The sequence below is a fragment of the Panthera pardus genome, unplaced genomic scaffold (assembly GCF_024362965.1).
Source record: "Panthera pardus isolate Hobbes unplaced genomic scaffold, ASM2436296v1 HiC_scaffold_16, whole genome shotgun sequence".
Classification (NCBI taxonomy): Eukaryota; Metazoa; Chordata; class Mammalia; order Carnivora; family Felidae; genus Panthera; species Panthera pardus.
The window spans coordinates 40,003,280-40,137,928 of NW_026526721.1; the positions used below are offsets into that span (position 1 = coordinate 40,003,280).

The 134,649-nt window shown below is 35.1% G+C and overlaps 1 long non-coding RNA gene across 2 annotated transcripts; it reads left to right on the forward strand.

Annotated features, from left to right (window-relative positions):
* The first annotated feature begins 27,973 nt into the window (after positions 1-27,973).
* LOC109255363 (uncharacterized) lies at positions 27,974-119,997 on the forward strand. Of its 2 annotated transcripts, none has more exons than XR_002075198.2 (4): positions 27,974-28,555; positions 56,955-57,079; positions 98,073-98,136; positions 119,799-119,997. It is a non-coding gene; the product is annotated as an uncharacterized LOC109255363 (long non-coding RNA). The 2 variants fall into 2 exon arrangements; XR_008422436.1 differs by having other exon boundaries at positions 27,974-28,153.
* Positions 119,998-134,649: the final 14,652 nt, after the last annotated feature.

Consider the following 134,649-nt stretch of genomic DNA (forward strand, 5'->3'; position numbering starts at 1 on the left):
TTGGATATTAACCCCTTATTGGATATGGCATTTGCAAGTATCTTCTCCCATCTGGTAGGCTGTCTTTTTGTTTTGTTGATGGTTTCCTTCACTGTCCAAAAGCCTTTTATTTTGGTGTACTCTCAATAGCTTAATCTTTTTGTTTCCACTTGGGGAATTGATACAAGTGTAAACAATACTTTAGTCTGAAGATTCACATGTACCAGATGGATCTTTCATACAGAAGCCACCATTAACTTTCCTCACTCCTACAAGTATTTGAGGAAGCTCAACCAATAATTGTTATAGCCCACAGATGATGTGGAGATCTCTTCAGAATGGTTACTCTCAATTCCCTATGGGAACTTCCCAGAAAGAGAGCTGACTCATGATTTATAAGTACTAGGTGGGCAGCTTTACCTAGAATGAGTGGTAAATATGATACAGAAAATAGGATACAAATTTGTAAAATTAAACTACTGTGTGTAGGATTGTTTATATCTCCTCATAAACTCTTCATAATGCAAGTCACCATTAATTGTGTCCATTCATGAATATGGGCTTGGCACTCAGTCTCTCTGAAACACATGGTTCCAAATTCCACATGTGCCACTTAGGAATGGAGCGACCTTGAGAAAATTAGGACACTTCAGGGTTTTGGATTCATTTTATCTCTGAAAATATGGATGATATGACCAAAATTGATAAATTACATAAATTTGGCACAGTTACTGCCATATAATAGAGGCTCAGATAAATGAAGGTTCTCTTCTTTTTCTTGTTTCATGTAAAATCTTTAATGATAAAATTGAAATTTTTTATTACTTTCCTTCAGTCATTTATTATTTGAGACTTTAAGTTACTGACTGTCTTTAAGAAAAAAAAGAACGATTTGCCTATACTATATGAAGTGCTGAAAATAAATTGGACTTCAGAATCTATAAATCTAGATATAAATTGAGATGCTATCAGTCTTTATCAGTGTAAGCTTCAGAAAGTCACTTTAAATTCCTGGACCTAAAAAATTAGAGATTTAAACTAAATTATCACTACTGTGCTACAAATTTCTAAGAGAATAATGTCTTTTTGAGTACTGTGTGAAATTACTAAAATATCTTTTAAGACCATTGAAACTTATTTTTTAAGGATTTGGAAGGGTCATCTTTTAAAAATGCATTCCATATGTTCTCCCTTCTTTAAAAAAAGTATTCAGAATACATTTAACCATGTATTGGTAAATCTTGATTTATAAAGATTACTATTAAGATTATTAAATCTCACAATGTGCTGTTACACTGAATAGTAAAAATATTCATGCCTCATGATTTTTAGATTTAGAGCTTCAGATATATGGCAATACCCTTCCAAAATCTGAAAAACAAACTCTTATCTTTAAAAACAAAGTCAGAAAAATAGTCAAATTTTATTTTTCCTTTCAAGTGAAAAATAAATAAGACAGGCTATGTGTTTATCTTAGGTAAAGACTCTATCTAAATATATGGTTGACCCTTGAACAACACAAGGGTTAGGGGCACTGACCCCTACACAGTCAAAAACTATGTATAATTTTTAGCTCCCCCCAAAACTTAACTATTAATAGCCTACTGTTGACTAGAAGTCTTATTGATAACATAAACAGTCAATTAATACACATATTGTGTGTTGTATGTATTATATACTGTATTCATACAATAAAGTAAGCTAGAGAAAAGAAAATGTAATTTTAAAAAGCGCAAGAAAGAGAAAATGCATTTACAGTACCATGTTGGATTTATCAAAAAAAAAAAAATCCACATTAAGTGGAACTGCACAGTTCAAACCTGTATTGTTCAAGGGTTAACAATATCAGTAAGATTTCCTGCATTATTGGGGATCCTGGGTGGCTCAGTTGGGTAAGCATCTGACTCCTGATTTCGGGTCAGGTCATGATCACATGGTTCATGGGATCGAGCCCCATGTTGGGATCTGCACTGACAACGTGGAGCCTGTTTGGGATTCTCTTTCTCCCTCTCTCTTTGCCCCTCCCCCACTCTCTCTCTCTTTCAAAATAAACATTAAAAAAAAAAGATTTCCCACATTATTAAATTTATTCATAGAAACAATTTGCATCCCAACTCATTATTAAGCACTATCCTTGGTGTTTTAAAGTATCTGCAGAAAACAACAATGGGATTCCTGGTGACAGAGCTCTACAACATCAGCACTAGATGAGATTCTGGACAGTGTTAGGTCCCTGATGGCGAAGTGAATGTGGTCTAAGCGTTACTGCAGCTCACTGCCAGTTCAGGCTCCATACATAGATTTTCAAAAATTAATTCCTCCAAGTGTGAAGGGTATTCTGCCAGTTCTTTTTAGACACATGGCCAAAGAATGAAATTAGCATCTAGGGGCTGTGTTGGAGCTTTGAATGGGGGGTTGGTGAGGAAGAAGAAAAGATGGATATTGTATGCCACATCATTTGAGTCCATTACCTCATTTTTACTTCCTGATTATTCGGGTTCATTCAGAAGCTAATAATCATGTTTCTTAAAATAGAACATCTAATTGCCATGAGTGTGACATTTGAGAGACTGTCCAGGATGGCAAAACCTTTTTCAGATCACAGTGACCTAAACTCTGCTTTTCTTCCTATATCAGGGTATACTGATAGGACTGAGCCCTGACATGATAAAGGGAAATGGATTTGGTAAAGGGAAAATACAAAGATTTCAATGAAACACCCTGGACACACGTTGAGCAGCACAAAGAAAATTAATTTTTAGATGGAAAATTTCAATGTTGAAATTGGAAACTAATACTATTTTATTAAACTTATGTGGCAGGATAAGTGCTTATTGATAATCTCTATGTAGTATCTTTTCTTATGGAACTGAAGGCATTTTTTCACTCACACCTCCTTAGTCAGTCAGTTACTATGGGAATCACCTATTTTAGTGGTTTATTTGGTCCTCATTAATAAAAACTATAATTGTATCTTCCTAACTCCCTAACTGTATGAAACAGAAAATTTTCTTCATCTAAAGTGGTGAAATTATGTGTCACTCTTTCATTAAAGAGTACATAATTTAATTCTAGAACCTCAAAGTATTTGAATCATTTTGCTGAAAGATGTCTACTTAAAATAACAAAGCAGGTATGTAATCAAAAGCATTTCTTTAATGGATCACTTCTTTGTTTTTATTTGTGAACGCTCACTAAAGGACACTTGGGGAGTGGGCTACAAGCCAGTTGTATTGGTAGTAGTGGCTTTGTTTGTTTTGCATAGAAATTACATTTTAGTAAGCAGCAGACCATCAATAAGAATTTGAAGGAAGTGCTCTAGACTTCCTAATATAATATTTCCAAACGTCTCAAATACCCTGGAAAATAGGTACATTACTTTCTCTAGGAAAAATTCTAAAGTCTTATTTTCTTAATATAAATAGTAAAAGAGTTTCTGTGAATTGAGGAAGTTATTGATAAGGCATTTATTACATTTCTTCCCTTTAAACTCTAACTACTACTTACAATCCTGGCTACTTTCTCCACCTGTAACTCCCAAGATATTTCTATGAACTTTCCCCCTTTTATAATTTACTTTCTCTGCATAAAGTTTACTTACTGCCTTCACTATTCCTTCAGAGAGAGCCTTGTTTGTCAAGTACAAATATGAGAGACAGTTCTAAGGAAGAGTGAATGGGACCTAATGACTTATTTGGTATTGAGGGCAAGGGAGATGACAGTATTAAGATAAGAAGAATGAGGAGACTTTGGTTACCAGCAGAAATGGAGGTAGTATATTTATTTATTTCTACAAGTAAGGATCATCTGCTGCACAATTTCTGAAGAGTTTGCTGCACAAACTGAAAAGTTTGTTGCCAGCTTGAGTTAGGGAACATTTATTGGGGTTTCTGTTGTTCTGCCCCAACAATAGAGAAACTGAAAGTGATAAATCAGCACTTTCTTAATGACCCATTCCAAGTTCCATCTATTTTAGAGTACTTTCTTCATTATTTTCCAAGATAGTTTAGATGTTTTTCTGTTCGTGCTACCTCACCTAAAGGTAGATTTTTCTTAAGATCTTATCTTATATACTTGAAACTGGAAACTTGAAAGCTTTTCACTTGAAAACATATTATTTTTTGAAATGTGTTTATGCCCAAAGTGTTCAAGGAAATGGCATTTCTTGTTCATGACTCTGATAAACTCTATCCACTATGATGCCAGACATTGTACTAGTATGGGGGGGAGGGGGGCGCGTTCAAACCAACCAACCAAGAAAACCTCTCTGCCTCCAAAAGCTTACAATTTAAACATGCAAAACAATTAATGCCATACAATATGGCAGGTATATGGTAAAGAGGAAGGGAGAAGAATGCAAGGAATCAACAAATTCTACCTAGGAAATGAAGCATCACAAATGGCTTCACAGAGGTGATACATCTACATACTTTTGAACAAATAATAGGAGTTTGCATTCCATGCAGAGAGAGTAGGTGAGTGTAGGTACAGAAGCAGCAAACAAACTGATGTGCTCAAAGAATGTCAAATAGATCAGCATGTATAAAACAACTGTGCAGACAAGTATTCTACAAGAGACAAAAAAAAAATGGATAGGCAGGCAGGATGCCCTTTATAGAAGACATATGACATTTCTAGGGGCTTTGTGATTGTCTGTCCTACACCCACCTACCCCCAATCTCTATTATGTGGAAGCTATGCAGTTTGAATAGGATTTGCACCAGTGCAAGTTCAGAGGTGGGCCATGATCGATCTCAACCATCAGGGTAATTCCACACCCCTTCCACACTGAAAGACACTAACCAAGACCTGAATAAGTCACTGCACTACAATTTCCCAAGGGATTTGTTCAAAGAATGTCCAATCAGCACAAAGCTAAAAGCTTTTTTAATTTTTTTAATGTTTGTGAGAATTGACTGCAACTGCCCTTTCTCTGAAGAAGGAAGCTCCTTGTCCCATTTGCAGCTAAACAAAGTCAGCCTGAGAATGAAGCTAATGGAGTGGAAGAGAGGATCAAAAGAAACGTGGAAAAAAAGTGCATGAGGCACAGCCTTAATTTTAGTGAGATGATCCAGTCAATAAAAGTCAATTGACTTTATCATTGAGACAGAGTTAGTGTTAAATTTCTAATATACCACACTTTAGGAGCCATTAGAACATTTTAGTTAGAGATATAATATCACCAGTTTTATGTTTTAGAGAGACCATTCAAGCCATGTGTGTAGAAACAATTTGAAAAGCACAAGCCATAACACTGGCAACCTAACTTGCTAACAGCATGCCCTACCCCTAAGCTCTCCTGCAGACACATGCTCTCCATCCCAGCCTCAGCTTTAGGTTCTCTCCTACAGCAGACCCAGGCAAACCTTGCTAATGCTACCTGCTTCTGTAGATCTTCCCCCTTCAAAATGCCCTTGGCCAGACCTTATCCAAAGTGGTATCACAAGCCTGGCAAGCAGCCCCAACAAGAACTCCTACCATGGGGAAAGGGTAAGATAACCACACACACCAATCTGAAGCCCCAGCAGTGGGCTGGAGGCAGACATCTGGTCTGACTGCAGGCCCTGCCCACTAATGAAAGCATCTCAAAAGACAATCAGGGAAAGTGCCCAGAAGTGTGGTGCTACTGCATGTCTAGCAAATGCCTGGTCTGATTCAACTGAAGCCAAGGCAGCCCCAGAATGGCCCACTAACAACATGGGGACCAAACTCTGCCCACAATAGACAGAAAGCCATTACAAATGACTGGACTGAAGGCAAAAGCATCTCAGCAACAACAATAGGGCACACACAACACACATAGGAGACACCCCTAAAGCTCCAAGTTCTTATGAACTGGGGATATGGCACTGCAGGGCATTATAGGTACTCTTCTTCATAAGACCCCCACTTTCAAGAGCAGGAAGTGTAGCTGACTCTCCTAACACATAGTAACAGACACAGACACATTTTCTCTCTAACACATAGTAGAGAAAATGAGGATACAGAGAAATATGTTCCAAATGAAAGAACAGAACAAAATCATAGCAAGAAAGCTAAATGAAAAATAGATAAATAATATGCCTGATAGAGAATTTAAAGTAATTGTCATAAAGATACTCGCTGGATTTGCAAAAAGTGTGGAGGACCTCAGTGAGACTCTCATCAGAGAGATAAAAAAAAAAAACATTAAAAAGAACTAATCAGAGATGAAGAACTCAATAACTGAAATTAAAAATACACTAGAGGAGAACAGAAGCAAAAACAAATTATTGGGGTTTCATTGAAATAAAAATCTTCTGCACAGAGAAGGAAACAATCAACAAAATTAAAAGGCAACCTTCAGAATGGGGGAAAATATTTGCAAATGACATATCTGATAAAGGGTTAGTATCCAAAATGTATAAATAATTTATCAAACTCAACAGCCAAAAAACAAATAATCCAGTTAAGAAATGGGCAGAAGGAGTGCCTGGGTGGCTCAGTCAATTGAGCATCTGACTCTTGGTTTTGGCTCAAGTCATGATCCCAGGGTCATGACTGAGCCTTGTGTTGGGCTCCATGATGAGTGTGGAGCCTGCTTAAGAGTCTCTCTCTCTCTCTCTCTCTCTCTCTCTCTCTCTCCCTCTGCCCTTTTCCCCCACTCTCACTATCGCTACCTAAAATAAAAAAAGAAAGAAATGAAGGAAGGAAGAAAGAAAGAGAAAAAGAAAGAAAGAAAGAAAGAACGAAAGAAGCAGAAAACATGAATAGACATTTTTTCAAAGAAAACATACAGATGACTAACAGACACATGAAAAGATGCTCAACATCACTCATCATCAGGGAAATACAAATCAAAACTACAATGGGATATCACCTCACACCTGTCAGAATGGCTAAAATTAACAACACAGGAAACAACAAATGTTGGCGAGGATTAGGAGAAAGAAAGACCTTCTTACACTGTTGGTGGGAATGCAAACTGGTGAAGCCACTCTGGAAAACAGCATGGACTTTTCTCAAAAAGTTAAAAATAGGGGCGCCTGGGTGGCGCAGTCGGTTAAGCGTCCGACTTCAGCCAGGTCACGATCTCGCGGTCCGTGAGTTCGAGCCCCGCGTCAGGCTCTGGGCTGATGGCTCGGAGCCTGGAGCCTGTTTCCGATTCTGTGTCTCCCTCTCTCTCTGCCCCTCCCCCGTTCATGCTCTGTCTCTCTCTGTCCCAAAAATAAATAAAAAATGTTGAAAAAAGTTAAAAATAGAACTGCCGATGATTCAGGAATTGCACTACTAGGTATTTATCCAAAGGATAAAAAATGATGATTTAAAAGGATACATGCACCCCAATGTTTATAGCAGCATTATCAACAATAGCCAAATTGTGGAAAGAGCCCAAATGCCCATTGACTGATGAATGGATAAAGAAGATGTGGTAGATGGATGGATAGATAGATAGATAGATAGATAGAGATATAGACACAATAGAATATTACTCAACCATCAAAAAGAATAAAATCTTGCCATTTTGCAATGGCATGGATAAAACTAGAGTGTATTATGCTATGTGAAATAAGTCAGTCAGAGAAAGACAAATACCATATGATTTCACTCATATGTGGAATTTAAGAAACAAAACAAATGAATGTAGGAGGAAAAGAAAGATGCAAACCAGAAAACAGGCTCTTAACTATAGAGAACAAACAGAGAATTGCTGTTTGATGCTGTTGATTGCTGCTAGATGAATCACTAACTTCTGCACCTGAAATTAATATCACACTATATGTTAGCTAACTGGAATTTAAATAAATAATTTAAATAAATAAATAAATAAATAAATAAATAAATAAATAGTAAATATAAGCTAAAGTGGCTCTACTGTAATGAGAATGCTAGTTTTCTTATTTCAATAAAAGCAACAGATGGATAACAATAAAAAAAATACTAGAGAGAATCAATCATAGACTAGAAGAAACAAAAGAATGAATTAGCAACCTGGAGGACAGAATAATGAAAAGCAATCAAGCTGAACATAAGAGGAGAAAAAAGAAAAAAAAAACTAAAAATGAAAATATATTAAGGGAACTCAGAGACATCATCAAGTGTAATAACATTCACATTATAGGGATCTCAGAAAAAGAGAGAGAAAAGGAGCAGAAAATTTATTTCAAGAAATAATAGCTGGATACTTCCCAAATCTGGGTAAATAAACAAAAATCCAGATCCAGGAGGCACAGAGAGCCCCCAACAAATCAACCCAGGGAGGTCTACACCAGGACACATAGTAATTAATATGGCAAAAAGTAATGACAAAGAAAGAAATTTTAAAGCAGCAAAAGAACAGAAAATAAAATAGTTACATACAAAGGAAACCCCATAAAGCTGTGAGCTGATTTTTCAGCAGAAATATTTCAGGACAGAAGGGAGTGGTATCATATATTTAAAGTGATGAGAGGAAAAAAACCTGAAGATTTTTTCAAGGTTCTCATTCACAATAAAAGGAGAGGTAAAGAGTTTCTCAGACAAAAGGAATTCATGATCACTCAACCAGTTCTACAATAAGTGTTAAAAGGGACTCTTTAAGTGGAAACAAAAGACCATTAATAAGAGTAAATAAAGTAGGAAGCTCAAAAGCAATAAAATTAAGTATATCTATAAAAATTATCAAGAGTTTCACAAAATGAAAAGACGTAAAGTATGACACCATATACCTAAAATGTGAGGGGGAGAGAAGTAAAGAATGGGTTCAAACTTAAGCGACCATCAGCTTGGTATAAACTGCTGTATGCAGAAGAGGGTACATGCTAACCCAATGGTAACCACAAACCAGTAATAGATACACAAATGATAAAGAGAAAAGAATCCAAGTATGCCACTAAAGAAAGCCAGCAAACCCTGAGAGAAAAGAGCAAGAAAAGAAAGGAACAGAGAGGAAATTCAAAAACAACTGCAAACAAGTAACAAAATAGCAGTAAGTACATACATATCAATAACTACTTTGAGTATAAACAGACTAAACATTCCAGTAAAAGGACATAGGGTGGTGGAATGAATAAAAAAGCAAGATCCATCTATGTGCTGCTTACAAAAGACTCATTTCAGACCTAAAGACACAAGCAGACTAAAACTGAAAAGATGGAAAAGCATTTATCCTGCAAATGAAGTAAAAAGAAAGCTGGGTGCTATACTTATATCAGACCAAATAGACATTAGAACAAAGACTGTAACAAGAGACAAAGAAGAACAGTATATAATCATAATGGGAACAATCCAACAAGAAGATATAATGCACCCAACATGGAGCACCCAAATATATAAAGCAGCTATTAACAAATATAAATGAAGTAATCAGTAGTAATACAATAACAATAAAGGACTTTAACACCTGCTACATCAATGGATAGATCATATAAACAGAAAATCAACAAGAAAATAATATCTTTGAATGTCACATGGAACCAGATGGATCTAACAGATATATCTAGAATATCCCATCCTAAAACAGCAGAATACACATTGTTTTCAAGTCCACATGGAATACCCTCCAGAACCGATCACATATTAGGCCACAAAACAAGTCACAATAAATTCAAAAAGATTGAAGTTATACCATGCATCTTTTCAACCACAATATTATGAAACTAGAAATCAATCACAAGAAAAAATAGGGAAAGTACACAAATACGTGGAGATTAAGTAACACGCTACTAAACAATGAATGATTCAACCGAGAAATCAAAGGGGACATCTTTTTTAATGGAGACAAATGGAAATTAAAACACAATGATCCAAAATGTTTAGATGTAACAAAAGTTGTTCTAAGAGGGAAGTTTATAGGCATACAAGCCTGAATCAAAAGCAAAAAAAAAAAATCTCAAATAAACAATGTAACCTTACAACTAAAGGAGCTAGAGAAAGGAAAACAAAGAAATCCCAAAACCAGTAGAAGAAAAAAAATAATAATAGTAAAGATTAGGGCAGAAACAAACAAACAGAAACAACAACAAAAACAATAGAAGAGATCAATGAAACCAAGAGCTGGTTCTTTGAAAAGATCAACAAAACTGATAAACCTTTAGCCAGACTCATAAAAACAAACAAAAAAAGGGAGGATTCAAATAAAAATTACAAATGAGAGAGGAGAAATAACAACTGACATTACAGAAATATAAAGGATTATAAGAGAATGCTATGAAAAATTATATGCCAACAAATTGGACAACTAAGAAGAAATGGATGAATTTCTAGAAATATATAACCTCCCAAACTAAATCAGGAAGGAATAAGAAATTTGAACAGAAAAATTAACAGCAATAAAATTGAATCAGTAATCAAAAAGTCCCAAAAAACAAAACTCCAGGACCAAACAACTTGACAGGTGAATTCTACCAATCATTTAAAGAAGGGTTAATACTTAGTCTTCTCAAACTATTCCAAAGTATAGAAAAGGAAAGAAAGCATCAAATTCATTCTATGTGGCCAGCATTGCCCTGATAAAAAACAAACAAACAAACAAACAAAACACAACACACAGTAAAAAAAAACACAAAAAAATAGAAAAATAAAACTATAGGCCAACATCTCTGATGAATATAGATGCTCAACAAAATATCAACAAAATATTAGAAAGCCAAACCAATAAAACATTAATAAAATTATTGACCATGATCAAGTGGGATTTATTCCAGGCATGCAAGTGTGGTTCAGTATTTGCAAATCAATCAGTGTGATACATCACATCAACAAGAGAAAGGATAAAACCCATATGATCATTTCAATAGGTGCACAAAAAGCATTCGACAAAGTACAGCATCTTCCCATGATAAAAGCCCTCAAAGGTAGCTTTAGAGGGATCATACCCTAACATAAAACCCACAGCTAACATCACACTTAATGGTAAAAAATTGAGATCTTTTCTTCCAAGGTCAAGAACAAGACAAGGATGTCTACTCTCACCACTTTTATTCAACATAGTACTGGAAGTCCTAGCTATAGCGATCAGGCAAGAAAAATAAATGAAAGGCATCCAAATTGGTAAGGAAGAAGTCAAACTTTCACTATTTGCAGATGACATGATACTCTACACAGAAAACCATAGACTCCACTAAAAAACTACTAGAACTGATAAACGAATTCAGTTAAAGTTGCAGAATACAGGACACAAAATCAATATACAAAATCTGTTGCATTTCTATACACTAATAAGAAATAAGAAACAGAAAGAGAAATAAGAAAACAATCCCATTTGCAATTACATCAAAACACACACACACACACACACACACACACACACACACACACACACACCTAGGAATAAACTTACCCACATAGGTGAAAAACCTGTACTTTGAAAATTATAAAACATTGCTAGAGAAATTGAAGACAACACAAACAAATAGAAAGATATGCCACGCTTATGGATTGGAAAAACATATATTGCTAAAATGTTCATACCATCCAAACAAATCTATAGATTCAGTGCAATCTCTATCAAAATACTGATAGCATTTTTCACATAACTAGAAAAAATAATCCTAAACTTTGTATGGAACCAAAAAGACCCCGAAAGGCAAAGTTGCCTTGAAAAAAAAAGAACAAAGCTGGAGGTATCACAATCCCAGATTTCAAGATGTACTACAAAGCTGTGTGGTACTGGCAAAAAAATAGACATGGATCAATAGAACAGAGTAGAGGGGCGCCTGGGTGGCGCGGTTGGTTAAGCGTCCGACTTCAGCCAGGTCACGATCTCGCGGTCCGTGAGTTCGAGCCCCGCGTCAGGCTCTGGGCTGATGGCTCGGAGCCTGGAGCCTGTTTCCGATTCTGTGTCTCCCTCTCTCTCTGCCCCTCCCCCGTTCATGCTCTGTCTCTCTCTGTCCCAAAAATAAATAAAAAACGTTGAAAAAAAATTAAAAAAAAAAAAATAGAACAGAGTAGAAAACCCAGAAATACACCCACAATTACATGGTCAATTAATCTATGACAAAAGAGGCAAGAATATGCAATGGGGAAAAGTCTCTTCAACAAACTGTGTTGGGAAAACTGTACAGTTACAAGCAAAAGAATGAAGCTAGACCACTTTCTTATACCATATACAAAATAAACTCAAAATAAATTAAGAACTTAAATGTGAAAACTGAAAACATAAAAATCCTAGACAAGGGAGCAGGAAATCATTTCTCTGACATTGGCCATAGCAACATTTTTCTAGACATGTTCCCTTGCCTCAGGAAGATAGATTATAGATAGATGATAGTTGAAAGAAAGATAGATAGATAGATAGATAGATAGATAGATAGATAGATGATAGATAGATGATAGATAGATAGATAGATAGATAGATAGATAGATAGATAGATAGGAGATAATAATAACAATGAGGGGGAAAGAACAAAGGAAATAAGGAAGGAAGGAAGGAAGGAAGGAAGGAAGGAAGGAAGGAAGGAAGGAAGAAAGGAAGGAAGGAAGGGAGGGAGGGAGGGACGGGAACCAAAGAGGGAAAAAATGACCAAAAGAGAAGTCAGAGGTGTTGGAAATACCACAGAAAGTAAGAAAAAATATCACTCATTCATTTACAAATGTTATCACACTCTGCCTTTGTGCCAGATGGAGTTCTGAGTGCTAAAATACACAATTCAACAGGCAGATAAAACACACACTCTCATTGAGTTTACAATCTCTGTGAGTCATTTCTCACCTTGGACAAAGCGATTTCAGAGCAGTGGTCAGGGCAAAATTCAAATTGCACATGTGGAAAACTGAGTGGAATGAAAAGAAGCAAATCCCTCCATTGCAGTCTGAAATGTTGAGAAGCATGGTCATGAAGCAGGGATCAGAAAGAGTAACTAGTTCTGGAGTGTCCAATCACAGTCCATCTTTGATTTGTAAGATGACAATGAGCATGTTTAGGTTGTGGTATAAAGATAAGAAAGGAAACAGTAATTATTGCTTACAAGGTCCTAGAAGAGGCGGGATGAGTTTGAATCAAGAGCACAGATGGCAAAATCAGGCTCGAATAAAAAGAAGATGTGAAAGCAAGGTGGTGCTTGGCCATTTTTGACCTCTCCAGATGGCGTATGGGGCTCTGCTCCATGGTCTTGCAGAGTCATGCACACACCTCTATTTTACTGTTGTGATTCTTTTTAAGTGCTTTTCTCCCTGAAGAGCTTGAGCTCTGTGCAAATGTCAGTGGTGTGTATCATCTATTCAATAATGAGAGCAGTGCCTGGAATGTAGCACATGCCTAACAAATGTATGTGTTAACAGAATGCTCCCAGATCGGGAGTGAGCATTCTTGACTTAAAGGACTATATATTTACTTAAAGGTAAAGGAATTTCCAAATAACTTCAATTAGTTCTCACTTTATTTCCATTAGTCCTCGTGAGTCAGTAAATAAAATAAAACGATTCAAGTTTATAGTGGGGTTTTCTTTCTGGTTCTTACTAAACTTTCTGCCATCATAGCTGTAAATAAATATATAAACAACTCCATATGCATTCAATGACCCATGACACTGTCATCTATCTTCACTGACTAAAGGTCCTTCAAATGGAAACGGCTTATCTGCAGTTAACTCTTTTAAAAATGTGAAAGTACTTATGTCATGAGACTTCAGAATTAACACTATAACTCAGTACTATAGACCACTGTTCTACCCAAAGCATAAATAAACAGAAATCCCATAGAGTAATTGGTATTGATGATAAAATCAGAACTGTTTTTTTAGTTAAGTAAGGGTTCTCTAATGACTCAGATAGTTCTTTAGGAAAGAATAAGACTTAAAATCAAAATTGGGTCTCCCTTCATACAACTAAGCACACTACTGCAATCACCATTCCTGCCCTTTCTTCCCCAAATGTCTCTAATCATGTGAACAACAAATAGTTCATGACCCAGCGAATAAGGATAAAATGCCTTACTTTTGAAAATCCTATTTTAGAAAGATTTCAAACACCTTCAAAGTTGAAGTGAGTGAACTTTCTTCAACCATAGTTGATAAACTTGTTTTTGGTTCTGAAAGACAGGACAGTAAGAAATAAAATATGAATGTGTAACCACTATCACTGGCCTCTACTGAAGAGATTACATCCTCTGTTAAGAATAAATTCTCGACATTTTGTACAACATCTCAAATCCAATTACAACCAAAAATTAATGTGATAATGATTTCTAAGCCCTTAACAGATGATTCGCTTAATTCAATGGTTGTTAAGAATACAAAAACTTGCTCTGTGAGTCTTGGTTCTAATATATGTTACTCTGTGACACCCCTATTTACCCTTTTGTAAATGTGTATCTATTAGGAATTTGTTCCACTATGGCAGAAAACGCAATTTATGATGACTTATACTAATAAGGGTTTATTTTTCTCACATAAGAATCTTGAAAGTAGAAGTGGCTATAGTTGCTTCATCTCCTCAATAACATTGTCAGGGAATTGCTCTTTCTATCTGTCTGCTGTGCCATCTTTAGTGTGTTAACTTGTTTCTCACGAATACCAGATTATGACAACAATATGTTTGTTGCAGGTCTGCATACCTGTCCGTTTTAAGGTAGAAAAAAATAGGGACAAAAGAAGTGGGCTACCACTGTTCTTTATTTCAAGAAAGGAAGAGCCTTTGCAGAAATTCCTCCATACACTATCATTTTGGTCTCATCAGCCACTCTTAGCTGCAAGAAAAAGCAGGAAAGCAGAGAACAGGATTCTAGAAATTGAATTAAACCAAACATTATGCATTGCCAAGGGCTGTGCTCGCTGTGATCTTGAACAAAATAAAAGAACAATCACAGAAAAAAAGGAGAAGATGGAGTTGGGATAGACATGTCTGCCACAGTACATACTAAAGTCTATTGCCTAGAATGTTTGGACAACACAATTTTACTTTTTCTTACTTTCTGTAGTTAAAAAAAGAGTTTAGGTAGCAACAAATCTACTATGATCTCAAGAGCAGGGACTGTGATTTCCTCTACTTTGCTGTGACACAGATACAATAACTGACATAGCAGATATCCAATACACAATTCTGATTAGATGGATAAATAAATGAATGGATGAGCAAATCCATGTGTGAATTATTGATTTTCAAAAACTTGAGTACCATAGCATCATTCAATACTAAAATTATATTGAATATTTTATGATATATTGTATAGTCATGATCTTTTCATGTTTTTAACCTTTTTATTTAATATATTTTTCCAGCTTGATTTTGATGTAACATTGTGTAAATTTAAGGTGTGCAACATACTGATTTGATTCACTTATATATGGCAAGGTGATTGCTACTAAAATATTAACTAACACCTCATAGCTACTATTTCTTTTTTTAAGACTTACTCTGGTAGCAACTTTCAAATATATAATATATATGTATATGCATAATAACTGTGTTGCACATTAGATCCCCAGAACTTAAGTTATTCAAAAGGTTGTACTCTTTGAACATCTCTCCATTTCCCCCCACTCTTCAGCCTCTGGTAACCACCATTCTAGTCTGTTTCTATGAGTTCAGCTTTTTTAGATTCCGCATATAAATTAAATTATGTGATATTTGCCTTTCTCTCTTTGACTCATTCCACTTAGCATAATGCCATCAAGGTCCAACCATGTTGTCACATATGTCAGGATTTTCTTCTTTTTATGGCTAAACAATATTCCATTGTGTACATATGTCACAATTTCTTTATCCATTCATCCACCCACAGACAATTGGTTCTTTCCATATCTCACTGTTGTGAATAGTGCTGCAATAAACATAAGAGTAAAGATATCCCTTTGGGATCCTATTTTCATTTCCTTTAGATATATACCCAGAAGTGGGATTGTTGAATCATATCATAGTTTTATTTTGGATTTTTTGAAGAACCTCCACACTATTTTCCATAGTGTCTGCAATAATTTACATTCTTACCAACATTGTACACATTTTCCCTTTGTTCCACATTCTCGTCAACACTTTATTTCTTGTCTTTTTATACCATTCTAACAGGTGTGAGGTTATATCTCATTGTGGTTTTGATTTGCATTTCCCTGACAATTAGTGATATTGAGCATCTTTCCATGTACCTGTTGACAATCTGTATATATTCTCAGGAAAAATGTCTATTCATTTCCTCTGTCCATTTTTTAATCACATATTTGTTTTTTTTCATTGAATTATATAAGTTCTTTACATATTTTGGACATTAACCCTTTATCAGATGTATGATGTGCAAATATTTTGTCTCATTCTATAGATTCCTTTTCATTTTGTTGATGGTTTTCTTTTCTTTACTATGCAGAACCTTTTAGTTTGATGTTGTCCCATTTATTTATTTTTGCTTTTGTGCCTTTGCTTTTGGTGTCAACCCCCCCCCCCCAAAAAAAAAATCATTGCCAAGAGCCATGTCAAGGAACTTAGCCCCTATGTTTTCTTCTAGGAGTTTTATTGTTTCAAGTCTTACATTCAAATCTAATCCATTTTGAGTTGAGTTTGTATATGTTGTAAAATAGGGGTCCAGTTTCATTCTTTTGCATGATGCTGTCTTGTTTTTCAAACACTGTTTAGTGAAGAGACCATCTTTTCCCCATTTTACATTCTTGGCCCATCATAAATCAGTATCTTCGTTTTCTTCCTTGTACTAACTTTGGGCTTAGCTTCTTCTTCTTACATATTTTTAACTTCTGCAAAGCCATGTGATATTTAAAGGCAGTTTCCTTTCTCAAACGGGAGAAGCTGAGTTCTTTAGATATCAAGTATATTAAGGATGAACCACAGAGTAATGTTCACAGTAAATGGAAGGAAGTGAAGAAAGGGAAAGGGTAAGCATACAAGGGGGGGTGGGGGTGGGGAAGGAAAGGAACAGAAAGGAAATCAATATCAAAATATTGTCAGGGTTTGAATGGCAACCAGAGGTCCAAGAGTGAAATGCAACATCATCCAAAGTCCTTGGGGGAAAAAAAAGTTGTTGATTTAAGTGTATCTTCTCAAGTTTAAAAATAAAACCAGAATTCAATTAAATACTCTTTGATAATAGTTAAAGTATAATGGAAAAGGATCTTAATTATATAGGGGGATTCGAAGCTCTTTAAATAATACTCAGAATGATATTTCTATCTTTTTAAGCAGTACTAAATTGCATGAAGCAGGCAAGCATTTTCTTTTTCCTGTAAATCCTTTTCTTTATTGCCCAATCTCCTTCTCAACCTTCCAGGTTTGGCAAAAGGGAGTCATTTATTAGGCTGAGAAAAGGCCCCTAGATTGCCTACTATCAAACTAAGAAAATCTCAATAGGAAAAGTAAAGAAAGTTTCACATCCTCTGCTGACCTCTAGATGAGCCTATGATAGATAAAAATAAGTGTTCCACAACCTTGTCGACAGTGCAAATGAGAAGCTTTTTTTATAGTTATTTTTCAGAGATTTTAATTTCAATAGCAGGGGATAAAAAGAAAGTTGAAATGTGTCCCATAATCTATTACTCTCAACCACACATGAAAAGACTTGCTATACTGATGGAACATTGCCATCCTAGTATGCCATTGTTTTAACTGCAAGGCAAATATTAAAAGGAAGCAAATGGCACCACAAATATTGTAATTCTACACAAACACGAACCAGCCAAGTAATGGCAAATTCAATGGGATCACAAAAATCTAAAGCACAATAAGACCTTAGAGAACAATGAAGTTACTCTCCTCATTTTAATGAAGAATCAAGAAATGTTTAAAGCTATATAACAAAATGACAGAGGTCAAACTAAACTCAGGTATCCACTGGCATGTGATTAATGCATTTCATCATGCTGTAAATTTTTGCAAAGAATATGACTATCCCTGAGTTTATCATTATGATCATCAGATATATACACAAATTTATATGTAAATTGTGTACTGAATCCAAATTTTGACAGATTTTCATTGACCACTCTGATTTGCTTAATGGCTAACATGATTATGAATTTTAAAACTGTCCATATTACATTGGTTGTTATTGGCTTTTATTATGCATAAATTATTATGCATATAAAAAAATTAATGTGTGGAAGTTTATGTACATACTTGCCTATTAAATTCTGATATGCATAATATAGACATTAAACCTGGGGTGAAGTCTGTCAGAGCTATGCTGCAGCTGGCGAATATCAAAGACAGGGCTATTTGCCTTAATTGCAAATAACTTTTGTCTAAAATACAAAAGCATTGCTGCAGTTTTGCATTCATTTAAAATCAGTCCAAATTGCATATGTAGCTGCCACAGACTAGATAAAAAAGTTAATATTTCCATCGAAAGGGTATGTACTAATCATCTGAAATGGTATATGCTAATCACAAACATTGTCCTACAATGCCAAATTCCCTAATTGTGTAACAAATGTTTTCTTAATTATATAGTATTATATGAAGGATGACACAATGAATATTATGGCCATGTTTTTATTTAATTAGTAATATGCAACATACTGGAACTTAGTGGGCTTTTTGCTCTTTAGAAGAGTAACTTTATATGTTTTATTCAGAAAATTAGCTGAATATTATGTTAATGAACATATCAAAGTAAGTCTCATATAGTTCATTCTAATGAAACTATTAGCTATTTCATTTGTGAAGTTATAAATGTGTTTTCTTAAAATTCAACATTAGATACTTTCTTTTTTTAATGTTTATTTGTTTTGAGAGAGAAAGAGCACATACAAGTGGGGGAGAGGGGCAGAGAGAGGGAGAGAAAGAATCCCAAGCAGACTCTGACTGTCAGCACAGAGCCTGACATGGGGCTTGACCCCAAGAACTGTGAGATCATGACCTGAGCTGAAATCAACATTCAGAGGCTTAACTGACTGAACCACCCAGGCACCCCTCAACATTAGATACTTTTATATTCTCTTGTATCTTGTTCTAAAATTTCTTAAATGATTAATATTTAAACAACATACTTATTTCAAATCCTTTGTTGCTTCAAAAATTAAATATTCATTTTGAATGAGGAGACAGGAAGGCATACTCTGCTCTAATACCATATACGAAGACTAATCAAAATGGATTAAATACCCAAATATAAGAGCTAAAACTGCAAAACTCTTAGAAGAAAATAGTGGAGGAATCTCATTGATCATGGATTAGATAAAGCCTTCTTAGATATGATACCAAAAGCAGAGACAAAAGAAAAAAAACAGACAATTTGAACTTTATCAAATTTGAAACTTCAGATAATACCAACCAAGAAAGTTAAAAAATAACCCCCCCAAAAATGGGAGAAAATATTTGGAAACCATATATCAAATAAGAAACTTGTATCTAAAATACATAAAAACTCTTAAAACTCAGTAATAAAAGAACAAATAACACAACTAAAAATTGGCAAAGGGGGCGCCTAGATGGCTCAGTCGGTTGAGCATCCAACTTCGGCTCAGGTCATGATCTCGCTCCTGGGTTTGAGACCCGCATAGGCTTTGTGCTGACAGCTCAGAGGCTGGAGCCTGCTTTGGATTCTATGTCTCCCTCTCTCTCTGCCCTTCCCCTGCTCATGCTCTGTCTCTCTCTCTCTCTCAAAATAAATAAACATTATTTTTTTTAATTTGCAAAAGATCTGAACAGATACTTCTCCAAAGATATACAAATGGCTAATAAGCACATGAAAATATGCTCAGAACCATTGATCATTGAGAAAATGCAAATCAAAACACCAATGAAGTACCACATTGTACCCAGTAGGAAGGTTATAATCAAAAAGGCAAATAATAAATAGGGTTGACAAGGATATGGAGAAATTAGAACCCTCATATTGAATGAAAATGCTGCAGGGCCTTTGGAAAACAATCTGGAAGGTTCTGAAAAGGTTAATGTAAAATTATCATATGACCAGCAATTCCATTCCTACATATATGTAGGAAATTCATACAATGGAATGCTTTTCTGCAATCAAAAAGAATGAAGCACTGATACATGTTTCAACATGGATGAACTTTGAAAACATATTAAGTGAAAGAAGCCAGTCACAAAAGACCACATGTTGCACATTCGTTTACATTGAATGTTTAGAATAGGCAAATCTACAGAGATAGAAAGTAAATCAGTGGTTACCTAGGACAAGGAAATGGGGGCAGGGGGGGGGGGAAATAAGGAGTAAGAGCTAATGGGCATGGCATTTCTTTGGGGGATGATGAATATGTTCTAAGATTGATTATAGTGCTGGTTGCATGACTATGAATATACTGAAAACCCTTGAATATAGACTTTTAATGGGTGAATTTTATGGTATATGAATTACATCTCAATAAAAATGTGAAACAAAAATACTATAAGGTATAATCTTGTGTTAGCAAAAGAGCAAAGAAGCAAGGAAGGAGTAAAAGGAAGGGAGGAGGCCTAGGGACAGGGCTGAGCCATAAGGTAAGGGATGGAATTGAAGCTGGTAGGATTGCCTCAGAGATAATGAAATAATAATAACAGTAACTCATACTTTATGATAATATAAAGTATGTTATAATATATGTATTATATATAAGAACAAATAGGGATGCCTGGCTGGCTCAGTTGGTACAGTATGTGACTCTTGATCTTGTGGTTGTAAGTTCGAACCCCATGTTGAGTGCAAAGATTACTTAAAAATAAAACCTTAAAAAAAAAGAGGGGCATCTGGGTGGCTCAGCCAGTTAAACATCCAACTTTTGATTTTGGCTTAGGTCATGATCTCATGATTGGTAGATAGAACCCCCACATCAGGCTCTGTGCTGAAAGTGGAGCCTGCTTTAGATACTCGCTCCCCCTCACCTTCTGCCCCTCCCCCACTTGCACACATGCTCTCTTTCTCTCAAAAAAAAAAAGAAAAAAAAAACAATATAATAACCAAAAATCAATAAAATAACAAAAACTCAGACCTTAAAATATTTTCTGTATAGCAGCACACTATTATTCTTAATGCCTTTGACTTTAAAATTAAATCAATATACACAACTGTGTTTTAATAATGGTGTTTTGAGAGGAAAAGCATACATTGGAATTAGTCATCAGATGGGTTCAATCCAACATATGCCACTTAGCAGATGATTAAGCCTATTAAAGTTATTTAGCTTCCCTAAGCCTCAGTTTCCCTATTTGTAAAATAGTTACACCAATGCATTTCTCTGAATACTACAATGCATGTAATGTACTTCTGCTTGGCATGGTGTTGGATTCCATACATGGCAGCTTTTAGTAGAATTACTAGTATAATTATCATTCAGTGACAATTACTACCAGCTTCCCATATTCTACTCAAAGTTTTAGCAATAGGGTAGTCCAAACTTTGTTACTTAATATTGTCTCTATGTTTGATAGGAGGATGTAGCCAAAAAAACTCTTTTCTTTTCTATTTCATATCCAAGTTATAGAAAAGCAAATACTATTCATTGTATAGAAGAAAACATAGGGAAAAAGAGAATAAACATAAATAAGTGGTCTGAAACCCAACCATATTATTACAAAATAATATAATTCTCTCATCATGGTATCACCGTTTAGAAAGGAAAATTAAAGTGAAAGGAAAATAGAGCTAGAGGTATAGAAAATAGGAGACATATAGAAAGTGAAGTCTCAAAAAGGAGAGGAAAAACAAGAAAAATATATGCAATTGAGGGCAAATATTTCTTTATTATTATTCCATCAACTGAAAAATGGACAGTGTTAGGGGCTCAGTCAGTCAAGTACCTGACTTTTGATTTGGGCTCAGGTCATGATCTCATGGTCGTGGGATCGAGTCCTACATTATTCTCTAAACTGGGCATGGAGCCTACTTAAGATTCTCTCTCTCCTTCCCCCTCTGTTCCTCCCCTGCTCACATGCACTCTTTCTCTCTCAAAAAACCAAAAAGGACAGTTTCAGTTATGACGATAACATAGAAAAGGCAAAATGACATAAATTTTGTAGATTTTGAAAAATGTTTTTATTTATTTTCGAGAGAGAACAAGTGGGGGAGGGGCAGAGAGAGAGTGAGGCAGAGGATCTGAAGTGGGCTCTGCACTGACAGCAGGGAGCCCGATGTGGGCCTGAGCTCACAAACCATGAGACCGTGACCTGAGCTGAAGTTGGACGCTTAACTGACTGAGCCACCCAGGCACCCCATGACACACACATTTTGTACATTGCAATACCATATTGTAAAATACCATAGTATATAATAATACAAAATAATTAGAGTCAAAGATCTGCCTATTTTTAGAGAGATCTCATTTAACTTTGAGAAGTTAAACACATGTATTTGTACATTTATCCATGACATCCCCACTGAAATGGCAGTTAAGAAATAAAATGGCGATAAGCCATAAGGAATGAAACAACAGGAGAACAGACATGAAATTCCAATATTTTACTAGGAGATGGTAAACCTGGAAGTGGAGATATATAGTGGGAGCTGGCCCCTCCATACCCATGAAAGGCTCGGAACTGGAAAGCACAAAGGGGTGTTCTGAAAAAGTTGTGTTGGTTGTAAGTCTTGTAAGTGTAACAGAAAGGTATGGTTAGGTCCCACAAACCTAGCCACTGTAGCCGGGCAATAATTTCTCTGTCTTCATTGCAGGACAGAGACTGGAGATTTACTCTCCAGGAAAATTACACCAGAGATGTTCTGTACAGAAAACAAGCAATGCAAGGCACAGTGCAGGAAGAGTAAGTGAATATTTACATAATAAAGAGTGGAATCCCTGGTTCTGGTTCCCTTATGACCTACTATTCCCAGAATGCCTTCAGAAAAGAGACTGGAAGAGTCCTCTCTGTAGTAATTGAACAGCTCCAGATAACAGATTCTCTTTCCATGGCATATATAGCTCAACAACCCACCAATTTTAATGAAGTCCATTTTTGGGTAGTTACAACCCAGCATACAGGGCCTCTGTGTCCCAGTCTTAATTATTAATGGACATCCAAAAAACAGCAGACATTTGAAAATATCTCCCACATGAAAACCAGAGAGGGACAGTGGGGGGAGAGAAAGGAGGGATATTTTATATAACATCATTGGATGGTTCTGTAAAAGACATTGAATAACTTCTACCATTCGAGAAATATCATTTTTAAAAAACAGAATAGGTTTGAAAAACAGTTAACAGGTTTAATTTATTATAAAAGTTAAAGATACATACCTGATAGATTTATTCATGCATACATTTCAAAGATTACTTAGCATCTTCCAATTCCTATGTACTAGGCAAATTACTAAGAGTAAGCAAGGAATAAAACAGTTTCGCTTTAAAGTAGCTTAGAGTCTAAAGAGACAAATACACAACCTTTCCCCAATATTACAACAAAGTATGATAAATGATAAAGTAACAGGATGACACAGTCTGAGGCATAATAATAATGAAATGAGGAAAAATAATAAAATGTCTGGGAGAGTCTCCTTCCCAAGGCAGTAAAAGACATATTGTAAAAAAAAAAAAATTCACAAATACTATTACATATTTAAATATGTGCTTGTTAAGGTAATATAAGGAAATATTTATAATTAAATCAATTATTAAAAATTTTTCTCTCTTTGAAAACTAAAAGCGTTATGGGTAAACCCAATTTCAAAGAAAACTGTCTACTTCATCAGACATTCTTAGTAGGACTCCAGTTAAAACAGCAGGCTTACTCATATTAATCAACTGTTGCATTTCTATTTTCAACTGAACTGTTACTATGAAGGCATTTTAAATGGTTAGAGAATCCACATGGAGCTTTGAACAAATTGTATTAAAATCCTTTGAGAATTGTACTTAATGAGCAATAATAAATTATCAATGGCTTTACCAAGCTCTTAGCCAGTTAGTCTCATTTCACATTCGTAAGAAGAAGCATACATACAAAAACATAATAAACATATTATTTTTTAAATAATCACAATTTTCTCTCCATCAAGCACATATATCAATCAATCTCCTAAATACTACTGTTTTGTGGTAATTTTGTCCCCTTTTAAACATTCAGAGTCTACTTTTTTGTCTTAGTAACTCTCCAAGAGTAAATATTAATTATAGTAGAGCCTGTTTCACATATATTATTAAGAACTGGCAATGATCCAGCATTACCTTGATATTTCAAAAGCAACCTTGTTTTCACTGGCATCATCTCTATCACAACAGCTATGTAGAAATAACCAGCAGGACATTGTGAGGACAAGAGAGAAAGCCATGTTTATCTTAAGTACATACTGTTTTTTTTCTCAAAGTTGCCATCCAGTACTCCAACTGGTTGAGTACTCACTGCTACAAATGCATGCGAAGAACCCTATCTGGCTGTCCAAAAGCTGTGTACGCAAATTACATTTCTACAAAATAGCTTCACTTTAAAGTCTGGTTTTTGTGTTGACTTGATAAGATTCTGATCAAAAGATTAGTAACCTTGAAGATATTTAAGTGTCAAAACCTGATGGTTTTGTTCTGATTTCCTTGCTAATTTTCTTCACATAAATTTGATCATCTGTTGTGTAATACTTTACTCTTTCTATGAAAGTTTAAATAGTATATCCCAGTATACTCAGGATACCTTCTAGAGACAGATACATTTGGCATTATTCCCACCTGGAATTTTAGGAAGTCAAAATTGGGAGAAATTAAACATCTTCTTTAGGTTACCAAATTGGTTAATGGCTAGGAAAAAAACAGTCAAATTAGTTCAGCTTTAATGCAATCTCCTTCATGACCCCTATGCCTAGTTTTCTCATGAATACAAAGAGATAACTGCCATTTTCTGTTACCTTAACAAATACAGACTAAACAAGAAATTGTGAAATGGTATTGAAATATTCAAAATAATATAAATATGGCTGTAGGTAAAATGCAATTTTAATATGACTGAGAATAGCATCAAAATTATTAAGAAACATGGATTTATTGGCATTGACGACCTCTTAGCTGGAGGCTCAGAATATACAGTAGTTTCATACTGTTCATATCTCTTTAACTAAATGTGATCAACAGTTATTTTTCCATCATACCATCATCGTAGACTTAATAACTCTTGTTTTTATACTCACATAGTCTTCAACTTTTTTGTCCATTCATGTTACAGGCAGTGTGCAAAACACCATGCTGCAATTCTCACAGTTGTGGAAACAAAAAACAATTTGGCAACAGATAAGAATATCATTTAAGTGTTTATGTTTATCTTGTTCACTACTCTCCTGCCCAATAAACTGTGCCCCAATTCACTTATTGTAAGGCTGTTTCATAGTGACAGACCTGCAACGTTCTGATTAAGTGGTCTTTCTCCTACATCATCTTGCACCTGTTTGGGAAATAACTTATGAATCTAGCTAGCTAAAATGGGGATTTTAATGATTTATGTATAAAAGAACCAATCTAAACTAAGAACCCAGTTTTTCTGTTGGTGTTTGAGGTATAATATATATATAATATTCTCCTGAGAGTTACTTAGGCATATTTTCCACTTATAAGAAAATAGCATTATTTTATAATAGGGATTATTTCCCAATCCAGTCTTCCCCTGCATGTTATTTATCGAATTATTAGATTATACTTACTTAACCTCTTTATACCTTTTTGTTTGACTTCTTTCCAAAAGAACTGAGCAATTATCTTATGAATTTAATGAATAAATTAAATCAATCTATTATGAAAAAATAAAACACTTTTCCCATAAACTTAGGGAGAGGTTGCTTGTTTGATTGCTTTAATTTGCATTATGAGTTTTCATTTTACTCTGCAGCACTTTTTTCAAAATAGAAAAAAACAGAACTTGAAATAATCCTCCTAAAAAGTGACCTTTTGATGCCATGGAATGAGTCAGTGGATCTTACTTGTGAGGTTTATGAGATCAGGTTTACCTTCTGTAGTTAGCCAAATAACTCAAGGAAAATATAAGCCATTAAAGGCAGGTTACATTATGTAGGCCTGCACTATTTGTGTTAATTCTGTCTACACTACTTACATCTTTTTATAACTTCTCAGCTTTTTCCTTAATTTTACACTTCATGTCTGGCTTTTGTAGTCATAGAACAGTGCAGTCAGCTTAATTGAAAGGAACAAAGGAGCTTCAACTTAGTCTTAAACTGAGACCAATCAATATTATCAAAATAGTGCAATTTGTCCTTAGTGAAAATCTCCTTTCTGGCAAAATCTCAAGAAAAGGACTATTAGCATCTTGCCTATTAATACATGTCCTTGCATATTTAAGATTAAAAACAAATAAGATCTTTAAGCACTGACATTTTCTGGATCTTTCATCTAAGCTGCTGAAAAGCACTTGTCTGTGATGATTTAACATATTAAACAACCTAAAAGTGGTGAACTTTATAACTGACTGAGAATCTGGTCTTTAACTCATGGAGACTCTGGCTTCTAAGATATAGTAGGAGATCTAAGGAAGCAGCCTAGTTACTCATTCTCCAGTTTACTCAGAGTAACCCTTGCTGAGTGCTATGATTGTGTCTTGCCTACTGGGCTATCTGTGAACTCAACAGCAAATGGAATATCTCTAGGGCACGACATCCTGTTGCAGCATGCAAGGTGCATTTTCATCACTGTTACCTAAGCAAATTTGTTTGCTGCAGTAGCACTAGCAGAAACATCTGAAACCTTAGATCCCCCTTGCCTCACAGGTAAGGTCTCTCTCACATCTTCACTTAATATGTATCATTTACTCTCCAGGTGTACATGAGAATTGATAACTCCAATGCACAAGTCCACACACAGCATCTGGAAACATCCTTCTGTGTAGAAGGTGGATACATTCCCCGTCTGTTTGTTGAGGCAGCATAACCTTGGACTCTTTCCACGGCTGTCGTCTACAAGATTTGTTACAAATTACTCTAGGTACAGTGTAAAATCAAGGTGGTCAATATTATAACTTCTGGGGAAACTACTGTGTCCTATTAGGAAAGCTATAAATCTTGACTTCCTCTCTTATTATTTTCACTATGCTTTCCTAAATGAGTGGCCATCACCACATAGCCATATATTTATAAGGAACAAGGGCTGGAACAGTACAAATCATGGTACAGAGAATCAACTTCTCGTGCTTAAGAATTATGCGAGAGGGGCACTGGTGTCTCAGTCAGTTGAGTGTCTGACTTCTGCTCAGGTCATGATCTCACAGTTCTTGAGTTTGAGCCCTTCATGGGGATCTGTGCTGACAGCTCAGCCTGGAGCCTGCTTCAGATTCTGTGCCTCCCTCTCTCTCTGCCCCTTCCCTGCTCACGTTGTCTCTTTCTCTCAAAAATAAATAAATATTAAAAAAAGAAAAGAATTATGTGAGAGAATAAAAATAGGAATAAAAATAGGGGGAAAATGTGATAATCTGAAATAATTACCCATAATAATTTGGCTCACATTTCTTGAGTACGAAGTGCCAAGCATTATGGTTAGTGTTTTTTATATACTATCTCATCTAAATTTGTGATTCCAAAGAACAAAGATGACCTCACTAACAGAAGAAAGATGGGCTGGAAAATACAGGTTTAATCTATAAGCAAGATCTATCTATATAAGATGGTCTTTGGAAGGCAGTACATATTGAGAAGCAGGAGAGCAGAAAGGATCTTCAGTAACAGCGGTTCCTTTCTGGGGAAAAGGATGTACAAATCAGGCCTAGGGTGAAACAGTCCTAGAAGGGACAACCTGTGGCCTGTGGGGGTGGTGCTCTGTACAAAAACAAACCTGCTCCATCCTTCCTAGCGTTAGAGACCTGTTCCAGTGCTGGAACCTTCCAAGAAGCACTCAAGTTTCTAGCGGAGTTCCTGGTAGGCTTCAGCTGACGGGACTCTATCTACTGGTCTATAAAACATTAGTCTGGAAAAATGATTCAAAGCCAGCAACAGGAAAGGGCAAGTATTTTCTCAAGGTCACATCCAGATCAAAATACTAGAGATGTATTATTCTGAGACACCTGGAGGGCAAACCACAATGGATGCCTTACAATAAACCCTTGAATGAACCCAGGTCCCATTACCCTGCCTAACTCCTTTGTCATCCTTCCCCCAATCTGAATTCTTTTTGAGGAAACGCCCGCTTGGTGAAATTGTGGATAAACAGATCTCTAGGCCCACTCAGTGATGGGTTCTCAACCCCACTTCTGAAGACCGCTGCCTCTAACTCCCCCTTCCCTTTTCTTATCTGACCTCGCCTCATTCCTAGCCACTCAACCAAAGAGAGCGGCAGAGAGACTTGGAAGGAGAACCAAAAGGAAAAGGAGACCAAAGGCGTTTTCTTCTAGATGTTTTCAGAAAGGTGTTCACGTCATTTCCAGATTCCATGAAGAGATAATCTCCAAGGTATCACTCAAATTAAGGAGACGGGACTTTTTCCCTCCCCCGCCCTTCTCCACGCACCAGTGGAAGACGAGGGAGGAGACGGCTGAGAGAAGAGGAGGAAGGGGGAAAAGTGAGAGAAGCAAGATGAGAAAGGGGTGTTGAAGGAAGAGATGAAGGCGAGCAGAGAGGAGTGTTAGGGGTGGTGGCGAGCCCCCGGCGACCGCCCGCCCGCCCGCGCTCGGGACCCAGCCGGGCGCGGCGCCCAAGTCCCGCAGCGCGCAGCCGGCCCGCGGCCCCGCGAGTAGCCCGGACGCGCGGCTCTCCGGCCGGCAGCTGCCGGCGCCCCGCGCGCTAGCGCCCGCCCGCTCCCGGCCCTGTAGCGCCGCCTTCCCCGCTCCGGACTGCTGCGGGGCAGCGCTCCCGGTGAGTGTGCGGCTCGCGCCCGGGCCTGGCCCGCGGGTGGGGAAGCGGAGCCGGGGAGCGCGGGGCAGCGGCCGCCCGCGGCGGGAGGGCCCGGCAGCCCCGCGCAGCCGGAGCAGGATTCCGGCACTTGTTCGGGGCGAACGAGCCGCGCTGGAATTCAGGAATTGCCCTTCCGCACTCTGCCCGCCGCCTCTGCTCCCCCGGGGCGAAGTTGCTGGGAGCAGGAGGGGTCCTGGGCGGAGCAGGTGCTTCGGGCTGGGAGGGAGGGGCCCCACCCGGGCCCAAGGGCGAGGGGTCCGACACCCCACTTAGGAGGGTGCAGGCTTCCGGCGCTCCTACCTGGAGGGGCGGCTGGGGTGGAGAGAGACCGGGCACCGGCCAGAATCCAGCACTGGAGGGACGGGAGAGTCTTCGAATTCATCCCCCGGCGGGATGCTTCTGGGGGAAACGGTTAGAGAAATGTGAGGAGCAGGGAGGAGGAGTAGATCGGGGGGAAGGTTGCAGTTTTCTAACTTGATTTCCCGCGGGTACGAAGCACTGAGGTAAAGGGCAGGAGAGAGCTTCCACCTCGCGGCCACGAGGGGCCTGGGAGGCTGCTGGTCCTGCCCGACTAAGGAAGCCTGCCTTCCCGTTCAGGGGGGGCGGTTGAGTGAGGGTGGCTATTCAGGGTTCCGGCCCCCAAAGGGGCTACGAGAGCCGCATCTGTGGGCCCAGAAAGTTAAGGAATGAAATGGAGCAGATGAGGAGAGAATACATACGGGGAGGAGTATTTTGGGTGGTTCAAATGCTGGATTGAGGTTTGGGGTTATTTCCACTTGCGCGAAAGAGGCGACCTTTGATAGCGGTCTCGAGAACTAAGGGTGCACTTCCGCGCACTTGGGAAGAAACCTTGAGAAGACTTCGTTTTCTGCATATAAAGTATTTCTCAGGCACCTTGTCGATTGTCACATCGTTAAGCCGATTTGTTCAGTGAGCATGTAAGATGGCATAAGCAGGGGAAGTCACCAGCCACTCAAAATCACTTTTTCTGGACTATCTATGTCATCATTGCAGTTTGACTAAATTTTAGTGGGCGTGCTATACCCCAAACCGGGAAAGTGAAACAGATTCAAGACGGGTTTCACTCTGGTTTCATTTGTATACAAATCTTTGAAATTTGATTTGGCGAACCCAAGTCTAAATCCTTAAGTTTGAGTTGCCCCTTTTGTCCACGTATTTGCTGAACAAGGAGGTCTGGACTCCGAGCTGGTTTTCACTGTGAACTGGGAGTGTCAACGAGCCAGCTGCAAGCCCGAGGAAGACTCTCCATCCCTCTGGTCTTACAATTGCTGTTCCTCCTTCTCTTTCCCTTTCTCCCTCTCCAAACTCATAAGCAGGTTTGAGCATCATCACTGTGTATCTCCTCCAAGGAAAGTGGAGTTCTTGCTCCTCTCCATCCCATTCACACCTGTGTGTCAACGTTGGTCCTGATAATGAGAGTAGTTATTCACTGTTTCCAATCAGAAGTGGTTTTCTCTGCTTTACGTGGCTTGTTTGTTAAACCCAGCTGTTTCTAGAACAAATGTTATTCTTGCCTGGTATCAGCTTAGGAGTTGCCAGATTTTGTCCAAGAAATTTTAATATATTTCCCCACACCTTCTTTGGTCGGTATGAATCATTTGTCAAGCCTCGTCCACTGAGACTTACTACAGAACTAATGAACTTAGTTATGTCAAAGGGTCGTTCCCTTTCAACAGTATGTAAACAGCTCTGATGGAATGCAGATTTAAAGAAGAGTGCAATTTTTGACACTTTAACTCAGTAGGCAAGTTTTATAGATGCCTGGGATTGAGCAATAACACTTTTGTAAAGGCAGCTTTTTCAGTTTTAAATTCTTAACTGGAAATGAGAGGAGTAATAGTTTGCATTTTCTTATCTAGTAAGTGTGGTCCCTTTTGAATGTGATTAACTATTACTGAAATCACTTCAAGGATTTTTAAAGGGCACTTTCTAGGGTCTTAGTAATAAAGGGCTAGTGTAAAACAACATGGATATGGTTATATTTGAAAGGCTATGGCGGGATTCTCTTTTTTTCAATAAGAATTTAAGGAGTGGAAAGGACACTGATTGAGGCAGAGTAAACAAGATGTAGCTTGTTGCTTCCTGATTGCTATTAACTGAAAGCACGAATAATCCTTAGGTGATGGGGTGCCAAGACCTGTAGGGAAGCATCTGTAGTGATCTGATATAGAACCACAGCTCCTGTGCCCCACAGTGAGAAACCTTCCTTTTCCATTCCCTCAACCCTAAATTGGACAGGAAAGAAATGCTCACTTCTGCTCTAAAAGTGACGAACTCTTGAAATGCAGTAGGGAAACTCAGAATTGGCATCTGCAACAGAAATTATTACTTCCACTTGAAAAGGTGCAAAGAGAAATGTCAGAGCCTACGACCGAACATAAATAAGCAAAAATTATATCAATGAGTACATGGAAGTATTAAAGAGAGAAGACTATATCGATCTAATAATTTCTCGGTGGTGTTTCCTTCTCTCAGAAGTAGTTGGTGGCCTTTTTACCCATGGTATGCACTTTCTGTTTTCTTCTATGTACAATAGGAAGCCATTAAAGCATTTCTATTGGGCAACAGTTTTACCAGGATCCTCTTGATACCGGATCCTCTTGATATTGTGTTGAGATAATTTGTATAAAGACAAGAGGGACAGTAGGGAGGCTGTTAGGGAGCTAGTTCAAAGCCTAAACTTTGATCAGAGTGATAGCTGTGAATATACCATATCCTGGATATATTGGAAGTAAAGGTGACAAGACTCCATGATGTATTAGACATGGTTACTGACAGAGGAAAGGAATCAAGGTTCACGCCTAGATACATGATCAGAGCAGCTGAAAGAGTGCAGTTGTCACCCACTGATATGAGAGGAGTCAGGAGAAGCAGTTAACCTTTGAGCAGCCTATTCGATCTTCAGATGCGGGCATCTCAAGAGTAGTTGGGAGAAAGCTCAGGGAAAAAGTCAGAGTTGGAGATAAAAATGTGTAAGTCACTACTATATAAATGATATTTAGAACAATGGGACTTTATGAAATGATTTAAGGGGAGAATGTATTTAAAGCATCAGACTGAGAAAAGAGCTCTAAAACAGCCCAAAATATGGACACTGAAAAGAGTAGGAACCAGAAAAGGAAACTGAGAAGGAGCGGTAAGTGAAACGGGGAAATCCAGAAGGGTGTAATATCATGGAAGCCAGAAGAAGAAAAGTATTTTAAGAAGGAAGAAGTGAGGATCAGCTGTCTCCAATGCTGCAGAAGAGTTAAATTGTATGAAGACAAAGAATTACCTTGAAATTTTATTTGGCCTTGAAAAGAGCTATTTCAGTTGAAACGGTGGTGATAAAAGATTGACCGATATGGATTGAACAAAGACTAGTGACCTTGTGATTTCAGTCCTGGGAATTTATCTTACAGATATATTGGCACTTAGGAAAAATAATATGTGTTCCAAGTTACTCCCTGCAACTTTTTATATGGATAAACAATTGAAAGCAATAAATACTTGTAAATAACAAACAAAATTAACTATGTACATCCATTCAATGGAATACTATCCAGTTGTTAAAATTATTAAGGCACCTTTCTATGTCCTAAGATGAAAAGATTTTCAAAGTATATTAAAGAGAAAAAGTTGCAATTCAGTATGCATGGTATGTTATCATTTATAGAACAAAGGAGAATGAACCTATGTATGAAAGTATGTATTTAAAAACTGGATAATAGTGGTTGCCTACAGGGAGGAAAACTGGGTGTTGGGGTTCAATAATGGGAGGAAGATAAAGTCCTGTATATACTTGCTTAGTCTTGTATATACATTAATATCTTTGAGTTATAGTTATTGAAAATACTAAATAAAAGTTTATATGCAAATCACAAAAAAATTGTAGTTTAAAATAATAATGAGGAAAAAAGAATGGAAGATGAGGAAGCAAAAACTCTGTATAAAATAGCTTTTTCAGGAAAAAGATGAAAAGTGGCTAGAGCAGGCCATGGGGATTTGTTTTTAAAATGGGAGCTGTAATGTTGGAATTAAGCCAATGGGAATGAACCAGGCAGAAGCAAGAGTTGATTTAAAAAATAGAGAGGGAGTGAGAAGAACTGTGGGAGCAAAGTCATTTAATAATTGGTAGGGGATAGAATTCCAGAACTGAATGAGTGAGAGAACTAGCAACACTAGGAATAGGGACAGTGCATTTTCCCACAAAGCCCCAGACTTGTATCAGTCCTTTGGTCAGCCTCCTATATTCCTAAAGCGAAGTGCTGCCTGGGACATTTGTAGAAACTCTTCTAATTGACGCCACTGTAAAGTTAGTTCTTATGTCATTTGTTCAGTTAACCTCTCATCAAATCTTTTCTTACCATCATTTGGCATTCTCTGCAGTTCTCCAAAGCAGCCTGAGCACAGCTTGCCACCCTTCTCAAAACTAATCCTGTCTCTGTCCCTGTCCTGTGCTTTGCTCTCAGGATGATTCCTCTTTAATGGGAACTCAGACACTCCCAGGAATGAAGCTCTCTCCACTTTTCTGACTCCTGTGTGTTTAGTTGCTCAGCTACTCTCCTTCCCTCCTATCCTATAGTCAAGCTGACTTCCTCTCTGCTCTGGATCCTACCACTGCCCCATTCCAATCTGCACCTTGCTTCATAAGCCATTCTTTTTATCACCTGCAACATTAACTTCTTCTTAATTTAATGACTCCATTGTTTAAATTGATTAAGATTATATCACTCTCATCCTTAAAACAAGCAAACAGAAAAGCCTGTCATGATCCTGAACAATCCCTGTATCTAGTCCTGTTCACTCCTTTCCTCAGTCAGCTTCTAAAAAAACTAATTTTTATTTCTTGCCACCATCTCTTCCCCTCCCATTAACTCCTTTCCCACCATAGCCTGGCTTCCACCCCTACCATGCCATGAAACTCCTGTGGCAACTGTCATCATATTTTTTATTTTTATTTATTTAAAAAATTTTTTTTTACATTTATTCACTCATTTTGAGAGAGAGAGGGAGAAAGCATGATCGGATGAGGGACAGAGAGAGAGAGAGAGAGAGAGAGGAGAGAGCGAGAATCCCAAGCAGGCTCCACACCCACCAGCGTGGAGCCCACTGCGGCGGCTCCATGAACCAAAAGATCATGACCCAAGACAAAGTTGGACACTCAACTGACTGAGCCATCCAGGCGTCCCATGTCATCATATTTTTAAACCAGAAGCTATGAATCACTGAAACCTTAGCTTGCTAAACTGTGTAGGAACATTTGGCAAAGTTAACCATTAACCATTCATAGCTTTACTTCCATTAGACTCAAAGATAACTTTCTTGCTCTTAAACAAAGTTAGTGGCAGCACTTTCTTGGTCCAGTTTCTTTGTCTTTGAATTTTACTTCTCCATTCATTTGGTGATCCTCTTCCACTATCTATCCTTAGCTTTCTTCTCCATTCACTGCCATTTTTCTAATTCTTCTTTGGTGAAAGATCCCTTTAAGAAACTAGAAACACAAAGAAACAAACAACAATGGTATTTCTTCCCTAAGAAAATAATGCACGTAAGTACAAATAATTGCAGATCATTTTTTGTCAATTGACAGACTCACCAAAGTTCATGTATGGGAATTAGGAATCCTTGCTACACCTTATAAAATAATATCATTAGCTACTGTGGTTTCAGTTACCTCCAAATGGGTCCTACTTATTTCAAATGTGACAAGTCTCAATTCTAACCTTGCCCATTAATAGTTCTCTGCGTCTGTACCCAGGTCTAACACATACTACCTTCATGAGTTTGTCTATAAAATATAAATAAATAAAAATAACTTTCTTATCACTGTTAGTGAAAAAATAAATATTACTGCCACAAATAGTAGGCAATAATAAAAAAAGTAATACAACAACAACAAAAATAGTGAGCTTATTAAATTTTAATCAGGTAAAATTATTGCCAACTAAAAGTCTTGAGCCTGAGGCCAACTTGCTCTTGGCTTATTAAAAGGGAGATAACAAAAGTTAAAAACAGATCTTCAACAAACTGTAACACTCTCAAAGGGAAAGAAAATTGAAAAGGGAATAAATTCCTCACTTTGTTATTCAGTTTTATTTAATGCCATGACCTAGTACAAGTCAAGTCATGTCATGTAGCACCAATGGAACTTGGACTTGGGAAAATTTCCCTGTCTGCTGCATATCCAGCTCAAAACTCCTCATTAAGCTACAGACCCTAGAGATCACCAGATGGACAGATAATGACCTCTAGGCGCAGTCAACAGGCTCACAGTTAAACTCATCTTCTTTCTCCCCTAAATGTATAAGTTTCTTATATTCCATATCCCATCAGAGAAACTCCCAATTCCTTTTTTAAAAATTTTCTCCATACCCAGCCAAATCCAGTCAGTCTGATGGGTCTTTTGAATCTACTTTCCTGATCATCCATTACCTTACTTCAACTCAATATGCCTGGCCTGGACCCTTTTAAGTATCTTTAACTTCATCTCCCTGGACCAAGCCTTGCCCCCATGAGTCATTTGCCCCATGCTGCTACCAAATTAATTTTAGAGATTAGTTCTGTCCCATGCTTAAAATCCTTTGGTGGCTTCCCATTTCCTTCTGGGAACAAGCCAAACTATTTAGCTTACTCTTGTGGCCCTCCTTTCTCTGGATTTCTGCTCCAGCTTCCTTCCTATCACCCCATCTTGCCCGTCTGCCAGCTATGCTTCAGCAATAGGGAACTCCTCACTGACGCGTGAGGTTTTCCTCTCTGTTCTTCACTTAGGTCTGACTATCCTTCCTTCTACCTGGGAAATTCTTAGTCATTTGCCAAAATTCAGATATTTGTTTTCCTTTCTAGACCCTTCCTATAACTAGAAAACAACTCCCTTCTGCTAGCTTCCATGCTATACTCACTGGCTATATGTATTTTTTATTTATTTACTGATGTCTTCTCTCCAGTTACACCAGGGTGTCCTTGGATGCCACAATTGAGTCCTATTCATCTCTATTTCCCCTGACTGAGTGAACCATAGTATTTGGCACGAAGGGCATCAAAGACAAACTTCTCTGACTCTCCTGTTGCCTGCAATGAAAATGCCTGTAAACCAGCCACAACCCTGAACACTTCACAAAAACCGTTAGATGGGAGAGTGATTTTCTAAAAATCATTGCAAAAATGTCTCTTTCTCTATTCAGTGGTGCCTCTGTCTATCATTTCACTGTTTCAAACTATTTCACAAAATTAAAAGACCAAGAAACTCAGAGAAGCTTCCTAACGTAATCTGCTGTATCCACCATATCTGAGCCAGATGGCTGTTTTTCTTATATAATAAAACCTCAAGGGAAGAATATTATATAACTTCACTCAATAACCCACTTTAGTGTTCAACTACCTTTACTTTTTTATACAATGTAAATGGACATTGCCGTGGTTGTTTTATTTGTTTATTAAGTGGACAATACATGGTTACATTTTCCTTATATCAATTTTTCATCTATTTCAAAACAATGTCAACTAATATTGAAGAAAACTATCTCAATTAAATCAAGATTTATTGATACTCACTAATGTTTTGCAAATGTCTGCCTGTCAGCTATTCAAGATGTAGAGATCTTTGGCTGCAGTTCAACCTGAATCTTTCCTCTCTTTTTGCATTATTACCCAGTCTTGTAATTAATATATATCAATGTATTCACACACTCATGGTGAAAACTAATGGAATAAAATCTTTGAGACAGAGGTTTTACATAAGTAGAAACCTGTGAATACACTAAGACAGTCAAGGTTATGTGCAAATACCTAGCTATCAAAAGCCCTAATTTTATAATTATTTTTTAATCTTACAATACTTCACTTTTTGAGGAATCTGTCATATTTTGAAAAGTTTATAAAGTTTGATTTTGTTTTCTGAATGCCGTAGCAAGCAAAATTCCTGATTACTGCCTTGATAGCTAAGATAGTTTCAGGAAAACACTGATTTGGCTCATGCTTACAGGCAAGGATGGTTTAGTTATGTGGTACAAGTAATAATGAATAGGTGGCTTGCATATTTTCATAACTTCTTAATGTGTGAAATAATGAGTTCCAGATTTGGAAAGTGGTCATTTCAACATTCTCTCTGCGAGTTAGCCAGTGTAGCCACTGCAACACAACACGAATAATTCAAGGCATCTTTTAGCTGTTCTTTGGCTTCTGGGCAGCTATGCTTGACAAGGCAAGGACCCGTCAATCTTTATCATTCTAGTTGAAATAAAAGTAATGGATCTCTTTACTCTTACCTTGCATAACTAAAGTCTAGACTGTGTAATTTTCACCCTTTCTATTTTGAGAAAAATAGCTTGAATTTCAAATGCTCCAAGAACCATTTTCTCTCAAATTCATCTGTGGATCTCCCTTTCCCCCTTTCCTTATTAAACTCAATCAGCCACCATTAGTCCTAAAACATAGAAGAGAGAAGCTCATATTCTTCCCTTCATAAAGCATAATCCTGGAAGGGGCTTTCAGATGAAAGGGTTTAACTTCTGACAGACTTCATTTTTGTCCTAAAGAAGGTTAGCAAGATTTAGCTAAAATCTATGCAAGTTTCCTTTCTATGCTTTTCCTTTCAGTATACTCTGTCACTAAAAGTACTTGCAACCTTTCATTAAATATCCTTGCTACCTCAGGACCTAAGTGGAGAAAATCTGTCAAGATTGTTGCACTTTTTAAAAAGTATATAAGTGTTTCACACCATTGCAAAGTTATAGACAGACAATAGTTCTGCACTGGCTAAAAAAGTTTACCTTAAAGCCAGTATCACACATTGGAACATTAGATTTTTTGGAAGAACATCTAATTTAATGTCAGATACAAATATGTAGAATTCATAGTGAAACAGTAGGGAAGTGTTTTCTGAATGAATAAATGTATGATTGTCTATAGCATACAAAAGTGGTATTGAACCTCACAAAATGTAAATAAGAGGTAGAAGGAATGTTCCTGCCCTGGACACAAATTCATTGAGTAGAAGAAAAATTGACAAAATTAGAACTACACATACTTCCATGAATACAAACAGAATGGCTTGAGAATTAACTGATAATTTTTATAGTTGCTTTCCAACGTATCATTACATTTTATCTTCACATCCAGACAGAAATGATTATCCCCATTTTACGGAAGAGGGAAGTGATACCCAGAGATTTAAATTGTTTGTCTTAAATGGTGAGGGGCGGGGGCACAAATCCACATTTCAACTTGGTCCAATCATCTTCCAACTATAGAATATGTTGTCCTTTGACCCTAAAGTATCTGAGAAAAAAAACTGCTTCTTCTCTGGATTCCTTTTTAAGGTAGATTTTTTTTTTTATCATTTTCATTGTTAGGTTTAAATAAAAAATGAATTGCAAAAGTTACACTTAAAACTGAAAAGTATTTTTTCTATTACTTTACAGATGCTTTCAATATATAAAATGTGATTTTATTCTAATAACATTTTCCTCATTATTGAAAACATGAATATATAAAATCACTTAAAGAAAATAATAAAAGTCTCCACAATTCTATCACAACCTTCTCACAAGAATTGAGTATCATATCTTAGTTTTTAACAAACTTTTGCTGAATTGATAGCCAAAATTATACATCTCAACTCTTGTTGATATTGGTGTATTTTTCCTTTGATTACTTATAAGGTTGAATATAATTCCTTTTATTTTTATGGTCATTTGAATTTCTCCTTTTTGAATTATCAATGCTTTTTTTTGCTGTAACTATGGACATGTTTATGTTTTTTCAAAGCTCTGTCATATGCTGTAAATTTCCCCCTTTGTTGACACCTTTGAACTTGTTCCATGATTGGTGGCACTTAAGTTTAAAGTTTATGTGGTTTAACATTTCAGGTTTTTACTTTGGTTTGGTTTTAGTTTCATGAAACCAAAAGTAAGTTTACAACTTTCCATCTGAAGATCAGTTGGATATTTGTTCATATTTTCCAATAGTTATGATGTTATTTTCTATTTAGCCCTTTGATCAAGCTCTAATTCATTTTTATATATCATTTATGACCTTTTATCCCTAAATATTTACCCTATTGTCTTAATACCATGTTTTGAAAGGTCATTCTATCTTCACTTGTAAGAAATACTAAATTTATTGTCTACTAGGTGCTCCTGTTTGCAGTGATAAGTTCTGTTTAGTTTCTCTCTCTCAGTTGTTGCAACACTGGCACTACCTTTAGATATTGTGAATTGGGCATTATTTTAGCAACTGTATGCAAGGGTTTTCTATCATTCTCCAAAATGTTGTGTATTCTTTCCTGTGTGTTACCCCTTAATGAGCACGGGTAATTTTCTGACATATCAAAACTTTGAGTTTCTTATTGGAATAAGCATTTTTTTATTTGTTTTTTTTTATTTTTTTTTAATGTTTATTTATTATTGAGAGAGAGAAAGCGTGAGCAGGAGAGGGGCAGAGAGAGAGGGAGACAGAGAATCCAAAGCAGGTTCTGTGCTGTCAGCACAAAGTTCAACATGGGGCTCAAACCCATGAACTGTGAGATCATGACCTGAACAGAAGTCACTCAACCAATTGAGCCACCCAGGTGCACCTTCAATAAGCATTCTTTTTAAGTTTATTTATTTATTTTGAGAGAGAGAGTCAGTGCATGCATGCAAGCTGGAGAGGGGCAGAGAGAGAGGGAAAGAGAGAATCCCAGGCAAGCTCTGCACTGTCAACACAGAGCCCAGTGCAGAGCTTGATTTCAGAAACCGTGAGATCATAACCCGAACCGAAATCAAGAGTCAGATGCTTAACCGACTGAGCCACCCAGGCGCCCCTGGAATAAGCATTTTGAATACATTTAATGTGAAAGGACTAACTGAATTTCCCATGTAGGAATATGATATCTCTCAACTTATTTAGGACTTATTTCATATTGTGAATTAAGTTTTATAATTGACTTTTTATGGGTTCTACACATTTCTTTTTTGGGTTTTTCCTAGGTATTTTATGTTATGGAATATTAATATGACTTATAAGTATTTCTTATTACATCTTCTTGTGCTTATGGCTAGTTCACAGAAAAGTCACTTATTTTTATTCATTTATCCTTATTCTATTTAATGTGACAAATTCTTGTTAATATAAGTGAATTTTTATTCTAACTATTTAAAATAGACAATAATATATTCTGAATCCAAAAATTTTGTCTGCTTATTTTTTAAGCAAAAACAATATATAATTATGTTTATAAAGCTGTTCTACTAGAATTACTGTATATTATTCTCAAAAGTATAAACCAAATAGTGTACCATTGAAGTCTAATGTTATTCTTTAATTTAGAAGTTATTTTGAAGAAAGTGACAAAGTTTTAAGTTTTTATATTTAAATATTTTCAGTGATGCTTATTTTTATTATTATATTGTGACCAGAAAATGTGGACAGCATGATTACTATTTGAGCTGCTTTTAGAAGGTTTTCTTTTTGTTTTATATGTGTTGAATTGTGTGAAATATCACTGCACACTTGAAAGACAGTGAATTATGTGCTGTGTATGACACTAAAAAGCAGTGTATTCATCACTTTTATATTCTTGTTATTTTATGCATGTATTTTATTTTTTTAACTTTATTTTTTATTTTTTAAAATTTACATTCAAATTAGTTAGCATATAGTGCAACAATGATTTCGGGAGTAGATTCCTTAGTGCCCGTTACCCATTTAGCCCATCCCCCCTCCCACAACCCCTCCAGCAACCCTCAGTATGTTCTCCATATTTATAAGTCTCTTCTGTTTTGTCCCTCTCCCAGTTTTTATATTATTTTTGTTTCCCTTCCCTTATGTTCATCTGTTTTGTATCTTAAAGTCCTCATATGAGTGAAGTCATAGGATTTTTGTCTTTCCCTGACTGACTAATTTCACTTAGCATAATACCCTCCAGTTCCATCCACGTGGTTGCAAATGGCAAGATTTCATTCTTTTTGATTGCCACGTAATACTCCATTGTATATATATATATACATATATACTGTGTGTATATACATATACATATATATATATATACACCACATATACACAGAATGGTATATATATATATACCACATATTCTTTATCCATTCATCCATCGATGGACATTTGGGCTCTTTCCATATATTGGCTATTGTTGAGAGTGCTGCTATAAACATGGGAGTGCAAGTGTCCCTTTGAAACAGCACACCTGTATCCCGTGGAAAAATGCCTAGTAGTGCAATTGCTGGGTCTAGGGTAGTTCTATTTTTAGTTTTTTGAGGAAAATCCATACCGTTTTCCAGAGTGGCTGCACCAGCTTGCATTCCTATATTCTTGTTATTTTATATGATTAACTGTTACTTATTTATAGAGATCCATTAAAGTCTCCCTCTACAGTCATTATTTGTCTTTAAAGTCTCCCTCTACAGTCATTATTTGTCTATTTCCCACTGGATATCCAGCTTATGGGTCTTTTGTATATTGTGGTGCTTGATTATTGGGCACTTAAAGATATATGATTGTCTAGTTTTCCTATATGAAATTTATTTCATCTTTTATTTTCATTGAATTCATCTTATCTGATATTATCCTTCTTTTTTATAGGTCTGCCTCAAATTTGTTGGCCTGAATCATTTTATAGTTGAATTTTTCTTACAAACAAAATATTATTAGCTTTCATCTTTACCTAATCTGGATAGTTGATCTGGGTATCTTTCCTTTTTAATAGGTGAGCTTACCTTACAATTTTAATTAGCTTCTTTAAATATCAGATTCCATTATACCTGGACCAAAAATTTTTCCGTGTTTTCTTATTTCTTCTTTTGTCACTATTTTTTGACACTGATGGATAATTTCTTGATTTGTTTATTTTTTGATATTATAGCCAAGTAGAGTTGATGTGTATTCTATTAGAAATTGATATAGATCATTGCTTAAATTTCTTATCATTTCTAAGATTGTGTGGCCTGATAGAAAGTGAAGGGAACAAATGGTTTCAAAAGAAACTTCTTTCATCAAAATGTCATCATCTATTCCATTTGATGTTACTGCCCTTGCCACAATAAACTTCAGTAGTGTCCAATTCCTTGCTTGGCCAAATGACACATTTCTGGATTAGCATGCCTCTCAAGGCTCCAAGGAAACAGCAGGTATGGGAATAATACCTTCCCTTCCTACCCAAACTTTCTTTTGCTGCCATTACTTTACCCACATGTATGGTATGTCAGATAGAGCCTGCTAGCACTCTCTTTGCTTCATTCATCCCAGATACACAGCTTTTCTGAAGGAGGTAAAATTTTAATTACTTTTCACTATGCCTTCCATCAGATTGATTCACACTATTTCAAGCAGAAATTCCTGAAATTTGTGCCAGGAAGATGTCAGGTATCACTAGTTTTTAACAGTAGCTCAATCATTTTCTTCTTTACTGGTTTATAAGTTATTTTAATATGAACTCAAGTGGGCAAAGAACTATATGCAATCTTGTAAAGAAATTCCTCAAGTTGTGGCTTTGACCCGGTTTATACATCATATGAAGAAGTATAAATTGTAACTTTGCACAGGTGTTATTAATTTTAAGAAGCATTTGGCCAGATGTGTATACATTGAATTCTTTATCTAGCTGAGATAGAGCTTCTGTCAGGTCTTATAAGCTTAGAATACTAAAACTTTCTTATTTTCCCCCAAATGATCTAACTCTTTTTTAATGTACCAATTGATCATAGACTAGGTACTCATATATAATCCTGATTTCAGATACTTCATTAACTTCTCTCTTCTCATAGTTCAAAACGGCTACTTACTTCATACTCCTTAAATTCTCAGTTAGGATATTTTCAGTTATATGTGAACAGGGGTCATAAAATTAGGACTTATCCAACACTCTGGCTTACTGCTTCTTTAAATGATTATTTTTAAATCTTCCCTTGCAGTTCAGTTATTTTTGGATATTCAATAGAGTTCTGTTGTGAAAAAAGCATTCCTACAGACAAGTTCGGAAACTACTTGAATTCAATAGTTCTTGGCACAATGACACATTTAAATTGCAATTTGAAAAAGGAGCAAGGTAAGGTTATGAGTAAATAAGGGGAATAAAGGAAATTGATGGATTTTGTTTTGTAATAGTGGGAAGTCTTTGCAGCATAAAGGATATGACAATAATATTTCAAATGTGAACTGATGAAAACTCAGCTCTGAAAGGTATGTAATAACAAAGGAAAGAGATTAATATTAAAATTATTTTTAAAAATGCTTTTAAAGATTCTGGATGAAAATGTTTGACTAGTGGTGTTCCAGTGAATGTTAATCAACCAACGTTGGGAGGGAGAGCAAGAGCCCAGATTTGTAAAGTTTGCCGATTTTCCTATTGCAAACAGTGTATCATGATCAATTTCTTTTTTTTTTTTAATTTTTTTTAACGTTTATTTTTTTTTGAGACAGAGAGAGACAGAGCATGAATGGGGGAGGGTCAGAGAGAGAGGGAGACACAGAATCTGAAACAGGCTCTAGGCTCTGAGCAGTCAGCACAGAGCCTGACGCGAGGCTTGAACTCACGAACCACGAGATCATGACCTGAGCCAAAGTTGGACACTTAACCAACTGAGCCACCCAGGCACCCCGTATCATGATCAATTTCCAACTAATAAAATGAAGTCACTGAACACATTTGGGAAGAAATGTTCCCAATGGTTTTTGGCCAGTGGGAGCTAAGTCCAGCATACCTCTAGTATAATCTTTTTTTTTTTTTTTCAGTATAGGAAGTTTATTGTCAAATTGGTTTCCATACAATACCCAGTGCTCATCCCAAAAGGTGCCCTCCTCAATACCCATCACCCACCTTCCCCTCCCTCCCACCCCCCATCAACCCTCAGTTTCTTGTCAGTTTTTAAGAGTCTCTCATGCTTTGGCTCTCTTCCACTCTAACCTCTTTTTTTTTTTTTCCTTCCCCTCCCCCATGGGTTTTTGTTAAGTTTCTCAGGATCCACATAAGAGTGAAACCATACAGTATCTGTCTTTCTCTGTATGGCTTATTTCACTTAGCATCACACTCTCCAGTTCCATCCATGTTGCTACAAAGGGCCATATTTCATTCTTTCTCATTGCTACGTAGTACTCCATTGTGTATATAAACCACAATTTCTTTATCCATTCATCAGTTGATGGACATTTAGGCTCTTTCCATAATTTGGCTATTGTTGAGAGTGCTGCTATAAACATTGGGGTATAAGTGCCCCTATGCATCAGTACTCCTGTATCCCTTCGATAAATTCCTAGCAGTGCTATTGCTGGGTCATAGGGTAGGTCTATTTTTAATTTTTTGAGGAACCTTCACACTGTTTTCCAGAGTGGCTGCACCAATTTGCATTTCCACCAACAGTGCAAGAGGGTTCCCCTTTCTCCACATCCTCTCCAGCATCTATAGTCTCCTGATTTGTTCATTTTGGCCACTCTGACTGGCGTGAGGTGATATCTGAGTGTGGTTTTGATTTGTATTTCCCTCATGAGGAGCAACGTTGAGCATCTTTTCATGTGCCTGCTGGCCATCCGGATGTCTTCTTTAGAGAAGTGTCTCTTCATGTTTTCTGCCCATTTCTTCACTGGGTTATTTGTTTTTCGGGTGTGGAGACTAGTATAATCTTAATAACATTTTAAAAAATGATTACCAGGCTATGTAAGATCTAACTGGTAAAAACAAAGGATATTTTATACCTGGTACTCTCATATTTAAAGTAAGGAACAAGGCAGTGTGATGCAATTCAAAGTGATCAAGACCATTAGGACCAGAAACTGATGGGTTTGAATCCCAGCACCATCACTTAGTGTGTGATTTTAGCAAAATTACCTAATTTATCTAAGCCTTAATATATTCATCTGTAAATTTCTGAATAACAAAACCTATTTCACTAGCATCTTGTGATGACCAAAAGATATAATATGTAAGAATGTAGCTCATATATAAGTAGATATTAAATACTTTTTTCTCCATCTTCTGTACTACTCATTTCCTGTCCTAACTCATTAGAAAGTAGTAAAATGAGGTCAGAATTGATGTAATATGATTAGTAAGGAAATGGTCATGTCTCTAGTGTTGGCACACCTATGTAGCAACCTGAAAAATTGCTTTTATATAGGAAGGAAAATTCTTTTCTTTTTAATGTTTGTTTATTTTTGAGAGAAAGAGCATGAGCAGGTGAGGGCAGAGAGAGAGGGAGACGCAGAATCTGAAGCAGGCTCCAGGCTCTGAGCTGTCAGTGCACTGTGAGATCAGTATGAACTGTGAGATCATGACCTGAGCAAAGTCAGGTGCTCAACCGACTGAGCCATCCAGATGCCCCTAGGAGGGAAAATTCTTGAGAAATGTAGACACCACCGCAAGAGAAGAATCACTTACATGTTTTCCTTTCCATTTCTGAAGTGTCAAAATAAAATAAACACAAAACTTTGAGGAATTGAGGGGACACGTGGCACACGGATAATCTTTACAACTTGATGCTGTTGCTTATCATTTTGGAGCCTCTCTGGTGAAAGAAATAGAAGACAAAAAATGTAGAAAGGGTATTGAGTGGATCAACCTGTGGTATTTGCCACAAAAATACAAGTCTGCAAAAGGTAGGAATAATATGTCATGGGAATTCATGGAAGAAAATAACTTTTGGCTATCATAAAGGAGAGACTTAACCTCATATCATTTGAAATGATAGTTGCAGGATTTTGGTGAGTAGAAATTGTCAGATTTGGAGTATTTTCAGTGAATCAAACAAAAAAAAAATGAATTGACACAGAAGTATGAGAGATTTTTTAAATAAAAACTTCTGCCCTTTTTTTAAATTTTTTAAATGTTTTATTTATTTTTGAAAGAGAGAGAGAGTGGAGGGGGGAGGGACAGAGAGAGAGGGAGACACAGAATCTGAAGTAGGCTCCAGGCTTTGAGCTGTCAGTACAGAGCCCGATGTGGGGCTTGAACCCATGAACTATGAGATTATAACCTGAGCTGAAGTCGGATGCTTAACCAACTGAACCACCCAGGTGCCCCTGAAAGATTTTTTTTTAACAGAAAAGTGAGTAACCTAATGTATTTCAGTTGCAAACTAGACCCAGGGTAGGATCAGGAGATACACTACAAAAGTAGCTTGGTACCTAATTAACAAATGAGCCAATGTGAGATTTTCCATTTCCTATGAAGTTAACGTATTTGAAGATGCATGCACTATATTAGCTGCTTTACATATGTTTCTGTTTAATTCCCAAATCAATACTAAAAAGAAAGCATCATCTCATTTTATGGAAAAGGAAACTACTGCCAAATTGAAATTAGATGACTTAAGGTTATACAACTTATCAGCAGAGAGACATTGAAAAGTTTTGACCAGGGAGGTTACATGATGGGGAGTACAAATTCCTATAGTTATTTGATATTGGCTAATTAAAATTCTTAACTGAATTTTACACCAAATGTAAAATTAGAAGCTATTGATTACTGCAGACACAGAAGCATCATTCTTCAGTAGCAGATGATAATGTCTTAGTAGCTTTCCTTATGGAAGCAAGAGTGACCAACCTAGCATTTCACTTCCTCCCTCTTTACAGCATATCATTGAAGGTGTTTTTGTCCTTTCTGGTATATTAAACAAGCTATCTAGGCAATTATTTCAGGATTTTTATCTAAGTTTTCTTTGAGGAATACATTAATCCATCTACTCTCCCTCAATGACTTAGTTTGGATTAATTTTTCAGTGTCATTTGAAGACAGCCAAGCCTTGAGGAAATTTGAAACATGACAAAAGCATGTGGTTAAGCAAACAACAACATATGCAAATATATGATTCTAGTGGAGGAGAAGGACTTAGTTGAGTGGCTAGGGAGATAATCATTCTCTGTGGTTGTTCTTACTGAAATCACCAGTGATCTCCAAATGGGTAAATTCAAAAACAACCTTCAACTTCCATCCCATCTTATCACTTGGCAGTATCTGCTATAATTTATAGAAGTTACTTCTTTTTTTTTACAACCACTTCATTGAGGTAAAATTCACATGTAAAAAGCTGTAAATATTTAAAGTATGTATACAACTTGGTATCTTTGGACATAAGTATACATCTGTGAAACTGTCACCAAAATCCATGCCATAAACATACCTGTCACTTCCAAAAGTTTTATCTTGCCCTCTTCATTATTTCTTGGTAATAAGAACACTTAACATAAGATCTACCGTCTTAGCAAATTTTAAAATATACAGTACTGTGTTATTAATATAGGTGTTGGGCTCCTGGGTGGCTCAGTCGGTTAAGCATCTGACTTCAGCTCGGGTCAGGATCTCATGGTTTGTGAATTCAAGCCCCACATCGGGCTCTGTGCTGACAGCTCGGAGCCTAGAGCCTGCTTCGGATTCTGTGTCTCCCTCTCCCTCGGCCCCTCCCCCACTCATGCTCTGTCTGTCTGTCTCTCTCAAAAATAAATAAACATTAAAAAATTTAAAAAATAAATAGGTGTTATGCTGTTCAATATGTCTTTAGGATGGATTCATCTCCCATAACTGAAACTTTGTACCCTTTGACTGATACCTCTCTGTTTTCCCCTCCCCCTAAGCCCTGGCAATCACCATTCTACTCTCTCTTTATAAGAGTTTGACTATCTTAGATTCTTCATATAAAAAGGATCATGTAGTAGTTATCCTTTTGTGACTGGCTTTTTCCATTAAGGTAATATCCTACAGGTCTATTCATGTTGTTGTGAATGGCAGAATTTCCTTCTTTTTAAGGCTGAATAAATAGTATTCCACTGTGTGTGTGTGTGTGTGTGTGTGTGTGTGTGTGTATGTGTGTAAAAATATATATATATATTTACACACATACACACACACACATATGTGTGTGTATATACATATATATATATATATATTCTTTATCCATTTGGGTGGTTTTTGATCTTGGTTTTGTGCATAGTGCTGCAGTGAACATAGGCATGCAGTTATATTTTCAAGATTATAATTTTAATTCCTTTGGATAGGTACCCAGAAATGAGATTGATGAACTATATGGTAGTTCTGTTTTTAATTTTTTAGGTACTCTTCATGCAGTTTCCATAGTGGCTACAACAGTTTATTTTCCCACTGCAGTGCACTAGGGTTCCCTTTTCTCCACATCCTTGACAAATTTGTTATCTGTTGTCTTATTGATAATAGCCATTCTAACAGATGTGAAATGGTATTATTCTGGTTTTAATTTGCATTTTCCTGATGATTCATAATGTTGAGTACTTTTTAATATACCTGTAGACTCTTTGTATGCCTTATTTGGAGAAGCATCTATTCAGATGCCCAGGGTTTTTTGTTTGTTTGTTTGTTTGTTTGTTTGTTTGTTTGTTATGTTTGCTTTTGCTCTTATGTATTTTGGATATTAAACCTTTATCAGATATATGACTTGCAAATATTTTCTCCCATTCCATAGGTTGCCTTTTCATTCTCTTTATTGTTTTCTTGCTATGAAAGATTTTTAGTTTGATATAGTCCCAATTGCCTATTTTTGCTTTTGCTGCCTGCACTTTTGATGTCTTATCCAAGAATTACTGCTAAAACCAATGTCAAAAAGATTTTTCCTTATGTTTCCCTCTAGAAGTTTTAGTGTTTCAGGTCTTATGCTTAGGTCTTTAATCCAGTTTTAGCAAATTTTTGTGTACGGTATAAGATAAAGGTTCAATTTCATTCTTTTACATGTGTATATTCAGTTTTCCCAACACCATTTATAGAAGAGACTGTATTTTCCCTGTTGTGTATTCTTGGCACCTTTCTCAAAGATCAAGTGACACTTATATGTGGATTTTATTTTGGGGCTCTCTATTCTGTTTCATTGGTCTATATGTCTGTTTTTATGCCAGTACCATACTATTTTGATTATTGTACCTTTGTAATATATTTCAAAATTAAGAAGCATGATAGCTCCATCCTTGTTCTTCTTGCACAGAATTGCTTTGGCTCTATAGGACCTTTTGTTGTGCCATATAAATTTTAGGATTGTTTTTCTATTTCTGTGAAAAATGACTTTGGGATTTTGATAGGGATTGCACTGAAATCTGCAAATTGTTTTGGGTAGTATGGACATTTGAATGATATTAACTCTTCCAATCCGTAACACAAAATGTCTTTGTAGTTATTTGTGTCTGTTTTTTCTGTAATCAGTATTTTATGGTTTTCAGTGCACATGTCCTCTACCTTCTTGGTTAAATTTATTTCTAAATATTTTGGGGTTTTTTATCCTATTGTCAATGGGATTGTTGTTAGAATTTTCTTTTCAGATAGCACGTTGTTGGTACATAGAAAAATGTAATTTTTATATGGTGATTTTGTATACTGCAACTTTGCTGAATTCACTTTTTAGTTCTAATGAGGGTTTGTGTGTGTGTGTGTGTGTGTGTGTGTGTGTGTGTGTGTGTGTAATCTTTAGGATTTTCTACATATAAGATCATGTTATCTGCAAACAGAAATAATTTTACTTCTTCCTCTCTCATTTGGATTCCTTGCATTTCTTTGTCTTGCCTGATTGTCCTGGCTAGGACTTCTAGTACTATGTTGAATAAAAATGATGAGAGCAGGCATCCTTGCCTTGTTCCAGATCTTGAAGGAAAAGCCTTCAATTTTTCATCATTGAGTATGATACTAGCTGTGGGATTTCTGTATGTGGTCTTTATTGTGTTGAGGTAAGTTCCTTCTATACCTATTTTGTTGAGGGTTTTTATCATGAAAGTGTGTTGAATTTGTGAAATGCTTTTTCTGCATTTGTTGAGATTATTATGGAATTTTTATCCCTCATTCTTCTAATACAGTATATCACATTGATTCATTGACATATGTTGAACCATCCTTGCATACCAGGGATTAACCCCACTTGGTCCATCTGTATCATCCTTGTAATGTACTGTTGATTTGGTAGGCTAAGAATTTGTTGAAGAATTTTGCATCCATATTTATCAGAGAAATTGGCCTGTAGTTTTCTTTTCTTATGGTATCTTTATTGGCTTTGATATCAGGGTGATGCCGGCCTCATAAAATGAGTTTGGAAGTGTTTCTTTCTTCTTCTATTTTTGGATGAGTTTAACAAGGATGAGTATTATTTTTTTTTAATGTTTGGTGGAATTAACTTGTGAAGTCATTTGGTCCTGGACTTTTTCTTTGATAGAATATTTTTTATTTCAGATTCAATTTCCTTATTTGTTATTCATCGATTCATGCTATTTTTTCTTGATTCAGTCTTATTGTATTGTGTGTTTCTAGGAATTTATCCATTTATTTTACATTTCCAATTTATTGGTATATAATTATTTGTAATAATCTCTTATGATCCTGTTCATTTCTGTGGTATCTTTTTTTCTTGATTAGTCTAACTAAAGACTTTGTTGATCTTTTCAAAAAAAAACCCAACTTGTTGGTTTATCGTTTTTTATTATTTCTTTCTACTAACTTTGAGCTTAGTTTGTTCTTCCCCTTTAATTCCTTGAGGAGCAAAGTTAAATTATTTAATTAAGAACTTTCTTATTTTTTAATATAGACATTTCCTGACATAAAATTCCCTCTTTATACTGCTTTGCTATATTCTGTAAATTTTTGTATGTTATGTTTTTATTTTCATGTGTCTTAAAATAGTTTGTAACTTCCCTTTTGATTTATTTTTTGATCCAATGGTTGTTCAAGAGTACATTGTTTAATTTCCATGCATTTGTGAGTTTTCTCATTTTCCTTTTGTTATTGTAGTTTTATTTCATTGTGATTGGAAAAGATACTTGGAATGATTTTAGTCTCCTTAAATTTGTTGAGATTCATTTTGTGACTTGGGATGTAATCTGTCTTGGAGAATGTTCTACATGCACTCGAGAAGAATGTGTATTCTGCTGTTGAGCGAAACATTCTGTATGTGTCTGTCCGTTCCATTTATTCTAGTGTTGTTCAAATGAACTTTTGCCTTATTGATTTTCTCCATTATTGATGGTGGAGTAGTAAAGTCTATTACTATTGTATTGTTGTCTATTTCTCTTTTAATCAGTCAGCATTTGCTTCATGTACTAGGTGCTCCAGTGTTGAGTGCATGTATATTTATAATCGTTATATTTTTTTTGGTGAAATTGACTCTTTTTGATAATATTGCTAAACATTTTGTCTTTCAAGACAATTTTTGGCTAAAAATCTGTTTTGTGTGGCTTAAGTATAGCCAGCTGCTTTCCTTTGGTTACCATTTGAATGGATTATATTTGTCCATCCTTTCACTTTACTCCATGTGTATCTTTAAATCTAAACTGAGTCTCCTATGGACAGCATTCATTTGGAAATTTTTTTCATCCATTCAGCGACTTTACATCTTTTGATTGGTGAGTAATTTGATTGATTTGAAGTAATTTATTGATAGAAAAGGACTTACCATTGCCATTGTGTTGTTTTCTGTCTGTTTTGTAATTCTTTTATTTTCCTCTCTTGCTGTCTTCCTTTGTGATTTGGTGGAGTTTTTTGGTAGTAATATACTTGATTCTTTTCTCTTAATCTTTTTTAATCTACTGTAGGTTTTTTCTTCATGGTTGCCAAGAGGCTTGCACAAAACTTCTTATAATTATAACAGTATGCTGCAAACTGATAACAACCTAACTTCAATCATATACAAAAGCTTTACAGTTTTATCCTTTCACACTTTATGTTATTGATGTCAGAATTTACTCCTTTTTATATTGTACGTCTTCAATCAAATTTTTGTGGTTCTACTTATTCTTAATACTTTTAGCTTCAGAAACTCTTTCTTAAAACTCTCTTTGATTAGTTTCTACAACAACACTTTCCTGATTTTCTGGCTTATAAGTGTTATATATTTTATATAATTTGTTAAGTTGTTTAATATTTTGGATAGTACTTGGGAGGCAATAGGTGTGGCAAAAGCAAGGGAGTAGAAGAGTGATAAAAATCAAGTACTTTTAACCTTTAACCCGATCTAAAGATTCTTCAGTCTGGCCTCTGTCTACATTTTCAACTTCATCTCTAAACCAGATTAACCTGCCATTCCAAATTTCTCAACCAAGAGCCACTTAGCAATCACAGCCTCAATAAAATCTTCCTAGAGTCTCTCTAGAAATTGTTATTCAACTTACTGGCCTCTCACAGCTCTTATTTGTATGTATTTATAGTTGAACGAATTGTATTTATGTGCAATTATGTATAAAAAAATATCTCCCCCACTCTCATCATGTCATGAGCTTCTGAAAAGCAAGGAATATGTCTAGTTATTGTGTACCCAGTAACTACTGATAAAAATAAGGTTTAAAAAATCAGCAAATGCATATTTAATAAACAAATGAAAGTTCAATGAATTAATACTCCCTGGGCTTCTTATTATTTTCCACAAAAGAACTATAATAATTCTTTTCCTCCTTAAAACTTCAAAATTGTTATATCGAACTAAGAAAACGAATTACAGAAATATTTTTATAAACAAAAAGTATATGCACAAAGTAGACCAATTTGAATGTTATGAGTCCACAGTTCTTCTGATGTTACAAATAGCCACACCCATGTATACAGGCACCTGCACAGAGACACAAATGAAACTAAATGCTAATTCTTACATTTCCCAATGTACAGAAAAGTATCAGTTTTGCTGATTTGGTAGCCCTGCAACTGAATGCTATCAAAGAGGTATTAACTTTGTTCAACATAGCTTTTTTTTTAATAAGATGGTTTATATTTATTTTTTAATTTGAGAGAGTGAGAGAGAGAGAGTCTAAAACAGGCCCCACGGTTGAGATCATGACCTGAGCTGAAATCAAAAGTTGGACACTCAACCAACTGAGCCACCCAGGTGCCTTCATTCAACATAGCTTTTTGAATTGTCTTAGACTACATTTTATAAATGAGATGCACAGCTGGAATGTGACTTGACCTCTGTTTCTGGCAAGCTTTCAGATGCCTCTACTCCAAGTAACATAAAGGAAGTGTTTGGTTTTTTTTAAGGAAGTTTTAATCTAAAAAGTTAATACAAAGGATAAGATTACTAAGATATTTTAAAATATGCGTCAAATTTTTCATCATTCATTGATTTTGCAGATGTCGCCTCGGTACTATTGCTCATGTTGCTGATGAAGCTATGCTATATAAAGCACAGCTCTGTCAAATTCGAGAGAGTTAGTAGAAAGATATTCTTTGTCAGAAGTTTAATTGACAAGTACATATTCCGTGAAAACTGTCTGATAACCTCCAGAATGTCATGCTGCTTTTGTAGGGTCTCAAAGAGACACCATTATCAGGAAGGAAAACAAGAGTTCTTGTGATTTATTTTTGGTTGCTCTAAAGAATTATACAAATGCAGTAAAACTCAGAATTCTGCACATATTTATTGCTTCGTGTTTGAAGAGATCTCACCAGAGACACCTTAGCGTAGATGTAAAACAACCCTCTGAATGAATGAGAGAAACTAGAAAGAGCTGTACTAAGTACATGCATATGTAAGACACAAATCTTCAGATTTTTCCCCCAAATATTGACAGTACTGATAACAATTGATACAGAGTCTACAGAACTCTAAAAATAATCCATGTACAAGGCAATGGGACTGAAGGCAAGGTGATAGTAAAGAGTCAAACCCTCTGTTTAGCATAGCAAGGTTGCATATTTTTTATGTGTCAAGAGAAAATCTGGAAGATTCTGTATTTGTGACATTCTGCCAGAACCACACCAGGAAGGCTGCTCACAGAATAAGGTAACTCCAGAAGCAGAAGAATCTGCAGAACAGGAGGAATGGTGGAAGATGACAGATTAGACCTAAATGTCATCCCAGACCTCCACTTGATGCACAGGAGACCTGCAATCCTCTTGTGCCAAATAGTGGCTTTTAGACTCCTCTACCACCACCCTTTCTTCAGCCCCCTATTCCCTATCCCTGCCTCTCTCTAACTATGCTTTCCCCTGTTTATGTATCACACAGACATACCATCGAGCCACTAGGCTAAACCAATCCAATCAGGAAAGGAGTCTAAAGCAAAGTATTTAAGTAGGCATTTACTCTCAGGGCTGTGTATGTACCTCCTTAAATTTTGATCACTAGAAACCTTACCTGTCCCATCTTAGCTCCAGATGTGAGGGAAGAGTATAATGGGGTATCTTAGTTCAGGATGCTATGACAAAGTACCATAGACTGGATGGCTTACAAACAACAGAAATTTATTTCTTGCAGTTCTTGGAAGCTAGGAAGTCTCAGATCAAAGTATTCACAGATGTGGTGCTAGTGTGTTTGTTTCCTGGTTTATGGATGGCTGTCTCCTCTCTTCTAATCCTCCCAGCGGAGGAAGGGAAGAGAGAGCTCTCTGGGCCCTCCTTTTTAAGGGATTAGTGATCCCATTCATGAGGGTTTTACCCTGGTCACCTAGTGGCTTCCCAAAGGTCCACCTCCTAATAGTATCACATTGTGGATTAGGTGTCAACATAATGAATTTGTGGGAGACATACACATTCAGACTGTGGCATAAGGTACTTTTAGAATACTCTCTGTATGCACTGCAAGAGTTTGACTAGCGTCAACAACTTATTGAAATTTATAGAACCTTATTGCTAGATTTATAAAGTTATATATTGGTTCTTGTTGCCTTTCTGTCTTCAGCTTTGGCCTAAAATTCTAGGGAGCAGGAAAAATATCCTTTAACTTCTTGTTACCCATAGAACAACAAAGAGAGTTTACTTGGAGTTTTTCACTGTTATAAACAGTTTAATGAGTTGTCTTATACATGTACTATTTTACTTTATTTAAATTATATCTGCATAATAAATTCCAGCAATGGGATTACTAGTCAGATGTTATAAACGTTTTTGGGACATGTTGCTTACGGCCAAGGTTCTTTTGAAAAGAATTTTACCAACTGTCACTGTAAATTTGTATGGTTGTGTTCACTTCTCCACAACCTGATGTACATATAAGTATTTTAATTGCTAATCCAATTGGCATAAGATGATTAGATTTTATTCTCAGCTCTTCAATATTTTTACCTCGTTGTGTCAATTGTTTTAGTTTTTGGCTTATTTTTATAGGACAGTTTTATTTTTTTATCTGGTTTGTGAGTTTGGATTATTTAAATTCATAGAAGAATGCTAGTATTTTAGTAAATTACCTAATTTTAACTAGACTCTTTGTTATTATTTTTTCTCTTCTTTTTTTTCTTTGACATCACCATTATAGTGCTCTTTCTTTTCAAAATATTTTCTGATTTCCCCCCCAACCCATTTATGCTGGGTTTGGTAAGTTGTATAAAGAAATAAAACTGGAAAATTAACTTATTTATTGATTAAAAAAACTTCATATTGACCAGTATCTCCATCATGCCAACATTTAAGATCATAAAGTTTTAATGTATATAAGATAATAAAAGAATATTAGCCAATATGAAGTTAAATGTTTTTGTATTTTATAAATTCCCTAAAATGAGATTTAATATTAATTAGTATTTCAATCAAAATCTATGCTTAATATTAACAAACTACAGACATTAGTAAATTTAGGAAAAATTTAATATTGAATGTGAAAAATTTAATTCAAACTTACTGGACCTCTTTTCAAGGATTTTGCACTGATAATTATAGTTGTGTGTGTGTGATAATTTTAATTTTTAACTTTAACATTCTGCTTTTTTACATTTCTGTATGGATATTTTAATTTGTTTTTGAGCAGTAGAAATACTTCAACCCAACTTTGGGAAGTAGTAATTATGAGCAAGTCTAAATCTTAGAATCTGATAGACAAAAGCAAAATAGATAGACATGAGTAAATATTTCAATAACATTGGTTTCCTAGAATTATGAACCACTTTACCATGATTTATACTTGTATGCAAAGAATTGGATGCATTGCTTACTGCCCGTCTCTAAGAGAAATATGTAATAAGATGGTCACATACCATCAAAGATGCAATTAGATACTTGGGAATATAATAATATGTTGTTTTAGAATAATTACTTAATAGCACTTCATAAAATGATGGGTTGTATTTTTACATTCTTTAAATTTAAGAGGTAAATTTTAAGTAATGAGTTTGAGAGTTGATACTGGTACACTTGGTTAAAATCAATATTATAAATTTGTTACTATTAATGTTACTAGTTTTCTATCTTGAAGGCAATGGAACAAACCAAAAATGAAGTGGCTAAGTCTTACAGGTTTGACTAGCAGTAGTATTTATGTTTTGTAAGTTTTGCATGACCATGTGAATACTAACTCCAGTTAATCAAATTTTAAATTTATTTTGAATGATGCTAAATATGACCAAGTCAAAAGTCCATGTACTCATGGAACATGTCAAGCAAAACAATTAATTTTTTAACTGAAAGTGATGTCCATTGATTTCCTGACTGATCTAGACAAGCCGTAGAAAGATTCCCAATGAGTAACCCAAAGGCTTAAAATAAGTTACATTTATACAATCCTTATATCTTCCAAAGTATGTACAAGTACATTATTTTCTTTGATTCTCTTATCAACTCTATGCATTAGGAAAGACCAAAATTATTAGTTTCTTTTTTTTTCCCATGAGATGTTGACCCCAGCTGACATAGCCAGCAATCTTATGGTATTCTACCCTTAGTCCCACAAAGAATGACATGTAGTATGCTACTAACTTATTCCATATTAAATGTTAACAATTTGATGTCCCATGCCTACTAGAAAAGGGCTTTCACATAACGCCTCAAATCTCAAAATATTTGTGATTGCCTTTCAGTTATTGGTAAACACTAGTTTTGCTCCCCAGGTAGAATAAATTTTGTCATAATATTGTAGAATAAATATGTCATATTGTCATATGACCATTCTCCCGAGTGTCATAATGAAACTTGCTCGCAATTCTCTAATTGATTCTTTAATTGTCTGGTAGATATTGATACATGTTAATTACAAAAAGAACTAGCCAAATATCCTTATTTAGTTAGTATGCATTTCATAACACAGCTATTACAGTTTATATTCATACACACACACACACACACACACACACACACACATCTTTTCTTCTTCTTTGACTTCTAAACCTGTTTCACTTAAAAGTGGCTATGAGGGAGCACCTGGGTGGCTCATTTGGTTGAGCTTCAGTCTCGGTTTCAGCTCACTTAATGATCTCCTGGTTCGTGAAATCGAGACTCCCCACTGACAGCACAGGACCTGCTTGTGATTCTCTCTGTCCCTCTCTCTCTGCCCCTCCCCTGCTTGCTCTTTTTCTCTCTCTCAAAATAAATAAACTTGAAAAAAGTGGCTATCGGTAGCAGAGGAAGAGCTACAGCTGCATCAGTACATCAAAGTCAGCGTGTATTTTGGCCGAAAAAGTTTCAAGACAATAAAAAAGAAATCATTTGTTTCTTTCTTTTTTAATTTCTTTTTTTAAGGATGAGCTAAGAAGAGCCAGTGAGATTAAAGTAGACTGTGAGCCTTTGGCGGACTTCTCACAAGAACAGGAACTTGAGGAGGCAGAGTGGTGATGAAAACCGATCATTTGATCTATCACAATATGGTGAGCATTCTCAGATTCAAATCATGAAGAAAAATAAGTTGTAAGTTAGGGAAAATATGAAGAAAACAATGTGGCAAATCAAGGAACTAAAAGCAGAAGTGGCAGTGGGGGGATGAAAGTCGTGAGTACTGTTTCCAGAAAAAGCCACCACCATTGACTAATTGGTTCACTAGTGGCCAGAGGTTTAAAGGTGAGGGGAGAATAGGTCTAAGAACCTGCTGGAAGAAGATAAGGTAGAAACTTAGAAATGTTGGTAACAAAACACTTGAATAAGTGAACATGAATGAAAGAAAAAGTGAATTAAGAGAAATGCTTCTAGAAAATGAAAAATGGACATTAAATACTATACTGAAAGAAAACCTGCAAAATTTCAGATTTAGCAAAGAATTTTAATAATCATCAAGACTTGGAAAATTCAATTTTTCATTTTTATTATTTGGAGGGATTATAATTATCTCTAATAGAATGACAAATCATTTTTAGCTCTTATCTCTCCATGTTTCTGAGGCTATTTGACATAATAGTCAAAGTAAATTATCATTTTAATCACAGTCACTGCTTATCTTGTTCAGGCTGCTTACTGCCCAGTGTGAAGGGGCCATTCATAGATTACCCATGCAGGACACAATCTGCACAACCCTTATACATGCCTCTGATTCTAAGTGTAAATAAGAAATCAAACTACATAATAAATGGTGGGATCCTGGGAAGAGCAAAGGATTAAGAGCCATAACTTCCTAGTTCAGGTTATATACTCCTACCTGGAAGACATTCTTCAAATCAGTCAACCTCTCTGAATCACAGTGTGCTTATTAGCAAAACAATGATAATAATATTTACTTTCCAAACCTTATACAGTTGTCTGAGATCATCAAAAATGTTTCATAAAACATCAAGTTTTATAGAAATGCATATTATTATTTAGGATAGTAATGTAATCATAAGGTAACTCTGTTGCCGTGTATATGAATTTTAATAGTTATTAGGAGACAGCCTGGCATACTGTATCATGTCAGCTACAGTTCCAAAGCTAGAAGTAGTTGTTTAATAAATGAACTATTTCGTGTATGTGTGTGAAATGGATACCCAAAATGTTACCATCTGTGAAAAATACTTTTAAGTTTAAATTTTTTTTAATTTTTTTTTCAATATATGAAATTTATTGTCAAATTGGTTTTCATACAACACCCAGTGCTCATCCCAAAAGGTGCCCTCCTCAATACACATCACCCACCCTCCTCTCCCTCCCACCCCCCATCAGCCCTCAGTTTGTTCTCAATTTTTAAGAGTCTCTTATGCTTTGGCTCTCTCCCACTCTAACCTCTTTTTTTTTTCCTTCCCCTCCCCCATGGGTTTCTGTTAAGTTTAAATTTTTTTAACGAGAGAGAGACAGACAGACAGAGCCTGAGTGGGGGAGGGGCAGAGAGGGAGACACAGAATCTGAAGCAGGCTCCAGGCTCTGAGCTGTCACCGCAGAGCTGGACGCGGGGCTCGAACTCTCGAACAACGAGATCATGACCTGAGCCAAAGTCAGATGCTTAACCAACTGAGTCACCCAGGCTCCCCATAAATACTTTTAAGTTTGTACTAATTTGTAATTCTCTATATTAGACTTAGAAATCCTGGTGGTCCCCATTCTCCTTACTATTCTTTTTAAAAGGCTTTTATTTTCCCAGTGCATTGATTCACAGTTATGATAGAGAGTATCAACAATTTATAAGCTGTAGTGGATTGCCAGTTTGAGTTTCAGAGAAGTAACATAGAGAGCAGAGGTGTTCTGTTGCAAAAGCCTCTTGCCATGCAGTCTATTTTCCAGATGGTGGAATGCTCTAGGAATTTCAGCCCTCTTCCCTTCTTTATCCACATTCATATTGTCTCAACTGTTCCCATGGCTGAAAAATTTTTCAATGTTTTCCGATTATAGTTCCAGTCCTGAATTTCCCATGACCTCTAGACTTAGCTATCACATGACTCTGCACCATCCTTGTGTGTCCAACCTACATCTCCAGATCACCAGATCAACCTCTCAGTCTACCTAATTTGTTTCTCCCCAAATTTTCCCTATTTTTCTTATAGTGCTACTAAACCCTTGGTTGCTTAAGTCAAAAATATGGATGTCATTCTTGACCCCTCCTTTTCCTTCTCATCCTCATCTAGTCCATCAGCAAAAGTCCTATTGATTCTACTGTAATATATATACTTTATCATGTCCTGTAAAATGCTATATGATCAGATCCCTGGCCATTATTTTAAGCTCACTCATCTATGTAAAACAGGCCTTTTTACTTGTTACTCTTCATAGCTCAAAGCCCTCTTGGAAATTATATTTCTACTTATGTGTTTATTTATTGTCTGTCTCCCCTGTTAGGAAAGGACTTGTCCAGTTTTATTCACAGATCTGTACCTACAATGCTGCCTATCACAATACTTGTGAATGAATGAATTCATAACCATAGTATGAATCCATCAGTGGAAACGGGCTGGGAATCCATGGGAATCAGACTAATAGCTACACATGATCATCAGTGTGCTAGATGTTCTTCCATAAATGCATTCTTTGTTAACGAAATACATTCTTGGCATTCCTTTTGAATACAGAGAGCCAAAAATATCGTATTGATTCAAAGAAATAATTCTACCTATTTTCAACTCAAGTTAATTCTGTAAGAATGGAAGCTCTAAAAACTAATAAAGGGAAAGTCATTTTTGTTTTTGTTTGAACTCTTCATCTCTCAAACTTCCTTCCCTATATCCTGAATGTTTATACTTAGGAATTCATTTCATCTTTCCTCCCATAGTCAAACATGATGTTCAGACTTGATGATGGCGATCATAAGAAGTAATATTATGCCAAATCCTTTCAAATTGTGCAATAGCTAAGGCACATAAAAATGTGCCATGGTGGTAAATCTGTTTTTCTACTCTTCAAATGTCTTATTTGCCCTAACAACTTTTCAGACAATACCCTTAATCGATTAACTTTGCAGTGTCATTTACATATCTCTTACCAGAAAAGTAATGTCTGCTTCAGATCCTAAAATTGCATTTGATATCTTTAAATGATCCCAAATAATAACCCTCAGAGTTCTCTGGACCTGACTGATAATGAATTTTATAGTCCACTATAGTGTTCATTTGCTCGGGCTTGCAATAAATTAACTACCAGGAGATGTATGAAATGTGCTGTTGTAAAATCTCTGGTTTTTCTCTCTTGAATTTATTTGAATAATTACTGAAGTATGTCTCTTTTTTTTCAGGTCAAATTTAAACTTCTAATCATGGAGTTTATACCTCCTCCCATATTCTATATGTTGGTAGAAGTTACCTTCTTTTATCTACTCTCTCAAGCCAGAAGATTCATTTCTTAATGCCCAGCTTTCCTTCATTTCATATATCAGCTGGGTTACCAAATCCTCTCAGTTCTGCTTACAAAATATCTCTGGCACCTACTCCTTTTTGTCTTGAACTGTGACCTCTTTGAAAGATTGACCCATTCTAGCCTCACAGAGATGTATTGACCTGGTTTCTGACTGTACCACACCTTCCCCGTAAAACCAGAGTTAGCTCAGGGTCATGTCCCAAAGCCTTCTCCCTGCAAGGCAGTAAGATTTGGCAATGGTGGGTTGCAGAGATTCTACTTTGAGGTAGGAGATTCTACAAAAAGAGTGTTAAGAGGTGGTATCAGACAGGTAGGGCTTCAGATCCTGTCTCTGCCTCTACCAGTGGTATCATCTTGGGCAAGTTCACCTCTCTGGAACTTAATTTAACCATATGTGACTTTGAGATAGTAGTGCACACTTCATAGGGTTGTTGTGAAAACTACATAAGATCGTGTTACTTAAAGATATTTCCTGACGTGTGTTGGATGCTCACCGGATGCTAGTTCTCTTACTGCATTTTCCTGCCACTCTGGGCACCATCGTATGTTACCCACAACACACTTGCAGAAACCCTGCATTGTTTCCTAGGCCTCTTGTACTGATCTCTTTTGAGTAGCAAGGATTTCCTTTTTTTCTCAACAAAGATAATGGGACCTAATGAGACCCTATTCTGTCTCAGGGAAACTGTTTCATTCTATGCTTCTGAAAATCCTCATTCTAGAATAGCTGGAAACTATTTCCCTTCATGCTGTCTTCTTGTTTTGATATATACATCAATGACTCTTTTTAGATGAGAAACAAAAGTACAGATTTTTTAGCCTTCTCTATCCTACTCTTGCACATGTTTCCAAACTCAGTTCTGACGCTCACTCTTTTTCACTGTTTGGCTTTCTCATGAAGTTCATCTTTTTTCATTCCTTTGTGCCCACATGATCAGTCTCTCCGATTAGAATGCCCATCCTCACTTGTGCTTATATGTTTGGCTAATGCCTGATAGTTTTTGCTAAAGTCCTTTAGAAAACTTTGTCAGCCATGGCCTCATCTCAGTCAATTTTTCTCAGCTTAGTATTCCCCTTGAACTTTCATATGTCTCTGTAAGTATGCATCTTGTCATATTTGTGCTGTTTATGTACGATTTGTCTTCCCCACTGTCAAATAAACTGTTTGAAGAGAGGTAGTACCACAGCACCTACAATATGCTTAAAGGTCCATAAATAATTACTGGCTAATGGAAGGTGTTATTATCATTTTTCCTATTGCCCTTACCTATTTAAAAATTTCTTTCCAAGATTTTATTTGTCAAACTGTACTACCATTTTGTACCCTATGTCATAAACAAATATGATTTTTATGTAAATCTATTTTCATATACTCCTGAACATCAAGATTTAAAAATCTAGATAAATACTTTAGTATGTGTGCTTTTCTCATTTGTATGAAAATAACATTCTGCAATTGAGACTTTAAGCTGAAATATTTCAAAGCCTTTTTCAAACAAAATATCAAATCTTTAGAAAAATTAATTCTATTTTAGTCAATTTATTAGATAAAGAAATTGGAAAACAATGGAGCATAATTTCATCAGCCTTCAAAATAAGCACTCTCCTTTTTCTTCCCAAATTTATTTTATATTACAAAATGGTGCACCAAAGTATATTTACCGTGATAGCCCTGAGAGAAACTCCTTACTTGAAAAAGGATGAGGAGATATGGGAATAACCAGTATCCAGCTATTATACACATTTAACCTCAAGACAGCCAGGCCATAAGAAATCACACTCATCCAGAATCTGTATCCTTCTCTCCTGGGATAACTTAATGAAATTCTATGGTTCTCTGCATGGAGTCTTCACCACTAAGGGGAAGGTCAGAGAGAGCAGAGCATTTGAACATATAGCCGGTAAGCCTACTCTATGGTAGATCTAGACCAGATCTAGAAGGCTTGAAGATTTCTCTAATTTTATCTGAGGGGGGGGAGGGTAATTGTACTGTCTCTTTCCATATATGTACTGTCTCTTTCTGTATATGTGATATATTATTTACATTATTTTAAGATCTTTTAATAAATTTTGTCCCATCTCTTGAGAAATTTGGAAGGTAATCTATATCTCTACAGTCTTCGGTCTTGTGTATGAGAATCTTCAAGTACCTACTTCGTAAAATAGCTGACAGTGGGGAACTTGTACTTCTTGACAGAACACGAGTGGAGAGTGTCATTCAAGTTTGATTAGTTAAGCATTAAAAAATATTAGTCTCATGCCTGGGGAAAGATAAGAATATCTTTAGCCCCTTTTCATTACTTTAAAAGGAATTTTCTAACAAATTCAGTTTGAATACAATGTCTGTAACAATGGGGAATGGAAAATTGAAACCTATAGATAATCCAAAATTTTATTTTAAAGAGCACATTAAACCTTTGTCCCCAATGAGTTTCTTAACACTTAACATTGCTCGGAGTTGAGAATTAATTTGTGTGGCTTCTGCCTCTTTATTTGACACCTTACCCACAGAGGAGGGGTTGATCAATAGTAAATTAGGCACTCAATACAGAGTAGCCAGAAAAGATTGAAATCAGAAACAAAAGGACTTGAGTCAATGACAAAATTCATATCTAGCCCTTGAAAATTTAAAATAAAATAAATCTTCATTTTGGTTTTATTATAACAATGGACATTCTAAGAACTAAATGCAAAACATTTTGAGTGTGTGAATTTTCTGGAAAGGATCATCTCTTATCATTAATATCTTTGATCCAACTTTCTGGATCAAAGAGTAAAATAATTATTTCACATTGTCTCGAGTCCATTCCTTCCTAAACAACAAAACAGAGAAAAAGAAAACGTGTTTTTTTTTCAAGTGCTTTTTATCAACAGAAAATCATTTGTAGATGTGGTCCCATTTCAAAGGTAGATAAGTAATAGTTTTTATTTGTGGTGCCAAGCCAGCATGCAAACAAACAAACAAACAAACAAACAAACAAAAAACCAATAAGATCTGTCCTGAGGCTATGTTTGGTTCTCCCGTTCCTTTGAAAAGACTGACCACCCAGCCAGCCAGTACAGTCCAGCAAACCCAGCAGCAACCACTGACAACTTCCTCCACAGGCTCACCAGCACTTCCTTCTGCCTATTTCACGACTTCGGTTTTGTCTCCAAACTCTAATAGTTTGGTTGTGTGACTTCGTGAGAATTATCCACTAATTTCTAAAGGGATATTCATTTTTTATTTACAATCATTTGAGGATAAGTTAACATTCTTTATTTGTATGTAACATGCAGAATCTGAAAGCCAGCACTGAAATTATCAAACGAAGCCTAAGTAATTTGTTGGATATGCCTAAACAAATAGGCAGGCACCTGGGTGGCTCAGTCGCTTAAGTATCCAACTCTTGATTTCTGCTCAGGATACGATCCTCTGGATCATGAAATAGAGGCTGCGTGGGGCTCTTCACTAGCAGCACAGAACTTGCTTGGGATTCTCTCTCTCTCCCTCTTGATCTGCCGCTCCCCTGCTTGCTCTCTATCTCTCTCTCTCAAAATAAATAAGCATTAAAAAAATTGTTTAACCCCCAAGTCATCATTAGTCTAATATATATGATGGTATTCCTCTAATTTAAGCAAAACTTAACTTTTAGTCTTATTTGCAAAATAAATGGAGTCATATTATAAATATAAAAATGAATTTTTTATTTTGAAAATAACTTGGCAGAGCATATAAAAAAATTCTCCCTGAGCATTTAAATATTTAATGTAGACATAATTTTTGTAGTGTATTTGTTACCCTAGAATATAATTCTAGAGGGATTGTAATCCCCTTGAAGTGATGTGCAAAACTGTATGTCCTTGCATATATTATTTTTGGAGAAAAGATAAAATAGCTTTCCTCATAACCATGGCATAGAGTAAAATCTATTTATTATGTGTTAATTCTTCTGTGTGTGTGTGTGTGTGTGTGTGTGTGTGTGTGTGTGTGTGTGTGTTTAAATACTAAAATATGCCCATGTGTATGGACTCACTGAAGTGTATGAAGAATAGCAAAGAGTCCACCAACATATGCACATAGATATATTTTCAGAACAGCAGGACTCTTCTTGGTCATAACATAAATGATATGTGTTATAATGGTGCAATTTTATTATTCATTAGCTCATTTTATTACGCTCTGGTTTGTCATCATAAATATATTAATGTCTCATGATTTCTCTTGGGTATGGAAAATTTTTCTTTATCGAGAAACCAAATACCTTGAAACTAATAGAAGCACAATAGATTTGAGAGGATCTATTTAATGAAAACACAGTGAAGTGATACCTCACTAAATTTTGGTTGCTTTATTTTTTTAAATACAAAAAACTATTTTGGATTTTTAACAAGTGACCATGCAGTAGAGGGCTGGAAAGGTGAGCACCGATGTTATGTTGCCGCCTATGTCTTGAATTAGGAGACTGATGGACTTGCTCCAGACAATTCAGGTTGTGTAAAAAAGTTTTTGGGTAAAAACTGGTGTCACTTCACAAAAATGCTTTTCCCTGGTTGTTTTTCTAATCAATGTGTATGGCACATTTGAAGTAGAAATGGATTTTAAATAAATATTATGTATACATTTGAGATACAGTTTCATAAAAGAAAGACTGTGTCCTATTCAGTACAGCATTCTCTGTGTCTGACATTCAATCAATAATTGAATGAAGAAACAATCAATCCATTGGACAGTATATACTGTAAATCCATAGTTATCCTGGTGTTTCCTGCAAGTTGTTGGCACATTGTGTGACCTCAGGAATAACTCTTTAGATGTTCTTATATATATGAGAGGAATTTTCTGTTATGATGGATAAGCATGATACAGAAAAGTGATAACCTAGTTGTGGTGCACAAACATTTTGACCTATAAAGTATAATAGTGATAAAAATATTAGTAGCTAAGTTTTATAGGGTCCTTGTCCCTTAAAGGATATTAATAAAAATTATATAAACAAGACAAGAAAGAATGCTTTTAATATCTAACAGGCACACTCCAAATTATTTAATAATCTAGAGAATATGCTTTGTTAAATTCACTGTTGCTGAGGAAAAGTCCAGACTTAGTTACATGTTACTTTGCAGATATTTTTCTAACACAGAAATAATTTCTTTCCAGGAACAAAATAAACCCAACTGGCATAGATTATTACTCCATAGAACATTAATCAGTATTAAATCTTACCTAGATCTTGTACTAATAATGTTTCAAAATGACTATAAATACCCAGATCCTCAAAATGCTATGGGTCAGCCTTGCCATCTGATTGGCTTATCCATTAATTAGCACACTGAATAAAATCTTTGACAAATATTTAACATATATTTGTAAATGAGTCATGTTGTTAACTTTTTGAAAATTATACTTACACTATGTAGGGATGATTGTATTCTTCATAACCACATGAGCAACATACTAAAATCATCTCCTTGTACTGTTATTATTAACAGTGATTGGTACTGCTGTCATCCCTGTGAGGAAACTGAGAATTAGCGAGACTAAGTGACTTGCCCAAGGTCACACAGTCAGTAAGGATTACAGACTCTAATGTCATAAGCCTGTCCTCTTTTTTTTTAATGTTTATTTATTTATTTTGAGAGAGAGAGAGTGTGTGTGTTGGGGGGGGGGGGGGGGGACTCGGTAGCTGAGATCATGACCTGAGCCAAAATCAAGAGTCAGCCACTTAACTGACTGAGCCACTCAGGTGCCCCCTCAAGGCAAAAACTTTTGTCTCTTTTGCGGAATCAAGGCAAACCTTTTTCTTTTTCTTTTTTTTTTTTTTTAATTTTTTTTTAATTTTTTTTTAACATTTATTTATTTTTGAGACAGAGAGAGACAGAGCATGAATGGGGGAGGGTCAGAGAGAGGGAGACACAGAATCCGAAACAGGCTCCAGGTTCCGAGCTGTCAGCACAGAGCCCGACGCAGGGCTTGAACTCACGGACCGTGAGATCATGACCTGAGCCAAAGTCGGCCGCTCAACCGACTGAGCCACCCAGGCGCTCCAAGGCAAACCTTTTTCAAATCACCCCAGGGTTTCACATTTGACATTATCAAGAATTGATATTATAGCAAAATAATGATATTTGAAAGTTATATTTGAGATCTTTGAAAATTTTATCAAGAGTCCCAGGAATAAAAAGCCTTTGGATGTTGGATGAATACAGAAAATATTTGCAAAGTTTTATTTTTTTTGCTGTTTTGTTTTTGTCTTCAAACTGGCAAACTTCAGACTTGTGTGACAGGGTTTAAGTGTCTTGAAATCACCATTCTCTTACCTGAACATTCTTCTTTAAGATGTGAGAGTCTGAATCAACAACACTTTTTCTTTAGCTGTTAAGGAAAGGCCATGTATGAGAGATTTTTGCATCTTTAGACTTTTTTTAGTTGCAAAGATAACAGTTTATCTTTGTCTGCAGTGTTCTTTATCCTGGCTGTAAACTGTTTGGAAAATTGTCATTGTTTCCACTGGTAAACTCTGCTTCTTTGAGAGTTATATTTAGATCAAAGCATATAGAGTGAACAGGGCTCTGCCTCTCTTAGGTGTCTAGAATGTTCTCAAACTGCAACAAGGAAAAAATAAAAATAAAAGCCTTAACTGTTTGCCCTGAGCCTACTACATCAAAACACCCTAATCTACCTGTTAAAATAAAAGTATATTTCTTGGCCTCCTTCCTGACCTACTGGATCAGAACCTCTGAGCTGGGATCAAGAAGATAGTATTTCAACAAACAATGCAGATAACCCCTGCACTCTATAAAGCATTAAAAATAAATCCTCTGTATATTGTTATAAAGCTTGCACTTATACACAGATTCTTATCTTTTTAATCAGAAAAAAAATCTACCTACACTTAAAAAAATTTCTTAATGTTTATTTATTTAGAGAGAGAGAGACAGAGTGCAAATGGGGGAGGGGCAGAGAAAGAGGGAGACACAGAATCTGAAGCAGGTTCCAGGCTCTGAGCTGTCGTCACGGGGCTCGAACTCACAAGTGGTGAGATCATGACCTGAGCCAAAGTCAGATGCTCAACCAAATGAGCCACCCAGGCACCCCTACTTACATTTTAAATAAGTAGTTTAGGAATCAGAGTTCACATGCTAAATTCTGATGAAAGGAAAGTTATTTTGTTCCATTTTTGAAAAATATATAGATTGGCTGCTAAACTCAGGAGGATATTTTGTTTTATATATGGCAAGTAACTACTTAGTAGGATGAATATCCTCTTACAAATTAGCTAATCATGTTCCTAATTCAGTGATTTTATTTCTGGGATAGAGATGGTGTATTTGGATGTAAAACCCAAAGTAGGAGTCCTCTAATCAGTAAACTCCATGTGATAAATGATTGAATTCCTAAATTAGAACTGTAAGATGTTGTGTGTGAGCGTGTGTAAACAGATGTATACATATACATACACACATAAGGTAAGCATAATACTTATGTGTATGTATACACATATGCATGCATGCACACACACACACACACACACACACACACACACACACACACAAATACATTGGTACTCTACCACATAAGCAGATACAGTGCTTTCCCTACTTAAAGAATCTCTCTCTGCCAAATTTATACAGTTATGCAGTATTTGATATCTACTTCAAATAGTTTAGAAGTCAATAGACCACGCATATTAAGCAATTAGCAATGTTTTGGTTATTTTTCAATTTTCTGTTCTTCCTTTCAGAACTGATTCAAAAAGACTATCGTTTCCCAGTTCTTAAGTTGAAACCAAATTCCTTCCTACCATGAACTTCATCTATGACTAGATCATACATTCTCCTAAAGAGAGATCCAAATTAGAAGTAAATTGAACCATTAGTGGGACCCATTTGATTCCCCATGAATAAGTCTTTCCCAGAGCACTTGTTACCTGGTCTGTATTCTCTGGGAATGAGCCTTCTAACGCAAATGAGAAACATTCCTCAGGGCACTTTCAGACCTTTGAGTTAGTTGTAGCACACCAGTGTGAAGGATCCTAGCTTGATAATTTTATGGGCACAAGCACTAAACCCAAACCAACACCTTTACTGCTTGTTCTGATTATTCTCCAGATTCTAGCCAGCAGAAAAGTAAATATCATTGATTTCCCCTTACTATCAGCAAAGCAGGTCAACACCTATTTTATTGTCTGTGGGTCGATATACTGCCCCTTTGGTCAGATGGGTTCCATACTAGCGCTTAGCTTCTTTTGGAAGTCTTTGTGGTTCTGTGCAACCAACTCACAACTTTAGGAAGAACGCAGTAATTCCATTATTACCACAGAAAAGTAAGATTCTGAATTAACTCAATGTCCTCATAAAAGTACTGTTAGCAAAAAGATTGTCTCTCCCATTGACATGATTGTTTTTAATACGGAGAAGACCATTTCCTCTTTTAGTTTTTATTTTTTGTGCTGAGTCACACAACAGTGTGTCCTAGTAAATAATAATTCTCTGAAGATTTTATTTGTTTTCCATAGTGAGCCATATAACTATTTGGAAACATTTTGGTATCCACAAGGGGTTTGTTTTGTTCAAACAAAACGAAAGAACAAAAGAACAAAAGAACGAGTCATTTGCGTTGGATAATAGAAATATTCAGTAAATGCTGAATTAAGGTGAAGCTACAGAATTCCTTAATACTTTAAACTTAACCTGTTTGCAACTTATTAAGGACTGATATTCATCGATATGTTAATATAGTCCATCGAATTATAATTCCAAGCTATATTTGCAATGCCCCCATCTCTGAGAACCTGACAGCACTATACGCAAGTAATTTGCGATCCTTTTGGGACTCCAGTATTTCCTCATTCCTATCCTTAGCTCTATAATTATAAATTAATGATGATGACTTTTAACTTTGAATTATTAATACAGTATCATTACAACAAAATGCTACTTTGTAGATTATAGGGAAAGCATTTCATACAATTAAAATCAATGCATTAAGTAGCACCTTTTTTATGCTATTTTTATGCTATCTCATTCTTTTTTATTTCAAGTATAATTAACATACAGTGTTATATTACTTTCAGCGTACAATAGAGTGATTCAGCAATTCTATATATTTCTCACCAAGGGAAGTGTATTCTTAAACCCCTTTATCTGCTTCACCCATCCCCCACCTACCTTCCCTCTGGCAACTACCAGTTTTTCCTCTGTATTTAAGAGTCATTTTTTTGTTTGTCTCTTTTTTCCCCTCGTTTTTTTTTTTTTCCTTAAATTTCACATATGAGTGAAATCATATTGTATTTGTCTTTCTCTGACCAACTTATTTCACTTAGCATTATGCCCTCTAGGTCCATGCATGTTGTCTCAAATGATAAGATTTTATTCTTTTTTATGCCTGAGTAATATTTCTGTAGGTATGTATATGTGTGTATGTATATATACATACATTTCTTTATTTATTCATCTAATGATGGACACCTGGCTTGCTTCCATACCTTTGCTATTGTAAATATTGCTGTAATAAACATGGGGTGCATGTATCTTTTTGAATTAGTGTTTTTGTTTTCTTTGGGTAAATAGTAAGGGAATTACTGAATCAGATGGCATTTCTATTTTTAATTTTTTGAGGAACCTCCTTGCTGTTTTCCACAGTGGCTGCACCAGTTTGCATTCCTACCAATAGTGCATAAGGGTTCCTTTTTCTCCACATCCTCACCAACACTTGATATTTCTTATGTTTTTTATTTTGGCCTTTTTTTTAGTTGCAATATCAGGAATCCAATCAAACTATCCCCTGTTAATAAAGTATTTGTTAATAAAAAGAATTTGACTTACATAACTGAATACGCCATGAGTTTAAAGTCACACACAATGTCACAAGGGCTTAGTGTTTCTCCATATTCTCAGCTCTGCTTTCCTCTGATAGCTTCATTATCAAGCCTTCATTATCTTTATAGAAATAGGCACAACTCCAAGCTTTATATTTTACTAGCCTAGCAATACCAACAGAACAGAAAACCTTTTTTTCCAATAGGTCCAGCAAAACTCCTGATATTGAGCATCATTGCAATATTTTGATTAGCCAACCTGAGGCATGTTCACAGTGTAAAAGCTAAGAGTACATGGCCAACCTTTCCTGAATCACAGGGAAAAGGAGTAAAGAGGAATGGTTCCCTAAGGAAAATCAGTTGTTCTTCCTGGGAATGAAGATAATGAATTCTTCATAGGGAAAAACAAGAAGTATTCTCCATAATCTCTAGAAATGGATCCAGGGGGAGACACTTGACAGGAGAGGGCATGGAAGCTCTGTAGCCTTGTGCTATGTATCCAGCTGACTGTTCCTGAGTCACAGTCTTCTGATAGTAAACCAATGATCTAAAATATGGCTACCCACACCTTTCTGCAGGAGAATTTCTTCATGATGAAAGGAAGAACCCAGATTCACCGTATGGTGTACTCATTCAAAGGCACTTTAATGATGGAAATATTGGGACACCTGGGTGGCACAGTCGGTTGGGCATCTGACTCTTGATCCCAGCTCAGGTCATGATCTCACAGTTCATGAGTTCAAGCCCCGCATCAGGCTCTGTGCTGATGTCATGGAGCCTACTTGGAATTCTGTCTCTCCCTCTCTCTGCCTTTCCCCTGCTTGTGCTTTCTCTCTCTCTCTTTCTCTCTCTCTCAAATAAATACACTTAAAAATAATTTTTAAGATGAAAAGATTGTGCCAGGTGAAATAGCCATCAGTTTGTAAAAGAGGGAAGTAGATCAGACAATGGCTGCCAGTGCTCTGAAGAATAAACTCTTGATTGATGGCTTTCCAAGACATCAAAACAACCTTCAGGTTGGAACAAGACCATGGATAGGAAGGCAAATGTATTTTTCGTTCTGATTTCTGACTATAATAATGAGACCTGTATTCAACGATGTCTTGAAAGGGGAAAGAGTAAAGTAGGAGTGATAACAACAGAATGAAATGGGGAGAGTCAAGGAAATAGATGCTTCTAAATCTGTTGACAAAGTTTTGATGACGTTGTGAAGATTTTTGACAAAGAAGCTAACTCTAAACCTGAAAGCATTCTTGAAATCATGCTTAAATATTGCCTTGATAACTGCTGTTACAACCCATTTTTAAGGCAATTTTAACCTTTCATAATTACATCTCAGTTTATGGCTGAAGTGTGTAGTAAGACAAATTAAATTTTTTATCTTCAATTTTTTTTCGGTCATAAGAATAGACAGTGAATTAGGATCTAATATTCAGCTTAGTTATGGTGCTCACAAAACAAAGAAAGATATCAGCTAGTTCTTTGTTTTTATTCAAAAAGTCTATCCCTTTTATAGTTTGTGCCTTCTGTGAGCAAAACTTTTTAGTGTGTGTACATCCCTTTAGTAATTACAACATGTTAGGACTAGGGATTCCCCACTTCCTCATTTTCTTGTCGTTTTTACATTTCCAACTTGTTAAGTGAATTTTTGGACCAAACTCCAAAGGAACACTTTGTAGCCAGTTCTTGCAACATGTGTTTGGTAAACAAGCTTATAAAATGAATTTTTAGAAGTGTTTCAGTATTTATAACCATTTTCTATAGAAAGGTGAGAAAACTTAGGCTGGTTTTATTACAACTTATACAAAGTTGTGTGACAGGGCATCTTCTTTGCTTCCAGGGATTGGGATGGGGTCACTGGGGGTTCAGAGAGCCTGGGAGGATGGTCAGCTTTATTCTGACATAAATCTGAAGGTAAGAAGCAGGGATCACATCTAATGACATATGTCCCTGTGGTCTATTATATAGTGCTATTAATGATTAAACTGATCTTAACAAAATCCCTAGCAGTAGAACCTTGAAATGCATGTACTAGGTTTATAGTAAAATGATTTGGGTAGCATTTTAGTAACTCTTCATTCAAAGTTTTTTCTTTTTTTTTTTTTTTTATTTTCTAGACTCAATGTAGGGTTGGTATGAAGTAAAGAAATCTAATGGTTAAATTTCCCCTTTGTGTTTTATGTTCTTGAATACTTTTTTTCAGTTATTTAAGGAGATTTAAAAATCATTGCACTTTGGTCAGAAAAATAATAAGTATATCTTATAAATGTTGAAAAAAGAAATGAATCTTAAAGACTATAAATTCTTTCTGAGAACTTATTATTAGATTATTTTGAAAGCATATTATATATTGGCTGACAGTTTTCTAAATTGTTGCCTCTCTTTTGTAAGTATGACATATTTTTTTAAATAAATGGAACTTAACCTATTACCCTGGATTAAGTTACATTGAATGTGTTTAGACCCTCCCTTGAGTTAAGGCAGATAAAATGTTGTTGTTACCATGTTATAACTGAAGAATCTTTTTATTTTATCTTGTATCAAAAATCAATGTGTTATATTTCTATTTACTTGACATTTCTCTAGAATTTATTTTATCTGTGAGAATACTATCTGGAAATAATAACTGTGATTGTTGAACCATTCCTTTCAGAAAGCAAAGGTATATATCTTGAGATCTCTGGGAAGAAAACAGATTTAAGCATCCAAAAAGGTCCACTCAAAAAGAATCTTAATAATACAATAATTCCTAATAAGAACTGACTCAGAGAGAAGAGATGTTAAGGGTGAGTTAGTGGGGGATAGAGAAAGCCACTCCTACTAATCAAAACATCAAACCTACAATTTTCCGTCACCTCTCATTGGAACAGGGCCCCATTAAGAGCCAGGATAAATATCTTCCCTTTCCTCCATATTCCGTTCCTTCCTGCCACTTCAGAGACTTTGATCTACCAACCTGACACCCTATATATCTCTATCTTCAATCTCTCTGATGATCCTTTCTCTTCTGTGCATAAGATTTCCCTCACTCTGTATCCACAGTATGTTTTTTTTCTATTGCCGCTCTGCTTTCCTTGGTATCTATAACCCTGAAACTGATTTCATGTGATATTTTCCACTTTTTCATCTTTTATTTATTCCTCAACTGTTACTACCATTAAACTCAAACTGCTTTTGTCACAATTGCCATGGCCAAGCATCTGCCAATTCCAGCAGATGCTGTGATCTTCATACTTTTGAACTCATTAGGTATTTGGCTTTTTAGACTGAATACTTAACTTATTATTGAATCCTTTTCACCTTTTTCCCTCCATAAACAAGGATTTAACTGTCCCTCTGACTCCATTCTTTTTTTTTTTTCTATTTAGCACTCAATCTACTTCAAAGTAACTTTTCCCTCTCCCTTTATTATACCCAATGAAATCACCAAGCTAGCAAATCTCACAGCCAGAAGTTGAAGACAGTTCTGTTGGTCCAAAACCCAAGCTGTTTCTATTATATTACTCTGTAGAAAATGTAATGTCACATTCATCATTTTAAATTCTCAATCTATGGAGGGAATTTAATAGAGAAGATAAATTGCTATGGCCCTTTTTATTGAATAAGATACAAAGGAATTTTTAGAAGTCCATGCATAAAAACCCAGTAAAAATCCATAATACTACTGTAGACCTTTTCTCTGTTCTCACTCTGAAACTTCCTACATGATTTTGGCTCATACATTTATTAGAATCAGTTTTCTTGAGTTCTGATTCTTGCCTTTACATTTTGAAAGTTTTAATTTGTTACTAAAATATGATATGCAGGGGAGGTAATTGAACACAAAAGACATTTTTTTATTTTATGAAAGACAGACTTTAAGATTTCAAATTTGGGTTTATTTGATATGTAATATATGACAAAATATTATAAAACCTATCTTAAAAATGAAATCCATAGGTACAAGTTTCAAGTGATTAAAAGATGTTGATTAATTGCTAATAATTAGGGTCTTTTAAAAATTTATTCTGAAATAACTAATAGATTCACAAGAAGTTGCCAAATAGTACAAAGGGGTCCCAGGTACCCTTCACCCTGTTAAGCTAATAGTTACATTTTACATGACTGAAATGAAATATCAAAGTCAGGAAATTAGTTTTGGTAAAATGCACTTACCTATTTCTGTGCCATTTTATCAAATGTATTGATTTGTGTAACCACCACCACCAACAGGATACAGAATTCTTCCATCACCACCAAACTTCATCTGCATGCTACCCCACACTCTCCCACAACCCCAAACCCCAGGTGCCCACCAGTACTTTTTCCATCCTTTTCCACTTTGGAAAGGTTATATAAATTGACTCATGTAGTACGTGAAGTTTTAAGATTGGCTTTATTCCGTCAACATAATGTCTTGAGATCTGTCCAAATAACTGTGTGTCAATCAGTTGTTCCTTTTATTTCTATGATTGCCTTTAGTGCTTTGTCGTTGAAGCATTTTAGATTTAAATTGTTGTAATATCACTTAATAATAGACTGAAATGAAAACCAATTGAACTACACACACACAATATGGAAATAATATATAAGAAAAGGAAACAGAATTGGGATAACTCCACCTTCTTAAAGTCCAAGAGTCTCTTCAATGGGAAATTCTGGAAAGGATCTAACCTATGCTTATGGTGCATGGCTTGCTGTGTGCCATAATCTGAGTGGGTCTAAAAGCTTCCTTCCTAAAAACAAATACTTCTCTAGGTTTGCCTTAGTCCCTGAAATTTCCATCATTGGTCAATCCTTTTGACTATACCTGGCAATGGAAACTCTTCTTTACTTACAATTGCATTTTTGAAAGGGCATAGATTAAATTATAAATCCATTATCCCATTAATTATTATAGCAAATATATGGGAGTACAGGAGGAACCACTAGTTTGAAGAAAATGTATTCTTTCTGTATTATTTGGAATTCTACATTTCTATGAAACTCAATAACCTAAGAAACTAGAATGAAATAACTGTCATGTTTTGAGGATTTCCCAAGAACTGCTGCTCATACCTCGCTCCTGGTCATTTTTTTTTCTCCTCATAAAATTAAAAGTTGATTAGATTGTGAAAGTATCTCTCCACTACCATTAACTTCTGGAAGTTGAAGAATATTTTAATATTAACAATTCAACAATCCAAAACAATAACTTTTATAAAGAGGCCCAATACATTGAAAGGAATAATAAAACATCATTTGAGCTATAACAGAATTTCAAATATCTAGGATTTTGTATCAGTAAAGTAGTTTCTGGAAAACAAACTCTAAAATAATGGCAACTGCCAAGTAATTTAACTTAGAGAAATTGTAATGCAATATTACTGCATATGTGATGGCTCTAAAATTTTTGTACTAGACAGTACCCCAATTCTTTCTGGAAAAATAACAAGAAGCTGGCAATCTCTACAATTAGAAAACTTTGTAAGACTTAGTTCTTAGCAAACAAACTTGTGGCACTTAAGTCTGTAGTGTATCAGGATATCTGCCTCAGGAGGAAATACATTTCTCCACCAGAGACCATAATCAAGTAATTTTTAAAAGCTGAAATATTCCTCTAAGAACCATACAACAACAGGCACACATTCAACTATAGGAGTCAAAGGACATGCTGTATAGATGCTGTGGTTGGCTCTTAGTAAAGCTGAGTGTTATGATCAAGGTTTCCAAGTTCAGGCAAGTTATGACCATTTAGGTCAGAAGCATGGCTGGCAGACTCCATTATTCAGGTGAACCGGTATAATTGAAGCCCCTGATGTTGTATTTTCACCTGTGTATCTGGAATGATGCCAGTAGTTTCCTATAAGTAGTTATAATTTATGTTCATTCAAGAACAATCTCGGAAATAAAAATATTAATAACAGCAAAAGTGAAGATAACTTGCAAAGCCTTTTTGTTTATGTTAATGGTATCAATAATATAAACTAAACTTACTTTAACTTCTTGAGGTAACATTGATATATCTAGGTGGATTCTGTTTATGATGTTATTTCCTTAATATTTTGTTTTTCTCATTCTAAGATATTAAATGTGAATTGTGTTCTTCCTGAGTGTACTTTACAGTTCTGTTTGATTTTGACATTGTATTCTTTGAAGTACGTGTGACCAAACGTAATACATTTCTTGCCATCGATATTGCATAAGCTTATTGCCACTCTTTCACTACCTGACTTTCTTTCTCAAACAAAGAAAGTTCTACTTACACAAGAAAAAGGAAAAGAAAAGAAAATCTGTTTCCATTGCTCGATTTCTCATTACCTGAATTGTGAATATATTTATCAGATGATTTGGACATTTTATATGTTATATTTCCCATTTTTAAGTTCTAATTTCTTATTTAGAGATGGAATATGTTCTCTTCTCTGAAAAGATTATTTTGGCATTTTCACTCAGAAGCTCATCCAGTGGATTATAAATTCCTTATGAGCATGGGTTTTATTCATCAAATCCCTAGCACTTAGCACACAACAGACAACCAGTTCTTTTGACATTTTTTAACGGAATACTCACCGTGCACCTGCACTCCTCTAGCTGCTAGGGATAAACACTAACTCAAAGTCATCACTCTTGTGGGGTTGACAATCCACTGGGAAAGGAGACAGCAAATATAATCACATAAATATACAGTGAGTTACATAAAGGTGATACTGAAGATACAGCAGGATAAGTGAAAGAGAATGCCAACTTTATAATTTAATAAATGAGAAAAATAGGCTCATAAAAGGTCAGATGACTTACCCAAATCACCCAGCTAGATAGCAACATAGTCAGCGTTCCTTTTTTTTTTTTTTAATTACAAATCCAACTTTATTTTCATGATTGAATACTAACTTTCAATGTTCAACTGGGAGGAAGATGCTGCTCTGTGATATTACAGACTCCTCCTGAGCATAAAGTTTGAATGAAAAACTTCCTGATTAAATACAAATTCTTCATGGATAAAAATAGAATTGTATCTTAACTGCATGAGATCATTGATAACTTTTGAAATGGAATTTCAAGTTTTTCACACTGGAGTTTAATTTTATAGGAGTATGGTAGGAATTTCCTAGCGGATAGTGAAATGTCACTTTGTGGCTAATTACCCTGTTAATTTTTTTTAATAAAAAGTAAATAACCACATGATAATTATATTCAGAAATGTCAATTTTTCCACATAGGTACATTATTCTTTTATAAGGTGTGTAGCACACACACAAACAACCAAATCCAAATGGGAGAAAAACCTGAATATAAAATTCATTAAATAAAATATACAAATACCTATTTAACATATGAAAAATGTACATCTTCACTCAAAAGAAATGTAAATTAAAACATTAATGAAATGCTTTTGGGGGGTTAGGCTTTAAATTAACAAAGATTTGTAGACAGTATTAATGATGTTTTGAGGGAGGCATTTTCATCTTATACTTTGTCATGAGAGTTAACTGGCACAAATTTGCTATAGTTCTCTTTGGCAATAAGTATCAAGTATCTAGAGCTTGGACTAAGGAATTCCACTTCAAGAAATTTATTCGTAGGAAAAAAATCGTGAAATCAGAGATGTTTTATTATTCATTGCAATGTGTTGACTCCTCTTTTGTTTTTGGATTTTCAACAGTTAATATTCAAAGATTCCTTATTTTCTATGAGAGACTATAAATATAACCTGAATGGGAATAGAGAGATTCTTTCTCAAGCTAATCAACATCGAATTTTAGGAGAACCGGGGGGGGGGGGGGGGGGGGGGGGTGACCAGGAAGGAGGCATGAGCAGAAGTTCTTGGGAAATCTTCAAGTAATAAAATTTTTTTAGTTTAGTGTTTTACATTATTAAGCTTCATAGAAACTTAGAATTTCAAATAATATATAAAGAATGTTTTTTTAAAGCAAGTATTAGGTACAAGGAGATACTTAGAATTACCAAAACAATCTAAATCTTTAAAATGAGAAAATGATTTAGCAAATCAATAAACTATGATATTCATCAAATGTCAATATGAGAAATATTTTCAAAGATTAATGATACAAAAACTCTCACAGTATTTTATTAAGCAAAAAGCATAAAGAAAAATATATACACCCTGAAAATGCAAAATGGCACGTTTTAATTTTGCTTACAAGCTTCATTATTATACAGGAACAGAAAAAAAAACAGAAAAAATTAACAATGATATTAGGTATTTCTGTGTTCTGGAATTAAGTGATTTTTGTTTTCTTATCATTGTTTTCTATTTACCTAAATTTCTATAGTTGTCTATAATATGTACACACTACTTTTCTAAAATTTGCCTTTATTTGATTATTTTGAAAGAAGTGAAACAGAATAGTAATGTTAAAATGCAGTTAACCATTTCTACCTACCTCCCAATATCCCACCTCTGCTCTTATCTCACCAAAGTAAGAATATTAACAAGCCTGAGATGCATCTTTCCACCTTTTCTCATAGCTGATACAAACACACATTTTTTTTTATTTATTAATTTTATTTTAATTTTTTTTAAGTAGGCTTCATGCCCAGCACAGAGCCCAGTAGGGGGCTTGAACTCACAACCCTGAGATCAAGACCTAAGCTGAGATCAAGGGTCAGACATTTTACTGACTAAGCCACCCTGGCCCCTAAATATACCTTTTTAAATACTTGTTTTGGATGTCTTGCCTACCAAAACAAAATTCTATTATACCTATTATTTTGCCATTCTCGTTTTTCACTTAACAGAATATCATGATCATCTAACAAGCAGATAGATCCAATTCCATATTTTTATTTGAATTTCTTTCTTATTTTTAAAAAATTTCTTAAATGTTTATTTATTTTTGAGAGGGAGAGAAGGACAGAGCGTGAGTGGGGGAGGAGCAACAAGAGAGGGAGACACAGCGGGCTCCAAGCTCTGAGCTGTCAGCACAGAGCCCGATGCTGGGCTCGAACTCATGATCTGTGAAATCATGACCTGACCCAGAGTCGGACACTTAACCGACTGAGCCACCAAGGTGCCCCATTTAAATTTCTTTATATGTGTATCATTTACACAGGTATGATTTTACTGAAATTAAAATGTGGCTTTATTATTACTATCTTTTTTAACATTCACTCAACTCTGTGAGCCTCCAAGTATTTCATTCCCACTCCCAGATAGTAACCAGTCAAAGTCTACTTACATAATTACTCCATTTACAAGGGGTTTTATGTACTTTTAAAAAATACAATAGTATATACATTTATTTGCATCTTTTATTGCTTAACACTTCTTCAGGGGAATCTTCAAGGAAATGATGCTAATTCATTCTTTTTAATGACTGCCTTATATTCCATGTTGTTGCTGGGTCATATTTGATCCAATTATTCCTGTATGGTGTTCTTTTTACAATGATATAATCAACATCCCTGAACATCTCACCTAATGAATTGGTGCCTCAACTGCTATGAGATAGATTTACATAAATGGCATTACCAGATCTAATGATATGTCTTTTAAATTGAAATTGTGCTAGATTTCTCCCACAAACACAAAAAGTGTGTATATATATATATGTGTATTATATATATATATATATATTATACACATATATATATATACATATACACAAAAAGTATATATATATATATATTATATACATATAATATATATATATCAATGTACACTATGAGTATTTCTACAAACAATAGTTTGAAAATCTATTTTTTGGGGGGCACTGGGTGGCTCAGTTGGTTAAGCATCTGACTTCCACTCAAATCATGATCTCACAGTTTATGAGATCTAGCCCCACATCAGGCTCCATGCTGACAGTGTGGAGCCTGCCTGGGATTCTCCCTCTCTCTCCCTTTCTCTCTGTCTCTCCTTCTGTCTCTCTATCTCTCTCCCCCCTCCCCACCCCGCGCTGGGGAGCATGTTCTCTCTCTCAATATAAATTAAAAAAAAACTTGAAAGAAAATATATTTTTCTCAATATTCTCACCTGCAATAAATATTTTTGCTAGTCTGATGTGTATGAAATGGCATTTTATGGCTACTTTCATGTACATTCCCCTGACTAATAATGACTTACACCATATTTTTTATATTAACTGACCTGTGGATTTTCTCTAATGTAAACTGAGTTTTCATATTTTTTTCTAGTCTAAGTTTTACATCTTGTCTTCTTCTTGTCAATTTAACAATTTTTTATTGAATTTTAGCCTTTAACCTACCATTCTTACTATAAATTTTGTAGCAAAAGGTGTCTATTTTTTTAATAGCTTATGCACTTTTCTTTCTGTTTAAGAAGTCTTTCCCATTCTTAGTTTTTGCATGTAACCTCCAAGGTTTACTTTTAAAACTGCTATTCCTCAATATATTGGAAATTTATTTTGCCTATGATGTAAACTAGGGCTCAACTTAGTTTTACCCTGAAATAATACCCAGATATATTTATTAAATAAATCATATTATCCCCCACAGAGTTGATACTATTTCACACATTAAATTTTCATATTCTGTAAACAATTTGTAGAATCTTGATTCTGCTACATTGATCTCTTTTTATCCACATACCACAACTATATGATTTATTTTTTAACATTGACTGTTGGCCAAAGCAAATTTCACCTTGGTAATCTTTTTTATATTCACTTGGCTGTTCTTAGACAGCTGATCTTCCTTGAGAAATGTCTACTTGATAAAACAAAGCCCCATTGTGATTCTAATTACAATTTCCTTCCCAAAAAACTTGGTATTTCACTGCTCATATTTTTATGTCCTTTCATAAAGTTTTATAATTTTTCCATAATCTGACAAGAGTTTAAGTAATATGTTAATGCCTGCCTTTTGAAAGCTAGTAAAATTTAGCTATGAATCCATCTTGATGCCTTTTTAACATCTTCACATTCATTTTTACAGTAATTAATCCATGTAAGTTTGTCCCTTCTTATGTTAATCTTAGTAATTTCTGTTTTTTTAGGAAGAAATTTTCTGTAGGATTTAAACTCCACTTCCAGAATGAGACATGTATTGTTCCCTAATGATTCTTAGCAATTCAGAGGGTAAGAACTCTGCAATGGCTTTTTCTCCAACTCCCTCAGCCAGTCTGAATGACAGGCTCAAAAAAGATAATGAATTTATTCTGACATTGAGAATGGGGAGGAAAGTGGAGTGCAGTTAGCTGCCACATTCTAGAATCCTCTTTCTCCATCCATTGCATTACCTACAATCAGAATAAAGTTAATATGTCAAAATTAGGCATGGAGGGCAAGGAGTATATGTAAAATCTCTGTACTTTCCACTCAGTTTTGTTGTGAACCTAAAACCACTCTAAAAAATAAAGGCTATTTTCTTTAAAGAAATGAAATATGTAGAAGTAAGTGTATTTGAACATGATTTAAAAGTTTAAGGTATCCCAAGGGACAACCCGTACTTGTCTTATATGACATATATTTGACATTTGTACCTGTTCTTTGGGGCATACACAAAACGAAACTGCTTTCTGCAAAGAATTTCTTCCAACATTACTGAAGAAGCTAAACCTCCAGCCAGTGGCTAACACACAGTTATTAAACCAAAAAGGTTAAATTGAAAAAAACCTTGCAGAATATGCAACTAACCAATTTTCTCCTAAGTATGTGCCAATGTAAATGTGCATTTAGAAATAGTAATATATAGAAAATAGTGCAGTCTGTATCACACCTCTAAGAATGGAATAAAAAGCTTATCACTGCTATCATAAAGTTAAATCTGTACATTCTCACGTTAAATTTTTGCCCACTGAGGACACAGTCCATGGGCATTATTAGCATGTGCATTAGCTTCAGTTGATTCTGGTAACGCTTTCATGCAGTTTACAGACTGTTGGTTAATTTCTCCAAACTTGTTAGTGTTTTCTGAGTTTTGCTCTTTTCCTTTACGATATTGCTTGGCCTAAGGCTATTTTGCAAAACCAAGAAATTATTTTATCATGTTCACTTTTGCTGCTTGAAGAGCACGATGAGGCAGAATGGAGATGAATAGGAGAAAATTGTCTGTGAATGTTCCCAGAAATGCAACTTCCCAAATATTTTTATGTTGCACCAAATTAAAATATTTTCCAATAAACAGAGAAAATTCTAGGCAGACTTGTCTAGTTCTGGTAGAGAATACATATTACTACATCATCATAATTTATATTCCATATGCAGACTATAATGAATTGGAAGAATATCAAATGCATGATCCATGCTTTGAAAATTAATTTAATTAATTCCCTATCTAAAGCCAATCATACAGATTTATAACACATGACAAATGCCTTCCAAAAGAATGATCCTACTGATTTTTTTCCATCATAAATAGACCCAAAATAAAAAAAAAAAGAGGGTAACTAATTTTGAAGAAGGTATTTTAATGTCTTGTAAATGTCCATCATCTTCAATCCAGTTAGAAGAAGGTAGAATCTCTTAAAAAGCCTTCCAAAATTGTTCCTGAATGGAGCAAGATAACTCAGATTCTGGACTTCAGAGTCATGCAAACTTGGCTGCAAATCTTGACTGTCAGTGGCTCTGAAACTGTCAGTTTCTCACCCTCTATTCCATTATCATTGGAAAACTATTCCTTAAGGTTATGTCACAGGTACTTTTCCTTTCCCCGTTGGTATACTCTTGCTTTATTTGTCAGTGACTCCCAGATATATTTCTCAAGCCCAAGCCTGTCTTCTGAATTCCAAATCCATGTATCTAATGGAAATTCACTTTCCTTAATTGGACGTCTCAAAGACATCTCAAACTCAATATATCTAGCAGAACTCATAATACTTTTTCTCAAACAAACATCTCCTGGAACATTACCCTTCACAATGAATGGCTCCATGTTCCCTGATGCCAGAATTTTAAAACTACTGTTTGACTCCAAATGCCCCATGCCAAATCAAGTCCATGCCAAGCCTAAATATTTCTTGACTGTATCACATTCTCAATCTTCATTTCTGTCGTTCTTCTCTGGTGTACTATGGCCTATTAATTGTCTTGGAAAATGCCATACTGTCTCCTCTCCAATCCATTTAAACTCTTGAAACCAGGGGAATACTTTAAAATGTGAACATTTTCAAGCCACATGCTAGTTTAAAAATCCTTCAATCATTTTTCATTGTTCTTAAGATGACACCCAGGGACCTCTCTGTGCCCACCTCTTCAACCTCACCCAGACACTTCTTCCCTTCTCAGTCATTCTGAACTGGTGTCAGTTGGTGAAATACTCTTGGCTTTGTCTTTAGACCTGCCTCCATGGTTAGTATTTGCTCAAGAAAGTTTTTCCCCCACCCAACTTTCCTCACTTCTCACTTTCCTTACTTCATTCTAGGTCTCATCTAGGACATTGTATCTTCAGAGAATTCTTCCCTTAACTCCTGGGCCACATGCTGATCTCTGTTTTACAGGCCAACAGCATTCTGACTTTTCCTTTCTGTCATCCATCACACTTTTTTTGGAGTGTTTATTTATTTTTGAAAGAGAGAGAGTGGGTAATGGGCAGAGAGAGGGAGACAGAGGATCTGAGGCAGGCTCTGTGCTGTCAGCTCAGAGCCCGATGTGGGGCTTGAACTCACAAACCATGAGATCATAAGCCAAAGTCAGATGCTTAACTGACTGAGCCACTGAGGTGCCCTCCTGTCACACTTTTCATTATGTGTTCAATGCCTTTCTTTTCTGGCAAAATGTTAAGAAGATTGGGAAAAAGTTTATGTTGGTGTCACCTTTTTTTAAACCATTATATCTCATCATTTAATACAGCATTTTACATATTATAGATTTTTAATACTTTTTATAAAGTGGATGAATACATGAGTGAATGAATAAAGGCTAGACAAATTATGTTTCTTCATCTTTAAATTGAGGATATTAATACATATCTCATAGGGCCATTGTAAAAGATCACTATAAAGGGTAGGGCTGAGGTAAAATAATTTTGTATCTATTTCTTTTCTTCTTATCAGACTTGATGTATTCATTTTCAATTGTTGCCATAACAAATTATCACAAACTTAACAGCTAAAACAACATAAATTTATTATTTTATAGTTCTGTAGGTGAGAAGTCCAATACAGACTACACTAAGTTAAAATAAAAGTGTCAGCAGGGCTGTGTTCCATCTCCAGACTATAGGGAAGAATGTGTTTCCCTGCCTTTTCCAGCTTCCAGAAGCCACCCCCATTCCTTGGCACCTCTTCCTCCATCTTCAAAGCCAGCAACAGCAGACTGAGTTCTCTCACACTTCAACTTTCTTCTTTTTCTGTCTTATCTATCTCTCCCACTGGAAAAAGGTTCTCTAAGATTACACTGGGCCCACCCAAATAACCAGGATAATCTTCCTATCTCAAAGTCTGTACCCTTAATAACATCCAAAAAGTCCCTTTTGCCACGTAAAGTAACATATTCACAGGTTCTGGGGATTAGAGTACAGACATCTTTGGGAGTTATTATTCTGCCTACTACAGGGTACGATGGTAATATAACTCTTATTTTTTTATTAAACTAAATTTCTTCAATATTCTAATACCTTAAAGGCAAAAAAAAAATGAAAGAAAAGAAAAATGAAGAATGGTGAAGGAATGTAGTGGTAAAAGGAGAAAGAGAATCATAACCTATTCTGTACCCCCAACCCAAACTACAGGCCCTGGTCAAATTACTTTTAACAAATCTCAAAATGTTTTTTGTGGATAAAGGATTTTAAGGCTTGATAAATACGCTCAACATGTAGAGTGTAAGTAAGTACACAACTTTCACCAAGCAAAGTAATATACACAACATTGTCAAAATTTGTGTAGCTAAGGTATATGCCCAGGCCCGAATAGGCCTATCCCATTGTGGCTTGTGATCTCCTATGAATGTCTACTCATTTTTAACTGTCTGTACTGGGCTTCAATAAAATAGTATTGTATTCAATATATATCTTAATGTACAAATACTAAGATATATATTAAAAGTATAGTAAAAGCTTCACCCTCAACCAGCATATTGCATTGGTTAGCCTGAGAAGATAATATTATCTTTTGTTTGTGCTTTGCTACTCCTCGGATTTGTCTTTTTACCAACATGAAATATCAATCTACCTTTCTGCCTATAAGTATTTTACTTTTTAAAGATATTTTCCAATTCCACGTGCTCCATGAGCTTTCTTAAATGTCATTATCTCTATTTTGGAACCCTGAGAACCGTATTTGCAAATGTGGCTCTGGCACTTTCAAGGACCTACAATTGCCTATAAAATTAATTTTATTTGAGAAAGATGGATGTTCTGTGTTTTTTTTACAACAATGGCATATTTTGTGGACAGTTCCTCCTTTTTACTAAAACCAAGCATATCTTTACTAAGAATGGCAGAGAAATACTTTACCATAGAAGTCAGCACTTACTTTGTATTGGATCAAACCATTTTTAGTTCCTTTGCAAATCCAGGCTGTGAAAGTCACAGATCTGAGACAAGTGGTTACAACACTTGGGGTTTTATGTATTTCCCTCTTCAACAGTGCATTTCCTTCCTGAGTTTAAGAAGTTTTGTCAAAGGAATGTGTCATTGCTATTCATTGCTGTAGCACATTAGTCTCACATAAATGGTCAGTCTAAAAAGATACTAAATTGGACTGAGTCAGGTTTTTGGAGATGGGCCAACCCAACCAGATGGTATCTTAGCATGCAGGATGTCATTCCATATACAACAGGAATGAGGTACTAATAGAATATTGCTTCTAAAGTAGAACCACAAAAAGCATCCTCCCTACAGTCATATGACATTGATTGGTTTTCATAGCTACAGTGCTAGGGAATCAATAGGGCCACTAATTAAGGGAAGCAGACTTTTTTTTTCCATGCTTGACACCAAGGGAATGATATCATCTGTTGCTCCTATATTTATCCCTAAAGAGTAAGTTCCTGACTAAAATAACATTTAATAATTAATTAAATTTATTGATTAATTTAATTAATATGCCAGACAGCAATATAAATTTATCTTTTTGGAAAGGATGAGCTGTAAAGGGGTTGGGATTTATGAAGTACTCTAAAGTGTGGTCTAAGGGCCCAACACCATTGACAGCACCTTGGAGCTTCTTACACATGTAGATCACTTATGCAAAGTATATATTTGACATTGAAGATAACATAGAAATTTCAAAATGCAATACATAGATAAAGAACTTTACTAAGAAATGTTTGTCATAATAATCTGAATATATTATTTTGTATTAACAACATTTTAGATAACATGCATTTTTAAAGTGAAAAATGGAAAACATTTCTTGAATATAGGTAATTGTGAAATTAGTTCTCTTGTCTAGAATGAAAACAATAACTTTTTTTTGTTTTAATTTTAAGTTGACTCCTTGCCCAACATGGGGCTTGAACTCATGACCCTGAGATTAAGAGTTGCATGCTCTACAGACTGAGCCAGAAAGGCACTCTTCAATAACTATTTTTTAACTTACTGTACCAATTGATAAGTACAAGGGTATTTCTATAATATGTAAATACATAAGTGCCATTAAATACTGGGTTACAGTTTGTGTTATTATCTGAGACATAACACACATTGAGCTGTAACTTTTGGAGAGCATTAGGTTGAGTTAGGGATTCTTTCACTGCCCTTTCTCTGTGGAACTCTGACATCAGGCCGCATCTGTACCCAGACGTACTTCCTTCTTTGGCATTCACTGCCTCCCCTTTTTTCCTCTATTGATTTTTATTATTTCTTAGATTCAGAATCACTTTTGGTTGCTTTGATAAACCAACCTATAGACTGAATTTTATATTAAACTTTCTCCTCTTATCATTAGTGAAGTAATAAATATACACAGTGAGATATCCAATTTTTCAGTTTTGTTAAGATCCAGGTTTAGAATCAGAACAGGATATTAAACTTATCTCAGTCACAGTTCAGCATTTCTTTGCTTGCCCACGGACATGACATAATAATTGGAAATTTTTAATGCTTTCTTCAGAAACCTCTAGACTCATAACAATTGTAAGTGAAAAGTTGAACAAATAACTATGGAAGAGAATGCCAGAGTGCCTTCCTTTCACTTACATATAAAATAATATTATCAACTCAGAACCCATTGTGCCTAAGAAGGTATGAAATTTTTGCTTTGGCTTGTAGGTAGAAAACTGAAATAGTGGCTCTAACTGGTTTTACCAGGAATTATGTTCACCTATTAAGAAAAACATTTTTTCACCATCCTAGTACTGTGAATACTAAATCTATTATGAAGGAAGTCTAAATAATTAAATTTTGTTTTCCTAAAACTCATTGATAGCCATTTATATCTATTGGTATTTTTTTAGTGTACTTCTTTGAATTACTTTTAAATGAGTTAAGGAATTACATCAATTAAATAAAGAATCATATCCTTAATTTTTCACATTCTAGTTGCAGTTAATATAGTACTATTGTACATAAAATATCAAAACCATGTAACCATGTAGGTCTGTTTACTCCCCTGTCCTTTATGTTATTCATATCTATTACATTTATATATGTTAAAAACTCCACAATCCAGTGTGGAGTAAATTTTCCTTTAAACAATTATTTATATTTTAAATAATTTAGAGAGGAGAAAGAACAACCCCTTATATTTACCGACACATTTACTATTTCTGATGTTGTGCTTTATTCCTTCCTAAAGATTTAAGTTATCAAATTTGATCCTTTTTGCCTGATAGTTTTTCTGTAACTTTATCTCTTTATTCTCACATTTTACTCTAAAAAGCAAGAAAAAACAAGCCGCAGCTTCAACACTTTGCTTGGAAATTTCCTCAGTTAAGTATTCAATTTTGTTACTTACATGTTCTATTTTCCATTAACTGCAGAACACAGTTCTGTTAAGTTCTCTGCCACTATATATATTCCCCCTTTCCAGTTTCCAAAAGCATGTTCCTATTCCCTTCTGAGTTCTCTCTAGCAAGCTTATGAACATCCATGATTTTACTAACAGTCTGTTCAAGGCAATCTAGACTTTTCCTATGATGCTTCTCAAAAATTTTCCAGCTTTAATCCATTATCCAGTTCCAGGGCCACTTCCACACTTTGGGGTATTTGTTATAGCACCACCCTACTTCCAGTACCAAAATCTGCATTAGTTTTCTGTGGCTTTTGTAACCAATTACCATAAGCCTAGTGTATTGAACAATACAAATTTGTCTTACGGTTCTGGACATCAGAAGTCTGAAATTGTTCTCACTGAGCTAACATGAAGATGTTGACAAGACCGCATTCCTTTCTGGAGGCACCTGAGGAAGAATCTTTTTTCTTTTTCCTTTTTTCTTTTTCTTTTTTCCTTCTTTCCTAGTGTCTTGAAGCTGCCTGAGTTCTTTGGCTACTGGCTCCCTTCCACGTTCAAAGCCAACGGTAGCAAGTCTACTCTTTCTCTTATCCCATCACCCTGACACTGACTCTGCTGCTTCCTTTTTACACATTTTAGGACCCTTGTGGTTACATTGGCCCACAAACATAACCCAGAACACTCTCCCTTTTTCATTTAAGATGACTAGCAACCTCACTCCATCTGCCTTAATTTCCTTTTGGCATGTAATTTAATATATTGGCCAGTTCCAAGGATTAGGACATGGACATCTTCCGGAAGTTATTATTTGGCCTACCATACATAGCCACCTTAACCCTGAAACTGTCCTTGCCATGGCAGCAGCCCAAATCACATGTCATTCTTGTAGCCTTAGATGTGCTGCTAGGAGTGTGCCCTGCATATATGTTGTTCAGATCAGCTGAAGAACTAGTTAAAATTGATACATGGAATTCAGAGCTCCTCTTAGGCTCCCTCAATTTTGGGAATCTCACCTGCTATCATCCAGTGACTATGGTTGACTCAAATTCTGTCCTCAGGTTCTTCAAGCCAATAAGATTGTGAATTTTCTATTGAAGTTTTAGACCTGTGGTGTCATCAGTTGAAATGTGGTGAAGACCTGTGCTTGTCATCAGTTGAAATGTCATATGTATGGGAAATCCACTCTGTGTGATTCCATTCCACCCAGTGTTGATTTCTCTCCAATGTCTGTCTACTTTTGGACACTATCTAGTGCCTTCAGATAGGTTTTCTTTTTACTTCAGACATGAAATGTAGTTGTTATCTGTGAGAAGGTTGGTATTAGTCAAAGAGTTGGTCCAAGCTCTCTAACCATACCAGAAGCTTTGATTTTCATTTTTCAAATCACCGATGACGTTGTTTATTGTGTCCATATGTCAAATTCCAATTTTTTTTACCTTACTTCATCATCTGTATCCCTTATCATGAATAATATTAACTGTTTCCTTGTACCTGATGCATTCTCTGCTGCTATCAGATATTTTCAGAAAAACAATTTCATTGAAATTCAAGATATAATAAAAAAAAAGAACAGATCACAAGTATTCTACTTGATGAACTTTTCTCAAAGTAAATACACAATGGTAACCAGCATCTAGATTAGGACATAGAGTACTATCAGTTCTATAGAACTACCTTATGCCATCGCCCAGTCACTATAAACTTTCTCCTCTAAAGCTAATAATTATTTTGTCTTCTATCACCAGTTAGTTTTGTTTGTTTTAGAACTTTATATAAATGGAATCACACAACTCATAAGAAATAGTTGTGTATCTGGCTTCTTTCACCCAAAATTATTTTTGTATGAATCATCCACATTTGTTATGATGAGCACTGAGTGTTATATGTAAGTGATGAATCACTAAATTCTTCCCCTGAAACCAGTATTACGCTGTATGTTAACTAACCAGAATTTAAATAAAAGTTTGGAAAACAAAAGATTCATCTACATTGTTTACATATAGCAATAGTTCATTTATTTCAATGTGTGTATTATTTCCTCATATGAAAACATATATAATTTATTTATCTGTTCTACTTTTGGTGGATATTTTGGATCATATCCAGGTTAGATATATTACAAATAGACTACTCTGAACATTTTAGTGCAGGACTTTTAATGTTTATGTGTAGAAATTCCTGTTACAGTTATATCTGGGGTAGAACTATTGGAACCTGGGGTTTACATATGGTCAGATTTAGTTGTAGCTAACAGTTTACCAAAAAGTTGATAAATAAGCAGTGAATGAGAATTTCCTTTGCTCCACATCCTTGCCAATGCTTAGCTGCTTTTATGATGGAAACCAAGAAAATATTTCCAATTAAGTTTTCTTGCCCTAGTTTGATCCAGGCAATTTCTCCATAAAATGAGGACTAAATAATTTATAAAAATAACATCAATAAATCAATAATCCAGTGTCCTAAAAGAACATCAATTGATTGGCCACTGCTTCTAACTAGAATATTCAAAATAAGAGCCTCAAATGCAAAAGCAAATAATTGTGTACCAAGGTGTTATCAACATATGTCCAATCAGAGGAAGCATCTGAATATTTATGTAATTGGGCAGAGATTTAAAGCTGCTAGTACAGAACTTGACTGTAGATTCAGAGCCTTAGGGCACCTGGGTGGCTCAGTTAATTGAGCGTCCAACTCTTGATTTCAGCACAGGTCGTGCTCCCGGGTTGTGAGATTGAACCCCATATCGAGCCCCTTATCAAGCCCCTCATCATACTCCACACTATGTGCGAAGCCTACTTAAGATTCTCTCTCCCTCTGCCCCCTCCCCAATTCGTGCTATCTCTAAAACAATTTTAAAAGTAAGTCAAGCTAGGTGTTTAGGTTCAGAGCCTTGCTGGAGAGAGACTAGTTAAGGAAATTAATTTTGTTTATAATGCATCCATAAGCAAAATCATAAATACTTTGAACAAAAAAGCAACCAGTTGCTTCAGAATGTCTTTTGAGCATCTAAGAACACATCGTTATCTATACTACAGGGCATCACCAGATTTGACTGTATACTATGACCTTCACATTTTAAGGAAATTTAGAAATTGACCTAGAGAGTCACTTCAAAAAACATGGTGTTTGCTAGATTCATTATGATTTCTACTGTTTTGTTTCTTATACACAAGATTTCTGTCTCTGTACTTATAAACAAACAAGCAAACAAAACTTCTAATGGTTTTCCTATAAAATATGGTGTTTGATTTCTTATAATTATTCAACAGAATTTCTCTTGGGCCAGTGATTTCCATAAGGGAAGAAAATTGTTTGGGTTAGGGTTTATTTCAGAGGCATGCAAACCACAAGTATGTGTGTGTGTGTTTGTGTGTGCGCGCGCACGCGCGTGCCTATGTGTGCACGTGTGTGTTCTCAGGTAGTAGAGTAATTGAGGTGAAAGGAAGGTACCACTTTTATGGATTTCTTTATCCAAATCCTGAGCACTATTTCTGCAAGAATCAGTAGCTTAACTTGAAATGAAAGCTCAGACGATAGTATAAAAACAAATTATTGATGCAATATGATTTTTGGAAGAAGTAAACTGCATTAGGAGAAGTGTTTTGATATAGAAGACAACAAAAACAATTCAGTCCTAGCTTGTAATTTGTCTGAGTATTTTTTAAAACACTGGGCCATGGAATCTTTCATACCTTAAAAGGAAGTATCCTCATTTGAGCTCATCTCAACCTGTGACAGCACTTTTTAACGTAGGCCAGTGATGCTGGCTTAACATACTTTAGCATTTTCCCCTTTGCTGAGAATGTGGTGATAAAACAACAAGTTCTTAGATAAAATAGGAGTCTCAAACTTTTAAATTCTCTCACTGTACAGTAAAATTTTCTGTCTTGCTCCCTCTTTCCCTCATGTTCTCTGTTTTCTCACACACTCACAAAGAACTCTTCCAAGCACTTAAAAAAGGTGGGGGGGATGAAACTCATATTTTATTTGCTGTGCCATTGGATAAAATCTTTAAGGGAGCAAACATTTTTAACTTTTATTCAGAAGTCTCTAACTAAAATAGATTATCCAGGAAGATGAATTATATCCTGTATCTCTGAGCCACCCCAGTAAACCAAAGTATATATGTTCCAAGGACTATGCATTTATTTCTGTAAGAAGTTGGACACGTACTATCTGGTGAAAGTTGGTTAATTCTTCTAATGCAACTAGGAGTTTCTTTGCTTAAAAAATATCAAATTCTATTTCATGCATATTACCATAGGTGTTCTCATTTTACTCAGTAAAGAAAATGCAGTATGGTTGAAATTTAAAAATGGTACCACTTTATCCACATAATAGGGGCTTTGAAATATACTTTCACTAGAAAACTTTTCCACATCTGGATTTGATTTCATAGCTTCCCTTTTCTCTTGTGTAAATCATTAATTAAAGACTTACATCTAAATATTGGCTCTGCTGCACAAACAAGATAAACCACAGGTCCAAATAAATGTAGATATTTTGTTATGGTTTATGATCTAGTTTCTTTCTTAGTTTCATTAGTTAGGTCTCCTTTTAGTATTTTCCTCTCTGGTGCTCCTTATGGCACTGCTACAGTTTGCTCTTTCCTCTCATCTTACAGGGTTAATCAGCCACATCGATTCATCAAATAAAGTATGTACAATTTCTGACACTTTCTTTAGAAGATGATTTTGTTGCCATGGTGGCTTTTAGCTCGGAGATTTCTGACATCTGTTGGATCTCATTTCTTCTAGCCCTTTTCTCTTTTTTATACTAAAGTAAGTGAATTTTGCTCAAATTAACATTTAATAAATTTACAAAAATTATGATTAACTAATTAGATTAATTCTAAGTCTTTTTTCTCTTGTTGAGATTGGGTTAGCATGTGATTTTTTTTACTGTGTTAGATAAGTAACCCTTGTGAAAAGATCTGCTTAGAAAAGGAGAAACACATGGCTAGCAAACACATGTTTAGATAAAAGAGTCAGTGCAATACAAATCTTGGGAGCAGGTTTTCTTAAAATATTTTTTTTTATCCTTACTGACTTTGATGTTCTGATTATATTGTGTTTTATTAGGTGAAGTGTTATCTACTTAAATTGCTATAAAATGATTAAAATTTCTCTAAGCATTACTCTTTTTTATATAAAGAGTAAATAAAATCAAACTCAAATAGATTGCCTTATCAGAGAATTATAGAAAAGCCTCTGTTATTAAGCTTGTGTCTATAAAGTACAAACAAAGCTTTTATTTATTGTTAGCATTTTCTACTCTATAGAGTGTAGAGTTCAATTAAATGCATTTAAATAACTAGCATTCCCTACAGAATTAGCATTATTGCATTGAGTATCTATGCACACTTACTTGCAACAAACATTCTGGTCCATCATCTGAACCCCATACAGTCTTGTCTTTTTAAATTATTACTAAACCAGGATAAATAATTGATATAGGTATATCCAGCAAACTGTCTTTCAAAAATGAAGGAGAAATAAAGACTTTTATGGATAAATTGAAGCTATGTGACTTCATTACTACCCTTGTCTTATAAGAAATGCTAAAAAGAGTCACTCAAGTGAAATGAAAGGATGCTAGACAGCAACATGAGAGCATGTAAAAGTATAAAGCTCTCTGGCAAAGGTAAATATGTAGATAAAAATAGAATCCTATAACACTGTAATGGTAGTCCATAAATCACTTTAATTCAAGCATAGAATTTAAAAGATAAAAGCAGGGGCGCCTGGGTGGCGCAGTCGGTTAAGCGTCCGACTTCAGCCAGGTCACGATCTCGCGGTCCGTGAGTTCGAGCCCCGCGTCAGGCTCTGGGCTGATGGCTCGGAGCCTGTTTCCGATTCTGTGTCTCCCTCTCTCTCTGCCCCTCCCCCGTTCATGCTCTGTCTCTCTCTGTCCCAAAAATAAATAAAAAACGTTGAAAAAAAAAAATTTTAAAGATAAAAGCATAAAAAATAACTGCAACCATATTACTAGGTTAGTGGATACAAAATTTTTTTTAAAAAAACCTAATTTGTGACATTGCTGACATAAAATGAGGAGGATGCAAAGGAATAGAGTTTTTGTGTGCAACTGAAATTAAGTGTTACCAGTTTAGAATAGACTGCTATAATTGTAAGATATTTTATGTAATCCCCATGATTACCACACACACACACACACACACACACACACACACACAAATTCCTATAGAAGATACACAAAAGGAATCAAGTATGTCAGTACAAAAAAAATTAATGAAATACAAAGGAAAATAAAAGAGGAAAAGAAAGCAAAATAGCTATACAATATACAGAAAACAACAAAATGTCAATAGTAAATCCTTACCTATCAGTAATTATTTTAAATATAAATGGATTAAACTCCACAATCTAAAGATACAGAGTGGCTAAATAGATTTTAAAAACAAGATCTAACTCTGCTGTTTGTAAGACTCACTTTAGATTTAAGAACACCCATAGACTAAAAATGAAAGAATGGATAAAGATAATCCATGCAAATGGTAACCAAAAGAGAGCAAGTTGAACTTACTTTTATCAAACAAAATAGACTTTAAGTCAGAAACTGTCACAAGAGACAAAGAAGGACATTATATGATAAAAGGTTCCATTCACCAGGATGCTATAACAATTTAAATATTTATGCAACTAACACTAGAGGTCTCAAATATATGAAACAAACATTGACAAAATTGAAAGAAGAAATAGAAAGCAATACAATAATAGCAGGGGATTTCAATACCTTACTTTCAATAATGGATAGATCCTCCAGACAGAAAAGCAGTAAGGAAACAGAGAACTTGAAAAACACTGTAGACCAAAAGGACCTAACAGACATATACAGAACATGCCATTCAACAGCAACAATCACACATGGAACATTCTCCAGGATAGATCATATGTTAGGCCACAAAACAAGTCTTTTAATATTTTCTAATATTAATAATTTAACAAATTTAATATTAAAATTATATCAATGGAATGAAACTAGAAATCAACTGCAGAAGGAAAATACATAAAGAAGTGGAAATTAAAGAACACACTCTTGAACAACAAAGAGGTCAAAGAAATCACAAGGAAATTAGAAAACATCTTGAAACAAATAAAATCAAAAACATGGTATAAACAAAACATGGGTTATTGCAAAAGCAGTACTAATAAGGAATTTTATATTAATAAACATGTAATTAAAAAAAGAAGAAATATTCCCAATTAAGAACCTAATTTTATATTTCAAAGAATTAGAAAAACAAACTAAGCCTAAGTTAGAAGGAAGGAAATAATAAAGATTCAAGCAGAAATAAATGAACTAGAGAATAGAAAACAGTAGAAAAGAGTCAGCACACGAAGAGCTGGTTTTCTGAAAATATTAACAAAATTGACAGACCCTTAGCTAAACAAACTAAGAAAAAAAAGAGAAGAACAAAGATACTATTAGAAAAGAAAGCTAAAAACCAATATCCCTGATGAATATTGGTGCAAAAATACTAAAAAAAAAACTAGAAAATTGAATTTAATAGCACATTAAAAAGGTTATACATCACAACCAAGTAGAATTTATTCTTGGAATTCAAGGGAGTTACAAAATATGAAAATAAATCACTGCAATATACCAAATTAACAGTATAAAAGACAACACTATATCCACATGATCATCTCAACTGGTGCAGAAAAATATTTTACTAATTCAACACCCTGTCATGGTAATGACAAAAACACTTAAAATAGGAGTTGAAGGAAATTACCTCAATATAATAAAGTCCACATATGAAAAGCCAACAGATAACATCATCCTCAACAGTGAAAATCTGAAATATTTCCTTCAAGATCAAAAACAAGGCAAAGATGCCTACCCTGCCTTTCTTTCCACATAGTATTAGAAGGTGTAGCCTGAGCAATTAGGTAAGAAAAAGAAATAAGAGACATCCAAGTCAGAATAGAAGTAAAATTAGTTCGCAGATATGTTGCTGAAAGAAATTAAAGACATAAATAAATGGAAAAATGGAAAAACATTCCACTTTCATGCATGGATTGGAAGACTTAACATTGTTAAAATGTCCATATTACCCAAAGCAAAGGTTCAATACATTCCCTATCAAAATCCCAATGGTAATATCTTCCAGAAATAGGAAAAACTCAATGGATTCAAATGGATTTTTAAGGAACTTGAATAGCCAAAACAATCTTGAGAAAGAAAAAACAAAGCTGGAATTCCTGATTTCAAAACATTTTACAAAGCTACAGTAATCCAAACAGTATGGTACTTGCATAAAGACAGACACAGACCAATGGAACAGAAAGAAAGCTCCCAAGTAAACCTTCACATACATGATCAAAGGACCTTCAACTAGATTTCCAAGATTGCATAATGGGGAAAGGATAATACCTTCAACAAATGTATTGGGGAAACTGGATATTCCAACTGTGGGAAAAAATGAAGTTGGACTTACCTAACACCCTATAGAAAAATTAAAATTAATTAAAGACCTAAGTATAACACCTGAAACTCGCTCTCCTAGGAGAAAATATAGATGAAAAGCTTCATGATGTTGGATTTGGCAATGATTTCTTGGGTATGACAACAGCACAGGTAGTAAAAGCAAAAAAATAAGCAAACAGGACTATGTTGAACTTTACAGTTTCAATACTGTAAAAGAAACAATCAACAAGTTTTGTCAACAAGTGAAAAGGCAACCTATGGAATGGAAGAATATATTTTTCAAACTATATATCTGACAGGGCATTGATAGTCAACATTTATAAGGAATTCCTACAACTCAACAACAGCAACAACAAAAAAAGCAAATTAAATCAAATCAATGAACAAACAAACAAACCTGATATAAAAATGGGTAAAGGATTTAAATAGACATTTTCCTGCAATACACACACACACACACACACACACACACACACACACACAAATGGCCAATAAGCATATGAAAAGATGTTCAACATCACTAATATTTAGGTATTTTAGGAAATAAAAAATAAAAATAGTATTGATGGGATGTGCAGGTATGGGAACTCTTGTACACTGATGATGGCAATGTAAATGGTGTAGCTGCTATGGAAAACAGTATGGAGATTCCTCTGAAAATTAGAAATAGAACTGCCATATGATTCTACAATACTATATCTTGATATTCATCCAAAAAAACTGAAAACAGGATTTTGAAGAGATATTTGCACCTCCGTGTTTATTGCAGCATTATTTACAATAGCCAAGAGCTGGAAACAACCTACATGTCCATGGATGGATTAATAGATAAAGAAAATATGGTAGTTATATACAATGGAATATTATCCAGTCTTAAAAAAGAAGGAAATCCTGTCATATGCTACAACATGTATGAAACATAAGGACAATATACTAAATGAAATAAGCTAATCAGAAAAAGACAAATACTGCATGTTTCCAATTACATGATGTATCTTGAGTGGTCGGACTCAGAAACATAAAGTAGAATGGTGGTTGCCAGTGGTTGTTCAATAGGTATAGACTTTCAGTTTTGCAAGATGAAAAAGTTCTAGACATCTGTTGCACAACAGTATGCATATAGTTAACACTACTATGCACTTAAAAATGGTTAAGGAGGGAAATTTTATGTTTTAGTTTTTTATCATAATAAAAAAGTCAGATGTCCAAAAAGTAATTTTAGGTCTAGGAATATTAAATATAATGTCTAAAAAGGTCATGAGAAAGCATCATTTTTTGGTGGTATTAGTCCATTGATTTCAGTTGAAAAAGAAAAACTGATAAAGTAGAAAGAATAAAACATTTTCAATGACTTAAAATCTCTGGAAAGTAACCATAGTTTTGCCCTGTACAAGCTCTGAGACATTAGCCAAACTATATTATGTCTCCAAGCTGTTTTTCTTCTCTGTAATGAAAGCAAATAGGATAATGTGACTGCATAGTATATTATAAGAATTGAGTGAGATAATGTGCGTGAATTATCTAGCCTAATGTCTGTCCAGAGTAGATAATGAATTTTCTCATTCCCTTCCCTTTTCCTTCCAGTTCACTAAATATCGATTGAGTGTCCACTGATGCATGGCACTGGAAAACCATTCCAAAAAGATAGGTAAAGTATTTTTAAATTATGTGACAAATTATTTAAGAAAATATTAATTTTAATGTAAAGTATTAATAACATAACATTAATTATAAATGAAGAATATAAAACAATATTAAGTTATTGCTAGGTGCCAGACACCATAAATTCATGATTGCCTTATATCTTATCATTCTGACAACAATATGAGGAAGACACTATTATTAGTTTTATTTTACCAATAAGGAACCTGGGGTTTATAGAGATTTTAACCTATCCAAAGCTCCAACTATTATAGGCAGAGCATGACTCCATGTCTGACTCTCAAATTCAAGCTCCCAACTGCTACTGTACAGTACCGTGTATAGAGAATGAGCTCTAACGTGGAACAGCCTTGCCTAATAATTCAACCAAAAGGTAATAGTCTTTTTCTTAGCTAAGGATAAGAGAAAGGGGAGAGGAGTAAGCAAACCTCCTTCCTTCCCATAGACTTCCAAATTTCTACTTCTTTCCAGACCTCAAGTAAAATGAATTTTATGGTTTCCCCAATTTCTCTCTCAGTTTTATTCTCTTGGCAATTAAGTCTTTCTAAAATGTTTCACAAATGGGAAACAAACATGGACTTGGACAGTTGATCCTAGTTTTAATGGAGGAAGAAGAATGAGCCTTGAGAAATGAGTGAATTTTGAATAGACTGAGAATATAGGGGAAGGCTAAGAGGTAACAATTAGCAGGACATTTTGTGGCCAATAATAAGATTAGTCATTCTAGAGCAGAGGTTTTGCTTTGAAAGATTAAGCTGAAACATGTATGGAATTTTATTAGACCATTCACATATTAGATTAGACCATTCATGACCCAGATTGTTGGTTATCAAATCACCTTGAAGAAAAGTAGATATTACTAAAGACTGTGGAAACATTCCCAGTAAAAGCCTGGTAGACCCATTAAGTAACTGCTAAATCATTTGACTGGTGCAAAAGGTATAATTGACCCAGAAATGTTGACAAAAATGATTTTCCATAGGATAGGGATATAACAAAAGAGGATTTTTGCCTTCCCCAGCTGGATCAGACTCTTTCTATTGCTCATAGTTTTGTTTCAGGTAGAAGTGTAGGATAAGGCAGAGGCAGTATCTTTTTAAGCTTGTTCATTTTCTCTGAGTAAAAATGAGTCGTTGTGCTTTCAGATCTACTCTTGTGTATTGATCTCAGTCTTTACATACACACGACATAGGCATACACATGCAAACAAGAACAGACAGAAAAATAAAAACAGGGAAAATACTTGTAGGCTATTACCAGCCATTATGTAAAAGTTGTTAGTAGTTGGTTTATACCTTTCCCTAGGTCTTTGCTTGAACTTGAGTTTTATTCAAAGTCTATTGTATAAGTGTCATATTATAGTTAAGAAAAGCAGTATTCAGTTTGTTAATGCTATGAAATACAGGAGAAAGTCTGCTATTTTTTTCATCTTTCATTAGAAATATGTCATAAATACCATCCCAAAATGTTACATGAATATAGATAGAAATATAAATATTTTAAAGTAGATAGTGAAAAACAAGTCTGGATTTGTGCTTTTTAAGTATGCATGCAGTAATTATATAGAATCATTTGAATCATATATGCTATGGATATGTTCTTGGTTACCTGTAGATTTCAACAAAACTGTTCTTTTTTCTTTAAATTTAAAAGTATGCTGGGGGTACCTGAGTGGCTCAGTCGGTTGAGCACCCGACTTTGGCTTGGGTCATGATCTCATGGTTCCTGACTTCAAGCCACACGTCAGGCTGTGGGCTGACAGCTCAGAGCCTGGAGCCCACTTGGGATTCTGTGTCTCTCCCTCTCTTTGCCCCTTCCCCGCTCTGTCTATCTCTCTTCTTCAAAAATAAGTAAAAATTAAAAGAAAAAAAAGTATGCTGGAAGTAAAAAATGGTGACATTATCTATGTCACATCCTGGGTGCAGCCAGCACCCAGCCATTGCTCAGTGAGACCCTCCCCCAGAGGATCTGAGCAGGTCAAAGCCGTAGTCCCTCAGAAGCAAGGGGTCAGGAAATAAAGCCGCATCTGAGATAAAACTCAGGAGGGAGGTGCCGCCTGCCAACGTGACGACTTGGTTACAGACAGTGTACAAGCAGGGAGTGGACAGAAACCGAAGACAAAGGACAGGTGCATGATTGCTGATCAAGGAGAACAGAGTTCTGATACTAGAGACTGGGAGGCTGGGTGACACCATTTTCACCCCTCCCACGCATGCACATATACACCTACAAGCGCCACAACAGTCCACCCCAGTAAGCTAAGCAGCACCATCTAGTGGAGAATGGAGCTGTTACACTAATCCCTGCCTAACTGGGCCAACCTCGCTCTTCAGGAACACCACAAGTCTCTCTGCCTGCTTACTTTATGGACTATGAAGTGCTTCATAATTTGACTTCTAGGGGAAAACGATGTTATTTCAATTGTATTTCAGTCTGTTTGCCACTCCATCTATTCAATTTTCTTTTTTTTTTCTTTTTCATTTCTTTTCTTTTTCTTGAATACAGAAAGAGGAAAAATTTGTTTTCATTTTCAATTTTTATTAAAAAGGCAGGAAGCCATCAAAATCCTCCAGGAGAAAGCAGGCAAAAACCTCTTTAACCTTGGCTGCAGCAACTTCTTATTCTCCATGTCTCTAGAGGCAAGGGAAACAAAAGAAAAAATGAACTATTGGGACCTTATCAACATAAAAAGCTTCTGCACAGTGAAGGAAACCATCAGCAAAACTAAAAGACAACCGATGGAATGGGAGAAGATATTTGCAAATGACAGATAAAGGGTTAGTATCTAAAATCTATAAAGAACTTATCAAACTCAACACCCAAAAAACAAATAATCCAGTGAAGAAATGGGCAAAAGACATGAATAGATACTTCTCCAAAGAAGACATCCAGATGGCCAACTGACACATGACAAAATGCACAATATCATTCATCATCAGGGAAATACAAATCAAAACCACAATGAGATACCGCCTCACACCTGTCAGAATGGCTAAAGTTAACAACTTAGGCAACAACAGATGTTGGCGAGGATGCAGAAAAAGGATCTCTTTTGCATTGATGGTGGGAATGCAAGCTGGTGCAGCCACTCTGGAAAATAGTATGGAGGTTCCTCAAAAAATTAAAAACAGAACTACCCTATGACCCAGCAATTGCACTACTAGGTATTTATCTAAGGGATACAGGTATGCTGTTTCAAAGGGACACACGCACCCCAATGTTTATAGCAGTACTACCAACAATAGCCAAGTATGGAAAGAGCCCAAATGTCCATCAATGGATGACTGGATAAAGAAGATGTGGTATATATACACAATGGAGTATTATGGGCAATCAAAAAGAATGAAATCTTGTCATTTGCAACTACATGGATGGAACTAGAGGATATTATGCTAAGCGAAATTAGTCAGTCAGAGAAAGACAAATATCCTATGACTTCACTCATATGAGGACTTTAAGATACAAAACAGATGAACATAAGGGAAAGGAAGCAAAAATAATATAAAAACAGGGAGGGGGACAAAACATAAGAGACTCTTAAATATGGAGAACATACAGAGGGTTACTGGAGGGGTTGTGGGAGGGTTGATGGGATAAATGGGTAAGGGGCATTAAGGAATCTACTCCTGAAATCATTGTTGCACTATATGCACTATATGCTAACTAACTTGGATATAATTTAAAAAAATATATTAAAGAAAATGGTAAAAAAATAAAATATTTACCTTGGTTTATATTTAACCATATTTCATTTCCTATTTTCACTTATACACAGTATAATTCTTAACATTGATATATGTCATGATATTAAATATCATTAATGTCTTGTTATTTCACTGAGTATTAACCCATAATCCTCCATAACTTTAGAGTTGTCTTAAAGGTTAAATTACTTTATTTAATGTCAAGTTGGTAGTTCAATAGTCAACCATGGCCCCCGACACATAGACTACACACATACACACACACACACACATACACACCCCTCCTTAGATGCTATATTTAATTAGATTTTCTGTAATAGTGTCATAACAACATTCTGGAATATATAGAACCTTTCATTAAAGAAAAAGATGCCAATTTCCCAAGATTCTCAAAATTTCAGTAAAAGAAACAGATTTCTCATATTATTCTAATGTAAAGTGTTACCAACATTTCCATAAAATGAATTATTCATTTCTTGTAGAGCTTAGCCAATATATTTATTTGTATGTAAGATTTAGTTACATAAGAAAGACTTATTTAACCTCTATATTTAAAACATCTATATTTAAAACATCTTATTTCTCACACTATTAATAATATATAAATTTTAATGATAGTAATTTTTTTCTGTTATCTAACCATAACTTTAAAAATAGGAATTTCCTTTCCAGGGATTCTGATATATCCCATTATTTTTAAAAGAGATATAAATTTTAACATTTAAAAAATATTTTTCATATATCTATAAGATGAAAATTTGAATATAATTTAAGGGTTAACTCCTAATAAAATTAACTTTACTATGTGTTTCAAACGATTTCTCTCTTAATTCAAGAAATATTAATAGATTTGCAATCTTAATCATAAAATCACTTTGTTCAAAACAAATATATATTCTGTAACCTAGTTTCATATAAAACTTTCATCAAAAACCACTTAAATATACCTTTATTCTAAGTTGCAAACATGGATAACATAAACATAAATAATCATTCTAGCTAAATAGTAGTGTTCACACACAGGACTTTGGCTTCCAGAATGGCAAAAGAGGAAGGTTTTTTACAGATTCACACTCCTGCATATAATAACTATAAACTCTGGACAAAATAGAACAATAACAAAATTAAACTAGCAACCGGAAAGCTCTGGACTGTGAGCAAAGACGTGGAGACCCTTGCAGGAGAGCTAAAATTTGAAAGAAGTTTCCAAAATGGTTTGAATTTCACACTGTTGTAGATTTGGTCCAAGAGCAGGCAATAGTTATACAAGAAGCCAAGAAAGTCACCTGCTGTCAAGAAGTAAACAATTAATAGAAGCCAATTCCAAGATGTACCAGAAGTGAAAAATATCAGAAAAGGACATTCCACAACTACTGTAACTATATAATAAAGCAAAGGGAAATATACTCATATTGAAAACCAACTTAGAAAATCGCAACAGAAATATGGAAAATATTTCTAAAACCCCCCAAAATTTTGGAATTAAAAAATAAAATATTTTATGTAAGTGGTGAATCACTAAATTCTATTCCTGAAAACATTATTATACTATATGTTAACTAACTTGGATTTAAATTTTAAACTATAAATCAATCAATCAATCAATCAATCTTGGGGTGCCTGTGTGGCTGTCTGTTAAGTATCTGACTCTTGATTTGAGCTGAGGTCATGATCTCATGGTTGTGAGATCGAGCCCTGCCTTGGGCTTCTTACTGAGCATGGAGCCTGCTTAAGATTCTCTCTCCCTGTCCCTCAGTCCCTCCCCTGCTCCCTCTTAAATAAATGAATAAATAAATAAATATAAATAAAGTATCTTAAATTGAAAATTCAATAGATATCTATCTATAATAGGATAATGGAGATGACAGAAAAGAATCAGTGAGCATAAAAGATAGATGGTGGATATGATCCAATCTAAAGAAAAGAGGGGAAAAAAGAAAAACATAAATTTTCAAGAACCTGTGGGAAAAGATGATCAAAATAAGTAATTAATGTGTACTTACTGTCCCAGAAGAAAGGAAAGAGAAAATGAAGTAGAAAAATTATATGATGAAATCATGACTGATAATCTCTCTAGTTTGGTAAAAGATATAAATTTAGAACTCCTTAAAGCCCAGTAGACCCCAGGAAACATAAATGCAAAGAAAGTCATGCCTAGGAACAATATACTCAAACTCCTAAAAACAAAAGATAAAGAGAAAATCTTGAAAGCAACCAGAGTAAACAACATACTACATTTGGGAAACAATTCCTCTAGCTTGCTTTTTTTTTAAAAAAAAAATTATTTATTTACTTTAAGGCAGAGAGGATAAGCTGGGGAGAGGCAGAGAGATAGAATTTCAAGCAGGGTCTACACTCCAGTGCAGGGATACAGGGCTGGAACTCACACAGCGTGAGAGCATGACCTGAGCTGAAATCTAGAGCCAGACTCTTAATCAGCTGAGCCACCCAGGCACCCCGCTCTAGCTTTCTTAATTGGAAACCACAGAGGCCAGAAAGTGGGCAGTGGGAGGGAGTGGGGGGGTGGGGGGGAGGGTTATTTAAGAGATGACATTAAAAAACAAAAAAACATAATAACAAGAAAATAGTTAACTCACAATCTCTATTTTCAGTGACAACAACCTTGGAGTACAAAAGTAAACAAAAATATTAGTTAAGAGAATTTGTTGCCAGCAAACCTAGACTATAAGAAATGCCAAAGGAAGTTTTCATGCTGAAGGGAAATGTTTTTTTGAGAAGAAATGAATAGCACTGGAAATGATAAATATCTGGATAAAATAAAAGAATATTTTCCTTAATTTAAAATTATATAACCATTTGAAGCAAAAATTAATATTATAATGCAGATGTAACATGTATTGCAATTGTAACTACAAAATCCTCGTCTGACTGAGGAACATATTTTAAAAATAGCAAGATGGTAGGTCTAAATCCATATCAATGACTGTGTTAATGGATTAAAGATTATAGTCTGATCAGAAGGTGAAAAATTTCACAATAGATGTGAAAGCAATACCCAAATATACTGTTTATGGGAGATACACTTTACATATAAAAACACAGGTAGCTGAAAGTAAACAGAAGGAAAAAGATCTATCAGCATAAGAAGGTTGTAAATACTATATTAGTATCAGATAAAATAGGCTTTAAAATACTGCCTGAGGTAAAGGACATTTCATAATGATAAAAAGATCAATTCACCAGAAATACATAGCAATCATGAAAGTGTACAATAATAAGACAGCAAAGATGACATGAAGCAAATGGAGGCATAATTAAAGGGAGAAATAAAAGGTTCTACAATCTTTGTAAGAGGTTTTAACACTCTTTTTTCAGTAATCCCTAGAACTAGGAAAAAATATCAGCTAAGAGGTAGATAATCTGAACAATACTCTATGATCTTGACATCACTGAAATTTATACATTATTATATACAACTGCAGAATACACATTTCAGTCACAAAGATTCGCCACGTGACAGAAAACACAAGTGTTATTACACTTAAAAAGATTGAATGCATACAGAGTATGTGCTGTGACCACAATTAAATAACCCAGTACAAACTAGGCAAAAGATTTGAGAAGACATTCTGCAAGAGAAGATGACTGACCAATTAGCACAAGACTCTCAACATCATTAGCATTAAGGAACTGGCATTAAAATTCATGAGAAGATAACACCACACGCAAGGATGGCTAAAATTAACAAGCTGACAACACCAAGTGCTGGAGAACATGTGGAGCAAACAGAACTCTCAAACACTGCTGATATAGAGGAAAAATGAGGTAATAACTGGAAAATTGTCCTGCAGTTTCTTAAAATTTTGAAGATAGACTTATTGTACTGCCTAACCAGTTATTCCACTCTTAGGCATTGAATCCAAAATAGTGAAAACAGAGTCTTGTAAATGAATTTTTATAGCTTTTTTATTCACAATACCCCCAAACTGGAAACAATTCAAATGTCCATCAGTCAGTGAATGGATAAGCAAGGTGTGTTATAATCATACAATGGAATATTACTCAGGAATAAAAAGGAGAGACTATGAATACATTCAACAGATGGATGAACCTTTATTTTCATTTATACAATGTTTATTAAGATAACAAATTTATAAATTAAAGGACTCAGAGGCACATAGTTTAAAAGGCCAATACCATGGGAATAACAAAGTCAACACAGAAAAGAAGATACACACAGTTACAAACAATACATGATGTTTTTAAAAGCCACATCCCCCCAATTAACACGTCATATGAATCATCCTTCACAATTACCCTGATAAAAAGTTATTTCATCATATGAATCACCCTTCAAAATTACCGTGATAAAAAGGTGGAAAAATAACTCCACCTAATGAGCATAGAAAATCCTATTTATAATGAACTGTCCTGCATTTCATCAATACTGTTTAATATGGCCTCTTCTATTCTGCTATTAGAAGTATTGAAAATGTTATAGCTATTGTATTTTCAAATGCACATTATACTTAAATTTGCTCTTCACTGAGAACAATTGAGTATATATTTAATCAAATCACAATACAAATGCTTTCGTGTTGAAAACTCATTTTGTGGGGACAAGTGTACAGGGAGGAAGTATATGTACAATTATGTTGTTTCTGAAGGACTACTCAGAGATGGATGAATCTTGAAATCACGATGCTCAATGTAAGAAGTAAGGCACAAAAAAGTACACAACATATGATTCCATTAGTATAAATGTCTAAGAAATGCAAACTAATTTATACTGACAAATAAATAAGTGGTTGCCTGGGCTCAGGGCAAAGGGAATGATGGACTACACTGGGACACAAGGGAACATTGGAGAGTGATAGAAGACTTCCAGATCTTGTGGTGTGGTTTTCAGGTGTGTATGTCTGTCAAAAATGTATCAAATTATTTATTTTTTAAGTGGACACAGCTTACTACACATAGGTTACACCTCAATACAATTGATTTTTAAAAAGATATGCTTTTAACCAAAATTAGTACTCTTTAAAAGACATCATCAAGGAGGCTCCTCGGTGGCTCAGTCAGTTGGACATTTGACTTTGGCTCAGATCATGATCTCACAGCTCATGAGTTCGAGCCCCACATCAGGCTCTGTGCTGACAGCTCAGAGCCTGGAGCCTACTTCAGATTCTGTCTCCATCTCTCTCTTGCCCTTGCCTATTTCCCTCTCTCTCTCTCTCTCTCTCTCTCTCTCTCTCTCTCTCTCTCTCTTTCTCTCAAATATAAATATTTAAATTTTTTTTTCAAAGACATCAATAAAAAGACAATGTCAAAAATTTAAGTTGAATAAATAAAAATTCATTTTCATTTGATAAATTGTGATTATTGAAAACCTGGTAAGAGTTAAAGTTGATTTTAGAAATGTTAACTGGATTACTCCATTTACATTGTAGTTGCAAAATGAACAAACCTTTTTAAAAATTTTAAAGAGAAAGGAAAAGAGTTCTACTCGAGCCTGAGATAGGACTACTGCCTATGATTCACCATCTTCACAAAGAGACCGCTGTGGGGAAGGAACATTTGGTGCAGGGCTGTACACTTTTCTGCATAAAGAGCTACAAATCATCATGATGAAGGACATTCTGGAAAACTACAGACTTTATCTCATGTTTTTAGTATGTGCAAGGTTGTATGACTTTAATCTTATGAGAACCAGGGAGGTTTTTTTGTTTTTCTTCTCTTTATGTTTGGAATCTCTGTTTTGGTTATTTTTTTAACTAAGATGCACAATCAATATGTTTTCAGGACAGAAATAGAGCCCATGACTTGAGGTTTTGTGGAGTCATTCTGACCTTTGTAAATGGTAAAGTATAGCTTCCCTGGGAGCCTAGGAGCAGGGCTCACAAGTGTTGAAAGATGAAAATTCCCTTTATCAACAGGGAAATCAATATTTCTCCAATTTATTGATTGGTACCTAAAATTAAAATCCATAACTAACTCTTAAAATGATTCAGCCAATGGCGAGGATGTGGAGAAACGGGAACCGTCTTGCACTATTGGTAGAAATGCAAACTGGTGCAGCTACTCTGGAAAACAGTGTGGAGTTTTCTCAAAAAATTAAGAATAGAACTACCCTACAATCCAGCAATAGTACTACTGGGAATTTATCCAAAGGATACAGGAGTGCTGATTCATAGGGGCACCTGTACCCCAATGTTTATAGCAGCACTTTCAACAATAGCCAAATTATAGAAAGAGCCTAAATGTCCATCAACTGACTGATGAATAAAGAAGATGTGGTTTATATATACAATGGAATACTAGTTGGCAATGAGAAAGAATGAAATACTGCCATTTGCAGTAACATGGATGGAACTGGAGGGTATTATACTAAGTGAACTAAGTTAGTCAGAGAAAGACAGATATCATATGTTTTCACTCATATGTGGAACTTGAGAAATTTAACAGAAGACCATGGGTGAAGGGAAAGGGAAAAAATACAAACAGAGAGGGAGGGACGCAAAGCATAGGAGACTTTTAAATACAGAGAACAAACTGAGGGTAGATGAGGGAGTGGGGGAGAGGCGAAAATGGATGATGGGCATTGAGGAGGACATTTGTTGGGATGAGCACTGGGTGTTGTATGTAAGCGATGAGTTACAGGAATCTACCCCCAAAACCAAGAGCACACTGTATACACTGTATGTTAGCCAACTTGATAGTAAATTATATTAAAAAATAAATAAATAAATAAATAAATAAATAAATAAATAAAATGGATCAGCCAAAAAAGTATGTGTGTATGTGTATATATGTTATATACGTGCATTGAGGAGTGTATCCACATATGTATGAGAGAGAAAGAGAGGGAATGAGAAAGAGAGAAAATATATCAAAATATTAACAATTTGTAAATATATTTGAGCTTATGTGGGTTCTCATTTTTCTATTTTTCAATTTTCCCCAAGTTTTGAAATTTCCAAAGTAAATAGTTGAAGTAAAACACAATCAAAGACTTACCAAATTTACATTAATGAGTCTGCCCACTGAAATTTTAATAACCCAGGAAATTTTAATAACCCAGGGAAGTGATGTGGATACATATTTTGTAAAGCATTAAAGTTGAAGCATGAAATTACTAAATACATTGCAGATGAGAAAAAAGCCCTGTGAGATAAAAATTTCGACTTTATGGATTGTCAAAAAAATCCACCTAATTCAAGCAATTTTTATATCGGGAACTCTGATTATTTCCTTATTTGGGGAGTACAAAATAATGAGCATAGGCTCACATAGGCTCACAGTCTATTCCTTCTTGATCATTTACTAACTACATAACTTCTTTAAAACTCAGTGTCCTCATATATAAAAATAGGGAAAATAAAAGTACTTACCTCGAGGATGTTGTAAAGATTAAATGAGATAATGAGCTTAAAGTATTTAACAGCTTAGTACAAAATAAGAAATTGAGAAATGTTAGCATCTATAATTCCTATTATTTTATTTTTTTAATGTTTATTTATTCTGAGAGAGAGAGAGAGAAAGAGAGAGAGTAGGAGTGTACACACTGTCTCCTGTGTGAGTGGAAGAGGGGAAGAGAGGGAGGGAGACAGAGAGTCCCAAGCAGGCTCTGCTGTCAGCTCAGAGCCCAACATGGGGCTCAAACTCAAAAACTGTGAGATCATGACCTGAGCTGAAATCAAGAGTCAGATGCTTAACCAACTGAGACACTTGGGTGCCCCTATAATTCTTATTATTTTAGGAGGAACTGAAGAAGATACATTCATAAAATTGTGAGTGACTAAATTTACTATACAAAAAAAATCTTATTTTTTATCCTACCACATTCCATTTCCCAGTTATTATGGAAAACTATTCATTTTTAGATTTCAGGTTGTTCCAACTTTTCTTTTTTTAAGTTTTTAATTCCAGTTAGCTAACATACAATATTATATTAGTGTTGGGTGTGCAATATAGTAATTCAACACTTCCATATATCACCCTGTGCTCATCACAACAAATGCACTTCTTAATCCCCATCATGTATTAAATACATCTCCCCACTGACCTCCCCTAGGGTAATCATCAGTTCTCTATAATTAAGAGTCTGTTTCTTGATTTCTCTCTTATTTTTTCCCTTTGCTTGTTTGTTTTGTTTCTTAAATTCCACATGACTGAAATCATATGTATTTGTCTTTGACTGACTTGTTTCACTTAGCATTATACTCTAGCTCTTTCCACATCATTGCAAATGGTCAGATTTCATTCTTTTTATGGCTGAATAATATTCCACTGTGCGTGTATGTATATATACATCTATACCACATCTTCTTTATCCATTCATCAATCAATGGACACATGGGCTGCTTCCATATCTTGGCTGTTGTAAATAATGCTGCTATAAACATGGGGTGCATGTATCCCTTTGAATTAGTTTTCTTGTATTCTTTGGATAAATACTCAGTAGTGTGATTGCTGGATCATAAGGTGGTTCTATTTTTAACTTTTTAAGGAACCTCTATACTGTTTTCCACAGTAGCTGCACCAGTTTGCATTCCCAAAAACAATGCAAGGAGGTTCCTTTTTCTTCACATGCTTACCAACATCTGTTATTTCTTGTGTTGTTGATTTTAGCCATTCTGACAGGTGTGAGGTGATGTCTCAATGTGGTTTTGATTCGCATTTCCCTGATGATAAGTGATAATGATTATCTTTTCATCTATCTGTTGACTATCTGGATATCTTCTTTGGAAAAATGCTTGTTCATGTGTTTCTGACCATTTTCAATTGAATTATTTGTTTTTCGGATATTGAGTTGTATTAGTTCTTTGGATACTAAGCCTTTATTGGATATATCATTTGCAAATATCTTCTCCCATTCTGTAGTACGCCTTTTAGTTTTGTTGATTGTTTCCTTTGCTGTACAGAAGCATTTTATTTTGATGTAGTCCCAATAGTTTATTTTTGCTTTTGTTTCCCTTCCCTCAGGAGACATATCTAGAAAGAAGTTGCTACAGCCAATATCAAAGAAGTTATTTTTATGGTTTCAGGTCTTACATTTAGCTCTTTAATCCATTTTTAATGTATTTTTATGTGTGGTGTAAGAAAGTGGTCTAGTCTTCCCAACACCATTTGTTGAAGAGACTGTTTTTTCCCCATTGGATATTCTTTCCTTCTTTGTCAAAGATTAATTGACCATATAATCCTGGGTTCATTTCTGGATTGTCTGTTCTGTTCTATGTTCTGATCTATGTGTGCCAATGCCATTTTGTTTTGATTACTACAGGTTTGTAATATAACTTGATGTCTGGACTTGTGATGCCTCCAGCTTTGCCATTATTTTTCAAGGTTGTTCTGTTTATTTGGGGTCTTTTGTGGTTCCACACAGATTTTAAGATTGTTTGTTCTAGCGCTGTAAAAAAAATGCTGTTGGTATTTTGACAGGGATTTCATTGAATGTGTAGATTGCTTTGGGTAGTATGGAGATTTTAACAATATTTGTTCTTCCAATCCATGAGCACAGAAGATCTTTTTCATTTCTTTGTGCCATCTTAAACTTATTTTAAGTGTTTTATAGTTTTTAGAATACAGGTCTTTCACCTCTTTGGTTAGGTTTATTCCTAGGCATCTTATTATTTTGGGTACAAGTATAAATGGGATTGTGTTCTTAATTTCTCTTTCAGCCACTTCATAATTGATGAAGTATTGTATTGACATACAACAGATTTCTGGACATTGATTTTGTATCCTGCAACTGTACTGAATTCATTTAGCAGTTTTGTGTGTGTGTGTGTGTGTGTGTGTGTGTGTGTGTGTGTTTGTGTGTACGTGAAGTCTTTAGAGTTTTCTATGCATAGTATCATGTCATCTGGAAATAGTGAAAGTTTGACTTCTTCCTTACCAAATTGAATACTTTTTTTTTTTTTTTTTTGTCTAATTGCTATGGCTAGGCCTACCAGTACTATGGTGAATAAAAGTGGTGAGAGTGGACATCCTTGTCTTGTTCCCAATCTTAGGAGGAAAGCTCTCAGTTTTTCCCCATTAAGGATTATATGAGCTGTGAGTTTTTCATGTATGCCCTTTATTATGTTGAGGTATGTTCCTTCTAACCCTACTTTGTTGAGGAGTTTTATCATGAATGAATGTTGTACTTTGTCAAATGCTTTTCTGCATCCATTAAAATGATCATATGGTTCTTTTCCCTTCTCTTATGGATGTGATGTATCACATTGATTTGTGAATTTTGAACCACACTTGCATCCCAGGAATAAATCCCACTTGATCATGGTGAATAATTAGTTCAATGTATTGTTGAATTCAGTTTGCTAGTGTTTTGTTGAGAATTTGTTGAGGATAAGGTTTTCAAAACACAAAAGACCAAGTTTTATCAATTTAAGCCTAGAGAATATTTTTTTTCTGCAAATTCAGACAAGTTTTCTGACTGATTTAGAGGCAAAAAAAAAAATCTCACATATCTAGGTTTGCAATGCTACAAGAAAAATTTAGGAAGTTAAAAGAATCTTTTGAAACAAGGCTGGTCTGTCTAATGATCCAGATTACAGCAAATTGATTGTTTTCTTATTTCTTTTAAATGAGCCCATGTTTGATCATTTGACATTTACTATTTGATTATTTAATAACTTGCAACTTATTGCACTCAGTAATTGCCAGCCTGCTGAGTCTGACAAGTGAAATTCTAATATGAAAATGAGATTAATAACTGTGATTTAGACATGATAGCCTTTGAATTTAGATCGCAAGTCTTACATCAGGGACCTCTGTTGAAAATATAATTTGGATTTCATTAACGTAATAAAACTATTGTAAATTTCCATTAAAATATTGTATCATTCTTTTCCCAATATCAAATTGTCAAAGGTGATCTTATGATTTTAGTGGGAAGTTTAGAACTCTATGTTATATGTGTGGCTCTTACCTTATATGTACCTTATATCCTGAACTGTCCAGGACAGACCCACATAATATAATGTAATCATGGATAACACCTATGCAATGTGCTCCTTTTAAAGAGTTTGTGTTACCAAGTCAATAGTCCGTAACCTGCCCTTCATTGATGAATAGTTTGTTCTTTGTGACATCTCAAAGAAGCAAAAATAATTCAAGGTACTACTCAATACCTTAACACACTTAGATAAAATGTACTGCTATTTTTAAATATATGCTTTAAAACTTAATTTCAAAAATATACCTGAGGGAATATAATTGCTTAAAATTTTGCAGTTCTTATAGAACTTCATATCTACTCATATCTATTATGGATCCCCTTAGCAATCCTTTGAGGTGCCACAGGTAATTTTAGAGATTGGAGTTGTTAAGAGGTTAGTGAAGAATTGGGAGAGAAGAAACAAATCTTCCTTACAGAAGTGTTCCAAATAATATAAGTAGATAGCTCTCCCTCCAGGAGGTAGAGCTTAACTCCAAACCTCTTCCTTTAAGTATGGCCTGGGCTTAGTATAGAATATTAAAAGGGGAGGGGCGCCTGGGTGGCTCAGTCGGTTGAGCGTCTACTTCCACTGGGGTCATGATCTCAAGGTTCATGAGTTCGAGCCCCGCGTCAGGCTCTGTGCTGACAGCTTGGATCCTGGAGGGTTCTTCAGATTCTGTGTCCGCCTCTCTCTCCGCCCCACCCCTGCTTGTGCTCCGTCTCTCTCTGTCTTTCAAAAGTGAATAAACGTAAAAAAATTAATTAAAAGGGGAAAATAGTAACTTCACAGTGGAGAAACCTGGCAATACCTTAACTAAGTGATCAAGATTTATATCCCCAGTAATGTCATAAGTATATCATGCACCCTGTGATATGATGGGAGGTGATAGGCACTTTACATTATTCCAAATTATGCAAAATGAAGTTTCATTTTTTTTCAAAAAAGTACTCGCATGTTGATACCCATGCTAGGACTGAAGTGAGTTCCTGCTGAATGTGTTCCCCACTCCATTTCAAATCAATCATTTCTTAATGTACAGGAAGAAAATTTTATGCAGATATATAAAAAGAATGCTGACAGTGGTGCATATTTTAATTTGCATTCAATTTAATAAAATTACAATTTAAATTCTTATTAAATCTTCAAAAAGAAATCCTATCTAATAAATGTACATATAAATCTAGTATTTTGTTAAAATAAAAAACATGCAGTTCTCCCTTTGTTCTTTGATCAGCGCCCAATTGACTTATAAGTTTGGCAGATTAATTTCCCCTAAACATTTGGCAGCATTTATAAGCCTGATTAATTCAATTTCCTTAGACATTTTAAATTAGAATTACAAATTTTAACACATCCAAGTCTCTCAAGCATTTCACACACCTAACAAGAGAGATTTACAAATCTAATAAACAATCTCTTAAACACTTAACTGCTATTTACAAACCTTAAAAGTCTAAATTTCTAGAGTTTTAAAGTATTAAATATTTAAGCAATGAAATATTGTATACAAACAACTACTCTTTTCTTTGCAGTTATCAAGTTAAAATCATAAGTACAAAAAGTATATCTCTTAATTATTTCATCTTAAAACCAAAATTACAACATCAAATAAGTAATCTTTAAAAATTCAAATTAAAAACCATAAGTGTATGGGTGCCTGGTTGGCTTAGTCAGTAGCATGTAACTCGATCTCAGGATCATGAATTCAAGCTCCACATTGGGTGTAGAGCCTACTTAAAATTAAAAAATAAATAAATAAATAAAACCCATAAGTTCAATATCAATCCATTTTCTTAAACATTCAAATTAAAATGACAAATTCAACATGACAGATTCTTTAATGTCAAATTACCTTCAACATTTACAAACTTAATGAACAAACACACCCAAGTTACATGAGGATTATAAAACTATTCCTAAACTTAGCATAAATGTATTATATGCCTTACTCCCATATTTTCTCTATACATTATAAACATTTACATATTTTCAAACACAATATGTAAACATTTGCACTGACATAAATGACCTGGGGAGTCATTTGCCGGACTACAGGGAGAGAAGGTCATCCAGGCCAGATGAAAGGTGTTGGTAAGTAAAGACACTAGTTTATGGGCATTTGGGTGCATCTTCCAAGATGATTTAGCAGCACCTTTCTTTTAAAAATGGAGCTTTACAAGTTCTCTCCTTTTCTTGCAGACACTGTACATGATTTTTAATTGTCTGAATAGAATTGCAATTTGGTAGTCCGATGCACGCTGCAAATAATCTGCTTACTATCTTGTTGGTTTCTGAATCCTCTTTATGTTTTACTTCTTATCTGTCAGACTCATTATCATTTAAGATCGTTTTATTGATGCATTGCTACATCTCATTATATGATACCTATTTAGCTCTTTTTCATGGATGGATGCCCATAAAATTATCTATTCCGCTCTCCAATTTCTCATTAAATTCTTTGTTCTATTCATTAATACATAATTATTTCAGGGAATTTTTCAACTCAGTAACTTCACAGTCGCCATCATTTGCAATTAACCTCTGACTACTGTATAATGCCAGGGGTGGGAGAAACATAGAAAATTTAAGTCAAGCTCATATTTCTGTTGAAGTGCCAACTCAACACTTACGTTCACTCTCCCATGGGATATCTTCTCTTCTTCCCCATATCTTGTAGAAACCTAAAGGGGAAGAATTGCATTAAAATCACATGAGTGTTGCAACATTTCTAATATCAGCATCCTCATTTCTTATTCGAGCCCATCAATGGGTTTGTGACTTCAATTCTGATGATTGTGGATGAATCATCTCACTGATAGAATTTTATTTAACTTAGATAATAAGGCAAAGATTTATAATTGAGAGATGTTGTTATGAAAGTTTAAAGATATTGAGAAAGAGTATGAAAAACTATAAAAGGGAATATACTGCAAAAGAGTCAAAGTTAGTTTAATTCTGTTATTGGCACTTTCCCTAAAAGTTTCAAATACCTAGATCTCTTTTAGTTAACATTTCTATTTCCAATATCACTAGAATTTTCCATTTTAATTCCAGATTCACTATGTTTGCTTGCTTTATGATTGCCACAAAGGTAGAGATGTGGGATTAAATTTTGGCTTTTTTTTTTTTTTACTTCACCTTTCTGTTAGTTTTCTCATCCTAAACAAAGGGATAAAACACTGGTTTGCTATGAGTTAATATTTGCAAAGCTACCCAGTACAGTTGCTGGTACATAGTAGGTGTTCCAAAAATAGTTGTACATTTTTTCAAGCCATTGTTTTTCAGCTTAGATTCACCTGTGGTGTTAATTATATAGAAAATCTTGCATATTCCAATGCAACCTTTTTATTTATTTGGTTTTTAAACACTTTATTATTTTCTTTTTCTTTTTTTCTTTTTTCTTTTTTCTTTCTTTTAGGGAGAAAGAGCACACACATGCATGCGTGCAAGTGGGGGCAGGACAGAGGGATAGGGAAGGAGAGAATCCTAAGCAAGGCTCCATGCTCAGTGCAGAGCCTAATGCGGGGCTCAATCTCACAACTATGAGATCATGACCTGAGCTGGAATCAAGAGTCGGTCACTCAACAACTGAGCCACCCAGGTGCTCCCTAATTCAACCTTTTTAAACAAAGAAAAACAATGTTGTGCACCTTTTTTGAGGAGGTTTGTTTTGTTTTCATCTATCCTGCAATGAAAGCAGTTATTTTGCATCTAGATCTCTCAGGCAGAGTGGTAAATATTTTTGTGATGTAGCTAATATTACAATTGTTTAATAAAGAATGGTATGTGGGGTGCCTGGGTGGCTCAGTCGGTTAAGCATCCAACTCTTGATTTCAGCTCAGGTCATGATCCCACGGTTTCATGAGTTGGTGCCCAGCATGGCTCTGCACTGACAGCATGAAGCCTGCTTCAGATTCTCCCTCTTTCACTGCCCACTCACAGTGTCTCTGTCTCTCTCAAAAATAAATAAACAATTGTTAAATAAATTAATTACTTAATAATAAATTAAAAAATAAAGAATGGTATGCTACCATCACTTGCCATATTTGTCAGTTTTTTTATGAGAAATTGATTAACTCTCCAAAAAGAAGAGGGTCACTAACATACTAAAAGAGAGAGGAAAGAGAGAGAGAGAAAGACCATTGCCTTTATTATGGAACTGTAGGTTATTAAATTACAGGTATTTGACATCTGAAAAAAACTTTTTCAACTTAACATATTTCACTAAAGAGAAAATTGGAAATCCGAGATAGGGTACAACTCTCGGTTTATATGGCAAATCAGCCAGTGAACCCAACTCTCCTGAATCCAATCTGACTGTATATCCATTATGCCATGCAGCCTAGATAAACTGCTTACTTCATACATAATTTCCTCAACCAAAATTCTTCTGAGCAATGATTAACTAGCCGTCTTTATAACTCCAGTTCTCCAGTGGCTCTAGTCTCAAATATAATTTCAGATTTATCCTTATCTGATGTGGTAGTGAAAACATTAAACTCTGACTTATTCGAAAAGATTATGAAACAAAGACACAAATGCAAAATGCTAAATGAGTTGAAAAAGCCATCTTATTTTCTCACTTTTATTTTTTTTAATGTCTCAGGAGTCATTCTTTAGCTATGAGCAGTGAATGGTATTTCAGCATCATTTGGTCTGAATATTCTAGCACCAGTTCTGCCATTACAATAACCACAGAAATCAGTACATGCATGTCTGTTCACATTCCGCATCATTCTCCAAAAAAGATTCCAGATACCATAATGTTTTCAATTCACAATGCATAAATTTAAGCAGTTATTAACTCTTTTTAAAGAAAAACAAGTCGTCATAGACATTTTTAGACTCCAGAGTTTTGCAGATTCTCGTTTGAGAAACACTACCAATTGTCTCATCTTTTTGACACTTGACTCTAACATATCAAATTAAGGACTGCTAGGTTTAAACACCATGTCAACAGCAGCAAGTAACTGCTAAAACACCTGACCACACAAAGAAGTTTTTAAGCATGGCCTGGGAATATTTAGCTTGTTAGTACAAATTTGTATGTTTGTATAAAAACCAGACCTATGCTAATTGTCCTTTAGAACAACACTGCTTTGCAATACATGACAGCAATCTATGATTTTTTCATAAGACTCATCCTGACTGATCTCAGAGAGTTATGCTTTGCACTCTTCCTCTAAGAAGACGAAATATAGTCATCAATGAATATAAGTTGTATCATTAATTTTATTATGATATTGCATAAGCAACATGCATATAGTTCCTTGAAATCAGTCACTTGTGTGTACACATTATGTTACAGGCTTTACTTGATCATTTATCCCTAAATCATCTTCCTCAAGTGACTTAACTTTCCTAAATTGTTTACTCTTTAAAACAACAACAACAACAAAGTAAAGAACAAAGACTCTGGAGCCAGATAATCTGGATGTTAATCTCATCTCTTCTCCTACCAGCTGGGTTACCTTGACCAAGATACCAATTTCCTTTTGCCTCATGTTTCCACCACCATATGAAATTAAGTGAGTTAACATGTGTAAGTGAGTTAACATGTGTAAGGTGCTGAGAAAAATCACAAGCACATTAGAAGGGCTACACAAATGTTGGTTGCTATTAACCACCTCTAAGAATTTTTGAGAGAATAGGATAGTGTGTATAATACCAGTAGCATGGGGCCTGGCTTATGATTAAGGCCCAGTGACTAGTATGAATAGTAAGTACTATTTCTGCTGATGACCCAAAATATTGAATTAGAGAGGCACCTGGGTGGGTCAATCCGTTGAGCATCCAGCTCTTGATTTCGGCTCAGGTCATGATCTCATGGTCATGTTTGAGCCGCTCATTGGGCTCCATGCTCAGCACGCTTAAGATTTTCTCTCTCTCTCTCTCTCTCTCTCTCTCTCTATCTCTCTCTCTCTCTCCCTCTCTCTCTATTTCTCTTTCTCTCCCTCCTTCAGCCCCTCCCCAACTTTCTCACACACATGTGTGCTTTCTCTCTCTCAAAAAAAATACTAATATTAAAAATAAATAAATAAATAAAATATTGAATTAGATATTAGCCATAAAGGATTAAAGGGATTTAAGTAGTTTGTAAAACTCAAAAATTATTGTAAATATTATCTACTCAGAGGCAGCTATAGTGAAAAGGCACAAGCACGTATTATGCACAAATGTAGAGTGGGCACAAACAGATGTGAGCTTGCCTTTTAGTAATTGGGTAACACCGACCAAGCTATTTAACTTCTCTGTTGATAGCATGAAGTTAAAAATATTAATCCAAAGGGATTCTTGTGAAATTGTAATGAGATAATATATATGAAACATATATATGAAATATATACTCCACCGATGTTGTATCCTACTCTTTTTCCTTCAAAAACATTGGTTTGATTGTTAGGACTAATTTCCCCACAATACAAAACATATCTTTGGACTTTAGCAAATTTATAGCAAGTTCCCTTTATAGGAAAAAAGGTACTAAGTTCAACTAAGTGGTTCCTGTGTTCTCATAGTTTTCAACTATCATCTTTAAATTTCCTGTTATTTTCCAGATTAAGTAGGTAAAAGTGTTGTAGATCAAAAGCCTTTTATGTAGTGAGCATTCATCATTTTTAAAAGTTCCTTAAAATGAAGTTAACACTTTGATGAAGTTTTTCATGCATTTTCTAGCAGTTCAGGGAAATGCAGTAGAAGTAAGATATGGGTTAATAACACTGTACCAAAAGGAGGTATGGGGGAAAGAAACACTAGCCGGTGTGATGAGAAAGTGATTTATAGTAGTAATGAATTGAAGCCCTTCCAAAAGAAGTATTTACCAGAAGAGTGCTTTAAAATGTCACCTATATTGCTAAATTATAAATACTTTTAAAATAAAATGGGAAAGAGAAACTGTTGTGAATCATTGATTTCATCCACTTTGGGACAATGACATTGCTAGGGAATGACAGATGGCCTACTGGCCTCTGAATGCTGCTTTCTCCCAGTGCTGCTTCATCTAAGACCTCTGACTGTTTACCTGTCATTCTCTTTCATCCCAGAGCCATTAACAAAAAGGGGCCTTACCTGTTCAATACGTATGCTAATTAATGGTCACAGCTGCAGCCTGGACATCCTCCTAAAGAATGCAGAGGGACCTGGAACCTAACCGAGCTTCAGGGAAGGTATTTACAGTCCATCTACCCTTTTGTCTGATTGCCTAATGTATTCCAGCCACAGTGCTAGACATTATTATATCATGTCGCCCAGGATAGAACATTCCTTGTATCTTTATTCAAATTAATTAGCCGAAAGAACTCTAAATCATTTAAATTTAAAAGTAGATCTACCTACCTTAAATTTTTGGACTATGTAAATGATCTTGGCATCAAAACTTAATCATTTAAAATTTTATCTGTTCTCCACTGTATATCCGTTACACATTTATTTTAGAATATCCTGTCATAGAAACGGTTTGTTCATCTAAAAGAGATCTTCAAAGTAGTTTTGATTTTGTTCATGAAATTAACAAGAGTTTTGTCTAAACTAGTTCATAATAGTTTGTCTGCACTCGTTCATAATATTGGTGGATGTTTGCTATCATTATTTCAATTAAGCAAAGGACTTGCATCATGTCTTTAGATTTTTCTGAGTTCTTATTTCTGTAATGAATAATATTGAATGCTCTGTAAGGTGAAATTTAATCAGAATTGCTAGGTACATAGCTCTGTTAGAGGGCTCCTTACTAAGATTACAATGCTGCTAAAATTGGTGAAGCCCACAAAGCATTTATCAAATAAGGAAAATTTAACAAATTCTCTGAAATTTAATTAAGCTGAACTTTCAGCTTTTAGAATATCCCATTATAGTAATAGTTTTCTTCAAACTTTTTCTTAAATAGGAAATTATTTCACTTTTTTATGTTTATTAAATCAATATAATATTGTTGATATAAAATTAAAAGTACTATAAATTAAAAGTACTATAAGGATGTACAAATAAAATGCAAAAGTTTCCTATAATCCACCCCTAAAGAAGTAACCATTGTTAATCAATCTTATTGGCCCAATATTCAGGTTATTTTTTTTTAATTGTTTTTATTTATTTTTGAGAGAGAGAGAAACAGAGCATGAGTAGGGGAGGGGCAGAGAGAGGGAGACACAGAATCCAAAGCAAGCTCCAGGCTCTAAACTGTCAGCACAGAGCCCAACATGGAGCTCAAACCCACAAACCGTGAGGTCATGACCTGAGCCGAAATCAGATGCTCAACCCACTGAGCCACCCAGGCTCCCCAAGTTATTTATTTTTATTAATTTAATCCCTCAACTTAGCATGTAAACTATGTGTGGATCACTTTTTGTAATTCTCTCACTTTAAATAACTTCTTCAATTTACAGACCACATATCAATTCAAACTTGTCAGACAGGAAAGCTTATTCAGTTTAATTTGACAGTAAAAAATAAAAGTCATTTTAAATTTCTTAATGGATATCATGATCCCATGATAATATTCGCTTTTTGAGCTTATGAATTCATATCTGTCCTATAAAGACTTTATCTTAAGTCAGTAATACCCAATACAGCATGTAGAACCCTTTGAGATCTGATGGCATCAATTTTCCAGCCTCATTTCTTATTACCCCCTTTTTCCTGACTCCCTGAACACACACATACATACTCTCATAGAAGCAGCAAATTTGCTTTATCCATTCTTCACATTCTTTCATACCTCTACACAAGTCATTTCTTCCATTCTGTCTTCTCACATCATCCTGAAATTCTTAGGTACCTCTTGCCGGTAATTTTTGCTATTCTCAACCAACTTTGTGATGCATATTTATGCAACTTGTTTATTATACTTACTTCAGTATATTATAATTGGGTTAAATGTATGTCTCTCCAACATTGTAAGCCTGGATTAGATTATGTTCTCAATAATGAGTTGATAAATTGAGTGAGTGCATAGATTGATCAATGGATGGATGGTGGGTACATGGTTGGATGAATTCATAGATGGATTAAAAATGGATGAATGTATGATGAGATGTCTATTTTAATGAGTATAAGTGAGACAGAATGGAATTTCCTGAGACAAAGAAACCCCATGTATTCTGAAGTAAGACCCAAGGTTTTCTCTGAACAAGAGGCAGCATATAGAAGTTTCCATGATGACCAAACATTTAATAATATCAGATAAAGAGATATCATGCTCCCTAATTTCAAACTGTATTACCAAGTTATAGTTATTAAAATAATGTGGTGCTGACACAAAAACAGGCACATAGATCAATAAAACAGAATAGAGAGCTCAGAAATAAACCCACACTTATACGGTCAATTAATCTACAACAAAAGGCGCAAGGACATACAATGGCAAAAAGACAATCACTTTTAAATTTCTTTTTTAATGTTTATTTTTGATAGAGAGGGAGACAGAGTGTGAGCAAGGAAGGGGTAGAGAGAGAGAAGACAAGGAATCCAAAGCAGTCTCCAGGCTCCAAGCTGTCAGCACAGAGCCCAACATGGGGCTCAAATTCACAAACATCAAGATCATGACCTGAGCCCAGTCAGACACTTAACTGACTGAGCCACCCAGGGGCCTCAAGACAATCTCTTTTAAATAAATAAATAAATAGCGTTGGAAAAGCTGGACAACTAGATACAAAGGAATGAAACTGGACCACTTTCTTACACCATATACAAAAATACATTCAAAATAAGCTAAAGACTTAAATGTAAGACCAGAAGCATAAAACTACTAAAAGAAAACAGGCAGTAAACTCTTAGACATTGGTCTAAGTAATATTTTTTGGATCTGTCTCCTCAAGCAAGGGCAACAAAAATAAAAATAAACAAATGGAACTGCATTAAACTAAAAAAACTTTTGCACAGTGAGGGAAACCATCAATAAGACAAAAAGGTGATCTTACTAAATGGGAAAAGATATTTGCGAATGCTGTAACTGATAAGAGACTAATATCCAAGATATATAAAGAATCCAGAAACTCAAAATTTAAAAAAAAGAAGCAATGCAAATAAATTGGGCAGAGGATCTGAACAGACATTTCTCCAGAAAAGATACACAGATGGCCAACAGACAATGAAAAGTGTTCAAATCGCTAATCTCCAGAGAAATGCAAATCAAAAGTATAGTGAAATACCACCTCACACCTGTCAAAATGGCTATTATCAAAAAAGTAAGAAATAACAAGTGTTGGCAAGTATGTAGAGAAAAGGGAACCCTCATGTGCTGTTGGTAGAAATTAACAATGGTAGAGAAAAGATGGGAAACAGTATGGAGATTCCTCAAAAAATTAAAAAGAGAACTACCATGCAATCCAGTAATTCCACTTCTGGATATTTATCTGAAAAAAAAATGTAAACACTAATTCAAAAAGATAGAGGCACTCCTATGTTCATTGTAGCATTATTTACAATAGCCAATGTATGAAAAAAAAAACCTAACTGTCCATTAATAGGTGAATAGATAAAGAATATATGATATATATTTATATGGGGGAATATTACTCAGCCATAAAAAGAATGAAATCTTGCCATTTGCAACAACATTGATGGACTTAGAGGGTATTATGCTAAGTGGAATAGGTCAGAGAAATAACAAATAGCATACTAGTTCACTTATACGTGGAATCTAAAAAAAAAAAAAAAAAAAAAATGAACAAACAAAACAGAAACAGACTCACAGACACAGAGAACAATCTGATGGTTGCCAGAGGGGCGGGTTATGGGTGGAGAAGAAATAGGGGAAGAGTATTCAAGGGTACAAACTTCCAGTTATAAAATAAATAAGACACAGGGATTAAATGTACCACATAAGGAATATAGTTAATAATATGTAACAACTTTGTATGGTGACAGGTGGTAGCTAGATTTATCATGATTACTTTGTAATGTATAAATATGGAAGGTGTGCTATGTTGTACACCTGAAATTAATATGATATTGTATGTCAACTGCACTTCAAATAAATAAATAAATAAATGAATAAATAAATAAATAGTCAACACTGATACTAATTTTATGCCCCGGAAAAAAACTTTTTTAAAGAAGAAAAAAAAATGTTCTAATTATAGTACTTTATATGAATTGCTTACACTTGTATCTAATTATCATTTGAGAATAAATGATTATATATATCATTAAATATGTGTTAGATGAACATTTTGCTAGAATTAAAAACAACATGCCTGTGTGTCCAACCACTTATAATTTCCATTATGTATATTTTATATCACACATTATTATTATTATTATTATTATTATTATTTTTATTTTATTATCTATGAATACGACCCATGCCTCATATCCTAAATGGGGTACTTGCATTTCTAGAATTAGTAACTATACCTAATCCAAAGACTTCAACATACCAGAAGACTGCATTTATCATACTCCCATTGTTACCCTGCACCTGGCAATATTGAAATCTTCCCTAAAATATCTAGTAAAATAGGATTTTGTAATGGTGCTTCGTATGCTTAAGGCAAAAGACAAACAAACAAAAAAACATAAAAATTTAGGAGAGTAACCAACACTGATACTACTGTGGGATATTGACTAATACCTCCTATGTAACAGGGCGTCGAGCACTGGAAACCCAAATGTGTCAGACGTGGTTCTTACCTACCACATGCTCAGTTTCAAGGAGAATTTAGACAAAATAGCTGTTTTAAATTCTTGGCAGGAAACAAGATGGGCTAAAAATGAAATAATGAGTGAAAAGCCTGAATTACAATCCAGTGTAATAAGACTTCTTCAAAAGAGATCAATACAAATCTCTATCAGGTAGGTTAATTGTGTGGTTAGATTGTGGAATAGTACAGCCCAGGAATAATGTTCAGTTTTCTGGTCCTAGCCTTTCTTTCATTTTAAGATCTAGAAATGAGGCCCAGAAATATTAAATCACTTCAGGCCTTGGGTAGGTCACTTAGCCTTTATAGGTTTCGCCTCATGCTGATGTTTTTCCTATAGGCCCAGAGAGAATGGGTAAGAATAAACTGGCATATGTCATAAAGCTAAATCATAATGCAGGTGTCAGGAGGTTAACTACTAGTAAGATTAAGGTAATATCTTATTGCAATATTATTCAGTTCTCTAACATTCTAGTTTTTAAAAATTTAGGTACCTACCGTGTGCTAGGCTGGCTGACATAACCACTGAGATATGGTAGTTGACCACCTTCTTTTTTTCTTGGGGGCACTGTATTTTATTTTACCTATTTTTAATACTTTTTAATTTGCATACATATTATATTTTTGTTCATTCCTCTGAATTATAATTATTTGCCTGCTGAAATTCTTCTTGTAAACATGTTGTTTATTAATAACTCAGAGAAATTCAAATTATACTTTAAAAATAGATGTATGGATATTTGAAGGACTGATTTAGCAGTTATTTCTGAGGCAAAACATTGGTTTGCTATGTGTGTTTTCTCTCCCCAAGAAATATCAGTCTCTTTACAAAGGAACTATTTCCCTTTTTGTTCTGAAATTGTAACCAGATTTTGCTGTGAGAAACAAAACATAAAATATACTTAATATCTTCAGGAAGTAAACACTGGCATTAAATTTTCTGTGACAGAGCTAATTTTTATCTTTTATGGTATACTTTTAGCCTTATGAATTTTTCATTTATCAAAATTAATATAAATAACACAAGTAAGCATTGCCTTTTGACAATGCAAGCCAAGCCAAATAATATATTAAGAAAACCAAATCAGCTTATTTTCTCAGTCTCAGACACAAAGGAGAAAATGCCCTAAGTATTTTTATGTCATCAGCATTGTTAATATACCATGATATATTTTAGGTGCACTTACCTTTGACCACAATAAATACAAGCAGAATTCTTTCATTAATACAGCTTTTTAAAATGTTTCACATTTATATATTCTTGGCAGCCCGTTCATTCATTTTTGTTTTATTTTTAATAAAATGGATACCTGTTAATTTACAAAGGACCTAGTTTGATGTTAATGAAAATTAAAGCTCATACAACTTATACCATACTTTTTTACTAAGCAAATTTCATTCCTAGCTATTTCCTCAACAGGTGTATCCAATATATACATCTATATATTCTCCAAAGGACAAATAGAAGAGGGTCCCAACACCTTTATTTGTAATAGATCAAAAACTGAAAACAACCAAATGTCCATCAACAGTAGAATGGATAAATCGTGGTGTAGTCATACAATAAAATAACAAATAGCAGTAAAAAAAAATTAACAACCATTGCATGCAACCATATGAATATCACAATTACAATATTGAGCAAAAAAAACCAAGCGCAATAGAATACATACATATCACATGTTTCCATTTATATAAAATGCAAATACCAACAAGCTATTATGGTGATGGAATTGAGAATAGTGGTTACATTTTATAAAGGTGGGAACAATAATGTCTGGGAGGAGACACCTAAGAACCTTCTTAGGTTCTTACAGGGTTCTTCTACAGCCTGATCTGAGAGGTGTTTTTTTATATTTTCACTTTATAAAACTCATAAAGCTGATGATCTGTTCACTTTTCCATATTGTTTTATTCTTTAATAAAAATATTTGTCCAAAACACAAAGAAAAAGAAATCGGTGCCACTTAAATTAGTTGCTGGCCTAGACTTATATAGTATTCCCTACTCAAAACCTGACTTTTCTCTCTTTTTTTCTGCACTGTCTCTTGATTTTTAAAAGATGCCTATTTTCTTTTCTCTCACGGGTATATAGGTTGAGATCATTGGTTGTGGCAAAAATTTTGTGTAGCTGTCACAAAGAAATAAGTGCTATAAAAATTTACTTATAGGGTCTCATGAAGCTTACCTATCCTTTTCTAGCTGTATTGATATCGAAATATACATTTTGTAAAAAAGCAATCACATAGGTAACTAGAAATAATAGCAATTGAACAGGACTGCTGTGCCAAAATTGTGTTCTTGCATTAAGTTTTTTTTCAAAACTTTTCTGTTGACAGTCTACTGATAATGTTGTTTGCTGAACTGAACTGTTATAGTTTTAATTAGTAGGAATGAAGAGTTAATGACATTTTTAATCAAATGATTTGAACATGAAATTTAAGTAGCTATGTTTTCATAATAAAAAAAATAATGAGCTGTCAAAAACAAAATTGATTTGCAAGATCTTGTTAAGCCACAGAAAATTCAGCAGATGCTTTAAAGGTAAAAATAACCATAGTGATCATTTAATCTAGAAACATTTATTTCACATCCACCATGAGAATACACTATTCTGGGTTAAAGGGTATGCAGGAAAGAAGGAATAAGTAAAGTAAATATTAAATAACTAGATTGGAAGCAAGAGAATAAAACAAACCATTATACTAGCATTAAATATAGGTACATAATAATGTGGTTTCTCAATAGGAAGGGGCGTTTTAGCCTAAAATTGGTAGAAGAAATAGCAAAGAAATAGAATAACTTTTGGTATGATTTTTAAACCAAAATAAAGAGGTATCAATAGACTGACTATATGTTGGAGTATAAATTAGTATAAGTTTCTGAAAGCAATTTCATGTATTGAATTTTTTCTTTTAAATTTGTGCTTGTACACTTTGAATTAATATTTCCATTTCAAGTCATCTATCCTAAAGAAATAAAAAGAACTGGGAAAAATACTTTTTCAAATATTTGTAAAACATTTAGAGCATAATTGGCAATTTCTTTAATAATATATTTCCCATGATAGGTTTTTCCCAATTTATTATTTAAAAAGTTGCCTTATATTGCAATGAGTCTGTCATAAGAGATTCTGGTACAGTGATACTTTAGAGCAGCTCAGTAAATACCATTTTAAGGAAACAAAATGAGATTGATGACTCTTGAATTAAAACTCAGTGGATCTTGGGGGCATCGGGGAGCTCAGTCAGTTAAGCATCCTGCTCTTGATTTCAGCTCAGGTCATGGTCTCCTGGTTCGTAAGTTCTAGCCCCATGTGGAACCCTGATGGAACCCCATTTCAAGCCCTGCGTTGGGCATGCTGACAGTGCAGAGCCTGCTTGGGATTCTCTCTCTCTCCCCGCCCTCTCTCTCTGCCCCTCCTCTGCTCCCATTCTTTCTCTCTCTTTCTCAAAATAAATAAATAAACTTAAATAAAATAAATAAAATGCCAGTGAATATTGTATTTTGTGAAAAATAGCCACATTGTTATGTTATTGCTAGGAAATGTTTGAAATGTTTATGTAGCTAGCTAGCATCAGCTGGTAAGGAAAGTCTTCTCAAAATCTTATCCAAAAAGAAATCTTATTTGTTTACTTAGATATTATTTTAAAAATCCCCCATCTGGGATATAAGTCACTGCAGTATTCTAATCATGATAATATAATTAGTTTCCAAGAACTATCTGATAACTTAAACGCATTTGGAGGCTATAATGTAGTTGTTGTTTTCTGAATAAAATTATGTTTTGATGGAGAATTCTAGAAATATTTAGAGTTATGTCCATTTCCCTTCTCATATCCTTTCCCCTATGCTCTGGTTTCAGTAGGTCTTATCTAAACTGTACTTAAGAGATGACCAATCTCTATCTGCTAAACGAATGGAAAAACAAAACATGTAGGTGCTTGTGAATCTTTAGGATTTTTTTTTTAATTTTTTTTTAACGTTTATTTATTTTTGAGACAGAGAGAGACAGAGCATGAACAGGGGAGGAGCAGAGAGAGAGGGAGATACAGAATCTGAAACAGGCTCCAGGCTCTGAGCTGTCAGCATAGAGCCCGACACGGGGCTCAAACTCACGGACGGTGAGATCATGACCTGAGCCGAAGTCGGACGCTTAACTGACCAAGCCACCCAGGCGCCCCATGAATCTTTAGAATTTAATGCTCATCTTCTCAAGCAAAGAGAATTGTTATTTCTCAAATTCCCTCACACCTGCTAAAAAGAGATTAACTTTGTAGGCATTCTTATTTGGAAATCTTTTATCTTTTTCTTTCTGGAGGAAAACCTTTCTTAAAAAAATTAATTTACAGCAATCCCTCATATCTGTGTGGGATACATTTCAAGAACCACAGTAGATGCCAGAAAACATGAATCATATCAAATATGCAATCTTTTTCCTATGCATACACACCTATGATAAAGTTTAACTTGTAAATTAGGAACAGTAAGAAGTTAATAGCAATAACTAATAATAAAATAGAAAAATTATAACAATATACTGTAATAAAAGTTATATGAATGTGGTTTCTCTCTCTCAAAATATCTTATTGTACTGTACTCACCCTTCTTCCTGTGCTGATGCGAGACGACAAAATGCCTACATGGTGAGGTGAAGTGAGGTGAATGACGAAGGCATTGTGAGGTTAAGGTAGCCTTAGACCACTATTGATCTTCTGGTGATACATCAGAAGGAGGATCATCTGCTTCAGGACTGTAGTCAGTCATGGGTAACCGAAACTGTGAAAAACAAAACTGGAGATAAGGAGGCACTGCTGTAATAATAGTGAAATGTTGTAACCAAAAGATAAAAACATCATCATTGTGCATTAAATGCTTCCACATAGACTCTCATATTTTAGTAGGGTAGTAGATATTGCTAATGTTTCCCAGTATCCTCTTTTCTTCTGATTCTGGGTATGAGGGAGACTACATTTTCCTACCTCTTAAAGTCAGTCATAGTCTTATAAGTAGTTCTGACAAATGAAATGTGAGGCAAGGTATGTGTCACCAGCAGTAAATACTGGTGCTCTACTATCTAGCGCATTCTTCCCCTTCTGTGCGAAGCAGATATCATATGATGTGGTGTGACCACATGGAAAAGAGCCCAGAACCAACCCATGTTGAACATGTACAGCAAGCAAGAAATTTCAAGTCACTGAAATGTTGCCACCATGTTCGTTGAGTTCGTTGCCACAGTATAACCTAGCTCATATGCTTCAGAGTATCACTTGTCTGTCTGTCTCCATATACGGTCTTTCTTCAAGACCACACATGCATTCATTAACAGTGAAATAAACATAGATTAGTGTTCGCAATATGCCTTATCTCCTTGATTTAAAAGTAGAACAAGTCAGTGCTGTGTGTTTAAACGATTCAAATCATCAAAGTATAGTTTCCCTTTCTCTTTCACTTTAGAAGCCCGTGACCGGTAAATACTTCGTAGAAATTCAAGAGCCCCGAAGGTACAGCATCAGTCTCTGTGAGAAAGATTAAGTTCAGGTATAAAACAAAAATTTAAAAAAATATTTTCTTAAACATAATAGTTTATTTGTCTTTTGTGTAAAAGAAGCCGGATCGAAATCTAGGGCTCATATGGTAGATCCACAGTGTCTCCATAAATCCAAGTTCCTATTTTTCTGTTCCACCTTCTCAGTTCATGGTTTTATCTTCAAGGTTACCCCTCAAAGATAGCTACCACAACTCCAACTATTGCACTAACCTCCAGGCCTGCTGTAGGAGAAAGAGGAAGATGACAGAAGAGTGCCCTACCCAACTTTCTTTAAGCAGCCTTCGTGATTCTTCCTGAAAATTCTTTGTAACCCTTCCTTTTACATCTCATTGGCCAGAACTGGGTCACATAAACTCACTGACCTGCAAACGTGGCTTGGAAATATAGTCATTTAGCCAGAATTAAAAGGGGGATGGATATTAAACCACAACTATAATCTGGACCACGCTCCTTGCCAAGGAATCTATCCTATGTGGGCTACAATAACTTCCTATGTAAATTTTCTTTTAACTCCTTAAAATCCAACTACTATCGGGGCGCCTGGGAGGCTCAGTCGGTTAAGCGTCCGACTTCAGCTCAGGTCACGATCTCACGATCCGTGAGTTCGAGCCCCGCGTCAGGCTCTAGGCTGATGATGGCCCAGAGCCTGGAGCCTGTTTCCGATTCTGTGTCTCCCTCTCTCTCTGATCCTCCCCCCGTTCATGCTCTGTCTCTCTCTGTCTCAAAAATAAATAAACGTTAAAAAAAAAATTTAAAAAAAAAATAAAATAAAATCTAACTACTATCCCTACTCCTCCTGCATATACATAATGACATCACTCTCTTAAGTATTATGCCTTTTTCTCTATTCTTGACAAATTAAATGATCCTTTTTGATTCCAAATCACCTATTACAACTTGAAACTCTTACAAATTGAAATGACACTACTCTCTCCTGCTTCTCCTCTTCCCTTTTTGATTATTCTTTTCCTTGTGTTTTAATTTGCTATCTCACATGGTATGCTCCATAGCTCAATACTTGATCTTTGATATAATTCTACATGTATAAACAACTGATCTTTTCCTTATCACTGACAAGGTAAGCTTATCTGTCATGTTTGAAGACTCACCAACAGAAGACATTTACTGCTGAGTGTTCAATCATTAAAATTAAGAAAAATACAATATGGCATATCAGAACATGATTCTGTTTGTTGTAATAACAGCCTATGTAACAAAATAGAAAATGACAGAGCACCTACTGTTTAAGTATATTGATTGGATTTAACGTATACTCTTTCATGTGCGGAGATTATCATTTATCTTAAGAATTATGTTTTTGTTGGAATTTGCCTCAAAGCAATATATTAAGTAGTATTTGTTTAATTTATGTGCAACACAAATTCCACAAGGTCATGAACATTTTAACTTAAGAAATATTTACTCTTCGCTTTTTGAAAAAGCAGATACGTTCATTTCACATTTTAAGGCATGAGCTTATATAAGTCCATTTCACAGCAATATAATCATATTCACATATTCACATTTCTTTGGCATTACTGAAATGAGAGTATCTAAGTGGACAAAGTTGATATTGATAGATTCTTGACATGAAGTTAACCCTTGGAGTTTATGCCAGTGAGTCCCTTAAAAGGTACTCTGCAAGTCACTCACTGGGGACTCTCAAGCTTAACAAGGACTTCAGATAAACCAGATTATTTTTTTAAATTTTTTTTAAACGTTTTATTTATTTTTGAGACACGGAGAGACAGAGCATGAACAGGGAAGGGTCAGAGAGAGGGAGACACAGAACCTGAAACAGGCTCCAGGCTCTGAGCTGTCAGCACAGAGCCCGACGCAGGGCTCGAACTCACGGACCGAGAGATCATGACCTGAGCCGAAGTCAGCCGCTTAACCAACTGAGCCACCCAGGCGCCCCAAACCAGATTACTTTAAACTTAGATAGTAGATCAAAGTAGGATATGTATATAGACAAGACTCTTCTTGGAACAATCTCTTTCCTGTCTTCCACTTGTCAGCACGATGTCAGCTTTGTGCCTTTTCTATGTGCTCCTATAGCACACATAGTTTTGTCTATCAGAACACTCATATATTTACATGTCCCCTCTTGCGATGAAACACTGATCACTAAGCTTTGTAATCTAGACAGTTTAGAACCCCAAATGGTATATTCTATTTGGAAATCTCAAATACTACATTTTATAAAACTATTTGTTCTTCAAATAAGGAAGGAAAAAAATGAACATGAGCCTTTATGGTGCAAATTTATTTTGATTTTCCTTCTAATTATTTGTTCTATTTGTACACATACTAATCAGGATTTGCAAATACCTCAACTGAATTATTGCATTTATTCATTTATTATGCAACAGATATTGATTGATATATACCTATGCAAAGCATAGTGCTAGACATCAGAGATACAAAAGTAAATAAGACAGGGAATAGCGGAGAGCAAATAAGCCCTCAATGACTTGAATACACATTGCCGTTGATTTTACATGTGGTAATTCTACAGTGAATTAATTTTAGAGCATTTTTTAAAATTTTGTATCAGAGGTAATCATGAAATGTGTAAATAACTTCCTGTAGCACCTTAATAAATAATTTTGTATAATCATTTTCTGTGCCTTCAGTTGTGTATACAAACACCTGTAGGTTAGCTGATCTTTATTTACTGCTAACTGAAAAACTCACAAATGCTTTCTTCAGCTGTATGGTGAAATTTCTGAACTGAATATTCTTTATTTAGATGACTCTAACATTCTAAGTCATAATTTTAGATGATTTTGGATCATTTGTTTATATACCTTTTAAAATTTCATGATTAAATATGATTTCCTGTATCCCTGAAAATGAGTATTTTTCACTTGGACAGATATAACCCACTTATACAGAGTCAGCTCATGTACTGGAAACAAATCTTGCTGTTTGCCAGGGTGCATATGCAGTCTTGCTCTGCACTAGGAACTCTGCTGACATGAACTGCCTCCCACAGGTGTGGACTCTCCTCACCTAATTTATGCTTTGGCTTCAGCCTTTTCAAAAGTCTTCATATGCTCATTGTCTTTTATCAGCTAACTTTTCCTCCTGTGAGATAATGAGCACAGAAACTAGGCAAGACCACTATTCATCAGGAGAAGAATCAGAAAACACCGACTTATAAAGAGGGAGAAGGAAATACACGTTCTGTGTGTGAAGGTACAACTTATTATCAGTTCCAGGCACCAAGAAAGCTGTCAATGAAAAAGAACCATTCTGGGGCACCGGGGTGGCTCAGTCGGTTGAGCGTCCAACTTGGGCTCAGGTCATGATCTCACAGTTCATGGGTTCAAGCCCCATGTTGGGCTCTGTGCTGACAGCTCAGAGCCTGGAGCCTGCTTCCAATTCTGTGTCCCTCTCTCTCTCTGCCCCTCTCCCACTCACACTCTGTCTTTCCCTCAAAAATAAATAAATAAATATTTTAAAAATTTTAAAAAGAAAAAGAACCATCCTGGTCTAACAGCTCTTTAGAGCAGCTGTATTGGGGATAATGTAGTGAAAGCACATACATTTTTATTGTAAGAATGCAATGTGTGAGTTCCGAAAAATGAGTCGTCTTTTTATATTACCTTGTCAACCAGAGGTAAACAGGGATATGAAGCTTAATGGATTTAGATTTGAGGAGTGAGAACTTGAGGCTAAGAGAAATCAGCTATGTCTGGAAGTGAGGTTCAGTAGTTAAGGTATTTCCCACTCAGCCCATGTTGGTAGCTGCAATGAGCTCAACAGTAACCCGTGGTCATTTAGAGTCCATGACACCTGGCACTGTACTGGCAGAGTCCAGGGATCCTCAGCAAACCAGTGACTGACTTCTGTGTCAGAGTAGAACTTTCCCTGACTTTGAGATATCAGTGAAAACTTGGTATCTTGAAAGACAAGGGAGAGTATCCCTGGTTGCCATTTTAGTTGGCCTTTCCCAGATCTTAAGGTCTTTCAGATGCTGAGTGTTACTCTACGCTCAAACCCAGATATTCTGTTCACCCAATGCACTTTCTACAATATTCTATTGTTTAAGGTTCTTTGAGTTTCAATTAACAGAATCTAATTATAGCTATTTGACCCAAAGAGATATTTGGATATTGGGGTTTCTCACAGAACCAAGAAAGAATGACCACATCAGAAATTAGGTCAACTTTACAGTCCTCTTAAATCTACTCTCTACACTACTCACCTACCAACCTGTTCCGGTCTCTGTATCTCTCATTTCAAATATTCAAGTGTCTTGGGGAAGAGTGTCTGATTGGTCCAGCTTTGGTCACAGGTTTGTCTCTAGGCTAGTCAGCTAATAAGATAGGGAGGAGATTGGGTATTGCAAATATAGCTGCTGAGATAAAATGATAAGTCATTTTAGAAAGAGTGGCCAGTTTCCAGTAGATGTGCCCTACACAGACCTTGCAGCCTCTGATCTGAAATTTCAAATGAGCCATACTCTTCAGATAACATGAATAGGATTATACGTGGCATAAGAAGTTAGAGGCTCAAAAAAAAAAAAAAAAAAAAAAAAAAAAAAATTAGAGACTCTTCTTCCAAAGGGATTAAAAGGTCTTACTAGTATATACCAAAGACTGGGTCTTGAAAATAAAGTAGTGAATGAGGGGCACCCTCATTTTGGCTGAAGCCAAAGCATAAATTAGGTGAGGAGAGTCCACAATGAGGGGTGGTTCAGTT